Raw genomic sequence first — 123,147 nt, 5'->3', positions numbered from 1 at the left:
GGAAAAAAAGTATAAAATTTGAGGTGTTAAAAACACAACGTTCTTAACATGTAAATAGAGTCCAAATTGATTGTGACTGCAATTCAGTTAGTATTTAAAGGTAGAGAAATTGCACTTACTGGAAGAAAGAGAAGAAAAAAAAAAGTAGTTAGTTTAATTATGCTGTAAATTATTTAATTTTGGCAAGATGTATGTAATTTATATTTACAACACCTTATGTTAACTTTTTGCTATTTATTTAACTTTTTTATTTATTAATTTTATACTTATTTTAAACTGGACACTGCACCATAGAAATGAAGATAAAAGAAGCAAAAAAAAAGTTAAAAATTAAAACTTTTGACCGTAAAAAAATGATACTCCAAAAAAAAGAAAAAAAGAAAAAACCCCTATCTACAACTCCTACTTGTAATTTTGATGCAACCGAGTTATTTTTTATATATTTTGTTATTTATTCTTTTAATGATGGGAATTTTTTTAAAGATATTTTATAACTGAGACATTTTGATAATTTTTTGGTTTGTTTTTTGTGGGGGCAGGGGCACTGGGGGGAAGAGAGACTTTTTCAGTTTGTCTTTTTTTTTCATTCATATTGTTTCAGGCACTGATAACAGGAAATGAAAATTCTGTATTTATTATTTATTTAATATTTAAGTCGGGAAAAAAATGAACTGTGCTCTTGTTGTATATTTATTTTGTTGTTTGTGTGTTGGTTATGTGATGACTGAGTACTTGTTTATGTGAAGGAATACTGTTAATATTTAAATAATAAAGAGTCACATTGAAAGTTATAGCAGGCTACATGTTATTCTGTGAAAACGAATACTGTGATCTACTTTCCTCAGGAAATGTATTTTGCAGACAGAACTTCCTTATGTACTGGCAGGGTTATTTCATAATAAAACCCAGTTCTGTTTGTGACTTTAGTTCCTATGGTCTTTCTTCAAGCTGTTGCCAATGTGTCTCTCCTGGGCTTTGTCCTTGTCCTGCACCGTGGCTTGGGGGTGGTCAGTGTGTCCCTGCTCCCCTGCAGCTCTGGCCAGGACTGTGCACCTCCCACCTGGCTCTTCCCACCTCCTTCCAGGGATTTCAGGGGAATTTAGGTTTGGTATCTCTGAAGGCTTTGGAGAAGAAGGAGCTGCCACCATCCAGGCAAGCAGGTCCTTAAAATCCTGCTAGTGCTGTGATGGGAATCCTAAGTCCCAGGAAGGCTGGAGGCAGGATTCCTCTGGGCAGGGCTCGCCCCCTGCGCCTGCAGGCCCCTCTGCTATGGAGACAGGGGTGTTCAGCCTGGAGAAGAGAAAAGAAGAGCCTCCACTGTCTGAAGGATGCCTGAGAGAGATAGAGAGGGACTTGGGGCAAGAGTGTGGAGGGACAAGACAAACGGGATTGGATTCCCACTGCCTGAGGGCAGGGTGAGATGGGATTTTGGGAGGAATTCTTCCTTGTGAGGGTGCTGAGGCCCTAGCACAGGTTTCCCAGAGAAGCTGTGGTTGCCCCATCCCTAGAATTGTCCAAGGCCAGGTTACACAGGGCTTGGAGCAACGTGATCTATGGAAGGTGTCCCTGCCTATGGCAGGGGGTTGGAATGAGACGATCCTTTGGGTTCCTTCCAACCCAAACCTTTCTAGGATTTCATGATCTTGTGGTTTTCTGCTTCCACAGGTGGTGTGTGAGCAGAGAAGATGCCACTGGAAGCAGTACAAGAGATGCCAGCCCTGGGATGCAACACAGAGATGGACACTTTTCCTTCCTGGATTTCCAAAAAAAACTTCGAAACCTGATTTTTGTCAACAAGATCTGCTCAGTTGCATCAATCCAACTGTGATGTTCACTCTTGGAAGAATGGAGCCTTTTCTCTGGTAAGAGTTATGTTTTGAAGCTGTGGCAGTGAAGAGAATTTTTCACTGATCTCTGTGTTGGATAATTACTAAAGTTGTGAAAATTCAGTTTTGCTCTGCTGTAGCAGAAATGAAACAATGTAAATCATGTCAAGGCCATTTGGAGCTGCGTGAATTGGATGAAATGGGAATTTCAGGTAGGTTCATCACCAAGAAATTTAATTGTCTGATTAACTGAACTGAACTTCTCTGTCTGTCCCTGCACGGAAGCACAAGCACTGCTGGGTTTCAGCAGGAGGTGGCCCTACCACAGGCACAAAAGTGAAGGGGCAGAGTAAAACAGAGCTGAAAAGGTAAGAACTGTAGTCAGAAAAATGTGGAGAAAAGTTTGCGTAGAAGGCAGATTTCCTAAAGCCTTTCCCTGAGCACGTGCATGGCCATGAGCGTTCCCTGGAAGTTTTTTCTGCCTTAATTTTCTCTCTGCAAGGTGCCCTGGTGCAGGACAATTGGCAGAAGCTTAGGACAGGCTTAGGATCCCTTGGCCAGCGGTCTCTGAGAATAAACACCCCCAACAATGAGGACTGCTGGAGATTGAGCCCAGCTTGCCCAGGAGACCCAAGAACAAAGTCTCTTTGAGGCTTTGCTGGACTTACCTTGGGAGCTGATGGGATTTTGTCCTTTTCTCACAGGAGGAAAAGCAGTCGGACTCACGTTCACCTCACCGGCTGGCACGCTGTTTTCCTGAAGGGCACATAATTGTTTTATGGGGGTTTCGCTCGACTTTGCAACGCTGAGCAGTTCCTTGTGCCAATATTTGATTATGATGATCGAGCTAATAGACGTGCTTGCCTGTCCTTCCTTAACGAATTGGCTGAGCTGGATAATAGAGCGCTCAGATTTGTGCTAAATTGCAGCTCGGGGAGCCATCGCTGAGAGATGTTATCTTCTCGGAACTGGCGCCCTTTATCGCAGGGATGGGAATTGAATTGGTTTAAGATGGTACACTGTCAGTTTATAGGTGTGCTTAGGAGAGCTCTTAAGCCTCCTCCAACAGGGCGTTGGGTGAGAGAGGAATGTCAGAGCAGAGTGGGCCTTTGGCTTCAAGGATGCCAGGGAAAAGATTCTTGTCAGCATATGGTTGTCTCTAAACACATCGATAAACCATTGACCAACGAGAGTCATTTGGCCTCACTCATGCTGCTGTTGATTGTTAAAAGCTGCTAATGATTCATTCCTCCAGTGGTACCTTCCACTTGTCAGCATTGACCTGATCTCTCCCAGAGAGGTGTTCCAGCCATGGCTTTCAGCTGTGAGCAGAAAGGGGAGAGGGGGTTTTTCCAGCCTCATACATTTTTCTGATTTTTGTTCCCCTTGCCCTACAGCTTCTTTGAGTGGAGGATCGAATCACCTCACCCTGCTCCCACAATGAAAGGGTCCTGAAAAACACACAGTTTGGCTGTCAGGAAGGGGTTGCCCCATTCCCATCAGGCTACTGGGAAGAGAAAGCAACTTTGCTCTTCAGAGATGCCATTTAGCATCAAATTCATCCCTCCTGGGCGTCGGAAAGACAATGCTGAGACTGGGGAGCAGTGGGATGGGCTGGAGATGACACTGCAGCCAATAGAGTAGTCCCGAGCTGGAAATTGCTCCAGCACAGCTTGGTTGGATTCAAAGGCTCTGGCCTGCACTTGTTAGCACACTCACTTCTCCTACGCCTTTATGAAAAGATATATCCTGAAACGACCTCCTGCTTTGTACAGAAGGGCTTGTGGGATTGAGGCTTTGAAAAAGCATGAGGATGATGCATTCTTCAGACAAATAGCTCTTGTTATTCTAGCTGCCTTCATCCATATCCCTCAGTGGGATGAATAAACCAGTAACTGTTGTAGAAATGGTAGTATCTGTTTTAAAGACATTTTCGACCCTGTCAACAAGGAAGTATAAGAACCTCTAAACCCTGCTTCATATCTATGACTGCAGTGCTCTTTTGTTTAAATGACAGGGACTATCTGTGACGACCCAAAGAGCCACAAAGGGGTAGAGCAAGGACACAAGCTCTGCCTGAGCTTCCCCAGAAAGACCTGTCCATGCTAAGATGCCCTCGCAGCATCCTGCCCACTGCAGGTAACACCAGCACATCCTTATTGAAATCGGGATGTGCCAGAACTTTTCCTTGCCTCTTCTTACTCACAACAAGTCCCAAAGTCCACCTACACTGAGCATGAGGCAATGGTTGAATGGTTTCTACTCAAACAGGGGCTAACCTGGCCTTAGCACTGCAGGGAAGTTGGTTTTGATAAGCCAAGTCCCGGATAAAGCTCCTCAGACTTTGCTATTTGTTAGAGGACTCCCACTCAAGCTCCAGCATTTAATAATCCAGCCTAACCATACTGAGGCTGTTTAGCAATTAAATAACATAAATCCAGAAGCTAGATTAATAAACAGTCTGGTCTGTCTAGAGCAGTTTACAGGGTGGAGAGATAAAACTATAAAATATTTATTACCAGCATGGGGATGAAGTCATTAATTTAATAACTACCCATTGCTTTGCTTCTTACAGTTGTTAGGAGTCTGAAGGTTGCAGAAGATTAGGTGGGAAACTTACTGCTTCCCTGCTGAGTGGAGCCTTTCCCATGAAAGCCAGGGCCCAGCTCCCATCTGTCACCCCATTACGTTCAGAGGTGGTGAATATATTACTGTGCTGCTTCCCAAAATAAAACAAAACAAAATTTCTGCTGGCCACATGGCAACCCTCCACGGGACTTAATGAGGACACTGCCCTTTGTGCAGAGGCCACTTCCAACAGCTGTAGAGATGTAGGCAGAGAGATCTCTGACCATGCTCATGACATGGCTCCCATGGTGAGCACAGCCCTGGCAGCACTGCCAGTGCAGGTGCCTTTGGGGAGCAAAGCTTTGGCTGCCTCTTGTCCTGAGAGGTCAGGAGTGCTGTCGGAGCCTCCCTCATCAAGGATTTCTCAGTGGGTCTTCACGTTTTCTGGAGAGGGAACAAGGGTATTAGCTGGGTCCCTGCTGTGATTTGATATTGGGGAGCATCCAGGACTTAGATCCGCGCATCCTCTTTGCAGTGATTATGGCTGGAGTCCCCTGATGAGTGTGCTCCCCTGCTGACAGCTGCAATTTACAGTGATGCTGTAGCAAAAGTCATGGGGAGAGAGGGAGGGAGGGTGGCTGTGTGCCCTCGGCATGTTTTATCATCCGTTTCATCCCGGGACAGCAAAGGGGTGCCAGCTGAGGGAGTGAGGTTTGAGCAGGAGCCGTGAGTGAGGTGGGACATCACTGCTGATGAGGGGCTGAAACACTGCTAAACCCCCCATGACTGCACTGACAGCAGAGGTAATCAAATTCCCTAAATAACTGAGTCGAATCGTTTGCCTGTTTTGTAAAATAAAGAAACTAAAACCAGGCTTAGCCTGTGAACACCAACCACAGGGGTGCAGCCACCCAGCCCTGCCTGGCCTGTGGCTGCTGACTTGCCAGCAGCACTTAGTGTCCTCCCCCGTTCCTGAGAAGGGCAGAGGAAACAGCTCAGGGAGTCCTGAAGGGTGCTGGGGGGCTCCTGCTGGGACAGAGCTCAGGCACCAGCCTTGGAAGAGCCCCGTTGTCCATGGGCATCCCGATGCTCCTCCAGTCCTGGCAATCTGCAGAGCTACAGGACTAATCCCAGGCAAAGCAGCAATGAGTGGGAATCCTAAGTGGGTGCCTTGAGGAAGTAAGAAAGGTCAACAGCAGAGATGGTGGCCAGGGATGGAGAAATGCATCTGTGCTGTCCGGGTGAGAAAGGAAAACAAGAGCTGTAAAATAATGCTCTGGCTTCTGAGGCTCCCACGAAGGAGACTCTTTTGTGAGGTTTGTGGCAGCTCCAAACAGACAAGTCCAAACCTGGGTGCCCAGGTACTGGAGATGAGAAGTTCTAGGTGAATGGACCAACTGCAATATCTTGGCCAAAATTTTGCACCACAGTGATATTTTAGGGGTACTTTCAGCAGGGTAGAGAGGAGAAGGAAAGAGAGAGAGAGAGTAAATTCTTGTGAATCACAACAGACCTGCAAGATATTTCTACTCTCACCCAAAAAGTAACAGAAAGGTTTCTGCAGAGCATTCACCTCAATTTTTCTGTCACAACAGACTAATTTGAAACTGTCAGCACAAGCATCTTTGTCCTGACCATCCTGCACTGCATCCTGTACACATCCAGCACAGGCAGGGCTAACTGCAGAGGCCCCACTCCAGTATCATGTCATCGCATTACCCTTTCATTTCTCTTATCAATGCTGCCATTCAGTTCCACTCCTTATTCCCAGTCCTTATCACAACGAGCCAAAAAAGTGCAGAACATCAGTCAGGAGGGAAGGAAAAAAAAGAACAGGTGAAATTCTGATTTTGTCAGCTAAAATAGTTTCTAGATGAGCTCACAAAGAAGCTGAATCTTGGTGATTTAGTTCCCAAATTTTACATTTGCTCCCTCACCCCCATCTCTCCTCTCAGCTCTTAGCTCAAAGTGGAGTCCTGACATTGCAAAGTGTTAATAGAATTAGTCTCCTGCTATAAACTGTTCATTGGGGCTTGTTAGCTCAATTGTTGATGCTAAATTCTTATCAGCAGAGCCACCTAAAAGAGCATTAATCAAGAAAGACTGAACTCCCTGCTTGGGTCAGAAATTTAATTAAACCCTGAGTAAAACTGGAAAATCATTTTGAAAAGAGAAGAGACAAATGCAAAATGTTTTTCATCATTTGACTTTGCATCTCCGCAGTCAGCCGTGATTTCAAAGGGTGTTTTGCCACAGCAAAGGCTGAGGGAAATACAGAAAAGACTTTCCTCGGTGCCTCCTTTAATACAAGGTCCTGGTGCTCATCCAGGGTAAATGAAATATGGAAACTCACTGATTGAGGCCTGTTAAGGACCTGCACCCACAAACACAAAGGAGCAGAATGCAAGTCCAAGTAACACAGTGATCTCCTTGAGCAAGGTTCTGTTATGTTTAAGGTTGTGTTATGGTTATTAATTTATGGATTTGCATCTATTTTCCATTTGTTCTGCAGGAAGTCTCATGAAACAAAGCATTTATTTGGCAGACACAGAGAAATATCAGCGTTGGTACGACCTCATGTGGGATATTGTGTCTAGTTCTGGGGTCTCTCTTTGGAAAAAGAAAAGATTAATTTATCCTTGAACAGGTGCGGAGAAGGACTGGCAGAGTGATTAGCAGAACTGAGATCCTATCTTAGGAGAGGAGATTAAAAGAGCTTGGCTTGTTTAGCCTAGAAAAACAAAGGTTAAGAGGGGATATGATTACTTTTCATAAATGCATTCAGGGTGGGAGGAAGGGGAATGATTTATGTTAGAAGATAATACAGGTGGGAGATCAAATAAGGCGCATCTTGGCCAGGAATAAATTTCCACTGGATATTTGAAGATGTTTTCCTGTTGCTGGAGGAGGGAGGTTTTGGAAGGGCCTTCTGAGCAGGATGGATGAGCCCCCGTGGTCTTTGAGGGCACAAATGTGGCCAGCTCAGCCCCACCAGTGAGTCTGTAGGTGGAACACGAAGGACTGCCAAAGGCAAAGGAGGGAAGTGTGACATGGCTGCCATCTGATGGCATTTCTATTATTTATAAATCCATAAAACCCATTGATTTTATTTAATCTATGAATCACTTGAAAGATCCAGGAATTTCTTCCTCCATCAATACGAAAAGCTTGCTTTCTCCTAAATCATGGCAGATGGGCCACGACAAGGCAGCAGAGGGACAGGACAGAGAGCTGGGCTCGCTGGTGCTCCTGGCAGTACCCAGAAGAGATGAAACACCTCTCTGCTCCATGTCCCCACTGTCAGGGATGTCTGGTGACACCTCCTCCCACTCTCAGCCAGGCTGCAGCATCTCCTGGCTGCCTTCCTTCGATGACACACTTAAGTGAGATGAATCCAGGGCTTTAGGAGTCCTTTTTCCATGTGGCACTGGTTATGTGCGGTGCAATCCAGTGGAAATCAAGACATATGTTCTTCCTCTTGCTTCAGCAATTACTCACAGAGCCCAGAGATGAAGTGAAGCAAGAGGACACACACATACACACACACACACAAATATATATATATATATATATATATATAAATATAGAAATCCTTTGCATGGGTAAGAGAATCTCAAGTGACTTGCTGTCAGTGTGTTAATATTAATTCTAGTGTAAGTGCATATGTCTGCATGTATTTGCATATATGCATGTGTGTGCATATGCATATATAGAATATTTGCATATGAAAGTGGTATAGAGCCAAACTGACCACAGAAAAGGCAACACAGCATATTTTACGAAATGAAAAAAAATATGGTGAAAATATACCCCTATGATTTAATGCTCCCCCAGCTCTTAATTTATGTGAGTCCTCCTGTCACTCACTAATTACCCTGCTGACTTAACCAACCATCTGTATCGCCAGGCTGCAGGTCAGCTCAATCTGCTGGGCCCTGGTTTGGGGGCTAAAATGCATTTCTGCTGTTTGATCTTCCAAATAAATGAAAACATCTCATTTTAACTCAACATCACTAAGAGATCAGAAGTTAATTCATGCTGAGTGTTGTTTGAAAATATTTATTAAAGAAATTGGTTTTAAAAAAATGAAGTTGGAAACCGTAAAACACGGGGAAATAAAGACAAGGAAAATCTTGGCTTCAGCTTGGCCTTGTGAAAATTGCTTGCTCTCAGCAATTATCTCAGCTAATGAAGGATGGAGACTGATTCTCCCTGGTGATACTGTGGTTGCTGAGAGCAGGGACTTGTGCCTGCGAGGGAGCCTGCCCCAGCCCTGGAGATGCTGAGGTGCCACCTCCGAACCCCGAGGCAATGCCTGTACTGCTGGGGACACCTTGTGGCGCAGGGCTGGGACAGAAACGCTGCCACTGAAGTGCCTCCATGCCTTGCTTTCCTAATCCTGCTCCTCTTTTTCCACTCCCAGGGCTGCTGGGGCTCTCCAAGCCAGGGGCAGCTGCCCACAGGCGTTTGTAGGCAGGGGAGAGTCACTGATTGTTGCTGACTCTAACTCCTGGCTCACAAAGACCCAGCGAGCTGCAAGGAGGAGAGGAAGGAATTTGTAAAGAGCAGGGAAAGAAGAAACACAGAGAATCAGCAGCTGGAGACCCATGGAATGATGAAACACCCAGCCATGGATTTTTTTCTCAATGTGGGGATTTTTGCAGTATTATCAGGCAATTTTTGGTATCCCCCAGAGCTGGAGCCCCATGCTCTAACAACCATGGAGATGTTTTCAGCCACAGCTACATTCTCAAAGGAAAGAGATGGGAAAAAGCTGCCAGGGGAGGAGAAACAGTGGGAAGCTGGGGGTGAGCCCATGGAGCAGTGACAGTGGGGCTGTCTGGGCACAGTGTGGCACAAGAAATTTGGGCCAGGTACAGCAGAGGTGGAGAAAACAATCTGTCCCTTGGGGAGGATGTGTCCTTTCAGCTGCTCCCTCCCCGTGGCTGTGCTCCTGACAGATTTGGGGTGCAGGCAATGAGGTGGGGATCTGCAGTGGGTAAATGTCCTCCTTGTGTGTGTTTTTTCCTGGCTAATCCCTGTAATTCTCTGCCTGGAAACAGAAGCTGCAAGCCTCACTGATCTTGGCAGTTTAAGGCTGCTAGGAGTCATGAATACACCTGGGAGGGGATAGGGGATTTGGGAATCCCTAAAACACCCCTCAGGTTCTTACTGGGCTTCCTGAGGACTCGCTGCTGCCAGAAAGAAGCACAAGCACTGCCTTCCTCTGCCCCTGTGAGCTCTCTGCTGGCAGCACAGCTGCTTTAGCAACAACTGCAATTTTTTTTTTTAACCCAGCTTTTACTTTAACAATTTTTGCACTAAACCCCCCCCCTCTTCCAAACCCCAAAACCCAACTGCTATTTTTCAAGTGATTCGAGCAGCAAAGGGAGCAGATGCTGAATGGAACCACACGTGCAAGGAGTTTGTGTGTCCTGCGTTTGCAGTTTCCAGTGGGTTGCCATTATCCCTGAGCATTCTCCATGTGAAAGATGAGGAGAGTGCAATCACCACGGCCTGTTTCGGTTGAATCAGCAAGGAGGAGTTTCAGAGCTGGCTCTCCACGAATAATCCCATTCTCCCAGGCAGCTGTCTTCTGCAAAATGAAAGTGCAGACATCTACAGTATTACCCTGCTCCTGTTTGCAGAGTCTGCTGTTATCACGTTAATGAAGGGAGCTGAGATAATCACCTTAAAGCATAAATAAATCTCGGATGCTGATTCACTTTCTCCTATTTGAGTCTCATTTACCAGGGTAATTCTTATTTTTTTCTGCTGCAGGCTTGTTGTGTCTGCCAAGACAGCTTTTTTTTTTCACAATTCATCTCCAGAGAACTTGAATTAAGAGGCCTCTTGTCTTGTTGCAGTTATTCCTTCTCATTTTGCAGCCATATGAAGTCCTAGATGCGAGGCCAGGCCAGACAGTTTTATCAGATCTGCAGCATCAGCCAGTGCTGGGTGGGTCACTTACACATGAAAACAAACACACACTTTTAGAGGATAATTTCTCTCAGTCTTAGACAGGTGACAGGAGACACTTTTCCCCTAGGTCATTGAAGGAGCTCACACAGGTATGTAAAATTAAATTCATGGCCTAACACTCAGTTATGGGACAGGGATCCCACACAAAATGTGGGGCATGTCAGATGTTATGAAGTTTCACAATATTCCATGTTTCCTTCAAGCCCCTGGAATCAGGTGAATCTGCATCTCACTTATTTATCCCTCAGTAAATTCATATCTGGCATTCATGTGTGCGGGGGGGGGGGGGGGGGAATCTGATCATGTGACTAAATTTGGATGTTCATCAGCTCAGAATGAAGAATACCTACCAATTCCCACCACAATTTTTTTCCCCCCTACGTTCCCATGTTTTTTTCCCAAGCCTGACTAATGACACCAGAACATCTGGTGCTGGCCAGGCTTCACTCAGGAGGTTTGGCTCCTGTGTCTGCACCAGCAGCTCACTGGCATCCCCCAGCTCCTGCATCCCTCCTGCATCCTGGGATGCCTCGAGAAGGCTGACCTAGAACAGAGACTAGATGGAGCTAAAGGCAGGCGTGGAGATGGAGCCTTGGTGAGGCAGAGGGGCAGGCATGGAGATGGAGCCTTGGTGAGGTGGAGGAGCAGGTGTGGAGATGGAGCCTTGGTGAGGGAGAGGGGCAGGCGTGGAGATGGAGCCTTGGTGGTGAGGCGGAGGGGCAGGCGTGGAGATGGAGCCTTGGTGGTGCTGGGAACACGAACTTTGGGAAGGGCAGAGAATCTGGGAATGGGGAAAGGCATCCAGGCTGCAATGGGGAGATGCGCCCAGGAGCTCTGCGATGGGAAAAACGAGAGTCACAGATTGTGTCTAGTCCTGGTACGTTACACTGAGTGTGCATGGCAAGGTTTGGGTAGTGGGGTGGCTTTTGGGAGAAGCTGCTGGAAGTTTTCCCGGATCTGATGGAGCCAGTTCCAGCCGGCTCCATCCCCGGGACTCCCCTCACGGAACCAGCCGTGGTACAGTCCTGCCCCCCCCCTCCCCCGCGCCGGCTCTGCATGGTACAGCCCGGACTGCGCCCCCCACTGGGCATCAGTGGTGCGCTCCCTCCCCCCTCGCCCGCGGCGGTGGTGCGCTCCGCGCATGCGCAGTGCCGCGAGCGGAGCTCAGCTGGGCAGTGTTTACAGCCCGAGCGCGCCGGCCCGGGCTGAGCCGAGCGGAGCCGAACGGAGCCGAGCCGAGCCGAACCGAACCCAACGGCACCGAAGCGAACGGAGCCGAGGCGAACCGAAACGGGACGAAGCGAAGGAAGCCGAGCCGAACGGAGCCGAGCCATCCGTTGAGGTACGCTTTTGTCCGAAATCCCGGAATAACCTGCCCTGTGCCAGTCCCGGTGCCGTGCCGGGGCAGGGCCTGCCCTGGAGAGCTGCCGGGGCCGGGCGGGCCCGGTTCTGTGCCTCGGGCATTGTTTGGAGCCCTCCCCGGGCGGTGCTGCCGGGCCGGGGCTGCAGCCGCAGGTTCCCGTGCTGTGCTCCGGCCTGGGCGCTCGGTTCCCGTTCGGGTTTGTTTTCCTCAGAGGGGAGGATGGCGACGAGGGGATGGTTCAACACGCAGAGCCACCTTTGAGGGCTCCGTTTTGCCACCTTTGCTGTCTCTGTTTTGAGCAGCGGCCCGGGTTTCTGACTGTGGACTTCGTCCCTGCTCAGATTTGGGGAAATCTCTGCTTTGCCTTAGAAGCGAGGAGGATGCACCCGGGGTTTGCTGCGGAGGGAGAGGGTTTTGTTTGGAAAAGTTTAATAACAATAAGCCCCTGGTGGGTTCCCATTTCCCACCAAGTGAAGCAAAGGTGTGGAATCACACGGAGAGAGGAGTTTGAATGTCAGAGCTTGAAGTTGTGCCTATAAAACACGCATTTTACTGGAAGTCGGTTAATGTCCAGGGAAAGTGATGATTGCAGAAGTGACTGACACCTGTCACAGGGCGGATATTCCCTGCTCCCATTATGAAAATGTCTCGGCCAGCTGTGTTTGTTGTTGTTTGCCATGGTGTAGAGCATGGAAGAGCACTTGTTGTCTATGGAGCTGAGCTGAAACCAGGTCAGACCAGTTGTCCCAGTGGGACTTGCGTACATCAGCAGGAATTTGTTTGGGATCCAAAGTGGAGCACTGTTAAAGGCACAACTTCGTGCTTTAAATCTAAAAATGTAGATTTTAATTTATTTTTTTTTAATAGCAAAAAGAGTGGAATAATGAAGGAAGCCTAAGAACAAAAATATATCAAAGAAAGTCAAGGAAATCAAGATCTTTGGTGAAGAGAGTATTTTAATGTAGAATGTTAAATAAAAGACTAAAGATACAGGCAGCCCTGTGTTGCAAATGCAGTGAGGTTTTGTGTATGTAAGAGGAGGGGGAAAAATAATTGGTACATTAACCCACCTGAACCTTCAAACTGATGTGTTCCCACTGTGAAGTAATAAAACAGAGTCATTTTTTGTAGAGAAAATGAAGGAGTAACTGTGGAAAGGGGAGGGGTGACGTTTTATTTCAAGTGTTGTTAATGGTCTTGAACTGGATTGATGTGTTTGAGACGTGAATGGATTAAGAACTGGCTCGAGTTCCCTGCCTAAGTATATCCTGTTTTGTGTGCCTCTACAGGTAATCAGAACGGTGTGTTATTTGAAAACTGTGAAATCTCCTTGGAGTCCTGTAGCTTTGCTTTGTTTCCTCAGAAAATGAAAGTTTATAATTTGCTCTGGCTGAATGTAACAAATAAACCCCAACAATTTCGCTGTAGGCAGATCTTCTGATCCCAGGAATGAACTCCAAAGCTGCTGCTTCGTGGTTATTACTGTGGGCAGGGAAAGGCATTGTAAACAAACATGGCTTAAAATCATATTGTGCTTTCTGGAAAGGGTTTTTTCCCCTTGATATATGAGAAGGGGAGAAGAAGCCAGGTTAATTTTGAGTGGTTTTGTTCCCCTGTACGTTTTCCTTTAAAACCTGTAGGCTGCAGTGGGAATTCTCTGTGGAGCTGCTGTCTGTGTCATTAAGTGCTTTACTAATGGTGGTGGCTCAGGCTCTGGAGATGAGCTGTGTGAAAGTGCATTTGCTAAAGTGCATTTACCAAAGTAAGCAAGGTTGACAGGTCAGAGTTTTGTTGCGTTTTTTTGAACCTCTGTGCAGTTGGCATCCTGATGCACGTTCAAAGGAAATACAGTTTGAGATTTTTCTGGATTTCCTGCCTATTTCCTAGTCTTTTCAGGTGCTTTCAGAGATGGAAAGTTTGTGTGTGACAGGAGCTCTGACAGACAGCCCGGACTTGCCCTGTTGTTTAGGCTTGCAGTGAAAAATGACCCCTAAGCGCAGGAGCTGGAATAATCCTTTCTATAAAAGGGTTCAGTGGAAAAGCTGATGTGCTGGTAAAACGGTGGGAGGGTTTGAAGACAGACCTTGCACACTGAAATTGCCTGTTGTGATTTTTTTTTTCCCCACTGGTGTCAGGTACTGGATGCCAGATCTGCTGCATTTTGTTTTCCATTGTTGGCATGGGGGACGGGAGCACTGGGGTGGGCTTTTTCTGGAGCTTGGAGTAGGTTAAGATTTCTCTCAAAGTACTCCATGTACAGCAGCATAATTTAGTGTTGGAGTGCATGTTCTGTACCTCACCTTGCTTTGTTGTTATTTCCCTCTCAGTGTTTATAGGAGGCTGCTGAAGATGGGAGGCGCGGTGAGCGCGGGAGAAGACAACGATGAATTAATTGATAACCTGAAGGAGGCTCAGTACATCAGGACAGAGCTGGTGGAACAGGCATTCCGAGCCATTGATAGGGCAGATTACTACCTGGAGGAGTTCAAAGACAATGCCTACAAGGACTTGGCATGGAAGCATGGAAATATTCATCTCTCAGCACCGTGCATTTACTCAGAGGTGATGGAAGCTTTGGACCTGCAACCAGGGCTGTCGTTTCTGAACCTTGGCAGTGGCACTGGTTATCTGAGTTCCATGGTTGGACTCATCCTGGGTAAATACTTCTTCAGTCACGTTAACTGGTTGTCTTAGAGCTTTAAAAACAAGTTTTAAAATCGGGGATGAGATATTCCTCCACTAATGGAGCTAAAAAGGTAGCTGGGAAAGTAAAGAATGCATTAATCCAGCTCGGCAATTTATCAGGATTCTCACAGCCTTCTCTGGAACTGGATGGGATCCAGATTTCTGTGGCAGATCAGAACAGGCAGCAATGTAGTTCCAAAGGTGGCTGTAGTGGATTCCTGCATGTCTGGACACAAATCTGGGTTTGTTTCCTCTTAAGCAAGACCCCAGATCAGGATCAGGAGTGCAGAGTTGAAACTGGGACTGAGCAAGTCCACAGAAAGCTCTGAGTGCTCGGTGCCTGGTTTGTGTTCACAGCCCTGTCTGAAACAGGTTTAAGATCCACTTTTGACTCTTAACTCTCCAACACGCAGATGGGAATATTCTCTGGAAAACACTTTAATGCAGCAGAACTGATTTTGTGACCACATCTACAGTGGCACAAAGCAAATTATCCAAGTGGAATTGGACAATTTAAATTCCCCCTGCAGTGTTTGAGTCAGATTTGTGCTGCCAGGATAGACAGCAAGTGGCTGTAGGGTAAAATTTGGGGGAGTGTCCAGAATTTTAACTGCTGGGATGTTTATTCTCAGGGTGAAGTCTCATTTCCCATTTGTGATTTTCTCCTAGGTTTGTTGACATTACTTAGAATACCAATTTGTAACTCCAGGGCTTTTATTTTCTTTTTGCAAAAGTTACCCTTTCAGTTCTGAATAAAAAGCATGAGTATTGAACAACTTTTGTATTTTTCAGTTTGTTTTTGCTGTTAATTGAGGTACAGTGTGTGATGACTGTTCCTGGTTAATTGCAGAGATTTTTAGGAAGGCAGTGCAAAAATAACATGTATATGCTAAAACATGCAGGCCATTGGGATTTTTTTCCAGGTAGTCATTTTCACAGCAATGGCATCAGTGTTTCCCTCCTATAGAGAAGTTTCCTGCATAGTTATGAGCAAATGATTCAGAATTAGCTGTGCACAAGAGGCTCAATTACTGCCAGAAATTGCAGGTATAGGATTGCAAATCCCATTGTAGCAGTGAGAGAGCTGACCCCACAGAAACACCAACTCTGACACTCATGGAACAATCTGCTGGAGGAAGGAACCCAAAGTGTGTTAATCCTGCTGGACTGTGTGTTGTTGCTGTTGCCATCCCCTGGTGTTCTGCACTTGCAGGTCCTTTTGGGGTTAACCACGGTGTGGAGCTTCACTCTGACGTGATCGAGTACGCCAAGCAGAAACTGGACTTTTTCATTAAAACAAGCGACAGCTTTGACAAGTAAGAATTCAAAATGCCTGTTGGGATTAATTTTGTGCTTTTGGCTTTACTCAGGGCAGTTCTTGCTCCCATGTGGCCCCTCTGGATTCAGGGTAATCTGAGGATTCAGGCTCCTTAGGCTTGCTGAGCTGCAGTGTGTGACCTTCGAAGCCTGTGTGTGTCAGGGGGAGTTTCAGAAATGTTTGCAGAGTTTTTAATAGCAGTGCTGATGTTGCAGGGCTTAGAGGGAGCTGAGGACGTTTGTTTATTTTTAAATGCACTTGCAGTAACACCTTAAAACTTGCAAGTAGCAATACTTGGTTGTGCCTGTGATCTGAGAGCCTGCATAGCGATGAGATTATGAACTGGTTTTTGTAGTGGCCTAATGTGTTTTATCTGAGAAGAAGGAAAAATGGCATTTTAAAATATGAAGGTAGTTTTATGGTGATTAAGTTGGTACTAAAACTGCCTGGGATTTGATTTATGTTCTTCCTTAGACCCTCCATTCTGCTGCTGTCACAAGTAATGACTTCCCAGCTAGATAACCATTGCCAATAGTAACCTCAGCAATAAAAGTTGTGGCTGTCACATTTTTGGATCTGTTTCACAGTTTGTTCAAACAGGGAAGCAATGGATCTGTGAATACCTGATATCCTCCTCTCCTGGGAGGAAGAAAATGAAAACCATGGCATGCAGGATTTTAGGCTACTCAGCCTTTTGCTGTTCCTGCTGCCCTGGGAAGCTGCTGAGGAGGGGGTTGTATTTTCTGCATGTTGGCAGAAGACTCAAAGTTTCTGGTGCTCAACAGGGTTTTTTTTCAGTCATGTTGCTGTTGTTTGAGATGTTTTAAGGAAGACTTTCTTCTCTCTCCAGACAAATATAACAGTGGAGCCAAAGTAAGCTGAATTCAGAAATTACCATGCCTAGAAAATTGGCTTTTCTGAGTGATGTCTGCTGGGTTGTGCTCCTGGAACAGCGTGTGCAGGAACTGTTCTCTGGCTGCTCTGAATGTCCAGCCCTCTTTGCAAACCCAGAAAGCTCCAGGAAGCATCAGGAATAAATAGGTGCTATGCTGAGCTGCCACTCAAGATACCAGTAAAAGAATGGATGTGTTGAACAACTTCTACCAAAATCGGCCTTTAAACATAGGGCTTAAAACTTAGGGAGTTTTGGAGCTTGTAAGAAAAGCAGAGGCATCATAGAATCACTCATTTTTCTTTTAAACCAAGTCAGAAATACTGCAGACAAAAAGTCTTTTTTATGAAGGGTGAAAACACAGTTCTTTTGAAGCTGATGGGAAAACTGTCATTGGCTTCAGCACAGCTTACTTCTGTATCATCAGGTGGTAATTCCCCACATCTGAAAACCAGTTAAAAGCTTTTGAAAATGCAAAAATAAACCCAGGTGCAGTCCTTAAAAGACTTTGACATTTGGAAGCACAGGTCTAGTATTTGTATTTGCATTTTATAACTGAGTCAGCATCAGGTGACTAAAAATAGCTTGTTCTGAAGAGTTACCTGCAGCTCAAATATGAAATTATGCATCCTTATCCTTTAGGGATTTTAATCCATGAATTCTGACCTCATTTTTCTGTTGTTTTGGGACTTCTAGCTGTGGTCTGTTACAATAATGTCTAGAATAGATGGGCCTTGGAGGAGAAATCCTGTAAAACTGTGGGTTTTTTTTCCAGTGTTTTCCACAGTTCAATTTTTCCAGAATTGTGAAAATAATTTATTTTGATAAATCATCTTATTCTTGTCTAATACAAGTCCTTTTCACTTTCAGGTTTGAATTTTGTGAGCCATCCTTTGTCACTGGCAATTGTTTAGAGATTTCTCCAGACTGCACTCAGTATGACCGTGTTTACTGTGGTGCTGGAGTCCAGAAGGAGCATGAGGACTACATGAAAAGCCTGTTGAAAGTTGGGGGAATTCTTGTCATGCCTCTGGAAGAGAAGGTTGAGTGTCTTTTTACTCATATTTCAGTTATTCTTAATTCTGATCTTGGTTTAGTCAGTAGCTGTTCCTTTATCTTGCTCTTGTAGTAGGCTGAAGAAAGAATTAAGTGCATTGGTTTTCACAATGACTGAAAATTGACCTCTGCACATTCCTAATATTTAAGAAATTTGTAGTTTTGCAGTCTTCCATATATTACAATCTTTTGTTAATTGCAATTTTAGTTCCACACTGCAGAAAATGTGAGCAAAGCTTTGTTTAATTATATAATTTAGTGTTGTGCTTAATGGCAAAAAACAACTTTTTGCTCCGTGACTGGCTCTTGAAAGAGCGTGCAGGATGTCTCTATTTACAAGTGTCAGTGAATTCTTTTAATAAAAAGTGGGTCAAGTGTCTGACCTTTTACCACTGTCAGGGAACCTGAGAGGAGCAGGGTGCAGGGTTTCTTCCCAGTAAGAGGCTGTGCAGTGGGTTAGGGTAGGAGATTTGATCTGTGACCTTTTCAGGAGCGAGTGCTCGTGATGACTCAGGAGTTTTCCCAGAGGTCAGACACAGCTGCTCTGGTCCAGCCTGGAGGAAGATCTGGGCAAGCAGAGTGACCCAAATTACCAGTGCCCATGCTCGGTTGGAATAGATGAAGTTAATTGGGGCCAGTCCTGCAAGGAGTTCCCAATTTCTTTTCAAAAAACCAGTGTTGTTTCTCATCACCTTTTACTGTTGCAGCTTCCAGTACTTCAACTTGTCCAGGCAAAAAAGTCATTTGTTCATTTTTTTTGTTCAAAAATCTCACTGTAGTTCTCACAATGGACAATAATTCCTTGTTTTGCTTCAGTTGACTAAGATAACTCGGACTGGTCCTTCTGCCTGGGAGACCAAGAAGATTCTTGCTGTTTCCTTTGCTCCTTTGATTCAGCCAAACCACACAGATTCAGGAAAATCAAGGCTTGTTCACTTGCGTGAGTACAGATATTCCTGAGCTTGGGGGAGTTCCTTCTGCTTGGCTCTGAGCTGTAAGATCCCTGGAAATCCTTTCCAAGAAAATTACTCCAAGTCCTTCCTGTTTTTTGAACAGCTGTCTGTCTTGTGCAAGCATTGGAGTTGAATGAAGTAAATTCTAAATCACAGACTCACAGAATGGCCTGGGTTGGAAGGGAGCTTAAAGATCATTTAATTCCAATATCCCTGCTGTGGGCAGGGACACCTTCCACTGGGCCATCATTCTGAACACAAATTATTTCCTGTGAAGTTGTACCTGAACTTTGCAGGGTGTTTTGTCCTTGTTTCTGCCCATTCTGTTCCAGTCCGGAATGATTGAATCCTGTCATGGTTCTCAGACACTGTGCCACAAGGAGAGGAAAATAAACAAGCACTACCTGTGAACAAATGTTGTATCTACTCAAAGACACTCACCCTCAGCAATCCAGAATTATCCTGAACCTGGAATGCTTGAGGGATACAAGTTGTGCAGTTCTTGGTTAGCTGTTTGAAATGCAGGTTGTATCAGTGGCCCCAATCTTTAGATTAAGACTTCAGTGTCAAGAGGCCTCTTAAGAACACCTGAAGACAGAGGTACTTTCATAAAGAGATTAGTCCGGCTTTGGTCTTAACCTGGAAGGGTGTCTGCGTGAGAGGAGCTCAGGAAACAGTCTGCAGCATGCTAGGAAGTCCAATAAAGTGCCTGTTCCAGTATGTTCTCACTTTGTAGTGAGACCTGCCTGTGAATTAAATGTAGTTATTTTCTCCTTTTTTCATTCAGGTCCCAGAAAAGCTCACTTGTTGGCAGAGAACAGGGACTTTTTGTGTCAGTTTTAATTCATTTTAGTTCATAGATCTGTGTGCATCTATACATTTTTTAAATTTTTTGCTGCATTTCTAAGCTGGCAGCAAATAAGTGCAGAAGACAGAATGGTCTTCCAAGCCGTTAATGTGGGAGGCATTTTAATACAGTAACTTACTGTGATGTTCCTATAATTACTTCTACAAAATGGTTTCCAGCCTGTCTTCACTCACTAAGTCTGAAGCAGTTTTTGAAGAGCATAAATAGTACTTGTGTTTTATAAGTGCAGAACTTGGCAAAGCTGAAGGAACTGAGCAATAGAAAAATCATTTTATGGAAGAATTAAACAGACTTCAGGTTTAGTTATCTACCAGAGGAAAATACCTGATTCTAAGCACTGAAACATTCACAGCTCCCACCACTAAGTCTGCATTCAAACAATATTTAAGATGTGCATCTTAGAATAATTGAGAACTTGAAATCAAGGCAGGAAATTTTTTAATGAGAGAAACGCACAATTAAATTTCGTTTGGAAAGTTGCAACACAGTTTATCCGAGTTGACAGGAGCTGAATAGAGCTGTTTGTGTAATCCCAGCAGGGAATTCAAATGGCCTGATTTAATCTGAGCAAACAGAACTTTTCCTGGGAGTACTGCTGGGGGGAAGTTTCTCTCTCTGTGCTCACAGGTTTCGTTCGCTTGCAGCGCCCGTGGCCGTTCGCAGCCTGCAGGACCTGGCTCGCATCGCCATCCGGGGCACCATCAAGAAGATCATCCACCAGGAGGCCCTGGGCAGGGCTGGGGACGGCCTCAAGAGCCCACCCAGGTTCAAGAGGAGGCGGCTGCGGCGCCGGCGCATGGAGACCATCGTGTTCCTGGACAAGGAGGTGTTCGCCAGCCGCATCTCCAGCCCCTCCGACGACAACAACAACTGCGAGGACATGGAGGAGGACAGGCTGGAGGACGAGGAGGAATCCAAACCCTCTGAACTAAAGCCAGACCCTCCTGTAAACTTTTTGAGAGAAAAAGTCTTGAGCCTGCCATTGCCTGATCCCTTGAAGTATTACTTGCTTTATTACAGGGAAAAGTAGTTTTTCTTCTTTTAGGAAGTGGGAAGTAGGCAGAGAATAAAGTATTCCTTAGGGCTTGACAAACGTGTCCCACTTGCTTGCCTGCCATTGTGACACCCGAGGCACTAGGCTGGCTGGGGAATGTGGCTGCTGTAAACTTCGACATTATAGCTTTTTTGAGTTCTTTCTTTCTTCTCAGTTGTGTGCTATAGTTTTATTCTACAGCAGGGATTCCTTAGGAAGCAAGTTGGTGAAATGCTCAGCTGCTTATGGAAAGGAGGATTTAATTCCCTCGAAACTAACTGCAGGAGATATTCCTAAAAATCTCATGGCTGCTCTACTGAATATCAGTTGGGAAAAACTCCTGAGCAGCTCCCCAAAGACCTTTCCTGTCTGTGCTCTCTCCCACTTAAACCTGCCATGTATTTGCCATGGTGTTTAATGGTGGATGATGATAATTAGTTAAAACCTGACCTGGCAAATCATGTTTCTTCCAGTAATCTAAAAAGCACAACTTTTACAAAAAGGAGAGAATTTTTGGCATTACCCTTGTGGTATCCAGGTTTTGAACGAGAAGGAAAGCATCAGCTCCCCTTTGATTGGTCTGCTTTGCTTGTAAATTATATATTATTTTTCAGTTAAAAGTGTTTTACAAAATACTGGTTTTTTTAATGGAAAACCCCTGTTCTAGAGAATGAGTTGTTAGGTTTTTGTGGTTCTTTCAAAGCAAGAGAGGCAAGTGAGGAATTGCAAAGCTGTTTAACTTTGACAGGATGCAAGGTAGTCAGGGTTGGGACTGCTGTCTCTGAAAATGTTTACAGAGTAATTCTGAGTGGGGAAAAGGGTAGAGAAGAGCTGCAGAGCAGTGAGTTTGTGCAAGCTGAAAGCAGTATCCGTGGGTTTTGCTGTCATGTGAGATAACTCAGATCATCTGGGCTGAGCAGAGTGAGGTGCAGAGCACCAGCCTGAGCAGTAAATCAGCCAAACAGAGTTTTGTGGAGGGTCTGCAGAACCTGAGAGCAGCCTAGAGAGCCAAACTGATGCAGTTCTCAGGTGTTCTGTGTGTGTACCCCTGCTGTGGCAAGGTGGCCAGAATGCAGCTTGTTCACAAGTGTTCCACAGTGGAGTGGAGCTGCTCAGCTGGGTAGGTGATTTTATTCCTGCAGCAATGAAGTAGAAATTTTAACAGGTTCATGTGGAAAGACTCGCCACTCTGCAGTTCTGTGGATGTGAGCTGTAGTTTGTATTCCAAAAGCTCTCTGTCATGGTGATGGAAGGGATGCCATGGAATCATAGGATCACAGAATGGTTTGGGTTGGGAGGGACCTTAAAGGGAGTCGAGTTCCAGCCCCTGCCATGGCCAGGGGCACCTTCCACTAGGCCAGGTTACTCCCAGCCCTATCCAGCCTGGCCTTGGGCAGTTCCAGGAATGGGGAGTCCACAATGTCTGTGGATGATAAAATACTGTGTTTAGAAGAGGTTTACTTAGTTCAGCCTGTTTGGGAAATGTACCTGAACTGGTAAAGGCTGGAAAGAAAGTCTGGAGTCTGTGTTGATGTGAAATAGTCCTAAAGCTGGGGGGCATGACAAGCTCACTGTCAGCAGGTAATGAAGCTGTGTTAAGGCATTGCCCCATCAGAAGCACTTAAGTTGGTATCATTTTGATATCTTTTGGGTTTTTTTATGTGTGCTGTCTCCACATTTTCTGAGGAGAAATGAGTGAAGACTGTATTGCCAAATGGTCCTGAGTTGCACAACTTGCTTCATAAAAAATAGTTTCAAAGTTCTGTGTGACTCTGAAAATAAATGAATAACACATATGTCTAAGCCTGAAGTGGAGAACTTCCCTTCCTTAACAGGATTTTTGTGTATCTTTGGAAATATTGTCTGATAATCCTGTATCATGTGGCTGCTGGCATGTAACAGCATCATAGGCTGGGTTTTGCCTCTGGTTTCCTGTCTCCACTTCTGGTCTCAATGGTACCCCAAGTTATCTTGCTCCCTTGGATTTTGATTTCTTTATTTGCAGTGGGGCAGTTCTGTGGTCACTGAGCTGATGTTTCCTGTAAAGGTGCATGTCCCCATCATTGGATTCTGGCAACTCCCATGAATTTCTTTCTACAAATGCAAATCCTGAATGTGGTGGTAAATAGAGGGTTAATAGAATCTGTGTGTAATTATTCTCAGTGCTTCCCTACAGGCTGTGGCCTCTTTGTTTGTTGGAAAAATCTGTTTAATGGGTGTCATGCCAGGTATGTGCCTTTCTGGATTGTGGCACAATTTCCACACCCCTCCATAGTCCAGGGTGCCTCCTGCTTTTGGCTACCAGGTCATTCTTCAGTTTAATCACAACACTTTCAAAGAAGTCCCTTTAAAAATGACATTAAACATCAGGCTCCTGTTAGTAAGGCTTGCAGAGCTTCTTTTAAAGCTGACCAGTTGAGGGAGGATTATCTTTCATTTATTTCTAGTTTGGTTTTTATCCCCAGCCCCAGTTGTAAAAGGTATTTTATCAGATTTTTTCACCAGATTTGCCTTTTTTATTACATTTGCTAGATTTTTGTAGCTTTCTATAAGATGCATAAATACTGCTATTTTTTCCTGGATAAGGTTGAATAAATAAATATAAATATAAATATATATATATATTCACAGGAAATGTATGTTCTAGGTTGTCAAATTGTCCTCTTGTCCAAAAAAACCCCCACAGATCTAAACAGATAGTAGAAATTCTATGTATTATATAACTGTGAAATAGTATTGCTTATAGCCTGTAAATAAAGGGGAATTGTAAATGCATTTTCCCTGTGCACAAGCACTTGCACTGTAGTTTTGTAGGCATTTCTAGCAAAGGGATGCAGGCAGAGCTGGGTTTGTCTAGATCTGTGAGCTGTCCAGGAATTGTACCTGCTTTGTTTCCTTTTGTGTTCTTAATAGTTGTCACTTTTTTTGTATGTGACTCCTTTTAGGTTTTGATCCTGCAGCAAATTTGCAAAGAGAACTGAACTTCAAGCTGCTTTAGTCATGAGTGTATTAGCTGAAAAATCTGTATAGAAACTGGAGTTCAGTTAGCCTGAGGCATGCAGAAGTGTTATGCAATTTAAACTTTATTAATAAGTGTTTCTGTATCAATAAATTCAGTAAAACCTTTTTAGCCTTCTTAACATGGCTTTGCATTATGTTGTGGTTAGAATACTTTGTAGGTGAGTGCTTATTTCTATAATTGGAGGTCAAGACACAAAAACAGCAGAAAAAAATGCTTAACAGTATGGTGCAGGTGCATAGTTTTAGATGAACTCCTCAAAATGTGTTCTCTCAAACCTGCCCAGATGATGAGTTCCAAACCTTGAAGTAATGCAGCTGTGCAGGATGAATTTTGGGATCAGCACACGCAATACTGATGTAGATTTAATGTGTCAGAGTGGTTAAAGAGTGGACTTAGTTCCCTGACAGTTTGACCTGTAAACAGCAGATATCAAAAGGTGATTTCATTCATTTCTGTACTTCAAGGAGTTGCCTAAGCCAAAGGAGTCAGGAGTTTGTTCTGTGCATTCTGAACTGCAGCTCCCCTCTTGTCCCCTGGGCTCTGAGTGTTTAATTAACGTGGATTTTTAAGAGCGGGTGTTCAAGGCTTTCATTTCTCCAGTATTGAGAACAATATTTTGGTTTCAGCTGTGCTAGGAATCTGATCATAATAGCAAATACAGCTGCTGCTAATTAAATGAATCTGTTAACCTTTATTCCATAGGATAATTGCCTGTCTGTGTGTTTCTTCCTGTCATCTGTGTGTATGATAAATGTCCTTTTCCCAGCTATAACAGGAGATTAGTTCAACGTTAATGTTTTCCTTCACGTGATGCGTGCTGAAAGAAAATCCTTTTCTGCTTTTCAAAACCATGGATGTGTCATACAAATGGTATTGAGGAAATTAAATTTGTCAGATCATGTTTATGTTCACTTCATTGTAAGACATAGAACATCACAGTTCCCTGGGGTGTAGAGAGGGGGCAGGTCCCCTGAGGGAAATCTTTCTGCTGAAGAAATAGAGACAGAAGGGAGAGTTAAAAATAAAATATACAAAGGGTGAAGGGGAAAAAACCCACCTGCAGGACCCCCCTCCCCCAACTTTATTTCTACATATTTCTATGTGTGAAAAGCCTGTGTAGGAGAGGCTGGAAATGCTAGAGCATGGGACACAAGCGTTGACATCATTCCTGCTGTTCAGGAGATGAGTTTTGGTTCTTGCTCAGAGATGCAGGCTCCTTTTTAAAGAATTTGTCACATTGATGGAAAATAAGACAAGTTAATATGTGATTAAGGGGCATGGGATTGCTGGTGTTCCTTAACCCTCACCAACATCCCATGTATCACGAGGGAAGATGAGCAAGGCAGGAGAGAAGTGGTAAAGATCTGCTGCTCAGAAAATGTGTGGGTTGCAGAACTTGCCTTGCACTGAAAGGATTCCCCATGCTGTTAAATCTGCTGCCTTGGCTCAAGATCCCATTCCTACAAAGCAGTGGGCAAATGCCCTTCAGTCCATCCCAAAGCTGCGCCCCACAGCACAGCCAGACTTGGAATGCAGTTCCACAGACAGGACTCATCCCACAGAAATGGGACTGAGCCCTGGCCCGGCTCTCCTGCTCTCCTCTCTGCAATACCAATAAAAAGGGATTGTTGTTGTTGCAGAGGGTTGGTTTAGAATTCAGAATTTATGCACCACAGAGGCAGAAAGCAAAAGCCTTGTATTTGCAAAGTGCCAGATGTGCCAGGGGAAAGGATGGCTCCAAAATAACTGACATGTGGTTTGGAGAGAGCATTTTTGTTCATCTTCCCAACTTTGCAGAACAGCCCCCTGTGCTCCCCTGACCTAGCAGAGTCCAGTGGGCTCTGGAAGGAGATCATGTGGGGAGCAGTGAGGCTGGAAGGACAGAGAACTTCGGTCAGGAGGATTTTCACATAACACGTGTTGCCTGACGCACATGGAGGATGTGCTTCTGAGGCACTCAATGCCTCTGGAATTAAAAGCTGTCCTATTCACCAGAGCAGTCTGGTTTCAGCTGCCAGTTGCTGTATGAAGGCTGAAGATGATAATTTGGCATTTTAGAACCTTTTTTTTTTGTGAGCTGGGTTGGGTTGGGTGGCCGCTAGAGGACACTCTGCCCAAAACCATGAGTTCAGTGAACTGGTTAGGTTTCCAAGTGATGGCAGGACAAACAAACAGCCTGAGGGCTAAGTGCAGAAAGCCTGCTGGACAAACCAATACATATTTTACCTTCCATGGCACGAAATTTTAGGTGAAAGCCCAAACCCAATGCTCTCCCCAAAAGCTCAAGTGACAGAGAATCTGAACCAGGAAGGTTTAAATGTCACTCTCGACTTTGCCACATGAATTATTTTGTAGTGTACAGTACAAAGCAGATGTGCAGGTTGATGGGAAGCTTTCATTTGACCTGCCAGGTTATGTGGGATGGTGCTGTGTTGGAAATTCCTCAATAAAAATCCTAATGTATGTTAATGCCTCCCTCGTGCTCAACCCATACATTTAGGATATTGTGTAGTAATAGCTTGAAACCTAAAGATAAGCTGGTTTCACTGCAGCTTCTTTATAAAGGTCAATAATTCAACTGGAAACAAATCCTGCCTTTGCATCTCAATTTTATCTTCCAGTGGGGAGAAACAAATGGAGGACTGCATTCCCTACAGTTCAAACTCAGCTGATTTCGTACTTCTTACCCCTCTGCACCCCTCAGTTGCCTTGAATTTCTCAAAAACATTTTTCCAAATGACATCCTTATTGAAAGAAATTGGTGAAAGACCTTCAAAATGAATCAGCTTTTACTCTGCCTGAGAAACTTTACAGATTCCTGGATGGGGTTTTGTCTTTATTTGCAGGTTATTTATCTCTGTTAGTGATCTCCCTTTTAAAATGCCTTATCTGTTACATCCCGTGCCCACTCAATGGTTGGAGGCATATTTTTGCTTGATGTTGTAGCTACATGTAACTGGAGACAGCCTCTATCCTGAAAGTCTTACAGCACCATACATTTGACAGGCTGTTAGATAAATCTCTCTCTTTAGTTTGCAGACTGTGGTAGGGAAAAAAAAAAAAAAAAAAAAAAATTGACATAAAAATCTGAAAACCTTGGTCCTGGATCTTTTACATCCCAGCTCAGCTCTGGACCACGAGGTCATTTTTTGGTTGCTGTCTATGGAGGTGCACTGTGCTTTCAGACAAATGCCTGAGGAGAAGTTGAGGAGTTAACTTGCTGTTTAAAAGAAGCAACAAGGCAGAAATAGATCCAAAGGAAGAGTTTGTATTTCAGCGCCACAATCAGAGAGGGGTGGGGACAGTGTGATCTCCAGTGATGTGCAGAATGGCAGAGAGGGTGGGCGGTTGGACTGTCAAACTGCCTTAATTTAATTGCAAACACATGCTGATGAGTCCCCTCCTCCTGGACCTCAGGGCTGGGAAACTTTTTTTGTCAGCTCCCTGCAGCTCAGAATTGAGGCAAATACGCTCCAGCAAACACCATGCTGATCAAACCTTCAGTTCTTGGAGGCTTTTTGTATTTTCTCCTCCTGCCTGGTTTCTCCTGCTCCTGCCCCAGCCGCTGCCTGTGCTTCAGGACTACAGTGAGATGCATGCATCTGATGTTGGAAACCATCCCTGAGATCCCACCCCAGACAAACATTCTGTGAGTAACCACTTCATTTTCCTGCCTTTCTTACCTGCATGGTCTGTAGAAAAAAAAAAAAAAAAGTCAAGGCCAAAGGCAAACTTTTTATCCTCTTTCCCCCCTGCAGAATTATCCTCAAGCCTCAAGAACTGTTTTGTGCTTTTAAAACACAAAACAGAAACTGCTGCTTCTGGCATCAGTTAATTGCTGATGGGACAATCAAGGGAATTGAAAAATTTAATGAGAGTAATTCTAAGCAAGCACTAGAAGACAGTTTTGGGGAATCAAAGGTCAAAAATGTTAAACTGAGTTTATGGAAGGAACACAGTTTGCATTTTAGAAGGCTTTGTGTATGGGTGTAGGGGAGAGAGGAAATAGAGCAGCTCAGGCTTTTGTCTCCAGTGACACAAACACTTCCCTTATATATACAACCCCATTTCAGTACTGAATTTCTAAGTACTGGTTTTCCACTTTCTACTTGAACTGTTCAAATCAAAGCTGAGGCTTACTTGGAAAGTAACAGCTGTGGTAACTCACAGATTGCTTGAGAAATAAGATGAGGGAGCTGGTGGCTGAATCCATCCAAACAGGAAAGGTGGAGGAAAAGGACAGTGAATTCTTGGAGGCTCCTTAAAGCTCTTATTGATAGGTGCAGAAGGGCACTTCCCTGTGATTCTAAACTAATCCTAAATTTAAAGGTGGCTTTAAGATGCAGTGACACGTGAGAAAATCCTTCCCTTCGTGCTACTCTTATCTGATCCCTTGTCTTGGATGACTTTTTTTTTGTAAGTAGTTGGAAAGACTTGTCAAAAATGAATCTTCATGCTCATCCTCCTTAAACTGCTGCCTGTTGCAAAACTTTTCCAGCATGAGTTTGAGCAGCTTTTCCCTTTGCTTATAACAAGCTCATTTTTATCTTCAGCTGGCACATCCGTACCAGCATTTCTCCCATGAACATCTCAGTGATATTGCTAATGCACTTTCTCTGCTGGCAGCCAGAGGAGCATGCTGTGGGCAGGATGCTGGCCTTGGACTGCTGCCATCCAGGTCTGCTTTGGAGGGTGGAGACCACAGAGGCTCTTGCATTGGTGGCCACAGGATGAGCTCTACACTTGCTACAGCTGCCAAAGCTTTCTCACTGCCTGGGCTGGTGCTGGAGGGATTATTTACAGTGTGACCCTGCTCAGTGCTTGCTCACTGGGCAGTGCTTATGTGCTCTTACAGTGACTTGCAGCATCTGACTCTTCACGCTCTTACCAACCTTTTTCTCACTCTTATTCCCCTGCATCTTGAAATATTAAAAATATTTAAAGTACCGTGACACTGATTTTAGCAAAGTAACTTGTTCCTCCTAATTTAATCCTAGATTTTATTGAGGGAAAGGTTTGTTCCATTGGCTGAACTGAGATCACTGAAGCCTAATTCCTGTTCCCTGTTTGCAATGAGGCAATGTTTGCTGTCACACTGAAGCCTGAGTTTCTATTAGAGATCATTGGAGTGCAGAGGGAGGGAAATTTACTGTGTCACTAACTCTTTCCCAGTTCTGGAATGGTGTGCTCCCTCTGGCAGCAGCACACTTCATTCTGTGCACCACCTTGAATGGGAAACTGCCTTTAAAAACATTACAGAAATAGTATAGATGTGAGATTTTTATATCTCACAATACTGCAAAGGAAGATGATTCTTCATGAGCCACTATTTTTATCTATTTATCCATTTTATCCTTTTTTACTGCTGTCTGCATAATTATGAGCAAACGACATATTGGTGATCATAGAGATAAAGAGAGATGAGCCTGGTGAGTGCTCTCTGTTGGCACATCATGGGCCTTTGTGTGGCAAGGAAAAATCCTGACTGTCTGGCTATCTGGAAGATCTAATGTATGCAAATGCATTTCCCAGCCAACATCCCATTTGTATCTGTTATAAATAGCATTTGAGTAATTAAACTTTTTTTGAATTGTGGAAGATCAAGGAATGCTTCTTAACCAAGCCCTGACTCCTCCAGCTTTTTGGTATGTTAGTGTTTCTCCTGGGAGAACCCTTGTGTCAGACTGAACATTTGGAATTATAGCAAGAATAGTCTTGATCACGGAGTTATTCTGAGCAGAAAATGTGGGATTGGGATATTTTCCACAGTTAATCTTTGGTGTGAACAGGACTGAGTCTGTGACTGCAGCTCCAAACACCGATCCCAGGCTCCAGCTCGGTTCCCTCGAAGAACAGCTGCAGTTTCCAGACGGAGTTTGCTTTGAAGTTGGGAGTTTGGGACTTTCTGACCTCCGTGACTCCGTGCCACCCTCTCTAAGAATCCTGCAAGAGTGGGGAAGTCTCCTGGCTGGCACAGGCTCTGTTTCACCACTGGCAGATGGTCCCTGGGGCTGCAGCCAGCTGGCGGCACTCGGAGCCGCCCATCGCCTTCCCTGAGCGATGCTGGGATTGGCACAGAACCAGCTCCAGGATTGATGAGCTGTTACTGGCTCCTCTTGGGCCACCATTTCCCTCTTCCCTTCCCAATCCCAGCTGGGTACAGCTGAGGATCTGGCCCAAAGTCTGGTTTTAGCAGTAGACTATTTATCTTTGGTAATGGAGACTGCTCGCTTTATCCCGAGCAGAGAATGGGATGGCAGGAGCGACTACACGTGTACAGATAAGCCATAAAAATTCATGGTGCAGAACTGCAAACGTACTTTGGCTGGTGTCTGTTCAATTGGAACACGATTATCCAGATGCGATCTGCTGGTTACTGCTGGGATTCAGGCAGTTCTTCCAGCCAGCAGCCCAAGGAAGGGAACAGCTGTGGAACATACACTCTGAAAATTTCAATAGGTCTTTAACCTTCGCAGCCATTTGTTCTGCAGTGCGACATTTAAAACAATAAACTTCGAAACGTGTGGACATGAGTAGAAGAAATCCATGGAAAGAAGTTCCCCTCTGGCTGGCAGCTAATGGATTGCAATCCAATTATCCATGGGTTATTCTTCTTTCTGCATTATGCAGGGCACATAATGAATGAGTACTGCTGGAGAAACATAGCTGAGGGCACAGGGCAGGATCCGGGATCTGAACACATGGCTGGCATGAACTGAAGGTGACCCAGTTGTTCACAGACCTGCTTGCTAATTGGGCAGTGTAAGCATGGCCAGCTGGACAAGTTTTCTTTCCCTTCCTCGTTGTGCTGCTTTTGGTCCCTGCTCAGCTCCTCTCTTCCTCCCGCAGGAGGAAGGCTGGAGTAGGACAGGGTGTAGCTCTCTTAGTCTATTAATAAGCACATTTTGAGAAGGAATTTTATACATTTGTTGGGGAAAGGTTTACTGAGCAAATGAGTTCTTGGAAATGCTGCTCAGTTTGTGGTCTCTGTCGTGTGTTTTGGGTTGAAGAAGGGATTACTCATTTCCTCTGTGTGTGATAATCTTATATACAGCCATTAAATGCACACCCACACATTTTGCATGTGCCAGGTAGAATCTCTTTCTGACTTCTTTCACTGTAGTATTTAATCCTTATTAAACCTTCTAGAGGTGACCAAAACTTTATGTTCTATTTTTAGAAGTCTCTTCATTGGCAGGAAAATGGGGAAATATATTTTCCTTCTAGAAATGTTCCAGCATCTTTTGATGGAAGCATCCTAAGTCTTGTGATTGTAGCTACCTTAAGTGTTTAAATTCTGCTTTTATTGAACTTCCCAATGCTTCAGCATCTGGTTCCCACTTGAGTATTTGTATTTTTATTGCCCTCACCACATCCCTCTCCCTGTAGGGATACCAGGACTCCTTCCTGTTCTCTTTAAGGAGAAGTCAGTATTTTTTTGGTGAAAGAATGTGTGTGTATTCTGGGTAAAAACTTTAATGGTCATGCTCATAAAAAAGTGGAAGACTGACACTTAAGCTACATGAGACTCTATATTAAAGTGTTTATTTTACTTCCTCTGAATCAGGGTCAGAACACCCTTCAGGAGGAGAGAAAGTTTTCTTCCTTTGATATATCTTGGATAAATGGTGCAAAGGAATAATGCATTAGGTTAAGAGAGTCGTGCTGCCATGAATGCCCAAGAATAGACTGAGCTGCTTTGGGTAGGATCAGACCCTCCTCTTCATCCCACTGCTAATAAATAATAACTCAAATTATCTAACATTGATGAATTCAGCATCTTTTTATGTAATATTCCTACTTGAATACATGTTCAGGACCAAAACTATGTTTTGGAGGTAATCCTTGGCCTTACCCTTCCTGGAAAGAGCTAAAGGGATGCTGGGTGGTATTTGAAATGATCCCAGCAGGAATGAGGCACCAGCAGAGCCCCCCTGCCCTGGCACTGCCTGTCAGGCATGGCATTCCCAGCAGCTCACATGGACAGAAAAAGCGAGGTCAAACCAGCTTGGTACACTGGCTGCTGGATTATGGTCCAGTTCCTGCCCCAGCTGACGCACAGGGAGCTCTTTACAAAAGCTGACTCCTGTTTGTGGGAGCTGAAATCTCAAAAAGCTGGGTTCAGGAATGCCTGTGGTAATTTTCTTAATTAAAATCTAGTGTTCCTGAATGTTCAAAATAAGCGGTGTGGCATTGCAGGAGGGAACCACAGCCTGTTCTGCAGAGTGAGGCTCCCTGCAGCTGCTCGCTCTCCACTGCTCCAGCCATGATCCCATCATTTCATTTCCTTGTATCTCCATGCTCAACATATTTTCCTTCCTCTTCACTCTTTGAACAGCCAAATCTTGATGTCTTAAGCTGGTAAGGCCCAAAATAGCCAGGACTTGGAAAATCCCCAGCCCTGAGCCTCCGCATGGTCTCCTCATCTGCCTCTCAGGGCTGGCAGGGCTCAGCTGTCCATGTAAGGGGTTCTGGGATGAAGGCTGTCATTTATTAAAGCCATTTGGGGACTCGTGTGGGACAGGGACATTCCTGAATTGGGGAGCTGATGACAGTGAGTCTGGAAGACTTCGTTTCCATCTCAGCAAGGCAGTTTTCCCTTCCTGCCAGGACTGGAGTGGCTTGGCAGGACTGGGGAACCTGCAGAGCTGACTCTGATGTTGTGCAGATAAATGTGAGGAACGAGCATCTTTCTGATAAATGTCCTGGCTCTTCCTGTATGGTGGAAACTTGTCTTGCAGGATATTTTTATAGGATGTCTTTCACACCCTCCTTTCCTTTGGAAACACTGGGAGGAACTTCAGCATCTAATCTCAGTAAAAGCACCTTTACTCTCAGTGTCATTGTTGGTGGTGATTGTGTGGCTGCCACTTTCCAACCAGTTCTGGGCAGAACTGTCAGCATCACTGCTGTGCACAGCGTTGGGAGCACAAAGGATTCTTCAATGACACAAACCCAGTAATTTCCACAGAACTGCAGTAAAACGCCTCTTGTAGCTAATTATCTGCTTAGTTAACATAGTAATACATGAGACTGTGAAAGCCTAAATAGATTAAACAGAAGTGGAAGTTTATTGTAAAAGCCATTGATTGCTTTATGTGCTAATCACTGATAATTATTTAACAGAAGGCTTGCAGGGATGATTGTTCTGATAGCAGCTGAGAGGCTCAGACCGTGTAATTCTGTAAAGATCCATTTCCCCATCCCTGTGCAAATTCTGGCATTCTTTGTAGTCTCTGTCAACAATTCCCAAATTCAGAAAAGGTGACTCATTTCCACAGCAGATCCTGAATTATCCACATATTCCAGGTCACTTTCCTGTCAGAGCATGAGGGCTTGGTGAGATTTTGAGCCAGTCAAACTGGTGTTGTCCAGAGGGATCTGTGTTGGGTGATGCTGCTGTCCCAGCCCTCCTCTCTGTGTGAAGAGGATCCAGAATCCTTTGGCAGCAGCTGTTCCTCCTGGGAAGGTACTTTGTAATCCCAGACTGCCATCCTAGAAATCATGGGGGAGAATTAAGTCATGAGGGATTATTTTTCCCCCCCATTTTTCAAATTCCCAGGTGGAAAGAAGTGGGCAGGAGGGAGGGAGCCCAGCCGCTGTGGCGTGGGGCAGCTGGGAGCAGCTGCCCTGGGAGGGGCTCCGTGGTGAGTCCCTGTGAAAAGCACATTTGTTCCTGAGCAGAAACGTGAATTTCCAGAGTGAGTGCCCTGGGAATAGAGAGGAACAAGTGTTTCTGTGGGAGAGGAGTCAAGCTCTGTGGGGAATGTTCTCAGTCAAACACAGGCAAGCCAGGGATTCCCAGTGCAGCCCTTCACTGCTGGCACTGCTTTAGGCTGAGGCAAGGTCTGGAGTGAAAAGGCCAAGGATGAGCCAAAGTATTGGGGTTTTTATATGGTAAAGAGGAATATGCAGGTTCCTCTGCATGCCCAGGGACATTCTTTGCTGTGCAGGGACATCAACACTGGTACCTTTTAATGCTGTCTGGGGTACAGGGAGCAGAATAGCCTGGTCCATGCTCCAGGGCAGGATCCACCTACCTAAACCACGTGTGGCTAATGCCTGTCTCACCTGAAGTGCACTGGGTGTTTTATGAGCCTTGCTGATAGAGATATTTTAAAAAACCCTGAATCTGCAGTTTCAGTCAGTGACTATTTGCCCTTTCTATTTGTAGCAATTTCCTGCCATAGTTATTTTATCTATGGTTAAATAAGCAATTTCAGTTCTTTTCATTGTCATGTTTTCTAGACTTCATGTCATTCCCATTGCTTTATTTTGGATTCTGTCCAGTTATTTCACATCATTCCTTGAAATGAAGTGCTCAGAGAAGGGATGCAGTGTTTCTGTTCCATTTTTTGTCTGTGGGGAAAGCTGTTGCCCTTGTGATGGAGAGCAAACCAAAAAGGACTTGCCAAAGGACTGAAAGACAGCTGAGGTCCAGAGAATCATCTAAAGGCCTTACCTGGAACAGAAAACAGAAGAAAAAAATTAAAATAGTTCATTAAAACAATGAGCTAAGCTTTATTACATGCTCCTTGGGAGTGGTGTAGTTCAAAAAGCACTCTTGTGTGGTTTAAAGGACTGCAGTTATCTTCAATCATTAAAACACTCAGAGCTTTTTGTCCCCACCTGCAGCCTGTGACCTGAAGTTGGATGTTCCATTTCACTGCCTGCTGCCCTCCCTGAGCATGGCCAGCTCCGGCCCTGACCCCTGTGTTCTCCTCCCATCTATTTGTAATGTTCCCTATTCCCTGCAGCCTGCACTAATTCCAGAGCCCTTTGCCACCCCCAGGGCAGTGGGGTGGGTGTTGGTGCACTGCAGGCTGTGAATCAAGTTTGCATTTCTTCACCTTTTCTCCTGGTCTGGTCTTTCCTGGTTTCCTTTTGAAGAGGCTGTGGAGAAGAGGCAGCACGCTGTGCTCTCACTCTGCCAGGGTTTAATTGTGTTTGGCTTCACGGTGGCAGCCACTGCCGGGAAAAATCCATAAAGATACCCTCAAATTCACATTGTCAGGGAAGAAAGAGATAGAACTCCCTCTGAGAAGAAGGGCAAGAAATGCACATTTGAAGCAATGCAAGTTAAGCCCAACATTTTCTGCCTAAAAAGTAAGAAAATTTATTATGAATTTTTTAACATAGAACGACTACATTTTGCAAACTACTTTTTTGCTCCTAAAGAAAATGCCCTTAAAAGGCTGCCTTAACATGAAAAAAATAGCTGTGTGTTCCCTAAATGTGATAGATCAAGCAGTGCAGGAGAAAAAAAAAAATCCACTTCAGTGTGTGCTTTGGACAGAAACTTGCAGCAATCCCCATTTGTCAGCTTCTGTGATTTGTTATAATACACTGGGCCATGCAAGGTGCCAAATCAATGCTCCACGTTCCCTATAGATGTGTTTATCCTTGGTTAACCAGGTTAAACCACTTAGCTCTTATTTCATTATCCCATTAGCAATCCAAACCCCATGGTTTTGGGTTCCAAGCTGATGTAGTTCCATGGGCAGCCCTTGAAATTTGCCAGAATCCCCTGGACTCCAGTAATTCTAATTGCAGCTGGCACAGATCTGAAGTGCAGGCAGAGATAAGCTGTTGTAAGTCTTGGAGCATTGCAGAGCAAAATGGGAAATTCTTATTATATGAGGTTATTTGAGCAGATTTAACCATAGTAGGGCAAAGATAGTTTTAGCAGGGAGCTAAATTATGGATCCATGTGATGATGTGTGTTCCTCTACAAATCAGGATGAGATGCAAGAGTAATTGCATGTGAGCTTGGGGTGTTTTGCTGCAGACCCTTTTCTGGTGCTCATGGGAATGATCCCTTGAGTCCTTTTAGTGTCTGGTTTTCTGTGAAATTAGAATAAAGAATTTTATCACTAAAGGCTTCTCCCAGCTTTTGCCTTACGTTGCAGACAAGAGCAGACCCCAAACGTTGTCCCCACTCCTTCTCCACTCCCCTCCCTGGTCTAATGACTTGTTTATATCCTCTGCTTTTAGTGATTTACGCTTCAACCACATCAAGGAGATACAGCCTGGAGCCTTCAGAAGACTGAAGAACCTCAACACGCTGTAAGTTGCACTCCAAGGAGATCCATTTATTACTTGTGTTAGTACTGTCCCCTATAATGGCTTAAAAGTGGCCTTGGGCTTTTATTTATTTCAGTCAAATTGTGCATATCCAGACAAAGTTTTAAAATTCCCTCTGTTCCGCCCTGTCTCATGTTTCTTTCTTTAAAAAATGTGGTGTTTAATAACTTTCATTTTTCACCAGTAACCTCTCTGCTTAAAAATAACATATGATGTGCTCTAGCACTGCCTGAAGATATTAGAGCAGGTATGGACTTGGAGGAGCCCATAAAGGGATGAAGACAGTGGAGGGGTGGATTAAAATCATCTTCCTCTCTATGGCCTCCTCTAACTCATGAACCACATCAGTTGCTCTGTGTGAGTTCCACTGAGCCTCCTTCAAATGCCATCTTTCCCTTTGCCCTAAAAGAGGTGCCTACATTACCCTGCTCCAGGTGGGAATGGGGGTGGAATGCTGCCCCTCCAGCCTTGTATCACTGCACACACGGCTGCGCTAACCAGCTTCTCACTCTTCCCAAAGGAAATCCTGGGATTCTCTGCTCCTTCTGGCTGCTGCAGGGCTGAGGGCTTGGAGACACATCTGAGTGCATCTGCACCCCGTGGCCAAGGAGCTGCAAGCACACCAGCTCCCAAATCAGAACCAGAAGCTGTGTCAGCACAGCACGGTGCTGGATGGGGTGTTGGGACTCAGATCTCATTACTCGAGCTGTGACATGGTGCTAACAGCCCTAGGATTTCCAGGTCCAAGCTGAAATTCCTCAGTGAGGCAGAGCAGTTCCTTTGGGAACCTGACAGATGTTCATACATTCATGATCCCAAATGGTGACAGAAGTTCAGGTTGTTTTTTTCTCTCTGGCCTTGAGCATTCTGAAGTCCCTGATCCTGTGAAGGCGGCAGAGCTGAAGGAAGGCAAACCTGGGCAATAAGGAATTCAGCCAACACTGAGTAGCTGTAGGAAATGTGGGATTACAGCAGGACTTTATTACTGAGACCTGCTGAAGTGTTATCTTTGAAAATTCAGCGTTTGCCAAAGATCCTTGCACTGTCTGTGGGGCTGAGTGGCCGAGCCACGAGTGCAGGATGCTCCAGGGTACCCTGGCTCTGGCCCAGCACAGGTGCTCATCAGGTGGGCTGGTCAAAAACTTTACTGCCACTGATGCTGTTCATCCAGAACAGTCCAGGTTAGTCTCTCAAACAGCACTGTGTGGTATTTAGTTGCCAAAAATAATAGGGAACAAAGGATGCTTTGGATGGGTTTCTGTAATTTGAGATAGGCTCAGATACAGTGAGAAACGAGAGAACACTATCTAGAGAGATAATAGAGTCCAAATCTGTAGGGTTTTGTCTTATCAGCAAGCTCTGCTGAGGCCTCTTGATCTCCAGCCCTGCTCTTCCACCCCTGGAGCTCTCCTGAGCGAGGAAACAAAGGGTTCCAGATGATGTCATCTCAGTGTGCTGCAGGCAGATGTTTGGCAGCAGCTCCCAGGACCACCGGGCGAGTTTCAGCAGAGCCCTGGGGAAAAGGAGGATGCTGGCAGGGCTTCACTGGGACAGAGGCTCCACCCAGCCTGCTGAGCTTTGTAAGGGACCCAATTCCTGCCCTGCCAGCTCCTTGGCCTGGGCAGGTCTCTGACACCTGCAGGACTTTTGCTTCTGTCTTCTGACTCCTCCACTCTGTGCAGAATAGATACAGATAGAGCCTGGCTGAGGGGAAGGACCTGTCTCTCTCTAGCACCTGTTTGTGCTCCACAAATGCCTCCAGTTCTTTTTCCTTTCTGTCTCCACACTCTCCTGGACCCCAAGGACAGAAAGTCCATGAAGAGATGCTGGAGGGGATAGGCAGGAATGCACCCCTGGCATCCCTGAGCTCGTGATTTGGGCTGCCAGGGCAGTGAGAACAGTGTGTTCTCACAGGGGGTGGGCAGACACTCCTGTTTTCCCTAAGCAGTGTCCTATGGCCATTGTCAGAGCTGGAATGCTGCACCAGGTGAAACACTGCTCTAACAAAATACTGCATTTTTATATGTGGATTCTGAAAATCAGCCTGATTTGCCAAGGCAACCTTTCCATTTAGATAGTACTTCTTGTGCTTAGCTGTATTTCCTGGTCTGGCCAGCAGACTGGAGCACTCAGTTACTCTCACACTTGTAGTAAACTCCCACGGCTGAAGAGTTTGATAACTGACTGAGAGAACAGTGGAAATTTCTCTCCAGGAACTTTGGTTTGTCCAATTCCCACATCAAAACTGACAAGAACTGAAGAATTTGCTGCTGTTTCTTAGATGGTAAATTTTGCCTGAGGACTTCGATAGCTTTTCAAGTGATAAAGAGAATAAATCCTTTAAAATCCCTGAGAGACTTCCTGGGAGAATTTGTCCAGAAAATTTGAAGTGAGAGGTTTGGAGGATAAAATAGCTCAGGTTCCACTTGCAGAGCTCTGAGCTTGCAGCTTCCTGACATTGAATTTAAATAAATCTTCCATAAGCAAATAAATGTTTTTAAAAGAGCTTTTCCCACTAATGGCAGAGGAAGAGCAACAGATTCTGGTGAAGCTTCTGTTCTCCATCTCCTTTAGGGCAGGGTGGCTGTTCTGTGTCCAAGTCTGACAGTTTATAAACCACCCTGCAAAGGAAACCTTTGTAGCCTGTGTTGGATGCAGGGAAATGGGTTGAGAGCCTGACAGGAGAGGAGCCTATGTGGATGTCCAGTGGGGCTGTTCAACAGTTCAGACCCTCCCCTCTGCTTTCCTCTGATGTGGGAGATTTGATAAATCACAGAGCACTACTTTAGCATTAAAAACAGGAGCTTTGTTTGTGGAAGAGTCACAGTCCCTCTTTGCTTCCTGCTGGGCACTCCTGGGGCAGCACCGCAAGTTATCCTAAATCCTGCCCCACTGGGAGCTTCCTGTGTGCAGGTGGAGAAGTTCTCTTGGGCTGAACATCTCAGAGAGTTATAAGTTTTCCTTGTCCCCTCCTACTGGCTCTGCCCTGTTCCCATCTGTGCAGATGGTGCTGGGTATTTTTAAACTCTTAATATTTCCCCTTGGTACAAAAAAAAAAAAAAAAAAAAAAAAGTAGCAGGGAGAGTGAGGCAAAACCCCTGTTGGATGCCATCCCCAGCTCCCCAGGTCCAGGACAGCTGTTCTGCTGCAGTTTGCCATCACTTGCTGCATGGCTGAAGCCAACATTAGCTCAGAGCAGGTGCTGGGCTGTGGGAGAGAGAGGAAACGCTGTGAGCCCATGGTGAGGCACAGCCTTTCCCTGCTTTCCAGTTTTTGCTCCTTTAGGTCATTTCTGGGTGGGGATGGATGAGGACACCCCTGTGATTCCCACAGGAGTCACTGCCCTGTCAACCCCTTTGGTTCCCTGCTGTGTTTTCCAACCACAGCCAAAGGGTTGCTGCTCCCTGGGTCTCTCCAGCAGCACCCACAGAAATGTCCAAGCCAGGGACCAAAGTTTCTTTACATCCCCAGTGTGTATTTTGGTATTCCTGAGGCAAGAGCACCCTGGAGAACAGGGACTCTGTGGAGACCACATTGTGCCTCTGCCTGGCCCTTTGCCCTGTCACTGCTCACATCATGGTTCTCTTTCTGCTCAGGGGAGAGCAAAACACTTCTGGTGAGTCCTGCAGCTCTGCTTTAGGTGCTGCTGGTGAAGAGCCTCAGAGTGAACAGAGCAGCAATGTGGAGTTTCTGTCTTTTACTCTCTAGTAACTCCTGAGAGAATGTGCTCCTGCCAGCAAGGAGGGGATGTCAGAGCCTGCTTGGATCTCAGAATAAAACTTTCTCCCTTAAATGTGGGAAATAACGCTTCCAGATCATTCTGTCAACAAGGGGGAATGTGTGGTTGAACATAAAACTCAATTTTTCTCCCCCTCTAAATACACTATGTGATGATTTCTATTAATGGTAAAAATGAGGGAAAAAATAGCTGTTTTGTCACAATGACTGTAGCATGTGGATTGTCGAATGAAAGGAGGAAAGAGAACATGGTTTGAGTCTGAATTCTGTGCTGTCACATCATTTAATACATTCTTCAAAACAGAAAACCTCTCATTTCATGGAACTTAAGCCTGTGCCTGGAAACCTAGAGAGAGGGTGGGGAAGGAGAAAGGAGAGGCAGTCAGCACATAAAACCTGGAGGAAAGAGAATATAAAACGTTCTCTTGGTGAATCTGTGCCAAATCTCATGGTGCTCGTATATCTCAAACATCCCAGAAGAGTCTGGCAGGAATAAAACCTGTGTGATTGAGTTCTCCTACTCATGTGGAGCTCAGTTCATGGGGCATGAAGAGGAATGCTCCATCCTATTGCCAGGAAATTTACTTCTGATACTTCTAATTTAGCCAGTTTTGCTACAGGGTGTGGCTAAGATAATGAGAGAGATAATGATCTGCCCAGCCTCTGTCTGCCAGAGCATTAATTCCCAGCAGATCTGGGTCCCAGCTTTCAGCCCTCTCAGGGTAGCAGCAATTTGGGCATTTTTGCTATGGATGGCAGCTGGGACCAACAGCCAGGCCATGCCAGGATTTGGCACACTCCTCTGCCTGGGTGAATTGCACAGGAGCCAAGGAGCAGGCAGCTGTGCAGGAGCCATCCAAACCCTTTCTAGGAGCCAGCTGTGCTGCCTTGTCCGTGGATTTCTCTGAAAGCAGCATTTTGGAATAAGTGGGCTATTATGGACTTCAGCATTATCTCACTTTCCAGTGTTTTCCAGGACTTATCCTTCCTTTACAATGGGGAATCCTGAGACAGGAAGCAGAGATGGCTTCTTCCAGGCACTTTTTATTCTTAAATCAGGCGATGAACAAATTTCTGAGTATCAGACGATGAGATAAGAGCCCTGTGTGCTGCTTGCCATCTGAACTTCCAGGATCCATCTTATTTGGCTGGCTCAGTGATTACACTCCCTTGAACTGTACAAAATAGCCAAGACAACAAAACACACTGGGATAATGCTTTTAAATAGCCCCAAAACACAGCCAGACAACATAATGGAATTTGAAATCCCAGTGGAGATCAGTCCTGGTCTGAACTCTGAGCATGAATGATAACAATCAGCAAAGGGCTCCAGCCTGTGCTGCTGCATGGGGCTGCTCGGGCTGTTGGTGTGACCGTGCTCACCTGGTCACTGCCACCTGTCCCCTGGGAGGCAAAGGGCCAGTGCCAGGTGTGTGCCAGGTGTGTGCCAGCTGTGTGCCAGGTGTGTGCCAGGTGCTCACATCCGTGGGAGTGAGGTCGGTGCTGGCAGCCCACCGTGTGCTCAGAAGTGGGGCCAAGGCTCAGATAACAAAGCAGGAGCTGCCTTGTCCTGCCCTGGCCAGAGATGAAAGCTGGCCAGGGGCAGGGAGGGAAGCAGGGCTGGTGCCTGGGTTGTCTTTGTCCTGCGGGCAAATAGACAAAAGCCCGGTCCCACACTGCCCTCAGGCAGTCATTTCCAGCCCTTGGGTGTTCAGTCATCAAATAAACTTTTGGGTTGATGCTCAGGGACTGTATTTCCACTCAGCATAGCTGGCTGTCAAAGTGGGATCGTGTGTTCCAAGGACTTGACATCATTTTTGCATCCTTCAGAGTGAGCCTGTTGAGCTGTTTGAGCTCAGCTGTGTGTGTGGAGCCATTGCTTCCAGCTGTGCAGGAGCTTCCCAGCCTTCTCTGCCTTACCCTCTTCAGGCTGTGCCCAGCCCTGGGATGTGCAGCCTGGCAGTGGCACCCACACCTGGGGTGTCAGGGGGACAGCTAACCCAGGGAGGATGGGCAAATCCAGGGTAATCAGGTTTTTCTCAACCCCTCATTGCCTGACTTACAAAGTTGTTTGCTCTTGAGTTTCTCACATGCTTTTTCTGGCCCTCAGTGTAATTCTCCACCTGAGAAAAAGCTGGGGTGGCTCAGCTGCCTGGAGAAAACTTGTGAAGCTGCCATCACATGTGTGTGTGCTTCTGACATCTTCTATCTCTTCTGTCAACATTGAGGTGTCTGATTTCACCTTCATCTTCTTTTCCAACAAGTTTTTTTACCCTTTCTCCCCATCTCTTTGTCTTTTCTCTCCATCCCTTACCTGCACAAACTCGTTTTGGCCATGAAAAGACCTTGGCTTGTAATGACAGAGGCTTGGCTGCTCTTTTTTGTCCAGAAAAGCAGGGCAAAGATTGGGTTTTGCTGCAGGGAAAGTTTTCTCACTTGCCTGCTGGCAGGTTGTTCCTGAGGAGCAGAGCTATGGCAAAAATCAACTTGTGAAATGCACATCCAGTACATGTGTTTAATGTGACCCAACACAGTAAGGTCTGACTGCTTGCACAGAAATTGCTGCTTTTCCTACAACACCTGAAAAAGAAATCTTTGCAGCACTGGGTCCCATATATTCCTTCTCTGCCCACAACTCCATTTAGGAATTTTAAAAATGAGTGGTGGCTGGTGAAATCCTTGCTTTGGGCTATCCAGCACTAAAAACTCCACCAGCTCTGAGCTTTGCCAGACCTGCACCTCGGTGGGAGCCGCAGCGAGAGACCCGCGGGAGTGCGGCCGGGCAGCCACCAGGAGCAGCTCAACTTTGTGTGTTGGGAGCTATTTATAAGTGATTTATTGTGCTTTCTCCGTGCTGGGCTTGGCAGGGGTGCAGCAGAGCTCTGCAGGGCTCAGCTGTGTGGTTCCCCTGCTGCACAGCGTGGCTCTTGCAGAGCTGGGCTGTTTCTGGCCACTGGCACCGGTTGCACACACAGCCATGGCAACTGCACACACCAGTGTCACACAGCTCCCCAGTGCCACGTGGCCCAGAGGTTTTGGATTAAAATCTGGCACACAGCTCCTGAGATCGAAAGAGGTTGTCTCTGAGCAGCCTCAGGAGTCAAAGTTGAATTTATTTCTTTCTCATTTGCGAGTATCAGTTACAAAGTGATTAGAGCAAAGCTCTAATTAGCGTTTTGTGGCTCCTATAGCTCCACTGGGAACTGGTGTTTTACACTGCATTTGTACTTCTGAAAACTGGCTCTGCAGTCCCCTGCTCCCTTGTTCAACACAACCTGGCACCTCCAAAACCCATTGTGGTTGTACAAGAGTGGCAGCAATGATTTAATGTCTTATTCCCCACTGCTTCTTTCTGCCTGTCTCCCATCCCCTCATCCCTTTCCTGGATGAAACTGTCACTTTGGGATGAAAACTGTGGAAAAAGGTAAGGAAAATACTTTGAACACTGCAATATTGGAAGTACTTGGCCCCTCTGGATGAGAAACCTTCTCACTGCCTTGGCTGGTGTGAGGACCCAAACTCTGACTTGCTAACCCCATTAAATCTTAAATTCTGTGACACCTGGGCTCAGAATTTTTCAGTGGGCATCCAAGAACAGAAATGCCACAAATCTCACACATGCTGACTTCACCAGCTGTGTTTTTCTTTCTTATTTTCAACAGGCTGCTGAACAATAACCAGATAAAACAAATAGTGAGAAGATCCTTTGAAGATCTGGAGAACCTGAAATACCTGTGAGTTGGTAATTTCTTAACCTCTTTAAAACCTAACAACCCACTTTTAATATTTGCCAGTCAAGGATGTACTGTGTGTGTTTGGAGTTGAGTGTCAGGGGTATAAAACACTGCCCTTGAACCCAGGCAGCAAGTTCTGCTTTGGTTTGAGGGTCACTGCTGTTGCCTGTGACTTTTTTTGAACACAACTGCTGATCAGTTCCCCTAATGCTGTTTCCTTTCTCTCCTTTTCAAAGCTACCTTTACAAAAATGAAATCCAGAGCATCCAGCAACATGCCTTCCACGGGCTCCATTCCCTGGAGCAGCTGTAAGTACAGATGAGCCTTGTTTGCATGCTGTGCTGCCTGGCTTGGAGAGCAGCAGGCACTTAGCAAAGGATGAAGCTTCTGCTCTTTTCTCATCCACATTTGCCAGACTACACTGGGTTCATTTCAAAACAGCTGTTCTGAGGATTGGTTTTGGTTAGTTAGTGCTGAGCTCTCTTCCTATGGATGTTCCATATGTTTCCTCCTGCCCCCAAACCTCTGGAGCATAGGAAGAACCCAGCTGTGCTTCTGATGGCTTTTATTTCCAAGGGCCTTATGAAGGAGGAGAGAGGGGTGTGCAGGAGGGCTGGGAGCAGAAGGCTCTGCTGGGTTTGTGTCTGGGGATTCCTCTTTACTTAAACTGAGGGTGCTGGTTGATTTTCTCACTCATCCAAAGCTCTGCTGGGAATGGATGGTTGAAGTACAAGCTGAGAGCTGGGGCAGCCAAGTATCCCTGGGAGCTACCAGGGTGGTGGTGCTCCCATGCTGCAAAGCCTCTGGAAATTGCCGTGGGGGAAGGTGATGGATCCAAACAAACGCAGTCATGACCTTCCCTCGAGCTGCGTGGCACTCTGTGCTGAATCTGGGCTGGAGGAGCCCCGTGTGCTTTCCTGGCAGCTGGAGTCCATCACTCCAACAGGCCCCATTTGCTCCCCTCTGTGTGGGGCAAAACTCTGCTGGTTTTGGTTTTTGACTCAGTGCACCACTGTCGAGGTGAGATGGGCAGACTGAGGTCTGACTCTTCTGAAGTGCCTTCCTAAACTGGGACTGGATTTTTCTTCTTTGGGACTGGTGGAGAGAGTGTGAGCTTGGATATTTGAATCACAGATACATGGAATGGTTTGGCTTGGAAGAGATCTTAGAGCTCATTTCGTTCCAATACCTTGCCATGGGCAGGGACACCTTCCACTATCCCAGGCTGCTCCCAGCCCCATCCAACCTGGCCTTGGACACTTCCAGGGATGGAGCAGCCACAGCTTCTCTGAGCACCCTGTGCCAGGGCCCCTCCACCCTCACAGGGAACAATTCCTTCCTAAGGATTTATTTTTCCTAAATAATTTAAATATAGGAATTACTCGTATCGTTGGGGAGCAGGGACCAAAGGTGAAACTGGTCTAATTCCTGAATTGTTCCCAGCTGCAACATTTATAGGGCTGGAATGTGACCAAGGACTTTGCTGTAAAAGGAATAGGATCCAGCTTGTTCTCCAGGTTGACAGCACAAGAGGACAGAGCATAACTGGAAGTTTCAGGCAATCCTAACAAGAGGTGTGCCACCAAGCCTGTGTACATTGTGGTTTTTCATCAGCCAACTCAGCAAGGATGCCTGGGAGAAAATTTAGGAAGCTGGAACTGGCTCTAAGCTGAGCTTAGAGAGCTGATGCTGCCCACAGGGATATTTCAGCAGTGAGTGTTCCAGACTTGATGTCACGAATAAAAGAAAAAAAACCAAAACCAACAAACCCACAAAACCAACAAACAACCCGCTGAAAGCCCCATCTGTTTTCAATCCCAGGCAGGCTTAACTCCAGAAGAAATAGCTTTGCTCAAATCCTACCCCATTTTCCTGTCCCCACAAGCCAGCTTTTCAAGAAAAAGAATAACCCAAGTGATGGACAGGATCAGATGCTTTCCTCAAGGTCCAAAGCAGTCTCAGCAGGCATCTGAGAGTGATTAGAGCACGTCCCCGTCTTCCCCACTGTGACCCTCCAGTGCAGAATCTGAGTCACCCTCTCTGATACTGGACCATTTATCATGAATCCTTCCATTACAAATCAAGCAGCCATGCAGAGGCTTAGGCAATTATTTCTCAATGCAGTCAGCTACAATAGCAGAATGAGTATTTGTAGATCTGTGATTAATCTGCATCTGCTGTGAAATTTGTGCCTGTGTAAAATAAAGGGGAATAGTTTAGGCAATTTGGGGACTGTAAAATCTCCATCTAGAGATCAGGAATGTGCCAGTTGTGCTGGGGAATGTCACAGCTCATGGCAACAGGGAGGCTCAGGTATTGTGGGGAGTTGCTCTGCAGCCACCACATTTCTTCTTGATGGCAAGGGGTGACCTGGGACAGGCAGGAGGTCCCCTCGGCCTCTGGAGTGGCAGGTCACACTTTGGATTTCAGTGGAACTAAAAATATTAGTCTGTATTAGCAGAAAAGCCATGTTGGCTACTGTGTTTGCCTGTGGAAACTGGGGACATGAACATGGATTCTGGCTTCTCCACACCTGCCCTGAGATGAGTGGTGACCACCTGGGGGGCACTGTTTGGTTGATCTGGGAAGATCTTCTGTCTCTTAAATTCAATCTGTGTGTGATTTCTGTTACAGGTACCTGCATTTCAACAACCTGGAAAGTCTGGAGCTGGAGACTTTTAGTGACCTGCCTAAACTTGAAAGGCTGTGAGTAAAGATGGGATATTTCTTGGGACTAAGAGGGTGAGGAGAAGGGGAAAACCCCCTTTTTTTAGTGTAGCAGTTTTGCTAGCATGGAGTGTGATATCCAAAATGCAAAAAGAAACTTCTTTAAAGAAAGAGATTTTACATAATTGCTGAGGGGGAGGGTGACTGAGGATGTGAAGGGAATTTCCCATTTTATGTTATGTTCAGGTTTCCATCTAAATGGGACTAAATCTGCAAAAAGTCCTACAGCTGGTCAAGCCAAGTGAAATTTTACTCTGAGCATAAGGTCAGCAACGTTAGTCACTGTTGGGCAGAGTGAGCTAAAAAAGGGGGTGGAAAAGGGATAAAGTCAGAATAAAGTCTAACAAGAAAAACACACATCCTCCTTGAAAGCAGTAAGGAAATGGAGTCTCCTGCTCCCCAGGATTGCTTCTAGCAGTAATGGAGCCACCAGCACAACAGTCCATGTGTGGTTCCCACTCCATGGAGAAACCAGCAGACTTTTCTGGGCTCTGTGGAAATGTGCCTTATATCTATACATGCCAAAGAAATAAAACTGCGGGATCCCACACCCTTAGGAAAATTCAGACCTGGATCAGGACATGGCTGATCTCAGTCACTGTACTAGATCCAACAAAAATTCTGCATTTAAATTTTAAAGGAAGGTTTTTCAGCCTCCAAGCTGGGCAACCAGGCTGGACTCCGGTGCACACGTGTGTGTGCAGACATTTGCACTCGAGCTGTGCTGCTTTTGTGTTCTCTCCTGTTCCAACACCTACTACAATTGCTTCATCTCTTTTATCAATGGTCTCCTATGAGTTTTAGATGTAACCAACACAAGTAAATTCCCCCACCATTATGGGAATGGGGAGTTAATGATCCCCTCTTGGTCCCCACTAATATTGTGCATTTTAGCACAATCAGCATTTCTCCCGAAGAACTGGAGAGTTTTGTGTGTGTGCTGAGACTCTGGAAGTGAGAATTTGCCTCAGTTTTGTTCAGAGATAAGCCCAGTTTAGGTGGCTGTTGTCTGAATTAGATTTGCTCATGGATTTGGGTTAATAACTACATGGAGTCTAAGGCAGGAGCTGTCTAACACCAATGGCTGCCCTTGTGGAATTGCACAGGGGAAGGAAAAGATCCCTTCTAAACTGGAGCTGAGCCAGGCCCAGAAGACAGAGGGTGGGTCCAGTCTGAGGGGATTTTGTGGGAAGGGTCCAGTGCAAACCTGTTCCATCCCATCCTGAGTCACCCTTTCCAGCCCACACCCGCTCCGGCCTTTGGCGCGTTACGTCACACCCACCAAGGGATGAAATCCCTCCAGCTCATGGAAACAAACGTGGAATTTAAACACTGAGCTTGGATGAGCGGCCTTTGCATTTAAACTGAGTTGGGACCTGGGGTGTTATCATCCTCACAGTGCAAATACTGAATAACGTTTTGGCATGGCTTCTCCCACTGCAGATTCTTGCACAACAACAAGATTTCCAGGATTCATCCAGGGACATTCTCTCAACTGGAATCCCTCAAACGGCTGTAAGTAAAAAATATTGCCTGCAAAGAGTGCTTGTTTATCTTCAATCAGATGGGCAGGACCTGAGGAAGAATGTGCCTGGTTGGCAAAGCTTTTAGTCCTTGCACTTCTAAGGCCACTGCTAAGTTTATAAAACAGTTTTGATTGGACCTGAAAGCTTATTTAAGCAGTTAGAAGTTTCTTTATGCTAGTGTCTAATTATAATCAGCTTACAGCTTAATAATGCCACAGGAATGAACGTTCCTGGAAAGTCTTCACAAGGGTTTGAACCCATAAAACATCCTTGAAAAATGTAGAAAGTCCAGGCCACAGATATGACCTTGAACATGTCTGTAGATCAGTATCTAACATGGTTAGAAAAGTCATAGTCATAAAAGTAAAGGCTTGTTTTCTAGATTGAAATTAGTCAGGGGAGTGCCAAGGGGCATGATTCCCTTTCCATGCAGGAATTCCCCAGGGTGCCATTCCCACATAACCTGTCTGTCTCTTCAGCTGACTTCTTTCCTGCTTTGGTTTTATGATCTCTGGAAATGAGTTCTATGATGTGTTTGGGAAAAAAAAAAACAATGCAAAAGGTAAAGAATTTTGGTGTTCTGCCATGATTTTCAAGTACAATAAAGTAATGTATTTCTCACTGCTGCCTTCAGTGATTTCTGCAAGCAGGAAAAATGCTTCACTTCTCTTTAAGAGGGAATATCTTGTGAAATACTGTCTGTAGGTGCCAGAGAAAAAGATGGGATGTCTATAAAATACTCGGTCATGGCCCTGTGTGAAATCTCACATTCTCAAATATGTGACCCTGAGAGTGTTAGATTTTTCTTCCTTTTTTGTTTGTTTGTTTGTTTAGGGTTTTTTGTTGTTAGTTTTTGGATGGCAGTGCTGGTTTTGAAAACCATGACAATGGCCCAGACCCATCGACTGTAAAACTGTCAGTGGGGAAGGAGGCACAAAGTAATCCCCCTGTAGTCCTCATTTATCCTCATGGAGAGCACTGCTTGTAGGAATGAGGTCAGTGCAGGGAAGAGGCTGGGGGCACTGAGAGGTCACTGGAGCTCCATTTGCTCTGGTTCAGGCTTGTGTTGCAGTAATAAAAGTTCTTCCAGTTGTGCAGAAACGCTGCAACCCCTCGCAGCTGGTTACAGGAAGGGTCTGATCCCATCCACAAATAAATAAAGGGGGAGGGTTTTTTTGGAGCTAAAAGAGAAAAGCTGTAACAGAGGCAGTTCTTACAGAATTCAGTAAAGGTGGAAATCTCCATCCCAGGATAAAAACCAACATTTCAGTGTCTCAAGTAGCCCAAAACTGCATAATCCAATTTAGCTGAATTATTTCTATTTGAAACTGGAATAGTTTATGGTAGTGTTTTTTTCAATTAAATCTTTCTAATTGGTCAAGCATCCTAACTAACCACCGTGGCAATGAAATATCTCAGATTTTCACCTGGGATATGACCAAAAGCAGGACCAAACACCCAGGTCTCCCCTGGGGAAGGAGGCAGCGCAGCAGCTGGAGCTGGGCACTCAGCTGGCTGCCCTTTGCTGGCTGTTGCAGGCGGCTGGACTCCAACTCCCTGGTGTGTGACTGCGACCTGCTGTGGCTGGCAGAGCTGCTGAAGCAGCACGCAGAGCAGGGCAGCATCCAGAGCGCCGCCACCTGCGAGGCTCCGCGGGACCTGCACGGCCGCTCCATCGCCACCCTGAGCGCCCCGGAGTTCAACTGTGGTGAGCCAGCTCACCCCCTCCATCTGCCCCTGCAGCTGGGCTGTGGGCTGGAGTGGCTCCCCCCAGCCCTTTTCCTCCCTCTTCCCTCTGCTGGCATCCTGGTTTCTCCCTCTCCATCACTGCTGAAATGGGAAAATCCCAGTGGGGCTGCAGGGGGAAGCTGATATTCCCAGGGGTGTTGGAGGCAGTTCTGTTTTGGCTGGTGGGTGTTGTCTTGGCTTTTTGCACAGAGTAGGGCTGATAAAGGATCTGCTGCACCAGTGGCTAAACCAGGAACCAGAGGAAATTCCCCACATTAGGCTGAACTGAAGGGGAACACTGGGAGAGCTGCAGGGGCAATAAACACACCTGGAAACCTGATGGAGAGCACTGTAGATATGGAGCTGAATGCTGTGTTTGACTGTGGTGTAACTGATGGATTTTGTTAGGCTGTTATTCTTTAAACTTCTTTTAAATTTAAATTTAAACCAGTTTATAATGGGTTTTGTTCTGAAAAGATCTTAAAGTTAGTTATTTAACATCGAAAAAGACAAATCTCTGATTTTTAAGTGGAAGTAAGACAAAACTCTGATTTTTAAGTGGAGGTTGGCACAACCATTGGCTGTAGTTCCATGGTGCTTTGCTCCTGGTAGAGTCAGTTTGAGAAATTCCCACCCACGTGGGCTGGCAGTCAGCATCCCCCCTGGATATGCCAGTCCAGCTGTGCATGGCCCTGCTGTGAGCCAAATATGTGAGCTCAGCTGGATTTTGAAGAGCTTTTCTCTTTCTGAATTCAGCTTTTCTCTTATGATTTCATTATTTAAAAAAAAATTAAAAATTGATCATTTCACAGATTAATTTAGGGCACAGCCATGCAAAGAGTTGAGTTGGCACAAACAGGTCTGTGACCTCAAGGGAGGGGGGATAGGCAGGGCCTGGGGAAAGCAGCTGGGGACACATGGAGTGGCTGTGCCACACGGAAAGCTGTCCCCAACACACTCCCAGTGCCACAGTACAGCTGTTAGTGCAAATTTGTTCTGGTTTAGGCATGGAAACACTGCGGGGTGTCTGTCAAATTACCAGAGCACCTGGTGGGAAGATTTTGCTGGCATTTGGCTTTCACCCTGGTGGTGTGCCAGCTGGGAAGACAAATGATACAGAGTTCAGCACAGAGCTCTACCCATGCAGGTGGCTGATATTTGAGTCAGTCTGAAAGCTGCTGGTACCATTAACCCATGGCTTTGAGCAGCTGTGAGACACAGGGGCAAATCTGCCCTGGGTCAGTGTTTTGTACTGTGGGGCTGTGCTGGGTTTGGGCTGTGCTGGGTTTGGGCTGTGCTGGGTTTGCCTTGGGGAATTTTTTCAGAGCCATTAATTTGTGGTCTGAGGAGTGACCTTCCTTTGGAGGAGGTGACAGGTTCTCAATTTCAGAAATAATCCAGCTGGCTTTGCTGGATCACTGGTGAGCATGCAGATTGTGAAATGGGTAAGCTTTTTGAATCAAGATCCAGCACTCCAGGCTTGTCTATAAATTTCTCCCTGTTTTAGCACATCCTTTCAATGTTTAACTTGTGTGGTGCATTCAAAGTGAAGAACACAGTGAAAGGCTTGGCTGGATAGGGACAGGATGATGAATTGGGGCCATAATGAATGAAATCCTGTTGGGAAGGAAGTGGTTTGGTTTGCAGGGAGCTGGCTCTGTGTTCAGGTGGAGCAGAAAGCTGCAGGCTGCCAAGGGCAGGAAAACAACCCAAGGAAGGATGCTACTGACTTCTTTGCTTCTTTGGGGGGAGACAGGGACCAGCTCTTTAATGAACCCCTGCACAGTCAGGTGTGTGGGAACTGCTCCACTGCCCAACACACTGGGAATAGAGCAGCAGCAATTCCCCAGGCCCTTTACAGGTGAATGATGCTATTCCTTCAGGATATTTGCAGGTATTAGTGAGTTTTGGGGAGGCTCTGAGTGGATGCTGCTGTGCCTGGGGCTGTGCCTGCTCCTTGGGGCACTGCAGGATGGGTGTTGTGTGCCCCACCATACCCCAGCTGGGCTGCAGGTGGTTTTCTGCTGCTTTGGACTTGGTTGTGTTCAAATGGTGTTTTGCAGAGAGGCCTCGAATAACCTCAGAGCCCCAGGACGTCGATGTGCTCCTGGGAAACACAGTTTATTTCACCTGCAGGGCAGAAGGAAACCCAAAGCCTGCCATCATTTGGCTGCACAACAAGTAAGTCACATGCCAGGAACCCTGGGGTGGCAAAGGTTTTCAAGCACTGAGCTCTTCAGTGCCTGCCTGTAATTACAAAAGTTGTTTCACACAACATTTAAGAAAAAAAGAAAAAGAAGAAGAAAAGAAATGGTTATTTCATGGGTTATATTTACCTTCCTTTAACAGCATTCTCTGGTGACCACGTAATCCAAGTGGTGTTTTCATCTGCATTTGAAATATTTCATCTGCGTTTGTAATGGATTCCAAGAGCTTATAACTTTCCTGTAAACATACTCTGCAGGCTAAAAGCAGTTGTCTTTTGATCAGGAAAAAAATAAAATTAGAGCTTCATGTTGCTCTCAGGCACCATGTTTGCCATTTATTAACTGCTGAGATGCTTCTCACTAAAGGCTGATCATGCAAGGTTTGAGGTTTCTCTCCAAAGGGAAAAATTGCTGTGCTCCACTGATGGACAGAATTTGCAAATTCTTGTATAGGTTATGTGCTAGATGCCAGAGTGTTCTGGGAAATGCTGCACAACAAAACATTCTGTGCCCACTGTGGAAGTGAAGCTGCCTTGCTGCTTTATGAGCTTCTTGTCTGGTGAAGGCTGAGCAGAGCTTGGTTATTAATAAAAATGATCAATGTGTGCTTCTTCAGCAAACCCCCCACCAGGCAGAGTTTCAGCCCATAGCAAAAGTTTATGGCTGAGTTAAGTCCCTTTGGAAGGAAGGTTTTGTTAGGGAAATGCTGGCAGGCTCCCAAAGACAGCATTGTAAGAAGGATAATGATAATAAATGCTCAGCAAACGAGATATGGCTGGAGAGAGGAGACACCAGGGGAATTAAATAAATGCCCAGCAAGCAGATTAGATTGCATAGTGGGTTCAGCCTTTGTCCTGGGGGGAGAGAGGTCCCTTCTTCCCTTTCCATCATCTGTAGCCATCCAAGATTCCTTCGTGCTGGGACAAATGGGATGCAGCACTGGGACCTTCTGCCACGGGCTGGGATCCAGGAGTCACAGGTCACTGCAGAGAAAAGGAAGATGTTTCACAGCTCTAGGGCTGGGTTGGAGTCCAAGCTGTGTTGGGGTCCCGTGGTGACTTCTCAGAGCTTTTTGCTCCTCTCAGGCCTTTGAGTCTGGAGTTTGAATAGCACCGGCTGCACACAAGAACAATATTAATTCGTTGTTAAATTTGCACTTAGTGAGTAAGGGGAACAGGGCCAGGACGCCCTGACAATGGCAGCAATGCTGTGACACGGGAACAGAGTGCTCTCCTGATGGGCTGTAAATGTCCTGTGTAATCAGTGGGGAGAGAAAAAGCAGCTCACCCGGGGAGCAAATCAGAGCTGGAGCTGCACTTCAGTGCTGTGAATCAGAACTCCAGCTGCAAATTTCATGAATCCTCAGAATAGCTCCAAGAAACACCAACTTACTGCGATGCAAAGCCTCCAGATCCCCCCGGGGTGGGGGGACCACCAGTCTTTATTCCTTTCAGATTTTCCCTGTTTGTGGCTGTTTTTTCAGTAATAAGATTGACATGAAGGATGACAACCGCCTGAACCTGTTGCAAGATGGTACCTTGATGATCCAGAACACCAAGGAGTCGGACAAAGGCGTCTACCAGTGCATGGCCAAGAACATTGCTGGGGAGGCCAAGACGCAGGAGGTCGTGCTGCGCTACTTTGGCACCCCCTGTAAGTGAGATTTGTGCACCCCTCTACAAGCTGGGCATGGGGATGGAGCTAAATCAGAGTCAGTCCCAGCTTTGTACGTGCCAAGATATTCTTGGTGTGCTGGGGAGGAGGCAGGCAAGCAAGGCCTGAGCTCCAGGGGTTCCCACAGGAGTGGGAAAAGGGGTACTTGGGGATTGAAGGCAATTTGGGACTGGGGAGGGAGTTTGAAGTCTGGGGTGAATTCTGCAGCACAAGGGTGAAGGGGACATGGGTGTGGGGATGCTCCAGCACTGGGTGAGTGGGTGTGAGGTGGTAGGAAGATGCTGGGAGGGTTTGGATGTCAGGGTAGAACCAGGGTGGGTTCCTGGGTTGCACAGGAGCCCAAGCAACTTCTGCCCATCAGTGAGCAGGAAGCAGAGCTGGCTCCTAAAGCTCTCCTTTCCTTCCAGCCAAGCCCACTTTTGTGATCCAGCCACAGAACACTGAAGTACTGGTTGGGGAAAGTGTCACCCTGGAGTGTGGGGTCTCTGGGCACCCCCACCCTCGCATCAGCTGGACCCTTGGCACGGGCTCTCCTCTGCCACAGGATTCCCGCTTCACCATCACCAGCTCTGGGGGACTCTTCATCCAGAACGTCACCTTCTCGGAGCAGGGGCAGTACAACTGCAATGCCAGCAACTCTGAGGGATCCATCCAGGCCACAGCAAGGATCATAGTGCAAGGTCAGGGCTCCCAGGCGGATCCTGGGGGGTTCTGGGACATTTCTGGGACACAGTGCTTGGTCAGTGGGGTGCATTTGAGTCTTGTGGCTGGTTCTGTTCCCATGAACTCCCCGAGTTTGCTGCCTGAGTGTTTCCTGCTGCTCAGTCATTGCTTTCCCTTCCAGATTCTCCCAGGTTTCTCGTCATTCCCACGGATCAGACGGTAACTGAGGGACAAAGTGTGGATTTCCCCTGCTCTGCTGAGGGTCACCCTCCCCCAGTGATTACCTGGACAAGGGCAGGTACTGCCTTACTTCATTTGTGGCTTCTCCCTCCCATGCCATCATCCATGGGCTGTGGGTGGGAACGCCGGAGCTGCTGGTCCAAGGTGGTGGCTTGCAGTGGTGGCACAGGACAAATTGTGACCAGCACAGACCCAGTCCCACGGGGAGGTGTGTTGTAGATCACCAAGGATGGTGTTAAGCACTGAGGAAGGAGCATCTTGGGTCTCTGTCACAAGGAAGGAGTGTGATGGTTTTCATCAGCATGAAACCCATGGAAAGCATTCCAGTTCTTCCTGCAGTGCTTTCCCACCTCCTCTGAAAAGGCAAGCTCTGGACACTCCAAATCAGTGGATATCAACCACAGAATTGTTTGAGTGGGAAAAGACCTCTAAGATCATGAATTCCAACCTTAACCCAACACTGCCATGTTCACCACTAAACCGTGTTCCTAAATGCCAAATCTACACTTTTATTTTGACACTCTGGGGATGATTCCACCACTTCCTTGGCAGTACCACCATGGGCCAGCTCTGTGTCATTGTCCTTGATTTGCTGCCCTGGGGGAGCACGTTGCAGAAGGGCACCTTTCACTGGCACACCTCAGAGTTTTCTCATAGCTTAGGAAAAAAGATTTTGGGACAACAGGTGGTGGTGAACTTTTAAAGTCTCCAATAATTGTTAGTGCTGGCTCCACTGAACTGATCTCATCCAACGCTTTCTGGGACAGAAGCCAATAATGCTTGGCCCAAAGGTCCTCCAACTTTTCCTTATGCTTCACAAGCCATAATTAATGGTTTAGGGCTGTGGAGATTTTGTGGGTATTGTGTTCCAGCTTCCACAGCAATGGCCCTGACGCGGAGCTAAGAAGGACCAGCTGAAATTCTGCTCTGCCAGCATGTTCTCCATCTCCTTTAACCTGTTTTCCTCCACTTCCCAGAAAATATATCTTATGCACATGGAAAGGAGAACAAGTGACAAGAAGTGAGGCTCATAAATGCTTTGTAACCAGGTTTGCACTCAGCACTCCATAAATAAAAAAACAATGAAGATTTACAGTGCTTTCACATGCTGAAAGCAAGACAAGAGGAGGGGAGCACTGAGATGGGCATTGCTCATCTCAAAGCCACTTTTGAGAGCATAGGGGGTTTTGGAATTTGGGATGAATGAATAGAGGATGAATAAATGGAGGAAAATGGAGTGCATAAAAAAAAAAAGTTGCTAGCCTGACAAATTTTGATAATTTTATTTGTGTTTGTTAAAATGGTTTAGTTTTCAGCTTTTCTCCTGAAATAGAGAAAATATTGAAACAACTGTTTCCAAACCAAAAAATCAGACCAGCCAATTTAGAAAGACAATGCCAAATGTTCCCATTTATTTGATGAAACAGAGAGTTTGGATAATTGAAGGGTGATTTGCTATCCATCAAGGGTCAAAAAAAATCTGCAGGTTGCACAAAGAAAATACTTAGGAGGAAAGAAAAGGGTTCCAGCTCTTCCCAGCTGATCAGACAAGACAACTCAATGTGTAAAGGTGGTATTTCAGGGCAACTGATGCTGGGAAGGAAATGAAATGTATGACTATCACACAGACTCCTCCGGTGATGGTTATGCCTTCAAAATCTAGAAAGAACACAAAACACTTTTGTGACAATATTAATATAGGAAGTAATATAAAAACAGGTCTTTAACTGGAGGCATCCATGTGCAAATATGGCAAATTGCATGCTGAAAATGTGCTGGGAATTCATACTTGTCAAAGCCCATGTGACATAGGGGAAGTTACAGTTATAAGTTCAGCAAATTTGCGTAATTGACAAGAATCCCCAGTTAGAAACACAGGTAACGAAGTCATTCCCTCTCTTGGTTCAACCCCTTGTGAAGCCTCAGTCCCTGAGAGTTGTTCATGGGTAATACACGAGGAAGTGTCTTGGGAAGGTGTTTTATCCTTGATTCCCACAAGAAGTCAGATCAGAACTGACCCTCAGAAATTTGTTATTCTGACAGGAAAAGCACTAGCGTTGGGAAACTTTATAACAATCCAACAACAGCCTCCAGAGCCGCGGGTAGATAGGAAGAACACACCAAAGCCCAAATCATTCTGGCATCAGTGGGATGAGGGAATTAACGAGCTGCTTGTTCCGCCAGGCGGGCCCTTGCCGAGCGACCGGCGGCACAGCGTGCTGGCCACGGGCACGCTGCGCGTGGGGCGGGTGGCCCTGCACGACCACGGGCAGTACGAGTGCCACGCCGTCAGCACCATCGGCGGCAGCAGCGTCCCCGTGCAGCTCTCGGTGACCCCGCGAGGTGAGCTGGGCTGGCACAGCCCTGGCATTCCTTTTGGGGTCGATTGTTGGAACCCTGGACGCTGAGGATTTTGAGCTTTCCGCGCCGAGAGGCACAGACCCGCCAGAGAAGACGGCATTTGACTTACTGTCAGTGTGATGTTTTGTGAAAAATCCCTGCACCAGGATTGCTTCTCCTGGCAAGATGAGAGGCCTCAGCTTCTCCATGTTTTGCTCCTCTGGAATGTGATTTGGAGAATAGTTTACCCAGTGTGTGAATTGTTTGTTTTTAATTAATGGCCAATCAGCCAGCTGTGTCAGACTCTCTGAGTCTGTCACGGGTTTTTATCATCATTCTTTTCTAGCTTTCTGATGTCTCCTTTCTCTTTCTTTAGTATAGTTTTAGAATATAATATAATATAATATAATATAATATAATATAATATAATATAATATAATATAATATAATATAATATAATATAATATAATATAATATAATATAATATAATATAATATAATATAATATAATATAATATAATATAATATAATATAATATAATATAATATAATATAATATAATATAATATAATATAATATAATATATTCTAAAACTATAGAATAGTTTTAGAATAGTAGAGATGCAGAGGATGCCCCAAGCAGAGATGCAGAGGAGCAGAAAATAATGAGCATAAATCACATAAATTTGTGAACAGAGAGCTTGGTAGCCAGACAGAGAGCCCAGGGTGAGCTGCTGCTGCCCCTGTGCCGAGCCCTTGCAAGAGCAGCAGCTCTGCTTACCCCATGCTGAGATGTTTCTTTACACAGAGATTTCTCTATTTTCCTTGGTGCATTTTTCACCTCGATGACTTTTTTTCCCTGTGTTGCACAGTGATCCCAGTGTTCCTCCATCCTCCCCAAGACCTGGTGGCAGAGACAGGCCAGGACGTTTCCATTTCCTGCGCTGCCCAGGGAGACCCTCGGCCCACCATCACCTGGGTCAAGGTATGTGGTGATTTCACATCACTGGGCAGAGGGACAGCTCCTCTGGGGGAGGATTCAACAACTCTCCCCTTCAACACCTCTCCCAGTTTCATTAGTTTTGCAATACACATGGATAAGGACCAACATTTCCACTGAGTTTTTAAGAGAGCATTGCAGTTTCTCAGGCTCAAAGCCTTGCAGCAAGTATTGTCCTGTTCTTCCTTCCAAAAGAGTTACTTGAAGCCAGTGTCATTCCAGGATGATATAAATACTTGATTGACCATCCCTGGAAGAAAACAAACAAACAAACAAACCAACAAACAAACAAAAAAACCCCCACTGAACCCTGAAGTTTTTTTTTCCTAAGTAGTTTTTCCTTATATCCAGGATTCCTGCTGATGGCATTGGATGATGCTTGTTGCCTCCAGCTTAGGGATCAGGGGCAAAGCCATGGTCCCTCAAAATCACACAGCAGCCTGGCTGCTCTTTCAAAAAGTTCATTAGATGAAGTTCTTCTGACCTTTTTTCTGATATTCTGTAGTGCAACACTTGGGGTCTTCCTTGTTACCTGCCCTGCCTTTGAGCACAGTCAGGCACAGAAAATGCTTGAGCCACACTTACCCCACAAAAGTCTGGCAGGGGGTGAACCAGCTTTCTTTCTTTGCAGCTTTCTGTGGGCTCAACCATCAGTGGGAGCAGAAGGAAAGGGCCTGAGAGGGCAGAGAGCAAGCTTTAGGTTGTGGCAGGGCAGCAGAAAGATGTTAAGAAGCAGGAGAATAAAGAAGGTCAAACCTAAAGTCACATCTGCCACCAGCCAGGCTGAGAGGCTGGGTTTGAGTGATGCTGTCAGAGCAGGAAAAGCTGGGATTTGCAGGTCAAGGGCAACAAAAATCCATCAGTTTCAGGTTGTCCTAAAACTGAAAATATTTCAACTTAATTCTGTGCCATGAAACTTCTGTGGGGACACCAGGGCCTGGGAATAGTTCCAGCCAGCCTGTCTGTGTGGGGTGTCTGTGTGGGGTGTCCTGTGGGGACAGTCTGGAGAAGGAGCTGAGCAGGGACCTCCTCACTGTGGGCCCTACCAGGAACAGGTGTCCTCAGACTGCTCTCTGGTTTCTCTGGAAGAGCACTGCTAACATCTGGTGGCCACATTTGCTCATCACATCCATCCCTGGGTTTGCTGAGCAGGCTGCAGGCTGGGCTGGTGGGAAGCTTTCCGTGCTCTGACACAGCTTCTGTCTTTTGATGGTGCAACAGGAGGGCATCCAGATCACAGAGAGTGGCAAGTTCCACATCAGCCAGGACGGGACCCTCTCCATCCAGGACCTGGGTGTGGCTGACCAGGGCAGATACGAGTGCATCGCAAGGAACCCCTTTGGCTTCACCTCGAGTGCCATGCAGCTCACCATCACCGGTACTGTATCTCCCCTCCAGCCTTCTCTGGCTCCCATGTAAGGCCCTGCTGTGTTCTGTTCACAGCTAGACTTTGAGCAGATAATTATGTAAGAAATTATTTCTTCAGTTTCTTTGCAGACAGGTCCTTTTGGATGGGAGTCACCTCGCAGGGAAAGCCCACGCACCTCCCAGCTGCCCCTCGCTGTTTGCTCAGCTGAGCTGCAGTTGCTCCCTGCAAAGCCAAAGGTGTTGTCTCAAACCTCCTCCTGCAAGCCCAGCTGCCAGTGTCCATGTAGTTATTGCCTCTGCTGGGAGGGAGAAACTTATTAAAATGTGCCAATGTGCTCACAAATCATCATCTGACCAAAACCTCGCATGCCAGGGAAGGGAGGAACAGAACAACATTGTCGCTGCAAATGCAGGGGGGTAAATGTCTGCTCAGTCATAGAATCACAGACTCACAGAATCAGAAAGGCTGGAAAAGACCCTCAGGTTCACCAAGTCCAGCCTTAGACTGTGCACCACTCTTGGGAATGGGAACTAGGTCTGGTTTTCAATCTCCTGCTCTGAGCGTTAGGGAAGCTGTAATGAACAAGGAGGAGTAGCTCTCCTCTGCTGGTCAAACCAGAGGTCAGGAGTGGAAATTGTACCTCTTAGAGGGTAAGAAAACTGGCAAAGGGAAAAAGAAATCAAAGGCTAGCAAATAAGTTTGAAATATAAGTAAATAGCTGTTCCACCAATAGCCACAGTGGCTAGTAAGTGACTTATTAGAGGAATTTAGTAACATTTTCCATACAGAGGCTGTAAGCAAGGAGCTGAAAAAGGTCAGAAGTGTCTTTGTTGTTTGAAATAATTCCTGAGATAATTTCTGTGGTTTGTTCTTGATTGGTACCTCATTCACCAGCTGGCTGTAGCACAACCAGTAGCTAACCAGGAACTGGTTTGTTCAGCTGTGACAAAGGCCCTGGCTTAAAAATGCATCCTGTAGTAATTTTAAAGAAGCGATGTTTTTACTTCTGAAGGTATTTCAACAACTTTGGTATTTTTACCTAAAATGATGTAGCAAATGTGTTAACACTAAGTTTGAACTATTATTATTATAAATATCTAATAAACACTACCAAGAATTAATAAGTAAAGTCTTCCACAAAAAGAAAATAAGTATATGAGCAATATATTTAAATTAATTTCATTAATTTGAGAAGTACCTTTGTGGGAGCAAATATATTCTTTTGGATTAACTCCCTGTGATTTTTACATTTCCTTTTTGCAGTTTAACCACTAACCAAAACAGGCTTTTTTTTTTTGCAAAGCTGTACAGGAGAAAACTCTGAATGTGTGCCCACAGACATCTCTTGAAAAAACCACTTTCTTTTTCTTATTTATTCACGTCCTCCAGAATAAATAAAATAAATTTATGGTGTTTCTATTACAAACAGAAATGCTGTTTGCTCTGCAGCGAGGTCACCGGAGCCGGAGCTGCTGCACGGATTTTGATGAGCTGGGAGGGCCCATTAATATCCCAGCAAATTGAGGGTGTTCTGTTGTTTCTTTGTGCTTTGGGCAGCCACGGACGTGGGGCGGAGCGGGGACACGTTTGTGGCCACGTCGCTGCGCGAGGCCATCAGCAGCGTGGACCACGCCATCAACTCCACACGGACCGAGCTCTTCAGCAAGTGAGTGTGGGAAGGGCCTGGAGCTGGGGCCTGAGGCAGGAAAGTGATGAAAACCCACAAGAAATGAAGCTTTCTCAAAGCTCATTTTAGCACTGGCAGCCCGCAGAGGAAAGCTACGGGGTTGTTCGAGTGCTGGAGGTTGAAGCTGCACCGTGCAGGATGTGATAGAGCTTCCCAACAGATTTGGGATTCTGGAAAAGTGAGATACACGAGCATCATCTCTTATGTCACTTCTATCTGCATTTTGGCAGCTGGAGTTGGTTGTGGAGATAGTGAATAAAAAGGAAAATAATCAAAGTAGTCATTTTATGAATGCAACTGACTTTGTGGAGTGTGTACAGAAATAATAATATAAAAATTTCCAGCCATTTCCTCAATAAAAAATAAATTCTCGAGTGAATATGATTCAATCCTTTTCTACCCCAATATATGTTTTTGTTGGAAGGATGGATAGTTTGTATTAAGCCAGAAACCCTCTGGGTTTCAGCTGTTGAAAAGTGAAAAAATAAATTGCTATCACAGAAAAAACCCAGAGAAACCGAGGGAATTAAATATGTGCATTTTCCTGGGGAAAAATATCCTTTCTTTAATCATTTGCAATGTGCAGGCAAGCCACGTTGGTCTTATGCACTAATTTGGGGGCCCAGCACTAGACCAGCTTAGAGCCTGACTCTTGCTGCTGGTAGGGTCTCACTGCCCTGGGCAGGGTTGATTAATTTTAATGAACCTGCATTACTTTTACTTCCTGGAAATAGGCGCCCCAAGACTCCCAATGACCTCCTGGCTCTGTTCCGCTACCCGAGGGACCCCTACACCATCGAGACAGCCAGGGCAGGGGAGATCTTTGAAAGGACCCTGCAGCTGATTCAGGAGCACGTGCAGCAAGGGCTGATTGTGGACATGAATGTCACAGGTAGGAGAGATTGCATTTCCCTTCCTAATTTTGTGTGCAGGATGAAATGAAAACAATGATGCCTAGACAATCCAGGGAATTTAAACTGCGCAGTGGTATATCAAAAACCAGATAAATGTTGGGTGTATCAGGATATCAAGAAATGTGTTGTCTGGGTGGCAATTCTTTCTATATCTCATGTTTTTTTAAGAGCTGAAGGGCTGGTCTTATGTTCACTGAACCAATTTGATACCCAGCAAAATGTTTTAATTCCCTGTTTTGGTAAAGGTTTCTTAGATGGCTATACAAGCCCTATTCCTTAAAAAAATATTAGCCATCTAACTGATAAAGGAGTATCCTCGTGGGTCTGAAGTTCAGAACCTCAGGAGATGGTCTGAGATGTTTCCTGCCCTCCAAATGGCAATGAGAGCAGTGTTGTGAACTCCAGGGTATTTGGGTGCTGTTACAGAGGAGATAGGATATCCCTTGTCTGTCTCTACTACTTTGACCTCTTAGCTACAAATTCAGGTAGGTCCCAGCAACTCAGGTTCCTTCTATCAAGGTAAGACAGCAAACAACAAAGCAGAGTAACATCAAAAATACCTAATGAGGTCTAATCATGCAACAGCTGGACCCCAACACTTCCTACCTGGCACTTCCTTGATATACAACAAACATTCCTGTACACTGTGTGCTTCTACCTATACGTGTGATTCATCATGTAGCAGGCATGTGTGTTTGGGGCCTGTAAGTATTTTTTCCTGCCTGGATGTATTCCAGGGTGCAAGGAATGTCTCTCCAGGCGGCAGGTCTGGTCTGGGCTGGTTGGACTGCCAGCCTCTCTCCTCATTGCCCTGTCAGCATCCACACAATGCAGCATCATTCAGCGCTTTCACACGGCCCAGCAGTGCCCTGGCAGTCACCCATGGCTTCCTGCTGCTCGTCACGTAGAGCTTGGGTGGGTGACAGAGCTCATGGTGGCAGCAATAACCCAGGGAGCCACAAAATAAACCTAGAATAGGGATCAAGACCACCCCCACAGTTTGCTCTGCCAGTCACAACATTTCTGGTTTCTAGCTCTGGGCAGTTAAACTCTTTTCCTTTTCTTTTTTGCTTTGTGGGTCAGATGTGATCCTGTGCTTCCTTTGCCTCCCATAAATTCCACAGCAACGCCACGCTCAGAGACCCGGCCGTCCCATGCCTATCCCAACAGGGCTTTTCACACAGAGCTGTTCCATGGGACAGTGGGAATCAGGAGGCTGCAGGTGATGCCTGACCTGGTGCTCTGCCCTTCCCTCTGCAGGCTATCGCTACAATGACCTGGTGTCCCCTCACTACCTGACCATGATCGCCAACCTGTCGGGCTGCTCCGCGCACCGCCGCACGCCCAACTGCTCCGACATCTGCTTCCACAAGAAGTACAGGACCCATGATGGCTCCTGCAACAACCTCCAGCACCCCATGTGGGGTGCATCCCTCACAGCCTTCCAGAGGCTCCTCAAACCTGCCTACCAGAATGGATTTAACCTGCCCCGAGGGTTTTCCTTGGCAGAAGACGCCAGGGATCTGCCCCTTCCTCTACCTCGCCTTGTCTCCACCGCCATGATCGGGACCGAGACCATCACCCCCGACGACCAGTTCACGCACATGCTCATGCAGTGGGGCCAGTTCTTGGACCATGACATGGACCAGACGGTGGCAGCCATCAGCATGTCTCGTTTCTCAGACGGAGCCCCTTGCAGCGAGGTGTGCACCAACGACCCTCCCTGCTTCTCCATCGCCGTCCCCGCCAACGACCCCCGCGTGCGCAACGGGCGCTGCATGTTCTTCGTGCGCTCGAGCCCCGTGTGTGGCAGCGGCATGACCTCCCTGCTGATGAACTCTGTCTATGCCAGGGAGCAGATCAACCACCTGACATCCTACATCGACGCCTCCAACGTTTACGGCAGCACGGAGCAGGAGTCGCGGGAGCTGCGGGATCTGAGCGGCCAGAAAGGGCTGCTGAAGCGCGGGCAAGTCGTGCCCAGCTCGGGGAAGCACCTCCTTCCCTTTGCTGTGGGGCCACCCACGGAGTGCATGAGGGACGAGAATGAGAGCCCCGTGCCGTGCTTCCTGGCAGGAGACCACCGTGCCAACGAGCAGCTGGGGCTCACGGCCATGCACACGCTGTGGTTCAGGGAGCACAACCGCGTTGCCGCCGAGCTGGCCGCCCTCAACCCGCACTGGGACGGGGACCTCCTGTACCACGAGGCACGGAAGATTGTGGGTGCCCAGATGCAGCACATCACCTATGCCCAGTGGCTGCCCAAGATCCTCGGGGAGGCTGGGATGAAGATGCTGGGTGAGTACAAAGGCTACAACCCCAACGTCAACGCGGGGATTCTCAACGCCTTTGCCACGGCCGCTTTCCGCTTTGGGCACACCTTGATCAACCCCATCCTGTACCGGCTGAACGAGACCTTCCAGCCCATCCCACAAGGCCACATCCCCCTGCACAAGGCCTTCTTCTCCCCTTTCAGGATCATGCAGGAAGGGGGGATCGACCCCCTCCTCCGTGGGCTGTTTGGGGTTCCTGGGAAAATGCGGGTGCCCTCTGAACTCCTCAACATGGAGCTGACAGAGAAACTCTTCTCCATGGCACACTCTGTGTCCCTGGACTTGGCTGCTATCAACATCCAGAGAGGGCGAGACCACGGCATCCCACCCTACAACGACTTCAGAGTCTTCTGCAACCTCTCCTCTGCGCAGGAGTTTGAGGACCTCCGAAATGAGATAAAGAACTTGGAGATCAGAGAAAAGCTCAGGAGGTACTGTAGCCTGGATGTGGAAGGATCAAAATTACTGGAGACCAGTCAGTGAAAAGTTCCTGCTTCTTCCAGTACACCCATGGATTAACCTTCCCAGATATTGCCCCCCACAGATGTTAAGATAGGGTAATAACTGTGGTTTAACAATGAGGTTAGACAAATGAAGTTTCTCCAAGTGATCAGTCTGGTTTTGGGTGGAATGTTGTCAGGCACTGCTGTGGTGTAGTTTGGGAGCAGATTGAGCCTTGGAGCTATTTTCCAGTCAGATTAAACTGCGTCCTATCTGCCCTGTCTGCCTCTTCCAAAGCAGGTCTTTATCCTATTGTCTTTTAGATGAAACCATTAAAAACATTGTCCAGATGAGTTCCTGACATACAAATTCCTATGTTGGTATAAGATTTATATTATCACCACTCTTTGAGAGCCTCTTAACTTATTTTTTTTTTAATATCTGTTATCCTGCAGTTTATATGGAACTACCAAAAATATTGACCTGTTTCCAGCACTTATGGTGGAGGATCTTGTCCCTGGGACCAGAGTGGGACCAACACTGATGTGCCTGTTAACGACTCAGTTCAGAAGGCTGAGGGATGGAGACAGGTATTGGAATCATCCCAAATCCTTTGGTATTCTCTTTGGGAGATTTTTTGCCTTACAGGAAGAAGCAGAATCTGCAATTTTTTCTTATTTATTGTCTTATGATATGAGGAACAGTGTTCTCTGTCCAGTGTATTTGCAAGAACACTTGTCACAGTTACTGTTAAGGTGTCCTTTCTTGATTTGATGATTCTCATTTCACTGCAGAACACTGGGAATAATTGAGGATGTTCTCAATACCTCATGAAAATCCTAGAAAATGTCCACAGGAGCTTCTTTCCAATCCCTCTTTGCTGCTTGTGTGAACAAGACACCTTTGCCTGGTGATGCACTTAGGGCAGGAGCACAGGGGTTTGTGGGTCCAGAAAAAGCCATCTGTGTTTGCAGCCACCTGACACCAGAGCAGACGCTCATTTTGAGGGGTGTGGGTGCTGCCACACAGATGTCAGGGAGCTCATCTTCCTCTCCCAGCCTCACTCACTCACTCACTCACTCACTCACTCACTCCCTCCCTCCCTCCTCTCCCACTCCTGAGTCATGCTGTGATTGCACCCCACCGCAGATTTTGGTATGAGAACCCCGGAGTGTTCACGCCGGCGCAGCTGACTCAGATCAGACAGGCGTCCCTGGCTCGTGTCATCTGTGACAACAGTGACCACATCCAGCAGCTGCAGAGAGACGTGTTCCAGGTGGCATCATACCTGCAGGGCATGGTCAGCTGCGAGGAGATTCCCGCCGTGGACCTCCGCCTGTGGCAGGACTGTTGCGAGGGTAAGGAGGGGGATGCTCTGGAACTGACTGGTGTGGGCATCACTCTGGGGGGCATTTCTCACATGCCACAGCAGCTTTTATGGGATTGTTGCTGATTTCTGGCTGTACCATGAGACCCCTGTGTCAGCAAATGGGTGTAAAGAGAACTGAAAATAGAATAGAATAGAATAGAATAGAATAGAATAGAATAGAATAGAATAGAATAGAATAGAATAGAATATTTCAGCTGTAAACGACCTGCAGCAATCATCCTGTCCAATGTCCTGACCAATTCAGTGATGATCAAAAGTTAAAGCAAATTATTAATTATGTCTTAATTATTATTACATCCAAATGCTTCTTCTAAACCCCTAGAGGTTTGGGACATTGGCCACCTCTCTAGGAAGCCTGTTAACTCTGCTAGCTTCATTTAATCTCTCTGAAAGTCCACCTCACTGAGGGCTTTGGTGTCTGGCTGAGGAGGAGACTGAAACAGGACATGATCCCCACCACATGTCACTTCACAGATTCATTTGGGAGCCTAAATCTCTGCCATAAAACCTCAGATCCTGCCATGGTCCCCCTGGGCTGCATTCTGGTTCAGATGTCCATTTGAGACATGGTAATCCACAAGTGATGCACACCCTTTCCACACCTTGGTTGCCTCCTTCCCTCTGGCCCAAGAGATGTGTCCAGGGGGGATGGTGCAGGAGGGCAGTGCTGCCTTGTGCTGCTGCAGTTCACACAGTCCTGCTTCAAACACCAGTGCTCACTGCAGACTTTCCCTTCCTTCCCAAGACTGCAGGACACGAGGGCAGTTCAGGGCTCTTTCGCAGCGGTTCCGAAGCAAGAGGTCTCCTGGCTTCAGCTACCCAGAGGAAAACCCTGCAAAGCACAAGCCTGCCTTGCCCAGGTGCAGTATCACCCCTTCTACCTCCAGTTTATGAAAGAGAAGTTTTAATAACTCAGTCCACTCAGGCCTCTGAATCTGGTGCTTTTCAGAGATCTGGGGTCACGGGTGGATCAGTAGAGAGGTGCTGAGCTCAGCCAGCCCTCCACACTTCAGTGCAGAGCCCAGCTCTGATGTGTAAATACCAGGGCTGAGGGGCTCTTTGGCAGTTGGGCCCTTCCCTTTGATGCTCACTTGGAGGCTGATGCTGGAGAAAGCAAAATTATTCCCTCACCTAGGAAGCTGCTGTTTGCATAACCCCTTTCACTTTTTATCCCTGACCCCAGAGATGAGGCACCCTCACCAAGCTCTTCCTCCAGAGAGAATCTTGAGTCCCTTGTGGCTGAACTGGAGAAGACAGTCACTTCCCTACGGAAACAGGTAAAGCTTGGTGCCCCAACGTTTGTCTTTCACGGAGTCATGAATCTCAGCAAAGTTGAGCCAGCTTATTCTTATTCTTATTCTTATTCTTATTCTTATTCTTATTCTTATTCTTATTCTTATTCTTATTCTTATTCTTATTCTTATTCTTTTCTTATTCTTACTCTTACTCTTATTCTTACTCTTATTCTTATTCTTATTCTTATTCTTATTCTTATTCTTATTCTTATTCTTATTCTTATTCTTATTCTTATTCTTTCTGTATTTGGGGCAGGTTAAAGATTACCTGTGCAGTGGTGCAGACTCCTCTCAGAGCTGCTGCTTTCTCCCCCCCAGGTGAATGCACTAGAGAGCCAGCTGAGGTGGCATCACAGGAACACCAGCACCCGTGGACAGGGCAAGAGGGTTGGGGACAAATGGAGAAAGAGATGACCCTGTTGCCTCCTTGTGTAAGGTCAGTGTGTTTGTTCCGGGCTGGGGCCCCACAGGGTCGGTGTGGGGGGACACCTCAGCAGTGTTCCCATGCAGGGAGGATGGAGCAATGAGGTGATGAATGGGACATGAGGTAATAGACTTAAATGCAGCAGGTTAGACACTTGTTTCTGCTGGCAATGATTAGTGACTCACTGGAATGGGCTGTCTGGGGACGTGGTGGCGTATCCATTCCTGGAGGTCCTTTAAGAACTGGTTTGGCAAAGATGGGGAAAGACATAAGTATAGGATGGACCAGGTGGTTTGGGTGAGGTCTCTTGGGCCTATTCTCCTGGGACTCTGGGTAGGTTTATTCTAACAACATTTAATGTCATAACCCCAAATCCAAGAGCCTCGGAAGGACCTTTGTGGGGAGGGATATCACAAAGCTCAGTGATGGAGTGGATGGACTGGTTCCTCCCCAGGGGAACAAGGACATCTGGGCAGATGGAGCAATCCATCATTTGCTTACAAACTGGCAGAGATTTCCCCCTGCCCATCTGAGTCACCGTGCTCCTCACTCCTGAAGGCACCAGTCCTCTGTTTGTTGAGCACGAGCTAGGGCAGCACAGCTGTGAGGTGCCTGTGGAAAGTCCCTGTCAGCCCCTGCCAGCCTGGGGACTCCCACTGCTTCCCAGCAGTGACACAGTCCTGGCCAGAGCTCCAGTCCAGGTGCTCATGGGCATGGGGAACACAGCCTGAGCTCCCTTCTCCTGCTTCCCATGGAGATCCCTGCAGCCTTGACAGACAGGCTGAATAGCTCCCTGGCACCTGCCAATCTGGGGAAGGTGGTGAATGGGTTTTATGTGTTGCAAATGATTACTTCAGGGGCAGGAGCAGAGGACTTTTGAGAAGTGCAGTTCTGCCAGGGAGCCAGTACTAGGAGGAGCATTCATTCTCTGGGAGTTAGACTAAAGGATGGGGCAGGCAAAGGCTGGTCTGTGCTGATAAACACAGGAAAAAGCAGAGAGGGAAAGCCTGGAGGCTGGCCAGGCTGTTTATCAGCATGATTTGGTGTTTTGGTCTCCCAGACTTTCCACTCAAACAGGGACTCTGCCTCAGAAATGTGACAGAGCGCAGTGTGATGTATGAATTGGCTTTTCCTTGCCACTGTTTCAGATCCTTGATGAGGCCTGGCTTTACAGGGCCCCCAAAAAGTATTACTGTGGGTTTAAAGGTTTTCCTGCCCCAGACCTGCCAGGCACTCTACAAACAGCTCACTCTGCCTCCAGCTGCTCTTACAGAACTTTTCTGCTTTGGTGTGCCATTTCAGGTGCCCTGTGACCTGCACTCCTGCTCTCCACCAGCCAGTCCAACCCACCCCTACAGGGCTCAGAGAGATGCCCTGGTGCTGTGCCTGCTCTCACACCCCCTGTCCCAGGACCACTGTACTTTTGCCTGTACTGAACCCTCTGCACTGACTGTCTACGAGCCCCTCAGCCCCTGGACCCTTCCTGCCCTTGTCAGCTTCCCAGGGATGGGCTCTGCCCTTGATGGTGACAGCCCAGAGTCTGCCAAGGCGCCTCTTTCTTCCACAGCCCCAGGAGACAGAGACAAATTGAAGCTGCTTTAAAGCCTCTGTTCTACTCTGCTCCTCTTCCCATGCACTCCTGTCATCATCCACCAGCCCTTATGTGAACTGTCCCTTGGACACCCATCCAAAACAATTCATTAAGAGGCTAAACCTTCCTCAAGTGCACTCTGGTGCCAGGAAACATCTGGAGAAATCACTAAAAAAAAAAAGACAAAGAAACATGAAGCCCAGAAGAAACCCCATCCATCTTCTGATGTCACCAAAAAGACCAAGAGGAACCTCAGGGTTGGGTATTTCAGGGTGGGATGCCAGGTACAGTGTGGCCACCCTGGATCTCCAGCTGTGCTTTGCCAGTTGTTGGTGACAAGTGGCACATCCCACGGCCCCAGAGTCACCTGCCATTCCTCAAAGCCATTTTCCTCAGCATGACCTGCATTCTCCAACTTTATTCTCATTTAGGGGCTTAATTGGAATCATCCTCCTCTTCCTTTTTTGCTCTCCAAGAAGGCTCTTTGCTGGGAGATGTATTTTGAGTGTAAACGTAGCAGGACCTGGAACAGAACCTCAGCTAATTAGGTGTAATGGGTGCTCTCATTAGTGGAGGGGAGCTGCTGGTTTCTGTCAATTAGTCTGGGAGGCCACGCTGTGGTGTTTGACACGCGGGTGGATGCAAAATGCTGTTTGTGTTTATGGCTCCCTGGTGCTCTGCAGCCAAACCAGGGCTGTGCAGGCAGCTCTGCTGGTTTTGGTGCTCTTTGGAGGTGCTCCTTAGTGGTGCTAGGACTGAAGTCCCTGTGTACCCACCACAACCCCAAATCTGTGGACAGATTGGTTTTTAACACATCTTTGTAAGCTGGTCACGGGGACTGAAGAGGAAATACTTGATCCATCAGATATCTGTGCCTTCCTTATCTTTATCACTTTTACTGCATCCTCCCACTTTCTTTCCCACAGCACAAGGACCAGAAACTTCTATGAACATGCTTTTTCTTCTTTCTTCTTTGTTTTTTTTTTTTTTTTTTTTAGGTGTTTTATACTACTAAAAGGGATTCAAAGCAGCAAGGATGCTCCTGGAACTGAATAGGAAAATAATAATAATAAAAAGATACCAGAAAAAGGTTGTGATTTATCATCTCTTTCCTTGCATGGGGCTGTGCTGTGTGTGTGTGTCCTGTGCAGACAGAGGTTTGCAGGGATGAGTGTGTGCTCTGCATGTCTGGTAGGCTCAGCTCAGAGGCAGTATTTAGTCCTCAGGGATGTTTGTCATTTGAAAGTACTCTTTCATTTAGGTGCAAATCAAGATCCAAAGCCTTGCGTGTTAGAAATCAGCTGCACTCGTCTATCGCTGGTTCCACTGCAGGATCTAATCTGGCAAAGGTCAATAAAGGTAAATCAGTTCACAGTCTCCTTTTGCACACCAGAAGTTCAGTGAGACCTCATTTAGAACAGTGAGGCACAAGCTCTCTGTGCTGTGTCTGATCAGATTTTTTTCAGGGCACAACCCAGCAGCCCCTTTTGCTCCTGATGGAGGGTGACGTGAGGAGCACACTTGTCACAAGGGCTGCAGAGGGGCAGCACAGGGAGTGTCCCTCCCCTTTGGTCTGCAAACCCTTCTGTGCTCCATCCTCTGTTCCCCTCCTCATGCTGAAGTGAGAAAAATGCACAGAGACATTACACAGTGGAAAAATGCACAGAGACATCACACAGTGAGGAAAATGCACAGAGGCTTTGCACATTTCTGTGTGGCACTGGGGGCAAGGCTGTGAGCTGAGACCTGGGGGAACTCACTCCTCTATTTGGGTGCTGCTTGGATAAGGAGGGAGCAGAATATTTTATTAGAGACTCCCTTTCTTCCCAGTTCTCATCAGTTCAGGAATGCACAGGCCACGCTGAGGAGCACTCTGTACTCCTGCCCTCTGCCCTGGGCATCTCTGCCTGGGAGAGGGTGAGGAAATTGCTGAGTCCAAAACCCAGACAAGGAAATCCTTTTGCAATTTTTTTGGCCATCATGGGACACCCAGGATGCAGGACACAGCATGTCTAGAGCTGTTGACCCAAGGGTGGGTCCAGTTTGTTCCTCATACCCCACATGGTTGCAGTTGGCAGCCCAGGCTCCTACAATTAATTTTTCATATTTCTTTTTAAGTAGGCTCTTTCAAATACCAGCAATATACCCAAAATGAGCTACACAAACCAACTGCAAGCAGAGGAGAATCAAAATAATGGTCTCAAGGCCAGGAGTGGGGTTGCCAGGCACAAAACTCCCCCTAATTAGTTGGAACAGTTAAATGACAAAGTCCAGGTGGGGGCTGGGGGGTTGGAGTTGGGATTTCTCACCAGAGCAATCTTCAGGTGACCTAAAGTGCACATGGAAGATGTGAGGGGTTAATCTCTGTCTTTTGGGTGGTGGCTGTGGGTGGTAGGATTTGGGAGGGTGTTTGGAGCATGTCAGTGTCCAAGTGTGACCAGGGCTGAGGAAGTGTGGCTGTGCTGACACCGTGAGAGCTGGGGGGAGCATTCCAGGCCTTGCCTGTGGGTGCCATGCAAGCACCTGAGGCTGATTCAGACCCTGCATCAGGCAAAGGTCTCCTGATTCTGAGGGGGACCCTTCTCTGGTGGAAGCTGAGTGAGCACCAGATCCATCAGGATCTGGGATGTGAATTCCCAAGCAATCCTCTGCAACAGGGAATTAGTGTGAGGAGGCAAATGCTTAAGTGGGATAACTCTGGGAGGTCATTGTAGACTGAAGGAAGAAAGGATCTTGTGTTACAAGCCCCCCAATATCCAACCAGGAAATATCCAAACACTTCAGATTTCTTCTAAGGTTATTTCCTTAATTCTGTTTTAACTCTCCCACATTTGTGGATGCAATTATTGTCCTATGGAAAAAAAAATATCCTCCCACACAAGTGAGATGAAGACTATTAACTGGAGTCAGCCACTTGTGACAAGAGCTGCTCGAAGAACAGAGAGCTGTGTTTATGGTGCTCTGGTAAGAAGCAAAGAGCACACTTTAAAATAATGATTAAATAAAACAACAGCCGTTCTCCTTCTTCTTCGAGAGCAGCAAGCCCGGCTCCAGCTGTGCCTGTCTCCCAGATGCGCCCGTGGGTCTGAGCGTGGGACTCCCGCCTGCAGACTCGTCCCGCCGGCCGACTCGTCCCACCAGACGAACCAGTTTCACTTTCAGAAATAGGAAATTCACCGGGAAGGGCCGGCGAGCGCCCAGACGCGTGCGGGTAACGCGGGCTGGCAGGATGAGCTTCCCGGCCGGCGGCAGGAGCCCCGCATCCCCCCTTGCCCCGGCCTCCCGGTGGGCATAGCCCACCGCATCCAGCGCATCGCCGGGCATGGAGCAGTTCGTCAGGAAGCGCCTGACCTTCCTGACATCCTTCTGGAACAAGCTCCGTCCCCGCTCCGTGACGGAGAGCTGCTCGCTGGGGTATCTTGGCTCTGATTCCGTTTCGCTGAACTCGGAGGCGACTTCCATTTCCTTCATCCCCAAGTCGTCTCTCTGTATCGCTTTGTACGCTTTCACAGCCCGCAGCGCCGAGGAGCTGAGCATAAGCGCAGGGGACAAACTGCGTGTCCTCAGAGAGGAGGGCGAGTATGTCTTAGCCCGGCGGCTGCTGGGGGAGCCGGCCATGGGCTACGTCCCTGCTGCCTACGTGGCCAACCTCAGCCAGGGCACCTCGGCTCACCGCCCGTAAGTATCGCCTGCCCCGGATCCACGGGGGGATGGATGGATGGAGGCTGGGCTCGGGCAGCATGTCCCGCGCAGGGAAAGGCAGCGCTCACCCTCCGCGGCGGCGGCGAGCAGCAGAGCAGCAGATCCCCGTCCCCTGCTCTGGCCATCAGCGGCGCTGGGACTGAGCGGGGACCTGCCCTCCCTGCCCTCTCCTGGGCACCCCTGGGCACCCCTGCAGCCCCTGCAGCTCCTGCAGCCCCTGCAGCTCCTGCAGCTCTTGGCAGCGGGGTGGAGGTGCTCGGCAAAGAAATCGAGTTTTGGGGATGGCCCAGAGATGCCGGTGCCCCTTCCTGGCTGCATCACCCTCGCACGGGGTGGGCTGGCTCTGGGCTGGGTGCGGGGTGATGCTGGGCAGGGTTGCAAAGGATCCTGCTTGTTCCGGCTGCTTTCCCTCTTGTTAAAGGGGACCCAGCGGGAAGAGAGGAAGCTGGAGAACTTGGTCCTGAGCCCTGACAGCTCCAAAGGGCTTGGGAGCACGGGAAGAAGCATTTGGGGTTGACACCTGCCAGGCAGCCCAGAGCTCTGCAGAGCAGCTGTTGGCGCCGCTGCCATCCTGCATATCCAGGGGTGGGAGCTTCCTCCCGGTGGGTGCGTCTCCCAGCCGGCATGTCGGGGAGCTCGGGGCATGTCTCAGCCCTCTGGCAGCCGGGGAAAGCCCAGGCTCCTCGTTGCATAAGGCAGCCTGGTCCCGACACGTCGGGCAAAGCGCCCCGAGACACAGCTGTTCCCTCTGTGCCCTGAGTCACCGAGCCAACCCTGGGCACCCCTCCGCGCCCGCCCTGTGCTGCGTGCGGTGAGGGAGAGGAGCGGGGCAAGCCCGGGAAGGGTCCCCGATGTGCGGGTGGGGTGGGAGAGACCCTCTCTGCGTGTGCTTTGAGGAAGGCAAATCCATGCGGTTGGGCTGTGCTGGGATCACCGCGGTGCGGACCGTGGGGTCGGCTCCCTGCCTTATTCCCATGGCGTGGGACAGTTGGACAGGCTACAGGGGGGCACACACAGAGATGTGTGTACCTGTGCGTGTACCTGTGTGTGTGTACATGTGTGTGTACGTACGTGTGTATATGTGTGTGTACCTGTGTATGTGTGTACCATGTGTGTCCCTGTGTGTGTGCCCCTGTGTGCGTACCTGTGTGAGCAGCAGCCGTGAGCAGCCGCTGCCCAGCCCCATCCCGCGGACCGGGGCAAGGGCGCTGTCCGGGCGTGGGAGGGCGGACGGCCGGACCGTGCGCGGCTTGCCCGCCGGAGCGAGCCGTGAGCACGCAGACTCCGCGGAGCCGCGGCTCGGAGCTGGGTGGTAATTTGTTCAACCCATCACATATAATTTCCTGCGCGGCTTCTCAGACGCTGGCGATCCCAGCTAATGAAACTTTTGGCTTCTCACGTCCTGGCTGCCTTAGGCTGGATGGAGCTGTGTCTTCCTGTGCATCCCCCTGTGTCGGGAGCCAGCCAGCCAACGTGCCTTTCCTTACGGGAATTCAGTGATGAATCTCAGTGATGTGACACAGAAAAGGGGTTCAGCTGCGTCCTCCCCGGCCAGCACTGCCACGGCTAGAGCAGCAAGAGGCAATTGCCAGAGATGTTTTCATTGATGCCATTTGCTTATGGGCTCAGAGCTGGTTCTGCCCATGAGCTGCAGGTCAAGAAGTGTGAAGGGATCCTGTGCCTGCAGATGTTGCTGTCATGGCAGGACACAGGGACAACGTCACCAGAGCATCTTCCTCACAGGGCCAGGTGTTTGGTGCTTTATTTACCACAGGCTGTCAGCCCAAGAGTATAAATCTCACCTCAGGGTTTGGGATGGAGCTGTGACCTGGACAGCCGTGTCCAGAGACTGGTGGAGGAAATGCCCCATCCCTGGCAGTGTTCAGTACCAGGCTGGATGGGGCTTTGAGCAGCCTGGGCTAGCGGAAGGTGTCCCTGCCCATGGCAGGAGGGGTTGAATGAGATGAGTTTTAGGTCCCTCCCAGCCCAAACCATTCTGGGGTTCTCTGATTCTGTGAAATGGTCTGCAGGCAGTGAGCTGCACTAAACTGCAGCAAGTGCCTGTAAAGCCCACCCAATGGAACAGCCTTGGTGCAGGCAGCCACACCTGCAGGTTTTGAGACACAGACTAACCACTGTGCCACTTGCTTGGTAGCTGCAGAAATGAGCAAATAGTGGGATCCCAGCAGCTGCTCCCCCTTGCCAGCTCAGAGGGTGCAGAATCCCCTGAAATGGATGCTGACCCATCTGTGCAGCATCCCCCTGCCCTGCTGTGACCTCTCTGCTCTGCTCCCCAGCTGGTACTTCAGCAAGATCAGCCGAAACGAAGCGGAGCAGCTCCTCCTCTCGCCTCCCAACCAGCACGGCTCCTTCCTCGTCCGGGACAGCGAGAGCAGCAAGGGCGAATACTCTCTCTCAGGTGACCTTGTGGCAATTATCCAGACAAAATTAGCACAGGGAAAGGAAGCAGGCTGTTCCTTAGGAACAGCTCATGGCTTGCTTAGCATGGGGTGAAAACAAGAATAAGTTTAAAGCACTTTTCAGCACTTTGTGGAAGGGAATGGGCTGCTTTCTGAGGGCGAGGGGAAAGTTTACAGAGCAGGGATGTGTTGTTGAATCACTGTGGCAAAGGAAAGTGCATGGCTCCTGTCTGGGATATGAAAGCCATAAACATTTCACTGCAGCTTGATGATGCTTTTGTGGCACCAACTCCCAGGATTTCATTCCAGCAGCTTTTGTCATCTGAGGGTTGTTTAAAAATATGCTGCCACTCCAGATTACCAGGGCCTGGGCTGCTCCCCCATACTGAAATCTGAATTCAGATTTGGATCAGGCAGTGCCATTATTATCTGTTTTAATCCCCATAAAAGTAATCCTAGGAAAACTCATGGCAAACTCTACATCCCACCCTCAGTCCCTGAGCTGTGGGAGTCACAGTCACTCCTGGTTTGTTATCTTTGAGCAGCTCTGATGCTCTCTGAGCCATCCACAGTGGAATTATGCTGGGCAATAAAGCTTATTAATTATCCCTGATAATAAAGCATCACCTCTTTGGTCCAAGGGAGCCTGGCTCACAATGGCCAGGAGTCCTCTGGGCCCGGAGGTAGGAGCAGAAGGGAGGTGGGGAGTGGGATGATGCAGTCCAGGGGAGAGTTGGGTTGCTTTAACTTTATTAGAAGACTTGGCATCTTTAAAGGGTGGAGCCAGCAGGGAAGTGGGGAGGAACTGATCTCTGCGTGAGCTGACTTTTCCCCAACCTGGGCTTCCCCACAGTGCGCAACCACACCAAGGTCAGCCACTTCCGAATCTGCAAGAGCCCCAGGGGCAGCCTCTACATCCAGAAGGGACACCCCTTCCCCAACATGGAGGAGCTGCTCGCCTTCTACACGGAGCACTGGAAGGTCATCCAGAGCCCCCTGCTGCAGCCCTGCAGCCCTGCGGTGCGTACGGGCACAGCTCGGCCCCGCTCCCGCCCTCCCCGGGCTGGGAAAGGGAAAGGGGAGCGAGGGAACTAGAAAGAATTAGTCTGTCCCTTTGGGTTTTGAGCTTTATTTAACTAAATTTAAAGCCCACCATTAGTATAGATGCCAGCGTCACTTCTGATGAGCCACGTTAAGGTTGGGCATGGTGTTTATATGTATTTTTGACCAGAATTTTCTGAAATGTGTTGTCCATCTCAAAGACTGGAAACCAAGTTGTTACAATCCCATTTAATACAGATTCTGGAAAAACCTGCGCTTCCAATTTTTTTCCTGAGAATATAAGACAAAGCACATGGCTTTTATAAAGTTTTCATACCAATTAGTGCCGTGCTCATAAGTCTAATTACAGTATTAATCCCAAATTGCCAGCTCATTTCCTGATTAGAGTTCCATCCACTGATTATGACTTGGAAATAGCAATTAACCATGTGAATAATCCAAGAGTGAAATTGAAAGGTGTGGGATAAAAGAAATGCTCCATGAACTGAAGTCTAAATCAGCCATAATATGCAGTAATATTAATTCATTCATTTTTATTTATTGGTGGAGATGGAGAAAAGCCACTTTTGAGGTCTGATGAGGAGTGAATTATGACTCGAACTCCTACTATTTCATGTAGCCTCCAAACTCTCCCCCTTGCACCCCTGGGGTGCCAGCAGGGCTCATGCAGGGGATGCCCCATGTGCTCTGTGCCTGCAGCGAGCACAGAGGGAAGGGCAGTGCTCAGGCTCAGCCCCTGGCTGGTGGAGCACCACGTCTGCTCCTCTGTGGGCACCAAGGGCTGCTGCAGGCTCCAGCAGCAGGTCCTGGCTGTCTGGCTGGTCCGAGTGTGCCATCCCATGTCCATCTGGCAGACTCCCCCCGAGAGGGACGGCTGGGAGCGCCCGCGCTGGGAGTTCACCCTGCGGAGGAAGCTGGGAGAGGGCTACTTTGGAGAGGTGTGGGAAGGGCTGTGGAGGAACACGGTGCCGGTGGCCATCAAGATCATTAAAGGTACGTGGAGAACCAGATGTTAACAGCAGCCAGCCGAGTCTCTTGTTCACTGCCATTATCACTGACCCTCCTTTATTTCCTCATTCTCTTGGCCACTGTGGCTGTTTTATCATGCAAACTGCAGTAGGACCTGGTGAGGAACCACTGGAATATTTCTGTGCACAAACCTAAGTTTGGGCTGCATCCCTATAAAATGGCTCCAGCCAGTAGGTGTGTGACAAGTGACATCACATCAAATCAAACGGGTTTGTGATACATCAAGTCCTGATGGGACTGTGATCCTGAAAATGAGACCCAAAACCCCATGGAAAACATCTCTTTGGCTCTGAAACACAGGTTGTGAAGACCTGAGCTTTGAGAGCAGGGATGGGCTGTGAGGAGGTAAAAAAGGTCCTCATCCCAGCTGGAGGCACTGAGGTCCCAATGTCTGTGTGAGAAACTGGCTCACAAGGGCTGTGTTGGCTTTGTCCCACAGCTGACATGAAAGCAGAAGACTTCACCAAGGAGATTCAGAACCTGAAGCGCCTGAGGCATGAGAAGCTGATCCAGCTGCACGCCGTGTGCTCCCTGGAGGAGCCTGTGTACATCATCACCGAGCTCATGCGCAAGGGCAACCTCCACAGCTACCTCAACAGTGAGTGCTGTGCTGGCCCACAGGATGGGGGACCCTGGGTCACTGCTTCCTGTGCCTCAGAGTGGCCCTATGGATCTGAATGGGGACCCTAGGAGGGTGCCAGCCTGGTTTCTGCCCTGTTTGATCAGGGGTAACACAGAGCAGTCCATGGGCAGTTGGTGGAGATGGTCTTGGGATCACAAATTCTGCCATGATCCTCTGGGTGTCCATTTGGGTCTGTATCAGCCCCTGGGAGCCTGAGCCTGCTGGTAGGGACCTTCATCCCTCCTCCACCTACCCATGGTCTGCCAGCTCCCACCAGAGCACAGAATCTCACTGTGTTTGGGCAACTTCACCCTCTTTAGGAATGAAACAGCCAAACCTCCCTGTGGGTTTGTGCGTGTGCAGAGCTCATAACATGACGTGGACCACTCATCACCCAGTTTAATTTTCTTGGCCTTTCTTTTCCTGACCCAGCACAATCAAACAAACCTCTCCCACCAAGACCTGTTTTTCTACAGGGTACTTCCCCTCCCACCCACACTTGTTTCTGACTGGGGCTCCAGCAGCAGAGCTGGAGCTCACAGGTACAACAGGCTGAGAGGCCTGCAGGGAGATTTGCATGGCAGAAGGTCCCCTTTGGCTTTGAAAAAGCCATGGATATCTGTGACCTTGGTGCCCTTCAGAGCCCACCCCTGTCCCATGCCTGAGGAGCACATGGCTGTGCTGAACTTCCCACACAGCACAACAAGGATGGTCAGACAGGAGCACAAATTTCAGGTTTTACATCATCCTCATGTCCCGCACTGCCAGCACAGGGTCTCCTTCCAAACCAAAACACCAAAAGAGATGTTGGTAGATTGCCCCCAATGCTTGGATTGTCTGGATTAACAGGTCCTGAAGGGAAGTCCCTGGGCACCTCCCACCTGCTCAACATCGCCTGCCAAGTGGCGGATGGGATGAGGTACCTGGAGGAGAAGCACATTGTCCACCGGGATCTGGCAGCCAGAAACATCCTGGTTGGAGAGGAACTCACCTGCAAAATCGCTGATTTCGGACTTGCCCGGCTCCTCAAGGTCAGCTCAGAGGATGCTGTGGTCCCTCTCTGTCACCACTGGAGCTCACAGAGCTGTCCCATGATGGAGGCAATCCCTGCCCTCCCCAAAACCCTGTGTTGGTCACCCCATCCCTCATGTCCCATCTGCCATTGCTTTTCAGGATGACATTTATTCCACCAGCAGCAGCACTAAAATCCCAGTGAAGTGGACGGCCCCGGAGGCAGCCAACTACCGCACCTACTCCCTCAAGTCCGACGTCTGGTCCTATGGGATCCTGCTCTACGAGGTCTTCACGTATGGACAGATCCCCTATGAAGGTAGGGCTGCTGCCCCACTCCATCCACCTGCTGGGCAGCTTGCCCATGGTCCCCCAAAGCCAGAGGGTCATGAACTGTTCTATTGTCCCTTCCCTAAGGGATATGGGAGCAGCTCCTGGAGCAGGTTATTGTCCATTCAGGACAGGTTATTGTCCATTCAGGGATGGCTCAGAGGGATATTCAGTGGTTGCAGAGTGGGTGCAGGAGCTGGGGGCAGAAAGTTGGTCTGGATATCCCAGATCCTCTTTTTTACCACCCCTCTGGCACAGAGGCACCATTCCACAGCACCACCAGTGACATCTTGGCCATCACAGATGCTCCTTCAGGGCATCCTCTGGGGACATCAGGCTCAGGAGCATCTTCTCCTTCCTTGCAGGAATGACAAACCAAGAAACTGTACGGCAAATCACCAGGGGCTACCGCCTCCCCCGGCCCAGCCCCTGCCCTCCCGAGATCTACAGCATCATGCTGGAGTGCTGGAGTGGCAACACGGAGGAGCGTCCCACCTTCCTGGCCCTGAGGGAGAAGCTGGGCTTCATCTACAGGCGGCTGCTCAGCTCCCTCTCCTGAGGGACCCCTCCCCACCATCCTTCCTGCACAAGCCCCTCCAGGCCAGCTCTTGCCAAGAAGCTCCTTCCTTTTGGTTTGCCCTCTGACAGGGCTACAAGGAAAGCACATTCCCCCAGAAAACAGCCTGTGGTCCCTCACAGCCTGGGTGCAGGGAGGTGGCCAAGGGAGAAAGCAACAAGTTGTGCAGAACTCGTTGCCAGCGCTTGGCTGTGTAACAGTTTGGAGAAGCCCCACGGAGGCATCGCTCAAAGTTTACATCTTTGTTCACTCAGTAGGGTGGGAGGCCCCTGCTGCTCCCCACACAAACGTGAAGGTCTGCAGTTCATGTTCAGTTGTGGCTCTGCTTGATTTATCTTGTAGTGTGTGTTCGGTGTATTTATCAATAAATGTGTGTGCATCCACCCACAGGAGTCCTTGCAGGGCGTTGCTGGATGCTCTTCCCTAAGCACAGTGCTCCACTCCCTCCCAGGAATCATGGAATGGCTTGGGTTGGAAGGCCCCTAAAGTTCATCTTGTTCCAACACCCCTGGCATGGACAGGGACACCTTCTGCTAGAGCAGGTTGCTCCAAGCCTTGTCCAACCTGGATGTGAACACTTCCAGGGATGGGTTCAAGGAGCCCACCAAGGAAGCACTGGTTTGCAACCAGCCCCTCTTGCAACCACAGATAAAACCATTCTCATGTGTCTTTGGACTCTATTCACCCACCCAAGTGCCCCTGCGTGCCTCTGCCACCCCTTTCCTGGCAGCAGCCCCACATGCCCCGAGGACTCTGCAGAGTCAGCTCCTGACTGGGCTGCTCTGCTCTGGATCCTCGTCTCACTCACCATCCTGTGGTTATTCCAAGAAAAATGAATGTCTGTGCTCTAATATTGAATTCCTCCTTATCCCAGGTGCAGGCAGCAAAGGTAAAACCCTGCATCACCCTACTTTTCTCTTTATCCCACCCATGGGTCAAGCCAAGAGATGCTCCCACCACCCCCAGCTCCTCCCTAATCCCAGGATCTGGCATTGCAGGGGGACCTTGAGCCTCTGGTCCCTCCCTAGCCATGGCAGAGTTTGCTGACCAAGTCCCTGTTGCCCCCTGCCCGTGCACACTCCCAGAGGCCGGGCTGTCCTTGGCAGCAGTGGAAGGACACCTGGAAAAGCAGGAATTGGAGCAATGTCAAGGCTCCAGGCTGGTGCAGGCAGGGGCAGCCTGAGTGGGGCAGTTAGAGCCCTAACACAGTTGTGGCACTGGTGGCAGGAGCAGACAGGCTGTGGGTGAAAGGCAACTGGCAGAGGTTTAGAATTCCTCCTGACAAGCCCATCCTGCCCCTTTGCAGGTGACCAGGGGGACTGAGCCAACAGCAACGTTGGAATTTATAAAGTTAATAAAGTTTATGTAACATTCCCCACGCCTGGGCAGTGTCCATGCTGTGCAGAGCAGCAGAAACAAGTCTGGCTGTTGGCTGAGCAAGCCTGCAAGCACGAGGGGCCTGGAAAAGGGAGGCAGGAATGTGGTTTAGGGGTGGGATGAAGCCTGTTCTGTTCCTGTCCACAGAAGTGCAGCCCTGTCCTGGGAAGGCAGCAGCTCCTGGTTAGAGTATTCCCAGATGGAAAAAGCAACGGGCTGTGTTTGGACATGGTTGCAAGAGGAAATCCCTTCCTTGCACAAACATTTTGCAGCCTGATCAAACACCCGAGCAGAGAGCACAGCTATGTCCAGCCCAGGTCCTCTCCTGCAGGAAAGTAAAGGCTGAAAGCACATCCAGCAGGTGAAGGGTCGTGGCACACTAAGGAATGGCAGGGACATAGTGGGGGGCTGCTGCACCTCAGAATCACAGAATGGTTTGGGTTTGAAGGGACCTTCAAGATCACCTTGTTCCAGCCCTCTGCCACGGGCAGGGACACTTCCCACTAGACAAGGCTGCTCAAATAGCAATAAAGACAGTAAATCTGCAGGCCTGGCTGCCACCAGATGGAGCTCAAAAATAAGCAGGAGGAGAAGGCTGTGCGTGGGGTGAAGGGGCTGGTGTGGGGCACAGCCATCCCTGGTGGGGTACCCGGAGGTGCCAGGGGGCCACCAGGCTGTCAGACACACGGCCCAAAACCAGTGACCTCCTGGGGATGTGGAGGGGAATATGGGGATGTCATTGCACGGTGCTGCCCACAGCAGTTTTCCTTCCTCCTCCTCTTCCTCTGCTGCATGAAAAGCTAATCCACAGCCTGGGTTTGCCCTCCAGCACGGTCGGCTGGGTTTTGGCATTTCTCAGAGTCATTACTTGTTTTCTAAAAGTAGATAAACTTGGTGGGGGGGTGAACCCAAATTTTCCTATCTGCTCCCAGGGTCTCAGCCTGAGCTGGGCACTGCAGCCCTCCCCTAAAACTGGACCAGGCTTTTCCTTAATCCACTCCAAAAGGCAGGAATGCCGGGGTCCCATTCCCCCCCGCACTGCTCCGGAGTGGGCACGGCAAATCCTGCTGTTAGAGGGCACTGCAAATCCCTCTGTTACAGGTACCTCCTGCTCCCTTTGCAGCCTGGCATGTGCCCGTGTGAGGATTCAGGGATGGGAGCCTTGACCCAGTGGCATTTGGAAGCAGCCTCAGGCTAATGCGATGTATTTCAGCTGCACAGCTCATTTCTATTTTTAAGGACCCACATCAGCGTTTGAAGGGTGAGGGGGAAGCAAAGCTGCTGGAGGGAAATAAACCAAACCAAAACAGCCCCCAGCAGCAAGAGGCAGGGAATGGAAAGAAATTCTTCTCGCTGGAGGCGGCGGGGTGGCACGAGGGCTGCTGCAAAGGACGAGCGAGCAGAAAACAGCAGCGAGTTTTTAGCAAATATGTGCATTAATCAACAGTGCAAACACCATCAAGGGAGCAGAGGGGGGACATCAGACCCTGTGCAGTCGATGCCCTGGGGGGGTGGGTGCTTGCCCCTCCCTACAAGATGAAGGGGATTGATTGGGGAGGTGTGCAGTGTATGGGGAACCCCTTTCATTACCTTGCTTCTGCTGTGCAATGTTTCCCTTGCTATCCCAGCACAGCAGCAAGATGAGGACACAGGAAATCAGCTGGAATCACAGAATCACTTAGGTTGGAAAAGCCCTCTAAGATCACTGAGTTCAATCATTCCCCCACCACTAACCCATGTCCCCAAGTGCCACATCCACAGGGCTTTTAAACCCCTCCAGGGATGGGGACTCCCATGCTTGGGAACTCTTTCAGTGTGGAAATTTGTCCTGATATCCAACCTAAACCTCTCCTGCCACAATTTGAGGCTGTTCCATAGAATTGTGAAATGAGAGTTTTCTCTCATCACTTGTTACTTGAGAAGAGAGACACCCACAGCAGTGGAGATAGAAACAGAACAAAAATAAATGTGCTTGGCTGTCAGATGCTTTTCCAAAATGTCTGCAGGCTGTGAAAGGGCAAGAAAGGCCCTAAAAGCCTTTCAGTCCCAAGCAAAAAAGGCAATGCCAAGGGCTTTGCTCTCAGAAATGCCATGAAGCTGCCCAGGAGCACATTTGGGGGCATGTGGACTCTCTCTGAATCTTCACTCCCAGCAGAGAAAGAGTCTGAGTCTGTGACGCTTCACAGACATTCAGAAAAACAGCCTTTAATTCAGCAGGGTTATTCCAGGCAGTTTTGCTTCACTGGTCAGGGAACCATGGGCAGAAGGGCAGCCTTTGACAGGTGTTGCTGTCCCTGCTGTAAATCCAACCCACCTTGGAGCAGTGTGGGAACGAACTTAACCTTCATCCGCCATCCAAACACTGGATAGGGGAGCATCCATGTGCTGATGGCATCACAAAGCAGCTCACTTAGAGCTGGATCAGGCTGGGGAATGTGCCCAGATCAAAGCCAGGGATGTGGGATTGGTGCCTTTGCTCTGTGACTGCCTCTCCTGGGTGCCAGTTGCTGGCTTTGTCCCTCCATGATCACAAGACCAACAAGCAAATACAGTAATATTGACTTTACCTTTGTGTGTCCACACTGATTTCCAGGCTTGGAAAGAAATATTTGTCTCTCCAAAATACGTGGCTTTTGCTGGCAACCAGCAGCAGAGGAGATGCCTGAGGCACCTAGGGTTGAGCAACACCCAGAGGGCTTTGCTGGGCCCTGGGAAGAGCCTGGAGCAGTGCCACAGCCACATATCCCAGCCAGCCAGCCCACCTTGCCTTGTCTTACTTATGAAGGGTTCATTTTATCTTGATTTTCCTGTGTTTCATGAAGTTTAAAGGCAGCCCCTCAACAACAGCAGCAGTATGCTGCCTGGCTGGAAGTCACATCAGATCAGCTGCTGCCATGGACATGGGGGTCACCTTCAGGGTGCTGGCAGTGCCCAGACTGCTGGAACAGCCCTGAAGCCATCCCCCTTGGAAGCACACACTGACACAGGGGGAGCAGAGGTGCCAGTGCTGCCCTGGCCCCTCGGAGGGACAGGGGACACAGACGCTCTGCCCTGACAAGGACCAGTGCCTGGGGAAGCAGAGCTCAGAGAAAAGCTTACTCAACACTTTCCACTGGGAAAACAACAGAACTGGAAGTGACCCTAGATGCCTCTGCAGAGCAGCCACAAAGCAGAGCAGCCACTTGGCCCCAGCTGCTCCCTGCCCTTTGCCCTGCCAGCATGGGACAGCAGGAGGCAAAGCCACAGCTCAGGGGTCCCATGGCCTCAGGTGCCCTCGGGGCTGCAGCCCCCAGTGCCCACAGGGACAGACCCACACCCCATGCTGTGGCTGGGAGCAGAGCAGGAAGATCTGGCACCTTTAAATGAACCTCTGCCCGTTTTTTTTTTTGCCTCCAGCAGGAACAAAGGCACTCCCTTCATGCAGGCTCTTGTTTTCCCAGCTTTTGGGCTGGTCACAGAAGGATCAAACAGCCAAACTGAATAATTGAAGGCAAAAGTCAGGCAAAACAGCACTTGGGGCAGTTGGGATCCAGGGCTGCAAACCCAGTGCAGTCTCTGAGCTGCCATCCACACCATGAGCTCCAGCCTGATATCCAGGTCCATAAAATGCATGTCTTGAGCAAGCTGAATCTCTCTCCTCATTATGGAGGGGTCACTGTGCACCCAAATCCTTCCCCAGCCCCAGCCACACCTGCTCAGTGCCTGGCACTCGTTCCCACACCTCGAGCTACCAGAGCAGTGCAGAGCAGCCGTGTGCTCAGGGAACAAAAGTCCAGTGCCAGCAGGGACAGGCTGTGTAGCCAAGTAAGGAGACAAGAGGGTGAGGGAAGGCGTTTGCAACACCACCGCAGCCCAGCCAGATCCTGCTTATGTGCAAAACACACAGGGCCCAGTGAGTCAGGCTGGCACGTGATGCTGGCACCACCACATCCTGCTGCTGCTGTGCTGTGTCCTGCTCCAGCCCCACCAACCCCTCCACGGACAAAAACAACCCACAGCGTCTTAAAAGGCTGCTCCAGTTTATTCATTGCCATTGTACAAGTTTAGGGTAATAAAAACGTGCTTACACATGTGCTTTTAGAGGGCTTAGTTACACCGGGAGAGAGTAAAAAAGGCTGGAGTGGAATCGTCGGGGTTGATGCGGTTTTCGGTCAGAAAGCAGCACCTTTTGCTCGGAGCAGCCGGCTATTCTACAGGGGAGGGGCTGTGCCCGCCGGGCGGGAGGAGCGGCCGCGATGCTCGATGGCATCACACCGCGGGCCCCGCGCTGGACTCGCTGGCGTGGCGCCTCCGCCCTGCGCCCGGGGCTGCCACCAGCCCGCAGGCCATCGGTCCTGTGGCCACCCGCAGGGCTCCCAGGCTGTAACACACAGCAGAGAGAGAGTCAGCCACCGTGCCAGCCCCCAAATGTGGCGCTACTGCTCTGCAGACGAGGCAGGGGAGCCCCGGGCATGGAGGTGGTCCATGGGGTCAGGATGCGCCCCCGGGGATGCAGCAGGGATGGTCCCCGGTGTTGCACTGGTGCTCCCCCGTGTCACCTCAAAGCACTCACCTCTCCTGGGACTCTGACACCGTTGTCATGGCTGGGTGAGTTGTCTTCCCAAAGAAGAAGCTGGCCCACCACTGGCCGGGGTCAGACTTGGGCAGGTCTGGGGAGAGTCCAGGTCAGTGCAACATGGGCACCCCAACCTCACCCCACAGGAGAGGCTGGGTCACCTCCTGGAAGAGCTCCCATGAGCCAGGACAGGTGACACTTACCTGGGCCATGGGGGATGACCTCCCCAGAGTACTCTGAGCTGCAGGAGCTGGTGCTGGATGTGGAGCTCAGGCGCCCTGTGGAAAATCATGGCCATCAGAACCACTGCCCACCCGTGGTCATGCCATGAGAAGGAAAACACAGCCTTGGTGAGGCTGTGCCTGGGTGATACGGCTCAGCCTCATTACTGACTCACTCCACTACTTGCCCAGTGCCAGGCCAGTAAAAACCACTAGGAAGGGAACACTGGGGAGATTCCAACTGCAGAGAGCAGAAATACACCTGAACACCTCTGTAGGAAAATACCTGCAACCCTAAGGACAAAATTTAGTGGCTTTGAGAGGCCTCTGCAGATGACTTGAGGACAAGAGGATGCAAATTCCTGTGTATAATCCAAGTGCTTTTAGTACAACAGCTACAAGCCTGCTGCTTGTTTCATCTCAGGGGAATCCTTTAATTCCCTCTGGTTTAAGCAATCCATTAAACCAGAAACTCTCTCCCAGATGAGGAGCCAGGAGCAACCATTGCCCAGACTGGTTTTGGAGCTCATTTCTGAAGCAACAGTGCAAGGTGAAACCACCCACCCCATCCCCTTCAATCTTAGTAACAAGTGAAGAGATTTGAGCCCCCTCACCAGCTGGTGCAGACGGGCTGGGGGCCCCGAGGAGGGTCTGGGCAGCAGCAGGGACACTGCTGGCTGTCCCCTTTCCTCACCAAACACTCACATGGGGCTGCAGCTGAAAGCACAGACCTGAGCCCAGCTCCATCTCCGCTGTAGCCACATCCCCCCACAGCTGGCAGAGACCCCCATGTGCCCACCCAGCCCCCCAAGCCCCCCCAGCCCCAGTCTGCCCTTACTTCTGCGATAGTTGTGCGTGGCCATGAGCGAGCCGCTGGATGGGATGGATGCCATGGTTCCTGATCTTGGTTCTTGTGCAGATCTAAACCTGGGAGCACAGAGGCAGCTGTCAGCACCCGCCCTGACCCAGCCCTGCACCCCCAAAAGCTGCAGGGGTGTAAATGGAACCAATGTGAGTACTGGACGTGCAGCTCTCCACTGGGAATGGCGGCGGTGCTCACTGCACACGGATTAAACCCACAGAGCTCCAAAGCCCAAATAATTCCATCATACACAACTGCCTGTGCAGAGCACAGCCTGGCACAGCCTCTTCCCGACCCCCCAGCCCCACCCCGGGTGTTTTTCTTGTAGGAATCCAGCTCCCCTCCTTGGATCAACATTTGGAGTTACAAAATCCCGGGCGGATGTTGCATAAGAAGCAAAGAAACGTTCAGCTGGGGCACACACCGAGGCTGTTCCTACAAGAAGTTCCAGCCCCAGCCTGTCCTCAGCAGCCTCCCCATCGGCCACAGCCGGGACAAACCTGCCCGCCCTCCACCTTTGATGTGCTCCAGCTCCAGTTCTGAACTGGAGAAGCTCTTTCCTTCTTCCGTGTACAAAACACCTTCCCGCCAGCAGCTGATTCTTCCCACAGTCCGACCCCTTATTCTCCAAGAAAGCTCTAAAAAACGCTCAGGGCGGTCAAACGCTCCAGCTGCCAACAGCTGGAGGACACCCAGCGCCCCCCGGGGGAATCAACCTGTCCTTAGTGGGGAAACTGAGGCACGGCGAAGTTGCGCCCGACAGCGACCCCAGCGCAGCCCCCTCCAAAGCAAAGGCTCGGGGCCGCCCCGCTCCCCCCCGGCAGCGCACCTGGGCCGTGTGCGGGGTCCGGCGGCTCCGGCGGGGCCCGGCAGGGCAGGGTAGGGCAGGGCAGGGTAGGACAGGGGGTCCGGCGCGGGGCCGCGGATCGCTCGCACCGCACGGCCTGAGCCGCGGCGCTGCCGAGCCCTGCGCAGCCAGCGCGGCTTTATCCGCTCCGGGCACGCCCGGCCGCCGCTCCGCCAATGGCAGCGGGGGCGGCCCCGACACGCCCCTGCCATCCATCGGTCGCGATTGTCGCGGCCGGGAGAGGGGACACCCGCCGAGGGCTCGCGGGACGGCGCAGCAACGCCCGGAGCCCGGAGAGAGGGGTTCCTCCCAAAAATCCTTCTCCTCTGAGGTGGTTCAGCTCCAGTTTCGAGCTGGTGAAGTTTCTTTTTCCTTTCAAGCAATGCTGAGTTTAAAATGAGGGTAAACATGAAAAATAAATAAATACGGATTCGAGGGATTCTGAGCTGGCTGGATTTCATCAGTTTTGGAGAAGAACCCTTTATTTCGGCCGAAAAGCTTGCAGCAAGGCCAAAGTACAACCCGCAGCGCAGAGCAGCTCCTCAGTGTTGGGTACCAGGGTAGCATCCTGTACAGGTGCTGCTCCATAAACCACTGGTTTATGGCAGGCTGGGAGAGCCAGGGCAATGGATGTGTAAGAGGAAGCAGATCTCTTGAAGAGGAACAGAAACTTCACAGACAAATTCTTTCTGTTTGGAATGGAAATGGGGTTGAGAACAAAACGCTCGAAGAGATGCCAGAGCCTTAAGGTATCTCCACAAAGGCAGTTTGGTACTTGGTACACCTAAAGTGTTGCTCATTTTCTCTCCCCTACATTTCAGTAATGCTCCAGAGCAGAGCTTTGCAGCCCAGCACGCTGAGGGCTGCAGCACAACCTTGCAGTTTGGGTGCAGCTGCGGGAAAGAACATTTTTGAGGGGGTGATGCTTTAACCCTTTTAGTGATTGAAGGCCAAAGGGAATGCACATCCCAGCCTGGAGTGGTTCTATCACAATCTCCCCATGCAATGAGCTTCATTCCTCCCCAGTCTGTTTTTTTCCTTAATCTGAAGTGATTCTTTAATCATCAGGATGAGGAACCACTGCCAGGGGAGGTTACCCTGGGTTGCTCCAGGACATCGATCGCCCTGCACAGCTCGTGGGGCAGCCAAAGGGCTGAGCTGCCCTCGGGGGTGTGTTTCTCAGTGGGGTGTGACCACCCCAGCATGGGGACACTCCATGTGAGCCATGTCCCCAGCTGACCCAGAAGAAGGCCACACTGACCACTGCCATGGCCACTGGCATGGACACTGCATGCACCCTCCGAGGAAAGCAGCCAGCACAGCTTTCAGGGAAAGCCTTGGCAGTAAATAAATAGATAAAGTAAATAAAGTCTGTAAATAGATTATTTACACAATTTACCCCAGAGGTTAAAGGGCCAACACAAGCACATGTGTGGTCCAGCTGGGGATTGAGTTCCTCCAGCCGTGCCTCAGTTTCCTCACTGATAATACTGACTCAGCGCTTTCCAGGGAAGGCTTTGGCTAAAGGTTGAGATGGACTTTGAATACACAAATTCCAACAGGCAGTTTAAACAGCCACGTGGTTGTTTTCATGCCCAGCATAAGGCTTTGCTTTTGTGCTGCGTGACTGGGTTTGACCACTGGTTGGATTTCAGGGTCCTGACACTCCAGCCCTGCCTGGCTACACAGCATGGAGAGTTCCAGGGCACAAGCTTGGGAGATTTTCCTGGCCTGGAAGGGAATGATAGAAGGCTAAAAATTCAGTGCTTCAGACATGAAAAGTCACTTTTGTTTTAGTGTAGCCTGTGTCATCTCTCAGGTTCCTCCTCAACTCCCTAGAGATGAATTCCTGCATCCTCCATCCCCCTAAAAATGTACAGAGCAATTAGAGTGTATTGACAGAAAGATTATATTCTATAATGGATTATATTCTCCCCAGCAGGTACAGGATGGCTGTATACCCCACTGAGCCTGAGCAGGCTAATTGCTTTAATTAATGATGGAGCAGAAATGAACAAACCTGCCCCAGCCCCTTTGTGCAATTTCACCACCTACACCCACATTTGGGGCTGCTTTTAAAGGATCACCTCATTAAGCAGATAACACTGGGGGTGGGATGCTGCCCCCACAGCCATGAGGGGTGAACTGGGGCTTTGCTACTTCAGGGGGATTAGTCTCCAGCAAATCATGCCTTGTTCTGCTTTTCCTCTCAAAATCAATTCCATTTTGCCTTAATGATGCAGCAGGAGCAGCATGGGTAGGACAGAGCAGCCAGGGGAGATTGAGCAGGCAGTCTGGTTTCCCAGGACAAAGCCAGTTCATATCAGCGTGTTGAAAAGAGGAAGATACATTTCATTTATATTGATCAAGAAATGGTACTTTTAAAGTGAGCAGATGACAAGATTTGGATAGATTTTTCTCTTTGGTTTTCCTCTCATTAGAGCCCCTAGGCTAGAGCCCAGGACTGCAAATCCCTCCAGTTTGCTTTTTAACAAGGTTTCTGTGGTTTTTTCCTTTTTTTTTTTTTTAATCTGGCTTTTAGCTTCTGGCAACTGGCTTTTGTTGTCTGCCATTTGCTTGGGCCATTGAGGAAGAGCCTTTTGAGTCATTTTGAACTTGGCAGAAATTTCTGGAAGCTGGCAAAAGCTCCAGAGCTGAAGGAGCTGCTGGCTCTGGACTCCACCAGCACTTGTGGGCCAGCATCAGTGGGTGTTTGGGGTACCCCAATGCTGTTACCAGATTCCTTCTAGGGATGTGACACCCCAGTGGCCTCAGGAATTCGGTCAAGAAAAGGTTGCCCAGCAGCCCTTTCCCAACCAGAGTATGCAGCAATTTTCTTCCTGGGTAAGAAGGCAGCACTTAGTCCTGGTGCAGCAGCAGAACCACAGACTGGCTTGGGTTGGAAGGGACCTTAAAGCTCATCTCATTCCAGCCCCCTGCCATGGGCAGGGACACATTCCACTAATCCAGGGGTCTCCAAGCCCTGTCCAACTTGACCTTGAATACTCCCAGGGATGGGGCAGCCACAGATTCTCTGGGCAGTCTGATCGGTAACACAGACCTGAACTCTCCACAGCGCTATTCAGCCGGATCCTGCCCCACGGAGGCGTTTCCCTAATTCTCCCTCTGCTGAGGAACGCCTGCTGCAGAGGAGGGAGCAGGCAGGACCTGTGCTCAGGCTTGTCCTCCTTTTCCCCTCCTCCTTCTCTCGCTCCTCCTCCTCCTCCTCCTCTGCCTGTTCCCGGCTCTGTTACTCGCTGCCGGGTTTGGGATTAGGGCAGCGTCCGCCCGGCACAGGCAGCTGCTGCCACCTATGGATAAAAAACACCCAAAATATTCATCCTAGGTGCCACACTGGGGCCATCTCTGCCAGAGCCAGAGCCCTGTGACACCAAGCCCATGCTCAGGTTGTGGCCTGACAGAAATGCCTGGACATCTTCCCCTGCCTGTATTGGAAATGGGAATGCCCTGGAAATGCAGGGAAAGACTTTCCTGAAGCACAGTGCTTGAGCAGCATATTTTACCTGTCGTGTGGAAATCGTGCTCTGCTTTCTGGGACATGTGCAGCAGTGACCCAAGTGCCTCCTTGGCAGGAGAATAAACCAAAGTCAGAGCAGGGCATGGATCGTTGTCCCCAGGGTGATGGCAGCAGCTCTGCTGTCCTCACCTGCAGTCCAAATTCCCAAAGGGCACAGGGAATTGGCATCAGGACCCCCAGAATTGTACCAGAATTGTGAGTCTGATCTGAAAATACTCACATTGTGGAGAGAGTTAGACAGACAAACTGTCTGATTTACCTGTGCAAGAGGTGTGTCTCCAATTTGGAAAAGCCAATGAAGAGAGATGACAGCTGCTTGCTGTAATCCAGAGACTTGTGGTGAACTTGCTTCCACAAGTTCCTGACTTATGGTTTATCTGTTCCTCTCTAAAAACTGGGAAATCATCTTGCAGAAACCAGCAGCAACACTGAGCAGGATCCATGTCTGCAGAAAACTCCTAGACCAGCAACTCCTTTGTGGGATCAGGGGAGATGCCACTACCAGTCACTACCACCACATGAAAACAAAATATTCACCAATATAAACCCTAGGGCTTCCATGGGGCTTGGTTCAGCAAAAAAATTTCTCATTAAATTCTCTGATCCTCTTTTCACCCTTTGGATGCCCCCAAAGCTTATGCAGTTATCCAGGTGTCTCCTTGAACATTTCCACTAAAGCCATCAGAAGATGTGGGCAGCCAGGGCTCTTTTCACTCAGTGCCTGTGGTTTGATAGGAAAAGCCATCCCTGGAATTCATCAGGCTTTTCCTAACTGGGAGATGTGCACAGCTGCCAAAACAAGCACATCAATCTGGCGGAGCTTGACACAGCACCAGACATCTTTGCTGAAAACCCAGCACGGTCCAGGGGCAAGGCAGCATCCTGCAAACAGCATTAAACCACAGGGCAGAGGTGCCTTATCTCATTTGGGCTTGACCTAGATTGGGCTCTGCCCCATCCTCAGCTCACAGGGAGATTTAAGGGATCAGAGTCTCGCAGCCCCCACAGATGCTGCATCCAGGCACCAGAAATGTCACAGTCTCCCTGATGAGATGTGGATGAAATGGTGTTTGCCTCCTCCCCTGGTGCTAAAAGATATTTCAGGGCAAGGAAATGTTCATCCTGCCCAGATGGAAAGCAGCTCAGGCTGAGCAGTTTTATCCTCCACAGCCTCAACCCCATAACTCAGATATTTGGTGGAAAAGGGATTCCTGGAAGAGCATCCCTGGAGCTGTGTGCTACCACTGACACCCAGGAGGAATGGGGACAGTTTTCAAGGCCTTTAGGCATTGTCCCTCCAGCATTGCTACCTCAGATCACCTTGGACCCCCAATGGCAGTGACCAAACCCCACTGGGCAGGTCCCAGTGGTGTGAGCACTGTGGTGGGTCCCCACCCTGCACCCCACCCTGCCGCCCACCCTGCACTGGGTACTCTGCTCTCCCATCAGGGATGACACCAGACTCCATCCCCAGCTGGCCAAGTGGCTGGAGGACTTGGATGTCTTGTTATCACTTCCAAAGTTTATTTTTAAATCTCTGGCTCCAATTTAAAGGTATCAGCAGCATGAGCAGAGTGCAGGACCTTAAAATACTCCCTTTCTGTCCCATAAATCCTGTCTTTATCTCTCCTCTCCAGGTCTACAACATGAGCATGAGCTGAAAAACCTGCTCATGTTAAAAGTTCATGAAATCTACTCCCATCTCTGGAAGTGTTCAAGGCCAGTTTGATGAGGCTTTGACAAACTGGTCTAGTGGAAAGTGTCCCTGGCTAGGGCAGTGGGGTTGGAATGAGATGATGGTTAAAATCCCTTCCAACCCAAACCAGTCTGGGGTTCTATAATCCTATCATCTCTTCCTATGTGGTGCCTTGGGCCAGGAGTGCTGCCAGGCAAACACGCTGGGAGGGTCATGGCATGGAAACACAGGGACCTGGAAAGTTTGACCTCAAAGCCAGCCCCAGGTAAACATGCTCCAGAAACCCTGGGGTGTACAGCAGGGAACCCCACCCTGTTTTAGCACCAGTTAATCTGGGGTGTAGCTGCAGTGGGAATGCCTGGTTTGTGAGCACCAGCAGTCAGGATTGCCATGGGATGCTCGATGTGTACACGAGCAGAGGAGGGTCAGTGCCTCGGTGTTTAGAGCTTGTCCACTCCCAGCAGATGGTAAATGCTGAAATATCAGAGTGCAAAACCTTGGCAAAGCCTCCAAAGCTGGTGTGGAGGGAGCTGAAAGCCTGAACATGGGAGGAAGGAAACCTAACAGCCTCCATTCTGTCTACCAACTGCCTTTTAGAGGACAACCACTGCCCTACCCACCTTGGATCTGCTTTTCCAACGGCTCTTGCATGAGGCCAGGCTGCAGTTCTTCCTTTCAAGGACTCTATTTCTTTGCATAGAAAGAAAGCAGCAATTTACAGCCATCCCTCTGTCCAGCCCCAACTTCTCCCTTGTGAGAACAGAGCTCCTGGAGCAACATCTAGGCTGGCATTCCTCGTGGCTGCCATCTGCCCTGCCCAAAGCCCCTCCTTCAGAGGAGACCTGCTGCATTTGATAACCACAAACACACAATTGCTCAGTGAGCTGAACACTCACAGGCAGGAACACCCCCAGAGCCAGGCAAATCCAGGCAGGCAGCCTGGAGTGCTCACATCCCAGATCCATACAAATTACCAGCACTGCGGATTATTCCCTCTCCCAGTCACACTGTGAGGGCCTCTTGGGGGAAAAAAAATAAATTCCAGTTGTTATGTCTGGGCAAATGGAGATTTTAGCTTAGTTTAAAGGACCAAATCTCAGCCCAGGGGCTGTGGGGATGGGTGGGGTGGAGGTGATGATGATGGAAGGAGTGAGAGGTCCCTGCCATGTTTGTGTGCAGCCTGCCCATCCCCTCTGAGGAAGGGGGTTTCTGTTTCCTTGAGTCATCCTCAATCATCTGGTGGTGGCTTACAGGGAGGATGAATCAAGCCCCGGTATGATGGAGGGAATTATTTCAGGGGGCCTGGATCTGACACCAGATGGAGGCAGACGAGGCGCTAAACTTCAGCCGCCCTCAGATTTCACTTCCTCGGGTCTCTGTTATTTCACACCGCTGAACATTTAAGGGCAAATTTACACCCTATTTTGTGAGGGAAGGTTATTCCACTCAGGCATGGCCGTTGAGCTTGGTGGTCCCCGGGAGCACAGGTGCTCAGTGAAGTCCTTTGCCCAGGGTGCCAGCCAAACCTGGGCACACTGCTGCAGCTTTAAGCCTCTCCAGGCTGGGGTAAAGTGGCTTAAGGGAGCTGGGATTAGCCAGGTCTGAGAGCCCTCTCTCCTCTCAGGTCCTGCACTATTTATAGGCTGATGGGCAGTCAGGCTCTATTTCAGTGCAGAACAGGGCACTGACCAGTTCCCTTCCTCCTGCCTGGGAGAAGGGGGGAAACAAAAATTCTTTTTAATGGAGAAGGAAAGGAGCTGGGAGAGGCCCATCCCATGCTCACCTGGCAGAGGTGACCAGGATTTACTCCATGCCCATCTTCATTATTAAACTCAGCCATTGCCCTGCTGAGGGCAGTTCCCAGGCTGCCTCGGCCCTTGTGTAAAAAAAGGGCAAAGCACTAAAATATGGATAGAAAGAATAAGGGATTTATAAACCTCTCCCTCCTCCACGTTATCACACTTGCTGTCCATCTCCAGCCCATCCAGACCTGTGGTAAAGCTTCTACCCCTGTCCCAAAACTAGGCTGGGGTAATCTCTTTAAATCCTCTTAGAGCCTTCTCCTTGGAAGTTTCTTTTTTATTTTTCCTGGCACTCAGTGCATTTTATGTTGTGCAAGGAATGCTTCATAAAAACAAAAGATAACTTGACTATCATATTTCTAAGAAAATACCAGTGAGCTATAATATTCATTAAAAAAGGCCTCCCTTTAAGCACTAATGAGAAGTTAGGAACATTTTTATCTACAGGATGAGTAAGTTTTTAGCCATTAGCCTAGGAAGGTAAGAGTATTTTCATAAGGGTATCTAAATTAGCTGTTAAATTCACTTGAAGGATGGTCTGGGCCATAAAATTGTTCTGGGTTATTTCATAGCTTTAGTCAAAATTAACTTTCTTTTGACCTATATTTGGCTTTGGGGCACAGAAAATTTTGGATTGGCCTTGGAAATACACAGTTGACACAGACATAAACATTATGACCACTACCTTTTATTTTTTTATGCAAAGAAAATGATGTTATATTACTGCAGGTTTATGGTTTCCTTGTCCTCCTAGGACTTGAACCCCCCTTCCCATTAAAAATGAAATGATGTGGTTAAATCACAAATTTTTGAGCAGCCCCCATATGTGTTGTAGGTGCAGAAATCTGTTTTGCAGTGTTTGTCCCTTGCTCTATCACTTGCTCCTGGACTGATGCATTCCCAGCGAGGCAGAGATGTGGGGTAGTGCCCTTGGGGTCTGCCCAGGCTCGTGTTTGTGCCCTGCAGGGACCCCTCTCCTCCCAGCCCCTGTGGGAGCACAGCCCTTCTGCACGCTGGGGGCAGAGCCAGGGCTGTGGGATTTGGTGGCCCCCTCCAAGGCCAGCCCTGTCCCTTCCCCCCCGGGCTGCCACAGGGAGGCAATTCTCCCTGGGCCAGCACTTCCATCATTTCCCCTGTCCAGCCCTTCCCTCCATCTACCTGTATTCCTCCCATCCCTCTGTCTCTAGTCTCTTCATCTCCTCCACCCCTTCATCTCCCTCTCATGACTTCATCATCCCTCTCTCCTGTTTCTCCATCTTTTATCCTCCCATCATTCCCCCATCCCTCTGTCTTCCATCTTGCTGTTTCCCTCTGATTTCAGTCTTCCATCTCTCCATCTTCCCATCCCTGCATTTTCCACCCCTCCACCTCTCTGTTTCTCCTCCATTTTCCCCATCCTTCCATCCTTCTGCCTCCAGTCTCTCCACCTCCCTCTCACGCCTTCATCTTCCACGTCTCCTGTTTCTCCATCTTTTCTCCTTCCACCTTCCTCCCATCTCTCCATCTTCCATCTCGCTGTCTCCCTCTGACTTCAGCCTTCCACCCTTTCACCTTCCCATCCCTCTCCATTTCCCCCATCCCTCCATCTTCCTCCATCCCTTTATCTCCCATCCTTCCACCTCCTTCCCATCCCTACACATTCCCTCCCAGTCCCCCATCTCTCCCGCCTCTCCCTCCTTCTCCTCCTCCTCTTCGTCCTCCTCCTCCTCCCCCCGTCCCCCCCGCGCCTCCTCCTCCTCCTCCTCCTCCTCCCCCGCCCGGTACCGCATTGCCGTAGTGCGGGGGGGCCGCTGCATTGCGCTGCCGCCGTCGATAGGTGGGCCCCTCCCGCGGAGATAAAGCCGGCGGAGCCCAAGCCGGCAGCCTCTGGCCGCCCCGACCGCCGCCCCGGTAAGAGCTGCGGGACCCCGGCGGGATGGGGGGGACAGCGGGGATGCGGGGGGGGTGTCCTGCCCCAGGGGCTGCGGGCGATCAGTGCCCCCCTCCCGTGTGTGGGTGCTGTCAGCCCCTGCCGTGGGGGGTACCCCGAGGAGGGAAAGGATGGGGCTGGACCATTCCTTCATCCCGCAGGTGCGTCTTCCCGCAGGTGGGAAATAACACGCGAGCCGTGGTGCTTCAGGACGTGAAAATCCTTCTAAATGTCGTGCATGAGGAGGAAAAGCTGATAATCCCCCCCAGCTCCCCCCTTCCCCCACCCTGCCTTTAGAATCATAGAATCCTCGAATGATTTGGGTCGGAAGGACCTTAAAAAGATGATCTCGTTCCAACCCCCCGGCTATGGGCAGGGATGTCTTTAGCTCCCTTGGGGAAGGAATAAAAAAAAAAATAAAAATCCCCAATTCCCAAAGCGATCCTGCATCTCCCCCCGTGTGCCAGGGGTCTGCAGGGGAGAGAGGGACCCGCACCCAGCACTGGCAGCTCCGGGACCGAGCATCTCAGTGGAGCCACAAAATGGCCAGATCCGGGCTGGCAGGGCTCAAGGGCAGGAGGGACGGGACAGCCGCCGCTCCTGCTGCCCAGGGAAGCTTCTCGCTGGGAATGTTACCACCCGCATGACTGAATCGCTATTAGAGCAGCAAACTCCTCCTGACCTCCTTTACTTCTACGGGCAGATTCGTGAAATTGGATTTTATTAGACGTCAGATTAAAGCTCCTAATTGTGCCCGGTTTGTGTGCAGCTGCAGAGCCATGGCAACGCCGGGAGATGCCAGGACAGCTCCCCGGATATATCCGTTCGCATTTTTAGCCTCCTCCCTCTGTTCCATCCAGCAAAATATAATAAACCCCCCAAGTGCAGGCTCAGAGGAGCCCTGGGCAGCCCCGCTGTTCCAGCCCTGCTTGGGGGAGCAGGCGAGGGCTATTTTTGTCCACCCCGTTTTGCAGACACTGTTGTCACCTGAACTGTGCCCAGCGGGGGAGTGGTGGGGGCAGCCCGGCAGGACGGGCACCCTCGGCTCCTCCCAGGGCATGGAGGAGATGCCCTCGGGTTTGGAAAGAGCGAGAAGGCAGCGGGAGCAGCCCCGAGTGTCGGGAAGGTTTTCCAGGAGGGAAGGGCACCTTCGAAGCATCGATGACGTAGCCCGGGGAACCGGGGGTCTCCGCGGTGGAGGGCAAGATGCCGAAAAACACGGCGTCTTGCCGAGACTTGGAGGCTGGACGTGGCAGCCCGAAATAGCCCGGCTGGCCTCCTCCGGGGGCACGCTGGCTCTGCCCCAGCCCGGGCAGAGCTGCCAGACGAGGCCGGGCACCCCCGGGCGCATGGTCCAGCGGGAAGGTGGGGCGAGGGGAGGACAGCCTTTCCCCACGGGCTGGGAGGGGGCTGGCACAAGGGGGGCTCTTTTTGACGCTCCCGACTCTTCCCCCGCAGCCTCCCCCCCCCCCAAAGGCAGCTGCGTTCCCACCGCCCTCCCCAGCGCCGCCCGCCCCGGCCAGCCCCGCGTAGCCCAGCAGCATGGGGAAGGAGAAGACGCACATCAACATCGTCGTCATCGGGCATGTGGACTCTGGGAAATCCACCACCACCGGGCACCTCATCTACAAATGCGGGGGCATCGACAAACGGACCATTGAGAAATTTGAGAAGGAGGCTGCCGAGGTGAGGAGCCCGCCCCTCAGCCTGCCCCCACCCCGCATTCCCACCCGCGGGGATGCTCCACGCTGGTCCCTGCCAGCATCCCGCAGGCAATATTCCCCTTTGGCTGGTGCTGCCCTGCTCTTACATTCCATTTCTCCCTTTGTTCCCATCTATTTTTCTCCCTCTGTGCCCCTGGGTCCTCCCGACTTCTCTGGCCTTGGGAAAACAGGCCACTTGGGCGCTGGCCATCCTCCTTTCTGGAGCTGGGGGACTCCCTGCTGCCGCTGTTAATGTGGGCAGGGCCACCGCGAGGTCTGCAAGATGGGTCAGGGAACCTGCAGTAATCACTAGGATTCTGGAAAAGCCACAAACCATGGTGCTGCAAGGCATGAAATTCCTTCTAAATATGGTGTGTGAGGGGGAAAACCTGATAATCCCTCCCTGCATGGGTCAGGGCTGCCTGAATTTCACTCTGAAGCATCAGTTTCCAGTGCCTGCTGGGGACAAGGTGCAGCATCAGCTGGACCACTCATTTGATCCAGTTGGAAAACCTCATTCCTATTTTCCTCAGGCAGGTAGTCTGGTGTGTAGTATGATTGGCAGCCTATGATACAGAAAAGTGCCTGGAAATCCAAATACTGAAGTTAAATTCTTTTGTTGACCCTTGCAATGGTGGCATTTTATAACAATTTTATCGTGCGTGCATTTAGAAGCTGTCACACAGCAAAGCACCACCTGATACCTGTAATGTGGCAAACCCCAAGATTAAAGAGGAAAAAACAGTCTTGGGAAGAAAAATGTCAATTGGGAGTGCTGAGAAATTAATGATGGTAAATTCTAGAGAGGTGGGTGAGCCAGGAACAGCCTGGCTGTGTTATCCGTAGGGCAGCTCCTGTCACTCAGAAGATGGCTTGTCGTCATCGCTCTGGGAATGCAGATATCCCTCCTTTTTTTTAGAAATTTTTTTTTTCTGTTCAGAATCTCACATTTCATTGGCAAAAAAAAGAAAAGATTTGCAGAGCTGCCACTTTTGATTTCACATTTTTCTGTCTGTCTTAATCTTTTTCATTTGCCGATAGCATCTGAGCTAAATCCCTTATTTTCCTGCCTCACTTCCAGCCTTTTTTTTTTGCATCCTTACGCCAAAGAGCCTCTTCCTTCATACAGAATGATCCCTCTCCCCTGGTTTAAAATGATTGCCGATACCCTTCCACAAATCCCCCCCTTTACCTGTAAGATCAGGTAAGGCATGGCGAGGCTGTCGCCGATGTGATTGCAGTGATTTTAACGGAACAGGCACTTTCACTGCCTTGCCAGGATCCGCGGGCACCGGAGGCTGCTATTAATAGCCTATTGACTGAGCTTACAGACTCCATTTTCTGATGCAGGGCTGGGGAAGGGTTTGCTTCCATTAGGTGGCATTCACAGGAAATGGAGGCCTGCGTGCACCCAAAAGGCCAACAAAAAAAAACCCCAGGGTCTGTTATTTTATTTAAGAGAAAAGAGTGAGGATTTTTCTCTCTTTTTTTCCCTTTTGGTTCAAGGGCAGAGGTAACAATATCTCTGAAAGAAGAGTTGTTCTGTTTAAAAAAAAAAAATTAAATAACCGGTATTTGTGGGCTCCGAATAGCAAGCCGTCCCTCCACTGGGGTTCGATGAGGGAAATTCAGGCTATTTCTGGCACTGAACAGGGAAGGTATTGTGCAGAGTTAGATAATACCCTGGGTTTTTCAACACCAGCCCTGGGTAACTGAATACACCCCGTGAAAGGAGGGAAACTGCTAAATAAAGGATCTCATTTGTCTTCACGTTACGTGTGATGCCGAGCTCTGGGGGGGTCTCACACGTGATGAGCAGCTGGTTGTGTGTGTGGTCATGGCTGATAGCAAGAAGGTGCTGATTCCCATTCAGTTGCCATGGGAGAGCCAGGGGTCTGCTCTGTGCCTCAGTTTCCCCGTGCTGAAGGGAGGGAGTAGGCTGCTGGTGGGGCGAGAGGCTGTGGGATGTGCTGATTGACCTCCTGCCCGAGAAGAGCCCATTATTAATGCAATGCAGAAATGCACCATTGCCTGCTGGGTCTCCATTTCCAGCGGTAAATGAGCCCACTCTGATGACTCCTCCCTGTTCCCGGGGAAGGGGGAGTTTGATGTGAGTGCTGGAAAGGGTTAAACTGGCCCCATCCCTGGAAGTGTTCAAGGCCAGGCTGGATGGAATTTGGAGCAACCTGGTCTAGTAGAAGGTGCCCCTGTCCTTCAGAGGGGGCAGGGGGGTTGGAATGAGATGATCTTTGAGGTCTTTTCCAACCCAAACCATTTTGTGATTCTAAAAACCTCCAAGCTCCTCCTCTCCCCCTCGCTAAATCCAGTGTCAGGAAGATGCTCAGGAGCAGAGACTTGATTCTGGATTTTTCTATGGCAGTGAGAGCTCACAGCTTCCCAGCAGAGATGGGGCATCACCTCCTCGACCTGGCCTCCCCTCTGAGGAGGGGAAATCTCACCCCTGGCTTTAGGATTTTGCCCTTAATCCTCTGGAGCAAGCTGCAAAGTCATCGCAGCACTCAGCTGTTATGAAACAGGCTGTCACCATTAATTCCTTGAGCTGGCTGGGAACAGGGCTGGAGTGTGGGAGATGGACCAGAGCAGCAGACCAGCCCCTTGGGCAGGGTGTGGGCAGGGCAGGTTTGGATGGGAGGCTGTGTTCTCTTTCCTGGGGGGGCTCATCGCTGGAGTGTTCAGTACCTGCCAGAGGGAAGTGCTTCCCTCTGACCCGTGATTGAAAATGGGCCAGGAGAAACTGGGATTGCAGGGAACAGAGGGATGGATGGATGGATGGATGGATGGATGGATGGATGGATGGATGGATGGATGGATGGATGGATGGATGGATGGATGGAAACAGGATATCACAGCTCTGACCTTGCATAACAATAGGAGACCATTAAATCATCTGCAAATGACCTAAATTCCTTTCTCTGCCTTAAAACCTCCTTGTATCTGAGGCCAAGAGCTGATGGCTGCAGCCCATTTTAACCCCTTGCTTTGGCCAAGCTCCCCTGACTGCCCCAGCTCACAGTGGGGTCAGTAAGGGTGGGCTTGTCCTGCCCCATCTCCACCTTGGCAGGATCCCAGCTCAGACTGGGACCATGACTTCCACGCTGGAGGGAAATCCATCTCTCCCTGGTGCAGTGACATCAAAGGACTCCAGCCCAAAGGAGAAGGCTTCCCAGAAGTGCCACCGTGGTTTTACCAGGGAATGTGCTTTATCACAGGGCAGAAAGATTTACTGGAGCTAATCTCCCCCAGTGTGATTTCCTGCATTACGATGTTGGCTGAGATTTTGGCCATTTGGCAACGACAGTTGGTCTGGCTGCAGCTCACAGTAGCTTTTCCTGTGAATTTGCACACTCTGTGGCAAAAATCAATCACGTTTCTATTCTGCTCATAGCAACCATCTCTCATTTCATTTTCTTTTAACCCATTCCATCCCTGCCAGTTCTGGGCTCACTCATGTAGCAATGCCCTTCCCACTAGCCAGCTGCCTCACAGGTCTGAGTTGTGGATTAAAATCACAGAATTAGAGAATCCTTTAGGTTGGAAAAACCCTTTAAGACCATCAAGTCCAACCAGCACTGGTAAACCCACCAGTAGACCCCATCCCTGTGTGTGCATCTCTTTGAAACCATGGGAAATAAAATAAATCTCACAAACAGACATTTTTCAATAACTCCATTAGCATTAGGAAATGGGATAAGTATATGAATATCCTCTCAGAGACATTTAGTGTGAGAAGAAGCAGCTTTCCATGTTTCTGTTCAGGATTTCCCAGCAGCAGTGCAGAACCGTGGTGTTTCATGGAGGAGACCCCATGGGCTGCTGCCTCCACATCCTGCCCACCCAGCCCCACTCACAAATTCACTTCATGGCTCTTCTTCCAGCCTTTCCTGCATCCTACTGAGGAACATGTTAAGAACAATATCTCCTTTCACCTCTATTTTGTAGTAAATAGACCACCAACAGATCCCGAATCTAGGGAATTTTACCTTTATATGTTTGCAGTGTGACCCTGTGTGAGCTTGGGAAGCGCCCTGGAGGGTGGGAGGCCACCACCAGTGCTGTGGGCTCGGGTTTCTCACTGGTTCTTGCCTCTGTGTTGGCCAGATGGGGAAGGGGTCCTTCAAATACGCCTGGGTGCTGGACAAGCTGAAGGCCGAGCGCGAGCGCGGCATCACCATTGACATCTCGCTGTGGAAGTTCGAGACCACCAAGTACTACATCACCATCATTGACGCCCCTGGCCACAGGGACTTCATCAAGAACATGATCACTGGCACCTCCCAGGTGAGGGGATGGGGCCCAGGGGATGGGGGGCTGCTGGAGGGGGGAGGCTGGGGCTGTTCACAAGCTCAGGTCATACAGGTACTGTTGGAGTTCCTTTGGAGGTGGGGACGTGAGAGAGCAGACATGGAGGAGTGTTCAGCAGGGTCCAGCCAGGAGACTGGGGTGGCACCAGGGGACCCAGCACGCCATGGTCCTGCAGCTCCCTGGGTGTCTGGAGAAAGGACATCTTTGGGCACAAAGAGGTGGTTTCTCCACCCCATTTCCACCCACATGATGGCCTGCCTGGGAGCTGGGATGCTGCAAACTACAGGCTTTTGTGTGAGGGCATGTCCACACCATTTTAGCCTCAGACAGATGAGATATACAAGAAACTTCCAACAATACACTAGGTTTTATTGGATAAGGGAGGCTCCACAAATACTTTCTCCTTCCTTTTCCTCAAAACAGCCGTCTTTGTCCCACATTATATTGCCAAACCCAATGGCCTACCCTTCCTGAGCAGGGTGGTTTTCCCTCATTGCTTTGTGGGACATTCCTGCATCTCCCTGTGACTGATGGGTGCTGAGTTATCTCACTGCAAGCCCAGTGAGATTTCCATTGAGGTGCCAGGTGGACTGAGCATGGCTTACTGCCAAACCCAGGCAGATTCTGCTATGTGTTTTGGTACAAAAGCAAATCTAGGGAACACTTTCCATGGCTGGAGTCACACCCATCACCCAGGGAGGTTTTTTGCAAGACTTCAGTAGGGTTTTAGATAAAACCTTGTCTGTAGATGACCAAGATGAGGTCCTGGTCAGAGTCCTGTATCCAGGAGGGATCCACACCGGTTTTCCACCCACAATGCAGAACCGTGTGGGGTTGGCAAGTCTGAAATAGCACAGCTGGGTCAGGTTCAAGGCAGATCAGCAGCTAATCAGGCAGGGAGTCATCTGTGACTCCCTCAAGGCCCTTGGGGTGTCACCAGGGCTGTGCAGCAATTCACTTGCTCTCTCCCCCCAGGCTGACTGTGCTGTCCTGATCGTGGCTGCCGGCGTGGGTGAATTTGAAGCCGGCATCTCCAAGAACGGGCAGACCCGTGAGCACGCCCTGCTGGCTTACACCCTGGGGGTGAAGCAGCTCATCGTGGGCATCAACAAGATGGATTCCACAGAGCCCCCCTACAGCGAGAAGCGCTACGACGAGATCGTCAAGGAGGTCAGCGCCTACATCAAGAAGATCGGCTACAACCCAGCCACAGTTCCCTTCGTGCCCATCTCGGGCTGGCATGGAGACAACATGCTGGAGCCCTCTCCCAATGTAAGTGTGCCTTGTGTTACACGTCTCCCCCACCCTGAGGATCCTGACCTGGGCTGAAGATGAACTCTGTGCTCTGTGAGCATTTCGTGCACCCGTTGTGCACAAAGGCAGGATGGATGGGCTCACTCTTCGTGGGTGCTGTGCCCTGGCCAAGCATCCCAGCAGCTGAACATGAGCATTTTCAGGAGATGATCTGTCTGGCTTTGCTTCCGGGCTGGGATTTGAAGTTTTCTCCTTGTCAGAGCTCATGGTGACATTAGAGCAGCAATTGTCACTCTCAGCAGGAGCAGCGGGTGTGTTTTTAGGGCATTCTTTTCTGAGGGGAATAACACAACCTGGGGGCAGGCTTGGAGCAGCTCCCACTGGGTCTCAGTCCCCTTTGCCATCGATGCTCTGTGTCACTGCAGTGGCCAAACCTCCTCTTCCAGTGCTGGGCTCTCACTCCTACAGGTGACATTTTCTCCAGAAAGTACCAGATTTCCCATGCCAAAACCACAGTTCCCTAGAGCATCCCTTTGAGGCTGCTCCTTTTCCAGTTGGTTTTGACTCCCTCTGTGATGGGGATGGTGGGGAGGGTGCTCTGGGTGGGCTCGTGCCATCATTTCACACACCAGCTTAAGAAGGATGGAGGTTTTTGGCAGACAGGCTGCCCATAACTATTCTGACATGGTTTTGTTGGAGAAAAAGCTACCTCAGGGTTAGTCTTTTAAAGAAATGATGGGCTGGAAAGCTCTGGCCAGAGGAAGGTCCTTGCTCTCCTGGTGACTTCTGTGTGACCTTGAGCAAGTTGCTCAGATCAGACACCCCAGGAATCCCTTGTGAAACCAATGGGAAATTTGATGCTTAAGGGGACTTCAGGACATCACCTGCAGATCAGGGCAGGGCTCTGTGATGAGTGAGGCAATCCACGAGTCCAGCAGCAACTGAGGGAGGTCAGGGATCACAGGCCTGAGGAAGGGGAGTGCTGTAATGCAGACTCACACAGTCATGGAACACAGCTCCTGCCCTGCACAGGAAAGGCAGCTCACTTGGGATGGCTTGGAAGGAAGGAATTGTTGGGGTGCTTGGGAGATTCCTGTTCCCTGAGGAGCAGAGCTGGGATAAAGGTCAGCCACGGCCATGCCAAACCCAGCCCCGTGGTTCCTGAGTGCCTCAAATCAGGCAGGCTCCAAATGTCAGCAGCTGCTGGGCTGGGAAGATGATCCTAAACAATTCTCCTATAAATAGGCAGCAGAGGGGAGGCACAGAGCAGGAGGGGCTTTGTGACCCTCTTCCTCCAGAGGGGTCTCAGGGCAGGTTCCCAGTGTGATGTGCTGCCCGAGAGAAGGCAGGGGATGAAACAACTCTCTCCTTTGTCCTAAGGAACCAGCTGGCTCCTAGGGAATTGGGAAGAAAACCTGGCCTCTTCTGGAGAGGGTTTAGGGGCAGGCTCCTCCTCCTCATATTGCACCATCTCTGGGAAAGTTTAAGCAGCAACCTGGTGTAGATGTCTCTTCTCTCTTTCCTCGCCTGAAAAAGCTCTGATTGTTTTCACTTGTAATTTCTGGACAGGTTTCACTGAAGCACAAGGCAGTCAAGTGACATGTCTGTCTGTCAGGGGACTTACCAGAAGGTGGGGATTAGAGCCATGATGTCCCTGCAGCTCCTGTTGCCTCTGAGCAAGGGGGGTGTGGTGGTACGTCAGGCTGGAACTGGCTCTGTGTGGGAGACTCCAGCCCACAGCCCTGTTGCACAGAATCCCAAGGCCAACTGAAAAAATGACAGCTGGGCTGTGCTTCCATCAAAGTTTGGCATTTGAGAGCTTTTTGGGAAGTGGGGTGTTCTGTGAAGCAGTTTGGTGATGCTTCAGCTGGCAGAATGGGGCCATTCCTTGTGGTGTGGGAGATTTTCCCCCCATGGGATGCTGCAGCCCAAACACTCCCAGCCTCTGGTGTGGTTGCCTGGGGCAGCAGCCTCAACACTGGGGTGTGTGCCTGGGGGTGTTGAGGTGCTCCTGGGCTGGGAAAAATCAGGGAAAGGCAACTGCCCTGTGAAATAAACTTTGAGTGTTAAAGAGCAGGAGCTCAGCTGTTATGTTGGGGAGCTGGAGCCTGTCTGCCTTCAGGATTTGGTCAGATCCTGTTTTGGCCATGGGAGTGATGGAGTAGGAATTACTCTTTGGGGAGCAGATTTGGGTAATACATGACAGAGGTTTTATTTGGGTGGCCATAGGAGGCAGCACAAACCAGGCTCTGCTGATGCCTTTTGCCCTGAGGCCATGCTGAGAGTTTGCAGAGATTTGTTCCCAGAAGGTGCCTATGTTCATATTTGCCTGATTCTTGGCCTGTCAGAAGTCCCCTGGAGAGAAGCACATGGGCAGAGGTTGTGTGCCAGAGCTGTGTGGGGCAGAGGGACGGGAGCTGTGGGCACTTGGTGGCCACCATCCTCGAGAGCAGAGCCTGTGGGCAGGTGGCCACCAGGCAGCTGCTGGCACAGGTCCCTGCCTGGCGTTTGGGCCATGCAACAGCAGAGTGGGGGAAGCTCTGAGTCATCCTGCACACAACACGAGGCTCCCTCGCTGCCTGGATGCAGTTCTCATCTTGCCAAGCTGTGCCTGGCTCTGGGTCTGGCTGCACAGCGAGAGCTGCAGTGCCCTGGGAAGAACCCACTGCAAAAGTGTCCCCAGGCTCCTCCTGCCACTGCCACCAAGAAAGACAAGCGGTGTCAGACGTGACCCTCTGGAGGGGCTGACCTGAATGCTTTGGATGCGAGCTGAGTTCCCTGGCTGCATCCTGTCTTTCCCTCTCTCCTTCCCAAAGCTGGTGCAGATTGCAGGATAGGAAACCAGACTTGGCACAGCCACGTCCTGCAGGGATGGCTGTGAAGCTGGGGGCACTTTGGGGATCTTGCTTCACCCCAGCTCCTCATGCCCACTGCACTGTGCCATTGGTGCTGGTGCTAAGGCAAAAAAGCCACATCCACAAAATATGTGAAAAATTTGGGACACATAGAAAGCATTTGACATTAAAATGGGAAAATACTGTATAATCCTCCCTGTGCAGAGGCAGGGGAATGGCCTTGCAGACTCTGACCTCTGCTTGTTGTGTGAGGGTTGCCTCAGACCCACGACTAAATTTTTCTTTCCAGCGAGCTCCAGGTGTTGCTAAAGTTTCCAGATGTGCAGCATCACCCCAATAAAGCCCTGCAGTTCCCTGCATTTAGCCATGGTACCTGAGCACATTTTCACCCCTCTTTTCTGGGCAATTTTCAGTTTCAAAATCCACTTTAAGGCGGGAGAAGGGAACATCTGTGAGAAAGCAATGCTGTCTCTTGGCAACTTGGTCTGAAGCACCCTCCCAAGCCAGGGTTTAGAATCCAGACCCTGGAGGGATGATAGCAGGAGAGAGTGGGGAGAAGCATCTCTCTGGGGCTCGCCTTGGAGAAGCTTGAACCCCAGGACTGAAGGCTGAACACTTTGTAGCTGGTACTTGGCTGCAGACCCTGTGGTCCCTGTGCTGGAAGCAGCATCCCTGAAGGATCTAGGCAGCATTCCTGGAGGATCCAGGCAGCTGCTGCAGTGCCCAGGGGTTGGTCTTGAAAGTGGGCTGTGAGTTTGCTGGCTTTAACCACTTCCATCCTTTTTCTCCTGTTAATGGATGTGTTGCTTGTTTCTAGAAGAGAGAGAGGGAGATTGAGCAAAGGGAGCAGATAAACCTGCAGGGATGGTGGAGTGGAAGGAGCTCCCCAGTGCCCTGGTAAAGCCAGGACTTGTCAGAACTGACTTTATGGGTGTTGTCCTGGTGGGACAGCTCTCTGGGTTTACCTCTGGGTGCTGAGGACAGGCACACTCAGGGCATGTTGGAAGTGTTGAAGGGCAGGTTGGATGGGCCCTGGAGCAATCTGGTCTCATGGAAGCTGTTCCCTCCCATGGCAGAGGGGTGGGACAAGATGGTCTTTAAGGTCCCATCCAATCCAAAGTATCCTATGGTTCTCTGTGGCTGCTCTCTTCCCAGATGCCTTGGTTCAAAGGCTGGAAGGTGGAGCGCAAAGAAGGCAACGCCAGTGGGGTGTCCCTGTTGGAGGCCCTGGACACCATCCTGCCCCCGACCCGCCCCACAGACAAACCCCTGCGCCTGCCCCTCCAGGATGTCTACAAGATTGGAGGTGAGCCTTGCCACTCCCCTGCCTTAACTGGAGTTTTCATTCCATAGAAATTTGGGAATGACATTTCCAGGTGTTGGGAAACTGGGTGGGATTTGACTCTTCAAACCAGGGATAATGTTGGAGAAAAGGGTGGTAGCTCCAGGGCAAAAACCCCATTTGAGCTTGGGCTGTCTGGGGTGAAGGTGGGCATGCCAAAGGTGCCCAGGGACCAGAGGGGAGCAGCAGCTTTGTGAGCTCTCCCCCAGGGAACACATGATGCCAAAACGGCTGCAGATTTATGTGTCCCAGAGGTCATGGCTGGCCAGGCAAGTTGGAGGCAGCAAAAAACATTCTGTGACCCAGGTGAGAGACAAGACCAGCAGGGAGGGCCACTGAAGCTGTGCATGGCAGCTTGGCTGTGACCTGCCCGAGCTTCCCAAATGCTGGTGTCCATCACTGGCACCTCCTCCTGCCGAGCTGTGCCAGCCATGTGGGGAGCACCGTGGCTGACACGTGTCCCCTTCCCTCTGCAGAGGTGATGGGGACACTTTGCTCAGCTATAAATACCCCTCTGTGAGCTCTCTGACCTGCTGGCATAAGTGGACAGCACTGCTGACTCCCTGGCTGCTGGATCAGGCGGGCACAGACTTTTCCAGCTCTTTCCCACCCTTTTCCAAGGACACATGCACTGCAGGGGTCAAATGTGGGATTTTAGCTGGGTTTTTAATGCAGGCTGCTGTTGTTTGCAGTGGACGTGAAAGGTGGTGAGCAGGACTGTGTCCTCCCCTAGCTCAGATGGGGCAAAGGGATGTGGTTTTACTGGAAGACAAATCCTTGGGGAGGAGAGACCCTGTGGGAAGAGGGGAGGTGGAGGCAGCAGGATAAATGTGGAGGAGCAGATGGATCCAGCCAACCTCTTCAATCCCTTTTCAGTGTTGTTTCTCTCTATCATTCTTCACATGCCACCAAAGGGAATTTTTCCCAAAGCCTCCTGGTGACACAGGGTGCAAAAGATCCCAGTCATTTAATGAGTCACCCTCATTTTCTGTCGCAGCTGGTGGTGTGGCCATCAGGGATGTGGACAGTGTTGTTGCACACATACTGGGATGTCCCAGTCCTCCATGCAGGAGATGCCACAGCTGCTCCAGGAGAAGAACTTTTGGGACATGCAGATTGCTCAGGAATTTCTGACTATGGGTTATTTATTTTAAAAAAAAGCTTTGAATAGGAAGGATGGACTCGTAGTGATTTTCAGGATCCCAGTGTTGATCTGCTGAAAACTTGGGGGTTCTGAGCAAGGAGCAAACATGTCCTTTGGTGACAACCAGTGTAGAAATCTTGCTTTTGCTGAATCCAGGTGCTGGCCCAGGGATATACCAAGCAGGTTGAATTTTGCTGCCCTCTGTCCCTGTCCCTGCAGGGATCGGCACAGTTCCCGTGGGCCGAGTGGAGACCGGCATCCTGCGGCCCGGCATGGTGGTCACCTTCGCCCCTGTGAACATCACCACTGAGGTGAAATCCGTGGAGATGCACCACGAGGCCCTGAGCGAGGCTCTGCCTGGCGACAACGTCGGCTTCAACGTGAAGAACGTCTCGGTGAAGGACATCCGCCGCGGCAACGTCTGCGGGGACAGCAAGTCCGACCCGCCGCAGGAGGCAGCCCAGTTCACGTCTCAGGTGAGCGGGGCTCGTTGGTGCCACCACACCCAGCTTGCCACCATCCCCCAGCTGCCAGCCCTGCCATGACACTGCTTTGTCCCCCAGGTGATCATCCTGAACCACCCTGGCCAGATCAGCGCTGGCTACTCGCCCGTCATCGACTGCCACACCGCACATATCGCCTGCAAGTTCGCCGAGCTGAAGGAGAAGATCGACCGGCGCTCCGGCAAGAAGCTGGAGGACAACCCCAAGTCCCTGAAGTCGGGTGATGCAGCCATCGTGGAGATGATCCCTGGCAAGCCCATGTGTGTGGAGAGCTTCTCCCAGTACCCACCCCTTGGTAAGGAAATGGCTCTTTGGAGGTCTCCTGTGGAGGAGCGTGAGGGCTCTGTGGGTGCAGAGCCCACACCAGACATGCTGAGCTTCCCCCAGCTAGATGGGGAGGGAGCTGAGGATGTTTTTCGCTCCCCCATGTGCTTCTGAGCTGGGTTTCCAAAGGCTGGGTTTTCCCTCTGGGAGCAACAAGACCTTTTCTTTATGGTTAGTAAACCGTGATAGTTTCTGAACACAGAAACATTTCCTCCTCTCTGCCCTAAAACAACTGGTCAGGAGAAGAAGGAAGGAAGTTTGCTCAGTGGAGGCCACCTTTTAATGCAGGGAAGTGCCATGCTTGAGTTCTAGGACAGTTTGTATTGGAAATGACATTAAAGGCCATCTTGTTCCACCCCCCTGCCATGGGCAGATACATCTTCTACTAGACCAGGCTGATGTTGCACATCTGGAAGCTTTAGCAGTGCTGGGAGCTTGCAGAGAAGAAACAGGCTTTAAGTTTAGAATACAGTAATTTAAATAGAGGAGAGTATCAGGACTAGCAAGGGCTGCTAGCTCAGGGCTTGTCCCTGCAGGACCCTGCTCCAAGGGCAGGGATGGCACACGGCACCATGAGTAGGGGGCTGTAGATCCCACCACCACCCTCCCAAAGAGCTCAGCCTCGGTGTCTCACTGGCATTCCTCCTCTGTCTGTCCCTCAGGCCGCTTTGCTGTCCGTGACATGCGGCAGACCGTGGCCGTGGGCGTCATCAAGAACGTGGAGAAGAAGAGTGGTGGGGCTGGGAAAGTCACCAAGTCCGCCCAGAAGGCCCAGAAGGCTGGCAAATGAATCGTGGGCTCCCAGTGCCTCGCGCAGAAACCATCCCTGACACCAGGACGCTGCCACCAACTCCCCCGGGCGCACGTGTGCACATCAGCTTGTAAGAGTTTATATGTCAACGACTGGATGCTCACCATTAAGGTCCAGTGGAAATTCTTTAAAAGGAAAAGCATGTTCCAGCGTTTGTGAGGCTTCATGTTAATTTTACCAATAAAACTGGTACAACATCCACAGTGGAAAAAACAAACAAACAAAAAAAAAACCCCAAAAAAACCAGACAAATCCCCCCTCCCCCCCCCCAAAAAAAAAAAAAAACCAACCAAAACCAACCAACCCAAAAGGTGTGGAGCTGTGTGTGTGTGCATCTGTTACTGAGAGGGGCTGGGTTGCCTGGGGGTTGTAGTCTCACTTAGAGTAGATGGTGGGCACAGGAGGGGCTGGGATGGAAATAAGGAGGGAGGAGGACAGTTGGGAGCCCATATTCGGGGTGTCAGCCAGCACTCAGCCCTTCCCCAGCTTGCACCACTTGACCCGGGTGACTCCCTCAGCCTGAAGCAGCAACAGCTCTCACAGCATTTTCAGGCTCTACTTAACCAGCTCAAGCCTCTAAAATAATTTTCCAGGGTTCTTATTATATTTTTTTCATGCCAAATAGGCCTAAATTGAGCTTCTACAGTTATGTCACTGAAAGAAAGGAAAACAGGGCACCCCATGTCTCTGTAAGGGGGAGCAACATCACTTTGGGTCTTTGTGATTCCCCGTCATTTTGGGAGCTGTGACTGAGACTGCCTTCTCTCCCCACATGCTGCTCTGCCTCACACATGATGGATCCCCAGCCCTTTCCACACAACACAGCAGAAACATTTCTTCCTGACTGAAGCCCAGACATGACTCAGGTCCCACAAGAAGCCCCAAAACTCATGGTCTTCACCCAGGGCAGTGTCTTGACTCCCATCACAATCTTGCAGCCCCAGGCAAGGTGTGCAGCTCTCCCAGCTCCACCCAGTGCAGCTGCCCCAGTCCAAAGGGTTGTGGCTGCTGAGTGGTTGGGATTGACCAAAAAGCCCCAGCCAGGAGCTGTGAGGGGCCTGAGTGGGAGCACAGAGTGTGAGGAGGAGCTGCAGGTGGTTCAGTGGGGCAGGGAGAAGGAGGGAGGCGGTGTGAGAGTTGTGCTTCCACTGCATCATTCCAGGGATGTTTCCAAGGGACATTTCCTCCCTGGAGGAGGCATTAGCAGCGTGCTGGGGCATCCTGAGCTTGTCTGTGCCCATGACTTGGCCTTCAGGAGGAGACAGTGCTGGGAACAGATGGCTCTACGCTGTCTCTGTGAAGGGCAGCATCATGCCAGGCACTTCCCAGGAGAGCTCCAGAGGCACCAGCATCATCATTACTGTTTGTGTCACAAAGCCCTTAATGATCCTAATTAACATCTGATGCTCTGCAGTGCTGACTGTCCCCAGGCAGAGCCTCAAGGAGCTGACATGCAGCTGAATTACAGAGAGCTCTGCATGCTCTCACCCTGCCTGCTCTCCCAAAACTCTGCCCATCCCACACCTGCATCTGGCAGCCCACAGACACACACTGCCTCCCTGGGCCAAGATCCCCAACACCGTGCACAGGCCACCAAGGCTCCTCACCCCTCTCCCCTCACCCCACATCCACAGAAATCAATTTGATTCCCAAGGTCTTTGTGGTACCTGGGCTCTCTGAAGAGCCGTGTCCTTGGCATGCCACGCACTGGAAGGGGATCTGGGGATCCCTGCAGGCACAGCACAGCCACAGGAGAAGGCTGTGTTCCCACTGATAGTTTAATCTCATCTTCCAGCTCCTCCTGCATTTCCCAGCTCCCAGGGCATGTTTTCCCTGAGACAGCTTGTGCCTCCTCCTGGGTATTTCCAAGCAGAACATCCTCATGTGCATGATCTTCCTGCATCCTTAGGAGCAGCAGCAACAGGAACTCCAGTGGGAATATCCCTCCCTCGCTGCTCAGGAACCTCCAGCTCCCTGTGCCCCATGGAAGCCAGCCCCTGGCACAGCAGGAGTGGGGGACAGAGAAGAGCAGGAGCAAAGTCTGCACCTCTCTCGCTATTTTAAAAGCAAAAACAGGCCTGACAAAACCACGGCTTCGTTTCCATAGAAATATGCCAGGGGAGCTGTGAAAGAGACTCTGGTAGCACTGCACAAGTGGTGAGGTAATTAATGGTGGAACTGCAGAACAGCGAGAATATAAACCCCAGAGGATTTAACTCAGACTTGCTCATGGCTCAGGGCAGGGCCAAGTTTTCAGCCTCATTTCAATGTGGGTTGGTGCCCCAGGTGATCTGCAGGAGCAGAAAGGAGAGATGGAGCCTGCAGTGAGATCTCAGCAGCCCCCCATTTTGGGAGGTTTGGGTCAGGATCTTTAGCGAGACAGAATTAACAGAAATATTGTTATTTAAACCCACTTCAAAGCATGAAGTTCCCAAAAGAAAAATATTATGAATTTCTGGGCATCTCAACACAGTACCAATGAAGCCACAACCTGCCTCCAGCCAAACCTTGGGTTTAATCTGTTGTGCATCTGTGTTTTGGGATTGGATCAACAACCCACCATGTGCAAATCACTGCCTCACCCCACAGGGCTTGCAGGCACACAGGCAATGATGCCCTTAGTTTGACATGATCCACTTTGGGGTCCCACCAAAATGATAAACAACCCGACAGCCCCCTGAACTGGACCACAGGTGGGTTTTGGCAAACCTTGCAGCGAGCTCAAGCTGATTTTGGAACCATCAGTGTTGGAGCAGGTGGGTGTGTGTGACCCACGGCAGGTGATAGGGCTGTGGCGGTGAGATGGATTTTAAAATACCAAATTCCCCTTCAATTCCTCCCTGCCATGGTCAGGTGTGCCAGGACGCCACAAGCCAGGGACCAGAGGCATTTTTTCATAGCAACTTTTATTGTTTTGGAGTAATTTTCCACCCCGGTCCTCCCTGAAGGCGTCGCGGTGGCTGCTTCCCGTGGCAGCCTCATCGGTGCCATCTCGTGGAAACAGGGACAAAGTCCTCCTGGAACAGCTGCCAAACCGAGGAAATTCAGACCCTATCCCTGCTCCTGCAGGCAGGCAGCACGTCCAAAGCAGAAGGAATAGCATCGGGAGATGCAAAGTGCTTATTGCCATTTCTCTGGGGACCAGAGTTTGCAAATGTGACTGTATTTCCTGAAATTTGAAGCTGGTGGAGGGAAAATTAATTGAGGTTGTTGGAAGGTCAAAACCCATCAGTGCTGGCTCTGCTGTACAGCTGGGGATCAGCTCCTCATGAGGAGAGAACCCAAAGGCCTGGAAGAGGAGGGAAGGAGAAGGAGGTGTGTGGGGCTGGATGTGAACCAGCACCCAGTTTCCAAAAGGGACATCACCTCCACACGAGCACACCCTGTGCACAGCATGGCACTGGTGCCTTGGTGGGGGCTCCTGATGGAGGAGGGAAATCCCAGGGATGGGACCATCCTTTAGGTGTGAATGGACACCTCTGCCAAACCCCAGCCCCGTGCTGACTGCTCCTGTGGCATCCACTGGAATGAGGAATGAGTGCTCCTCCCTTCCCACCTCTACCCTTGTGTCTGCCTGTGTACTGTTAATAATTTAAAGTAAGTTTTCTTAATCCAGTGGAGCTGATTGGCCGACTCAGCAGGCGTTTGGGGCTGCTCTAAAAAATTTATAAGGCTTTTTCAAGATTGCAAGTGGAATCCAGGCTGCAGATGCTGAGCTGGGGGAATTTGAACTGCCTGCTGCCCTTCTGCACTTGGAGGGGAGTTAAAGCATCAGCCACAGCCCCTTGTCAGCCTGGGCAGGTCCCTGAGAGACCCAGCATAGGCCACACATCAGTGGCAGACAGAAAACCTCTCCAGTCAGGGCAGCTCCTCTCCCATGGCTCCGTCATCTGTCACCAGACTTTGCTGAACCTTAACCCCACACAGGCAGTGAGGTCCTGCCTGGGTCATGCTGACTCAAAAGTCTTGGTGACATCTGAAGCATTTACACAGCATTTGAAAATACAACCCACTGGGGGAAAAAAAGGAAATGAAGATCTCCTGACCTCCCATTCTGTTTTTGCTGCCTTGGAAGACCATGGCACTGACTGCCAAGGAGGGCAAGGTGCTGTTCAGCCCAGAACTCGCAGAGGGCATCACCCAAGGGAGTCCTGCCATCGCTGCTGGTGATGGAGGTGCTGAATCATCTGTGGGAGCAGTGGGAATGATGCACATGTAGCACAAAGTGACTGTGTGACCTCAGAAAGTGACTTCATCCCTGAACAATGCCTTCCCTTGTGTCCCAGCAGATGCTTCTCTTCTCCTTGGGCAGTTGCACAGCACATTTCCCCATGCAGGGCTGCACTGCCCTGGGCAGCTCTCCATCCAGCATTGGTCTAAATCACCTCTGCTCTGCCTCCCAGCCCAGGTGTCTGGGCTTGGCCTCTTTCCTGAGCAGATCTGCACAATGTTGGGCACTCAGGTCAGAGCAGGTGGGGCTGGGGCCACCCCCAGCCTGGGCAGTGCCTGGGGATGAGGAGTTCTCCCTGGGTTTTGTGTCCTTGGGGCTGGACACAAAGATCTTGGAATAAACCTTCTTGGGAAGCAGAGGATGGGGGAAAAGGCTGATCAGGGCAGAGAACATCCGTGCCTGGGTGGGTCTCATCTCTCCATCCTGCTTCCATCACACCCCCTTCACAAAATCCATCAGCTACCCTTGGCCCCAGAGGTACAAATTCAGAGTGGAGGGAGGGAAGCCAGGCTCTCCCCCAACATTCTGTAACATGCCAAGGGCCAAACCTGGGAGGTTTTGACTGGTTTCCTTTAGCCACCTCCCTCTGCATTTCCCCAGGTGCAGCTGCAGCCTGGGGAGCACAAAGGAGCAGCTCTGGCCAGGGCAATGCACCACTTGGCACGTCCCATCCTCCTCTTGGCCTGTGCTTTACCCTGTGCAGAAATATTGCTGAGCTGAAGAGAAACTGGAGCTGTAGCACAGCCCAGGGTGCAGCTCTGGGCCAGACTCTCCCTTCTGCCTGGGGTAGCATTTAGCCACCACTCTGATGCTTTATGGAGAGGTACTGCAGCACCTTCAAATAACTCATTTCAGCTCTGCTCACAAACACTCCTTGGCTGCCTGCAAATTTAGGATGGCCTGGTTTTTCTTAGTCGAAATGATTTGTAATCACCCCGAGTCTGGCGCTGTTCTCATGCCTTATATCTGCTAAATGCTCTCTGCATTGTCCTGGCCAGCCACGACCGAGCACTCAGAGTGATGAGTCTGGCAGCAGCCAGGCTTTGGGATGGGGATGCAAGCAGGGCAAGGAGAAGAGGACAATCCCCAAATATCAGCTTTGTGGAGATGTGATGGCTGTGACAGCAGGCATCTGGCTGCGGGTGTCTGAGCTGGGTTTTGGTGAGGGGCAGGAGTGCAGGGGACACTGCAGAGTGTGTGCCAGCCCTGCCACCCCTCACATCAGTGCAGTGAGAGGATCCTCGCCAAGGACACAGCCTGGAATTGTCCCCAGCCCCGCCCTGAAGGACTGCAGGGACCAGCGAGGGCGGGAGGAGGTGGCTGTGATCGATGGGTCCCCGAGGATGCTCCGGCGGTCCCGTCACAGCCAGGGTGGGAGGGAAGTGATGAAGTGATACCGTAGGTCCAGAGCTTTGGTGTCCTCCCAGCCCACAGGGAGCCCACAGGGAACGTGCTGAGAGTGGGGACAGGGCAGGGTGGCTGAGGCTGAGTGTGTGGGAGTCCATAAAATCAGAGGGTTTTGGGAAAGCTGCAAAAGGCAGGCCTCAGAGACAGCAGAACTGGGATTAGAGCTGAGCAGTAGCCATGAGATTTGTCAGCAGAAAAATTTTGTGAAATGTAGAAAAGTAAGAACAAATAGAACAATGGTCTGTGTATTAACGCTGGTCTAGAATTACTCCCTAAGCTACAGAAAAATTTATCTAGCAAGATATTAGGAAATTCTAAGCTTAATAATGGAGCTCTGTGCATTGTGTTGTAAGACTTACAAGCAGGTCCTGTATTTGAAATAAGCAGGCATTGTTCTAACTGAAGGTACGTGTGCTTATAGCAGTTGGATGGAACTACTGTCAATATGCTTTGTTTTGTGTGATTGGTCAAAAAACTTATAAAGTGAGTTGTAACATTAAGTTCTTGGTCTGTTGCCTAGGATGTGAGCTGCTGGCATCTTCCCATTGTCATAACCATGTACTGAGAGTGATGCTGGAAAATAGAACAGCTCAAGGCGCGTTCCCAGCAGCCCCGTCCTGCTGGTGATTTGCACAGAGCCCCCGGCCAGCGATGGAGCACATCTCCAGGTGGAGCTGGAGTCCCTCTGCCCGGGCAGCTGAACTGTGCCCAGCTGACAGCTCCTGTCAGGCTGCACACACAGCTGGGTTTTACAGCTGCCTCCCCTGCCCTGCAGCTCAGAGGTGCTGATGGAGAGGTTTAGAGGGCACAGCCAGAGCATCCGAATGCCCCGAGGACAGGAACAGAGTGAGCAAGGCGGAGTTGGGAGGACAAAAGAGGGGTTTTGTGAAAATCAGGCTGGAAGTGAGGAAATGCCACCCTGCAGGTGCAGCACCCACATTTTCACCTGGGGGAAGGTTCCCACAGTGCTTGATCCTGCCCTGTCCAACACCTGAGATGTTAGCAGGTGCTTTCCACACAGGATCCAAAGTGAGCCCACAAAGAGGGAATTTCATGATGAGTAGAACCAGGGGTGCCCATTTCCCCATGGATTTATGTTTCTAATAATGTCCTGTGGGTTCTCTGCTGTCCATTATTATCATGTCCCTGTATCACCAGTTCCTGCAGTGAGGAGATTTCTGTCCTCTCTCTCATCAGGTATTCTCACTCAAAGCAATCTGAAATGCCCCCCTATCTTTAATAAAGAAGATAAAAATTGCCCAAAAGCTCTGCAGTTATTAAAGGAGGGAAAAGAGATGGAGATGCACGTACACCAGCTTTCCTTAAGACCTCAGGTTAAAGATAAATAAATCATAAACCCTTGCCCTTTTACATTCTTTTGATTTCCCTCGTGTCCAGGCTGAAAGACTGACGAAAGCCTGCAGCAAAAGCCCATGGTGCAGAGAAACTATGAATTTAGTTACTTCAAGAGTTTTTCTTTGCAGATGACACATGGTATGCTGTGACAGAGGCAGGAGCATGGAGACAGCCACGTCTGCCTGGCAGCTTCCCAACAGAATTATTCCATTTTTTTTTAACCTGAAACATGGATCAAAAGCAGCTCTCCTAACTAAAATCAAAATCTGATATTCTTTCTTCAATAATTTTGAAATGGAAAAATATTACATGGAAAAAATGTAAAGCAGATTTAAAAAAAAAAATTGGAAGGGTTTTAAAAATATCTCTCAATAATGAAGAGGTAAAATAATTAATCTTCAAGCTTTTCAGAATTATAGTAATTGGGTTTGGTTTTCTTACCTTCCAAATCTGTACATTTTTACATTTCAGAAAAAAAGACAAAGAATTGAAAAAAAGCTTTTTCATCAAAAAAGGAAAATATTCTTTTTCTCCATGCAGGTTTAGAGCTTTAGCATCTCCTCATGCTGCTCCCCTCCCACTGCCAGGGACCCTCCCAGCCAGTGTCTTGTACCCCCTTTCCCTGCTCTTCCCTAGGGAACACCCCATCCCTGGGACAGGATCAGATGGGATTGCCGCCTTCAGAGCTGGCTGATCCTGCACAGCTCCCCAGGTGCTGTAACCCCACAGAGCTGGAATCCCCCTCACATCCTGCCCCTGCATCCCCTGCCCCACACACCCACAGCCCTTTTCTGCCCCCAGCACCGGCCAAGCTTGGGCTCCAGGAGGTCCCTCCTAACCCAGGACCCCTGGCACCATCTGGAGCCCGTTTATTGGAGCTGCTTTCCCTTCCATGTCAGGAGAGAGCACAGATCAATCTGATGTGCCTCTCCTTGCAGAGATGATGTGTCAGAATCAGCTATTTCAGTATGGGCTCGTTTCTTTTGGATGACAACCTCCAGTCCCTAAATATTCATGCAGGTTTTGATTCAGCTTTGAAGTCAGTGGGAGGCAGGTGCTTGAATGGGAACAAAGCACCTAATGGGCTTTGTGGGACTGGGCCTCAGCCAGGATGCAGTTATGGTTCTGGGAGGTGCTTTTCTGGGACCAGAGCCAGTCCTGAGCTGGATTCCAAGATCCCAAACCCAGGCAAGGCTGGAAGAGCTCCCAGGTGAGACCAAGTTTAGTTTTGCTGCTGTAAGTTGTGTGTTGTGGGGGTCACAGCACTGGTTTGGAGGCACTGGGAGGGGGCTCTTGGTGGGAAGGCTCCTCCATCTCTGAGTGGTCATCCCCAGGGATGTGATCAGGGTGTGGGAGGAGGTCCTGGAGCAGCCTTGTCCTGGGGGATGAGGTCAAAGAGCACAGAGGTGACGGCAATCTGACTGTGTGGCTTTGGTCCTTGTGGGTGCAGGAGGAGGTGGAAACCCAAGGAGGTCAGGAGGAACAATGTGAGCACTGGGAAATGTGGGGGATGACTAAGAGAGCTAAATTTACAGAGTCTGGGAAAAGGAAGGCTCAGGGGCAACTGTGGTCACGGGCTAAAAATACCTTCAAGGTAACAGCATAAATGAAGAAAAGAAATTACACGTGGTCCCAAAGGAGGCGAGGGCAGGAGAAGGAGCTGGAGGGCAATGATGGAAGTGTGGAGGGTAGAGATGGGGAATTTGCCAGGAGAAGGGTCTGTGTGCACTGAGTGGGACAGAAGCAGAGCAGTCTGAAGGTGACAGGGAAATGGGAGGGTGCTGGTCCCTCTGTGACTTCCAGCTTTGTGGGTGCTCTGAGAGTAATGCAATTTAATTCAAGAGAATTCACCTTAACTTTGGAGGTTTTTCCACTTGTTTCTCTTTCCACATGCCCAGTCAAGCAGCTGTTCTTTCCAGAAACCAGTTTTCCTTAAAGTCAGGCCTCCACAGCACGAATTAATATTTAGACCTCAGCAATTTCAATCACCCTTAGAAAGGAGGAACATAAATTTCTAGTTAAGAATGGAGCATGTGTATCTTCCAAGTCAATTCAGCATTACTTGGAGAGATTTCTGTTCATACAGTCAGACACTTCCAGCTGCAGCTCAAGCTGATCTCATACAGCAGGATTTGTCCTGAGTTTTTTCTGGAGCAGCCTCCAATGAGGTCGGTGCTGTCTAAGAACAGGGCAGGAAGATGGATGGTGGCACAGAAATTTTTCATCCAATAAATATGTAATATAAAATAAGCAGCTCTGTCAGCAGCAGGATGAAGGGAGCTTGGCTTCTTCTTATCAGCATGTTGCTTGCAAATTCTGATTGAAGATTTTTAGTGGCTGGGAGGCGTGGCCTCCTCATGGGCACCTTTTCCTGGGCCTGGTAAAGGAGAGAATACACTTTAAAATCCCCTTTGAAGGGGGAAGAAGGAACCATTGGGGAGCCTCTGTCTATCAGGGCTTCTAGTTTGGATGAAAATGGATTGAAATTTAATTAGCATTGAAACAGATGACTGTCAGATTTGATCAGGACTGGAAAACCATCTGGTGCATCTTCATTTCAGGTGATTAAAAAAAAAAAAAATTAAAATCAGTGCTGATGCTGTGGTTGTGACTGAAAGCCAAAAGCAACCTTTGCTCCCTGGCCACTTTGAACCCTCTTGGTCTTGAGGTGGTCCTTCTGCACCAGTGTCCTCACCACCCTGCTCATACTCTGCAGCTGTACCACATCTCTTCATCCCAACTGTGGAAGCTTTGGCTGAGCATTGCCTTCTGTTCCAGCCAGAAATGTCACACTCACCTTTCTCCTTTGGAAATACATAAATTTCTCCATTTGTGCACATGAATTATCTTTCCTACAGCTTTTTTTTTTTCCCTGAGGGTTCCACCTTATTCTGGGGAAGCATCTTCTTCCAGGTCGAGCTCCTTGTATGAACCAACCTCTCTTGGGTCAGGGCCGCCGGTTTCAAAGCCAAAACTGCTTTGGCATGTTGGGAAGAGTCAGGCAGGGAAGAGACATGAGTAATCAATAGACAGGGGCTCTTGAGGGCTGTTTTCTGCTCAGAGAAGAGGATGGGGGTGGTGGGAGGTGAGGGGGAGCTGAAGCAGAGCAAGATGGGTGGACACTGGGTGCAGAGAGACTGAGCTGTTAATGTCTTTTCCCTTGGCAGGTTAGTGTTGCTGGGATGTTGCAGCATCCTGTACAAGGGGAGGTAAAGCCATCTGCTTTAGGGTTTGAAAATAGCTCTGGGAGAGAGCTGTGAATGACAAAACCCAGGCTATGGGTAGCACAGTTCACACAAACCACCAGCTGGGTAGGGATGGAGAAAGGGCTTTCGTTCAGTGTTTCAAGCAGAAATTTATCCCTGGAGTCATTCTACATATTTCACACCAGTCATTTCTTACTACATTTCAAAAATTGCCAGGGGACAGAGCGTGGACTTTCTGTATCTTAACATGGATTGATGGATTTCATCCTACCTTCAGGGTCTAAGCTATCTGCCATGGTGTTTGTGTTTTAAAGCCATCACCAGTGTTGAAAGCAAAGGACTGACTCAGTAATTCTGTTTGTTTGTGGAGACATAATGTCCTTGGATAAGATAAAAGCACCTTCCCACTGCTGCTTTTATATACCTCATTAATTCCCAGTGTTAATGGCTGTGTCTTGTCTTCTGCCACCCAGCACAAGTGGCACACAAGTGACTTCATTTCCAAAATTACCTTCTGCAGGCTCCGTGCAGGACATCACAGCTCAGTGTTTGTAACCAGTTGCTGCTCCTCTCAGGGCTGACACTGGCTGGGCACTGGACACTGGATCAAGGGACAGCTCCTGTGGGTGACACGTGGGGGTGGAAAGGGGAGAGCCAAGTGCTTCTGAACCCTCAACTGAAACTGCTGGTGCCAACCCACAGAATATTATAAAAAAGGAGTTAGAGATGCCCTAAGAGTCCAAGGTAAAAAGAAGGAACGGGTGAGGCTAGAAGAGGCCTTCACCCACAATTTCAGGCCATTTCCACCTCCCAAAGACCACTCTATTCACAAAAGGAGGCAATCCTTGATGTCAAGGCCTTGCTTGTCTTTGAGGCTTTGCCTCTCCTGAGTGAAGCAACAATCCCTGCAACCACACCGTGCCTTTCCTCAGCCCACCCATGACTTGGAAAGGCACCCCTTGCCTTTCCCACTCCCCATTTCTGGTGGTCTCAGAAACGCAGGACACCCAGAGCTGTGCTGCAGTGTGACACTGCCAATGACCAACTAATTAGGCAAAGAGGAGTGTGTTGAATTTAGATTCTTCTTTAGGGCTCACAGACTATATGTAATCTTGAATTTGTTAATTGAAAATTGCTTCCTTTGTTTGTTGTTGGCCTTTTTGTGGAGGGGGATATTTCCTGCTCTGGGATTGCGTCACTGGATCTATAATAATGCACTTTGTACATTAGTGCCAGGCACATTTGTAATTGGCCACCCTATTAAGGAGCACTAATGATCTTACAAGTGTTCACAAATAATGAATAGAATGGCCCCTCATTGAATTGAGCAATTTATTCACTGACATACTTGCAGATCTGTTTTTCCAGTATTTAACCCAGCTTTAGTTTTCTGCCTGCCTTGCAGAGATGGATTCTCTTTCAGCCATGTGTTGGAGAGAATATGGGTCACAGGAAACGTTCTGTTCATAAAAAATGTAGGGCTGCTCCACGCTCACTCTTCTTTCAACGTGCATGACAGGGTTTGGGGAGTGAGAGGCAGCAGCTTTAATCTCAGTGCTCCCCTTATCCATTAGTTCTCACTGGGATCCTCCTGAGAAATTAGGAGAGGACCAAAAAGCCAGGACTTGAGAAGAGCACTCTGAAAGGTTATGTTGATTTTTCTCATTTAAGTATGAATTTCAGGAAAAGCTGGCAGCAATACAGAGTGGTAAGATTGGTTTTCCAACAAAACCCAGCCCTGGGTGGCTCCTGCAGCCATAAAACTTGGGGCCACCATTTTGCTGCCTCTTTATTAACATTGTGTCGAGGTATTTATGATGAAAGGTGCAGCTTACCTGAGCTTGCCATTTAATTTACATACTAAAAGTTTTGTCCTAAAGCCTTGTTTTACTTACAAAGAACACACAGAGGTGTGCAGTTCATAGATCAACTGTTTTTTTCTGGTTGTAAGGGATAGAAATATCACTAGGAATGAGCTTGGTTTTATTTGATTGCAGGTCTTCCCACTGCACTGCAAAGAACCCTTCCCGTGGAGAATAATTTTGTGGGGCAGGCACCTCTGTCCTGTCTTCTGCAGTCTGCCTGTCTTCTCCTGAGTCCAGTGAAGGTGTGCCAGCTGGAAATATTCCCTGGGGCAGAATCCAGCCATGGTGTAAGGGAGGAAAATGCTGCTGCTGGACTATAAATAGTGGGGTATTAAAGAGCTGGTTTGGGTCAGCACATCTGGAGATGGACTTTCTGTGCTGGGAGCTTGGCTTCTGAACAGCTTGGTGACCGTGTCATGGCGCAGTATCAGCGTGAAAGCTGAGTTTGGGCTTCCAAGAGGATAGGTTGGGAAGAGATCGGGAAGCATGGAGAAGGGAATGACTTTGCACTGAGGGATTTGTGGAGAGGTTGAGCAGGTCTGCTGCTGAGTGGGCTCATGGAGATGGGGCACAGATTGGGTCCCCCTGTGACCCG

At 49.2% G+C, this 123,147-nt stretch overlaps 5 protein-coding genes across 5 annotated transcripts; 4 read left to right on the top strand and 1 right to left on the bottom strand.

Moving 5' to 3' along the window:
* The first annotated feature begins 11,544 nt into the window (after positions 1–11,544).
* Positions 11,545–24,412, top strand: PCMTD2 (protein-L-isoaspartate (D-aspartate) O-methyltransferase domain containing 2). Its single transcript, XM_084217633.1, has 6 exons — positions 11,545–11,718; positions 14,067–14,395; positions 15,638–15,740; positions 17,505–17,676; positions 18,507–18,630; positions 20,156–24,412. The coding sequence occupies exons 2-6, from the start codon at positions 14,089–14,091 to the stop codon at positions 20,539–20,541; spliced, it is 1,092 nt and encodes a 363-aa protein (XP_084073759.1). The 5' UTR covers positions 11,545–11,718; positions 14,067–14,088; the 3' UTR covers positions 20,542–24,412.
* Positions 24,413–27,051: 2,639 nt separating this feature from the next.
* Positions 27,052–67,067, top strand: LOC311160775 (peroxidasin homolog; the record flags this gene model as incomplete). The annotated part of the gene is made up of 22 exons (XM_084217841.1): positions 27,052–27,215; positions 35,561–35,632; positions 43,051–43,122; positions 43,359–43,430; positions 45,757–45,828; positions 47,293–47,364; positions 48,914–49,083; positions 51,167–51,284; positions 52,794–52,963; positions 53,392–53,664; positions 53,829–53,945; positions 56,072–56,230; positions 57,097–57,209; positions 58,446–58,602; positions 60,151–60,259; positions 61,015–61,172; positions 62,455–63,958; positions 64,424–64,558; positions 65,118–65,326; positions 66,104–66,218; positions 66,542–66,635; positions 66,972–67,067. 22 exons carry the CDS (start codon positions 27,052–27,054, stop codon positions 67,065–67,067), a joined length of 4,221 nt encoding a protein of 1,406 aa, XP_084073967.1.
* A 4,923-nt stretch (positions 67,068–71,990) lies between these two features.
* Positions 71,991–79,403, top strand: SRMS (src-related kinase lacking C-terminal regulatory tyrosine and N-terminal myristylation sites; the record flags this gene model as incomplete). Its single annotated transcript, XM_084217706.1, has 8 exons — positions 71,991–72,346; positions 74,668–74,789; positions 75,644–75,810; positions 76,707–76,845; positions 77,321–77,479; positions 78,353–78,534; positions 78,677–78,833; positions 79,210–79,403. 8 exons carry the CDS (start codon positions 71,991–71,993, stop codon positions 79,401–79,403), a joined length of 1,476 nt encoding a protein of 491 aa, XP_084073832.1.
* Positions 79,404–84,800: 5,397 nt separating this feature from the next.
* Positions 84,801–87,431, bottom strand: PPDPF (pancreatic progenitor cell differentiation and proliferation factor). Its single transcript, XM_084217980.1, has 5 exons — positions 87,266–87,431; positions 86,413–86,501; positions 85,557–85,631; positions 85,351–85,447; positions 84,801–85,158 (listed from the first exon to the last, which is right to left on the bottom strand). Exons 2-5 carry the CDS (start codon positions 86,465–86,467, stop codon positions 85,047–85,049), a joined length of 339 nt encoding a protein of 112 aa, XP_084074106.1. The 5' UTR covers positions 86,468–86,501; positions 87,266–87,431; the 3' UTR covers positions 84,801–85,046.
* Positions 87,432–97,701: 10,270 nt separating this feature from the next.
* Positions 97,702–110,686, top strand: EEF1A2 (eukaryotic translation elongation factor 1 alpha 2). Its single transcript, XM_084218197.1, has 7 exons — positions 97,702–97,914; positions 102,051–102,230; positions 103,230–103,526; positions 107,519–107,669; positions 109,069–109,325; positions 109,413–109,647; positions 110,339–110,686. Exons 1-7 carry the CDS (start codon positions 97,771–97,773, stop codon positions 110,464–110,466), a joined length of 1,392 nt encoding a protein of 463 aa, XP_084074323.1. The 5' UTR covers positions 97,702–97,770; the 3' UTR covers positions 110,467–110,686.
* Positions 110,687–123,147: the final 12,461 nt, after the last annotated feature.

The sequence above is a fragment of the Fringilla coelebs genome, assembly GCF_963513975.1.
Source record: "Fringilla coelebs genome assembly, chromosome: 18".
Classification (NCBI taxonomy): domain Eukaryota; kingdom Metazoa; phylum Chordata; class Aves; order Passeriformes; family Fringillidae; genus Fringilla; species Fringilla coelebs.
The sequence above is the reverse complement of the archived record's forward strand: the minus strand, read 5'-3'. Positions and strand labels throughout refer to the sequence as shown.

Excerpts from the sequence above, each read along its gene's own strand:
- PCMTD2 (XM_084217633.1), top strand. The coding sequence starts at position 14,089 with ATGGGAGGCGCGGTGAGCGCGGGAGAAGACAACGATGAATTAATTGAT. Across the intron at positions 14,396-15,637 it reads CATGGTTGGACTCATCCTGG|GTCCTTTTGGGGTTAACCAC; the intron begins GTAAATACTTCT and ends CTGCACTTGCAG. Across the intron at positions 17,677-18,506 it reads TCATGCCTCTGGAAGAGAAG|TTGACTAAGATAACTCGGAC; the intron begins GTTGAGTGTCTT and ends GTTTTGCTTCAG.
- PPDPF (XM_084217980.1), bottom strand. The coding sequence starts at position 86,467 with ATGGCATCCATCCCATCCAGCGGCTCGCTCATGGCCACGCACAACTAT. Across the intron at positions 85,632-86,412 it reads CACGCACAACTATCGCAGAA|GGCGCCTGAGCTCCACATCC; the intron begins GTAAGGGCAGAC and ends GATTTTCCACAG. Across the intron at positions 85,159-85,350 it reads GTGTCAGAGTCCCAGGAGAG|CCTGGGAGCCCTGCGGGTGG; the intron begins GTGAGTGCTTTG and ends TGTGTGTTACAG.
- EEF1A2 (XM_084218197.1), top strand. The coding sequence starts at position 97,771 with ATGGGGAAGGAGAAGACGCACATCAACATCGTCGTCATCGGGCATGTG. Across the intron at positions 109,326-109,412 it reads CAGCCCAGTTCACGTCTCAG|GTGATCATCCTGAACCACCC; the intron begins GTGAGCGGGGCT and ends TTTGTCCCCCAG. Across the intron at positions 109,648-110,338 it reads CTCCCAGTACCCACCCCTTG|GCCGCTTTGCTGTCCGTGAC; the intron begins GTAAGGAAATGG and ends TCTGTCCCTCAG.